Raw genomic sequence first — 144,179 nt, 5'->3', positions numbered from 1 at the left:
AACCCATTTGGTCATTTTCGACGACATGTTAGGAGAAGACGAAGAAGAAATTAAATTGTGGTTCACGCGCAAAGGGCATCACCGTAATGCCAGTGTCATTTACATCACCCAAAATTTGTTTCAACAAAGTAAAGCCCATCGCACCATCAGTCTCAATGCGCATTACGTGGTCTTGTTTAAAAGCCCTCGAGATAAATCGCAAGTGCAAGTCTTAGCCAAACAGTTAGGAACGCCTTGGCTGACTCAGGCGTACGACGATGCCACTCAAACGCCACACGCCTATTTACTCGTCGATTTGAAACCTACGACCCCCGAGGATTTGCGATTTCGTACCCACTTGTTTCACCACTGGTGCCAAGACGGAGGGCCTGTCCTGTACACGTCTCCGTCCTCGACTTCATTTCACTCCCCATCAAAAAATCTATAAAAACCTCAGACCCTTTTTCGTCTGTCTCACACAGTGTGAACATGACGTCCCTTCAGTCGCATCTTCCCGTCAAATTGATTCGTGCCTTGTATGGTATCAGTCGAGAAAAAAATCCACAAACACGAGCCCGTGTCTTAGAAGCTAGTCTCAAAGAAGTCTTACGATGGTTCACGGTGACGGCACGTCAATTACTCCAAGGAATCATTCAGATTCCTCATCAAACCAAACGCTTTTTCGATCGAAACAAAGTCGCTTTGGTCCAACTGGCCGATCCCCGCATCGACACTCAAACCAAAAAACAAATCATTTTGAAACCTGGAGGGAGCGGTACTCTAGGAGGGGTCATCATTCGCTCACTCTTAAGATGGGATCCTAATGCCCCCAAAGTTATCCCCAAGACAAAAGTCCAACGAAGCCCCAAGAAGAAAAAGAAAAAGACCAGGTCCCCAAGAAGAATAACTTCTCCAGTGGCAGGACCCTCCTCTTACCAGACACCACCACCCCGGAAAAAGAAAAGAAGCCCCCAGAAAAAGAAACAGAGAAAAAGTCCCCAGAAAAAGAAAAGTCCACAGAAGAAAACTAGTCGCAAGAGAGGCACTTCGGCCAGGACGCAACCTTACACTCGCAAACCACGACCTGCCACGGCAGTGACTGCGTCTCCGGCATCCTCACGTTCATCCACTTCTCCGTTGATGACACCCAGAACTGAAGAGTACTTGGAGACGTTGATCACACCAAGAACATCTCCGTTGATGACCCCCAAAAGAACTTCCCCAGTGGCAGGACCCTCCAATTTAGTGGCAGTGGCTGCTGCTCACAAAGTACCTTCTCCCAAAATCAAAGTCCAAGAAAGATCGGGCATGTTACAAAGTTTACTGGATTTGTCCAAGCAAGAACTGGCTCGATTTAGTCCGTTGCGTACCCCTGCACGACGTGTCATGCCTGTCCTCAAACTGATAAAACGTAAAGACAATCAGTGGCGACGCGTTCCAGTATAAAAAGAGCCTGTGACCAAGTCGGGGTATCAGTGAACTTGTAAAAAAGATGTCACCTCCAAGAAGCCACAAAAGAAAGAGACAAAGGCAGACGCGTCATCCGACAAAGCGCTTAGCCAAGCATCGACATTACCCTAAGAAAAGACACAGTCGTTCCAAGAAAAAGAGGCGTCAACAAAGGGGAGGATTCCTTGGTGATTTTGGGAAAAACATTGTCACCTTTATGACAAAGCGATAGTCCCAAAAAAAAGATAAAAGGGTGTGCGTTAAGTCATCGACGTTAGTGTCTGTTCGGTGAATGTCCCGGAACCACAAGCAAAAAATGTCACCCTCCAGAAAACCCCAAGGAAAGAAAAGGAAAGGACTGCCACCACGTTTAGCTAAACATGGGGACATGTTATCTGTCCTGTCCAAAGCTTCTTCACCCCTACGAAAAAAACTCATTCAAACGGCCTCCAAAGAGGTCATCGATACCGTGTGCGAATGTTGTTTGAACGTTTTGAAAGGCACGATCCCTTTGTCCAAACACCAGAAACAATGCTTAGGAAAACATCGTCACGTTCTTCGCCAAATGGTTCGAAAGAAAATTCCCATTCGTCAAAAAAAGAAGATGTTGGTCCAACGTGGAGGCATTTTACCTCTCTTGTTAGGCCCCATACTGAAAGGAGTCTTGGGAACCATGTTGGGAGGACTGGTGGGAGCAAGATAAAAAGGCCCTCGGAAGTCCCAAGATCTCAGAATCGACCCCTGACAACCCCATGGAAGGACGAAAACTAGCTTTAGTGCCTTACAAACGATGGATGGAATACCATCGGTGGCAAGAACAACGCACCCCTCATTTACCTCCCAATCCCCATTTGAGCGAGATGTCCCAGTTACAACACGAATTGCAATCCTTGATGGATCGCCAAGATTTGTCCGAAACAGAAAAATCGCAAAAGTACGGTCAACTCTTGCAACGACTACAACTCTTTCACCAGAAAGCTTTAGACGAAACAGCTCTACCCACTTTGAAAGATTTTAAGGCCTTGATGAAAAGTCCAGCACCATCACCAGTACCAGTACCAGTTCCACCACTACCCGTGACCAAGACAGAAAAAGGAAAAGAAGAAGAAGAAGAAGGGTTTCAAACTCCACCAGAAAAAGTACGCAAGTTAACAACACCACCTACCTCCAGAATTGGATGGATTAAAAAGATGATGGCCACCCCTTCTTCCTGACAAGAGAAAAAGAAAGTGAAGACAGAAGTGAAACAAGAACCGATATCCCCTGCTCAGACATCCTCCTCTTCAACACCTATTGCCGGTCGCACACGCAAAGCCTTGCAATCCAAGAAAATACCCCAAGAGAAAAAGAGTAGCCTCTTCCAAGAGTGGGTGCCTTATTAAGACACCAATCAACACAAAAAAATGGAAAAAGTCTTAGCTAGCATTTACTACGATCCCTCGCATCCTGCAGGTTACGCAGGAGTTCAAAAATTGTATCGTGCTGCCAAAACGCGACTGAAAAGTCTCCGTTTACCTCAAGTGCAACGATGGTTACAAGAACAAGCTACCTACACTTTGCACAAACCCATTCGACGCAAGTTTGCCAGAAGTCGCACCCGAGTGGAAGGCATCGATCATCAATGGCAAGCCGATTTAGCCGATGTCTCTCATTTGGCCAGCTACAATCGTGGCTACAAATATCTGTTTTGTGTCATCGACGTCTTTTCCAAATTTGCCTGGGTCGTGCCCTTGACTTCCAAATCCAGCAGCGAGTTAGTGCGAGCCCTGCAACGAGTGTTGAAACAAAGTGGCCGTCACCCTCTTCGATGGCAAACGGACAAAGGCACCGAATTTCTGAACCAAGCTTTCCAAAAAGAATTAAAGAAACGTGACATTCATTTTTTTACCACCGAGAATCCCGAAACCAAAGCCAGCATCGTGGAGCGTTTTCAACGCACTTTGAAAGAACGCATGTGGAAATATTTTACGCATCACCACACTCTGAAGTACATCGACATCTTACCGCACCTGGTGCAAGCGTACAACCAATCTTACCATCGAAGCATCGGACGTGCCCCGCAAGACGTGACTCCCGACAATGAAGTGCTGGTGTTTGAGCGTCTGTTCGGTACGTCCCCGACGAGGGCTGTCCCCAAGAAAAGTGGAGAGTTGGCCGTAGGAGATTGGGTGCGCATTGGCAAAACCAAACGCACTTTCGACAAAGGTTACTTACCTAACTGGACGACCGAATTGTTTCGCGTCACTGGACGAGTGCATGGCCGTCATCCTGCCGTCTATAAATTGGAAGACATGAACGGAGAAGTGCTCAAAGGAACGTTTTATTTGCCCGAGTTACAACGTGTCACCAAAAAAGAAGACGACGTGTACGACATCGAAAGCATTCTCGAACGCAGAACCCGTAAAGTGGGCAAACGACGTGTCAAAGAAGTCAAAGTACGTTGGAAAGGATATCCACCCAGTTTCGATTCTTGGATCGACGCTTCGCAAGTCATCGACTATAAAAAGAAGTGACCATCATGCCCTTTCACACATCAGACGCAGCTACGTCGACCAATCCTCCTTCACCTAGTTCTTCTGTGCAAGATTTACAAAAACAACCCTTGTGGGTGTGGTGTGGAGAACGTGTGCCTAAAACGCAAATCGTCTTTTTCTGCCAAATCTTCGTGGTGTATTGTGTCATCGGGGCAGCCATCGCCAATTTGAGTTTGCAACAAGGAGACAAACAATTGTGGACCATTTTATTGAGCAGTTGCATCGGTTACCTGCTTCCCAATCCCTCCCTGAAATTCTCCTCGAACGGGAACGTTGTGTCCAGTGCCAGTGCCAGTCACCACTCCAACAACAACCACAACCAGAACCCCATTTTGGGCGGAGACACACCTCTGACGTCCAGTAATATCCCCTCGGACAGCCACAGAACTCTGGAATTATGAGTCACCAAAACCAATTTTACTTGACCTTACCCAGTGACAGTTCCATGGAGGTGTTTCCCAATAACACATTGTGCTGTTACACGGCCAAATTACCTCAAGCCATCCCCTTAGATCACGAAGCCTGTTGGGAAGTGGCTTTAGTAGAAATGATTCACCCTACACAAATCCAAAACATCACCGAAAAACAAAACTTTTTTGAGGTCGAAATCCTGAACCAACAATTACAAGAAGCCATGACTGACATCGGGTTTTCAGGGATCACAAGACCAGCCAGCAAACCAGCCTTCAGTATCTACACCGTGAAAATTCCAGCAGGGTTTTATTTTAGTGGTCAACATTTGGTGGACACTATTGCGGACAGGTTCGAGTTCACCTTTGGCAAAGCCCTGAACAGAGCCAAAAAAAGTGTCACCCTGGAGTACCATAAAGTGGCTCGTCGCTTACTGATGAAATTTCCAGATACGGACACATTGTCCTTCAGGTTCAATGGTAGTTTGTTTGAAATTTTGGGTGGACATTTAACAATGGTCACAAACAATTGGAGCCCCAAGATCAACAGTAATATGGATTTTTACAGAGCTTTTGGAAAACCGGTAGAACTGAACCAAGGACTGAATTTAATGTTCGTGTACTCCGATGTGGTGGAGTACAACGTGGTGGGACACACCTCTGTGCCATTACTGCGTGTCATTCCTTTCAAAGTGGATTCTACCACGAACACTGACGAGGAAGGTGGAAACACTTACCACGTCCACCGCGAATTTGTACATCCTCATTATTTACCCGTCAGCAAGTCGTATTTGGACACGGTCAACATTACTATAAAAGGAGATTTGGGACAAAATATTCCATTCACCAAAGGAAAAGTCACGGTGAAACTCCATTTTCGAAAACGGTTCTCTCACGACTCGTAAGTAAGTCATGTATCCAGTGTACCGAGGGGTGGCTCGACAGCGAGGACACGGTTTAGGAGATATGTTAAAATCGGCCTTTCGTTCGGTGGTCCCGGTGTTGAAACCGATGGTGACACGCGGATTGCACGCCTTGAAAGATGCGGCACTGACGCAAGGCAAAGAATTTCTCCAAAATGTCATCATCGACAAACAAAACCCTAAAGAAGCCTTTATGAGGGCAGGCAAAAATGTCTTGCTGCAAACGGGCAAAGACATTTTAGGCCGACGAGACACACCTATAAATGCCCTGCACGCTACCGAGTCAGGCATTCAGCAAGGACAAGGCAGAAAGAGACGACGAAGAAAACACCCTTTCACCAGACTTCAAGCGAGAAAGGCCAAGAAAAGAAGAACCGTTCGAGACTTAGACGTTTTCGATTATTGAAACACAGAAAAAATGATGCACCGAGAGTCTTGCGCCTGTTCCAAGACGGAACTGGATCTGTTTGCCATGCCCCCCACCATGATGACGATGCAAGAATCCCAGTGGGTGGAATTTCATCCCGTCTCCTCACTGGCCGATTCCGCTCCCATCGAGTTTGAAATCAAAGGACAACCCGAAGATTACATCGATCTGAATAGCAGTTACTTGTACTTGAAAGTCAAAGTTCTAGATAAGGATGGAAATGCTATAGACACTGAGCCAGTAGCTCCCGTCAACAATTTCATGCATTCCTTGTTCAGCTCAGTGGACTTGTACTTGAATAACAAACTAGTCAGTAGCAGCATGGATACTTACCCTTACCGTGCCTACCTGGAAAATCTCTTGACGTACGGAATAGATGCCAAGGATAGTCATCTCAATGCTTGCGTGCTATGGGAACCTGACGAAGCGGGCGAATTTGATAAAACAGGTCTTGAAGCTGACCCCAAATCAAAAACAACCACCAATGAGGGATTTGTAGAACGAAGAAAGAGAATCATGGGAGTCAACCAAAGTTTAGAACTGATGGATCGTTTGCATTTGGACATGTGGTTGCAAGAAAAATATTTGCTGAACGGGGTGGATGTTCGCCTGAGACTGAATCGTAGCAGTACCGCTTTCCATTTAATAGCTGACAGTGCCGATTACAAAACCAAAATCGAAGAAGCCAGACTCTACGTACGCCGTGTGGAAGTGTTACCTAAAGTAGGTAACGACATCAGTCAGACGTTGAGCAGAACGACCGCCAAGTATCCCATACGACGCGTGGAAGTGAAAACTTTCACTATTCCTAGGGGACAGAAATCCATGATCGAAGATCATCTGTTCCAAGGACAGCTACCCAAACGTTTGATCGTTGGCATGGTCTCGAATGAAGCCTTCAACGGAGCCTTCACTAAAAATCCTTTCAACTTTGATCACTTCAACGTGAAGAAAATCGAAGTCAGTCGTGATGGGAAGTCCTTGTGTACCCGACCTTTCGAACCCGACTTTGAGAAGAAGAATTACTTGAGATCGTACTTGTCCCTGTACGAAGCCACGGGTCAGTTAGGAACCAACACCAGTCACGGTATTACGTACGACGATTATGACGGAGGCTATGCTTTGTGGGCTTTCGATTTCACTCCAGACCAAGGCAGCGACGAGGGACATTTCCACCCTATAAAATCCGGCCAGATTCGTGTGGAAATTCAGTTTGGAAACCGAACCCCTGAAGATGATGTAACGTTGAACGTCATCCTGTATGCAGAATTTGATAATACCATAGAAATCAACAGTTTGAGAGAAGTCATTCTAGATTATTAGAAACCATGGAAGACTGTTATCCCTCTTTACAAAGTGGAGAAACTTTGGAGACGGAATGTGAGGAGATCGTGGAAGAAGGATCCCAAGACAAAGACGAAGAAGTTGTCATGATGAAGTCAAGATGGCCAGAACAAGAAGCCCATTTAGTCTCCTGTTTTGCCAAACACTTGGTCGACAAAATGACGGAATTGATCAAGAAAAATTGCTATGGATGTCAAAACGATCATCCCAGTCAAATTCAACACGATAAATGCCTGATGTTGAGTCAAGAAGAAAAATTGGACGAGTATCTGGACGAAGCTTGGAGTCTCATCTCAAACAAAGACGTGTTGCACCAGTGGTATAAAGACTTGCGTGAGCATTCTTGTCCACCATTAACCACTCAAGAGATCCATCGTATCGAAGCTCTCCTGAATCAGAGTGAGGAAACAGAACGAATAACCGTTTATTCGTCAGACATTTTCAAGCAAAAAGTCAGAATCGAATTGACGACTTATTATTACCTGTGAAGAAAAAACACAAAAACAATGGATACCTGGGAACTTTATTACCTTTTGAACCACAGTTCGTATACGGCTTCTTGGAATCCTGTCGTCTGTGCTAAAGATGAACTCCCTCATCGCAAACCTAAAGACCATCAAGCTTACGTAATCAACACGGACGACAGTCATCTCCCAGGAACCCACTGGGTAGCCGTCTACTTTCCTCAAGAAGGCTGTGTGGAATATTTTGATTCGTACGGATTGCCCCCCTTTGGAAGACGATATCATCGACTTTATGAGAAGAAATGCTCAAACCACCCGATTCAATAATGTGAAATTACAAGGCACAGATTCCTTGGTGTGTGGACAGTACTGTGTGTATTTTCTGCATCATCGCAGCCTGGGCTATTCCTTAGAACATTTAGTGACTCATTTCGATCCTCGTTCTTCTGCTAGAAACGATGTGAAAGTAGATCGATGGTTTTGTGACCATTATGCTTATCTTTTGTCTCAAGCTAGGAAACGTAGTGTCCATCAATGGCCTAATGATTTCCAACAGTGGAAATCACAATTTCATTCACAACGTTGTCAGCCCTGTTTAAAGTAGATTGAGAAAAAAATGTTAGTGATTTGAAAAAATATGGTTTGATGTTATAGTGTTGGATTATTGTTAAAAATGTTAGAGTTGTTGTTTAGTGTTAAGTGATTTTTGAATAAAAAATGTTGTGTTTTGAAAAAATGCTTTTGTCTTTTGTTTAGCTATAAGAATGTTGAATTGATGCTCTTTCATTTCTTACTATCCCTCTCATGACAATCACTGAACGTTGCGAATCGAAAATCGTGTGGGGGATGTTTTCCTTCACGTCCGCGCTTTCACTATAATAACCGGGGTTGTTTCCAGTCTAGCCATCCATTGTCGACTCATCCTCCTAAGAAGATGTGCTCCAAACTAGCTAAGCTCAACGAAGCCTACGTGAATTTGCATAGGGTCAGACACAGTCTGATACCGAAGCCAGAAGAAATAGAGAATGTGAGAATGTTAAAAATCACTGAAGACCTGATAGAAGAGCTCTTCAGAGAAGAAGTGAACAGGGAAAAAGAAGAATGGACGGAGAAGTACAGACTTCAGAGACAGCAGCAACAGCAGCAACAACAGCAACAGCAGCAACAACCTGAAGCTGACAGAGGCTTTGTCGATTGTCGTATCGACACCAAAGAGTTCTTCTTCTCTTTCCGAAGAAGCAGACCTATCGCCAGAAAGTCTATCCTCAGAGGACATCGCATTCTTAGAAACTAAAAAAGAATGCCATAGCAAACAAAAAAACAGCCCTTTTCAGGGCTACCCCAATACTCTAGAAAAGAAGTAACGATCGATTTGCCAATGTGTGTAGGTAGAGTAGTGTGAAAATAAACACTAACTCTTTATTGATAGTGAAAGTGTATGTGTTGGTGTGTTTGTGTTTGTAAGAGCTCAAGTAAGTTGGTGTGGATAGTAGATTAAAATGATATCTTTTATTAGTGTTTGAGGTGTATATTTGGAGTTAGATTGAATTGCTTTGCGTATGTGGATAGTCTATTGAAGTGATTTATAAAAAATTTTAAAATAGTGATGGGTAGCATAAAAAGTGAGTGAGTGTTTCTTTTAGGTCCGCGCGTTGTTGTTTTTTTAGGTCATGATCTAGGTAAGATGAATTTTATGTTATTAGGGGGATGTTTTCCTTCACGTCCGCGCTTTCAGTATAAATTGAAACTCGTTCGGCAGTCCAACTACCCTTGTTGATTGATCAACACCAAAAAATGAACACGAGACTTGAGAAACTGTTGGAGCTTCATGTGCATCTGGAATATGCCAGGCGCATATTAAATGAACTGGCCGCGGAAGCCATTGTCGAGGAGGGAAGGATAAGAGAGGAGGAAAGGAGAAACAAAGAAGAGGAGGAGAGAAGATATAAAGAAGAAGAAGAAAGAAGATATAAAGAGGAAAGAAGAAACAAAGAAGAGGAGGAGGAAAAGGAGAGAAGAAATTTCAAAATCCCAGAGAGCGAAAATTGGGATTCTGAAGCGACATATCCTGTCTCTGCTCTCTCCCCCCAAAAGGTAAAAAGTAACTGGGGGATAAGATGTGTATGTGGCGCCAGGCCTGGAAGGTGCCACCATTAACCAGGTGTCCATGAAGTTCCAAACAAAACAGCCCTTTTCAGGGCTACCCAATACTCTAGAAAAGAAATAACGATCGATTTGCCAATGTGTGTAGGTAGAGTAGTGTGAAAATAAACACTAACTCTTTATTGATAGTGGGAGTGTATGTGATTGTGTGTTTGTGTTAGTAACTAATAAAGTAAGTTTGTGTGAATAGTAGATTATGGGTTTCTTTATTGTTTCTTAGCGTATGTGGAGAGTATAGTTTGGGTTATATTATATGAAATGAGAAAAGTGGGGATGTTTTCCTTCACGTTCGCGCGTTGTTGGGTCATGATCTAGGTAAGATAGATTTTATGTTTTTTAGGGGGATGTTTTCCATCACGTCCGCGCTTTCACTATAATAACCCACAGTGTTCGTTGTTCAAACCATTCTGCAAAGAATAAAAAGAAGATGGCGTCAAACCAAATCGACAAAATTCAAACCTTGCAAGACGTTTTAGACAACTTAGGAATAATGGAACAGATGCTATTAAGACTGGTTGAAGACCATTATTCCTATAGTCCCCATCGTGTGAAGATGGAAATTAATAACTTAAGGAAAGCAAAGGACAAGATTAGTGGTGTCATGAAAGAGATCAAGGAGGAGAAGGAGGATGAAGAGGAAAGAATAAGAATAAGCAAATGGAACGAAAAGATTGAAAAAGAAGAAGAAAATGAAAAGAGGAAGAAAGAAGAGGAGGAAGAGAAGAAGAAAGAAGAGGAGGAGAAGAAAAAAAAGAAAGAGAAGAAGAGTGTAGGAGATAAAATAAGAACTTGGTGGAGGAAAAGAAGAAATTAGAAGAAGAAGAAGAAGAAGAAGAAAACCCAAAGGCCCTTTTCAGGGCCAGCCATATTTCTCGAAAAGAGATAGTCTTTGAATTGCCTACCCCTTTTTTTATTTTATTTTTTTTTAAAAAAAATAGAGACCCTCCCTGTTTCAATTTTACATAGACCCTATACAGTCTCAAGGGTTTATGTCCATGTTAAATTTACATAGACCCTATATTGTCCCAGGGTTTTTGGCCATGTTAATTCCCATAGACCCTATATGTTCCCACGATTTTTCTCCATGTTAAATTTACATAGACCCTATATTGTCCCAGGGTTTTTGGCCATGTTAATTCCCATAGACCCTATATGTTCCCACGATTTTTCTCCATGTTAAATTTACATAGACCCTATATGTTCCCAAGGGGGTCTGTAATGATATTTCCCATAGACCCTATAAGATCCCCATTAACTACTGGCGGCCATTTGTTTTAGGTATGCTAGATGTTGCAGCTAGATTGATAGTATTAATCAGGTTATCATAGTATGTGCTTAAATTATCATTTTCTATATCCTTGTGGTCTATTGTGCTGAGTAAGGTTTTATACATTTTCCAATCTGCTTTTTCGTATTTCCACTTGGGTTGTGTTTGTTGTGAGTTGAACTGAGTAGTCATTTGCAGGGTGGTTATCAATGGGAAGTGGTCACTGCCTATGGTGTCAGTTTGATCCACTCTCCATTCCGCCACCTGCGCTATCGATGGGGAGCATATGGTTAGATCGATGGCGGTGAGGGTACCATTTTCGGGGTTTAATCGAGTTCTGGTACCGTTGTTTAGTATGGTCAGGTTGGATTCTGCTATCCAAGTTTCAACCAACCTGCCTCTTTTGTACGTTCGTTCACTTCCCCATATCTCGTTATGCGCGTTGAAATCTCCGCATATGACTACTCGGTCCACCTGTTTATTGTCATTAATTTGTCGGTATGAGTCTATGTTTGAATTTTTACTACTGCCTCCTGGATCGTATAAATTAAATATTTGGATGTTCTCTATTCCAGTGTTTATTATTAGTGAGTGAATTTCCACTGACTGATTTTCGTCTACTTTGAGAGGTATGGGCACTGGTGTTACGTTGGGCATGTTATTTATAATGAAGATAGCTAACCCCCCTCCTTGCCCTTTGAGTCTATTTTGAAAGTACCCTGGGGCGTAACCCTGAATTTTTGGTAAGGCCCTTATTTTGTTGGTGATTTTTGTCTCTTGAATGCAGATTATGTCAGGTTTTATAGATCAGTTTTGTAGTTTTAGTCTTAGCTCATCTATATTGCCTGACAGTCCCCTCGAATTCCATTGCCATATTGTTAAGTCCCTATTTGTTGTACTATACATGATGGTTATGTTCATTTATTGGTCTATGGTGTTGTGGAGTTTTATATCCTACTTGTTCCAATATGAGTTTTAGTATAGTTTCTAGGTGTAAGATCCTACTTTCTAGTGCGTCTAGTTTGTTATTTGTAATATTTGTTGGATCCTTGATTTGAGTGGTGTTAATGGTATGTGACCTTTGTGGGGAGGGTGGGTGTGAGATGATAGGTCTACTAGACGTTTTTGAAGTGACAGCTTTCAAATTTGTTGTGCTGTTAGATACAGTTTGCTTCGGCTTGTTTAATAATATTTCCTGTTTAGCTAGTTGGTAGCACATGTTTTTAGAGTTCATTAGTTGTATAATCTGTTCTTCTCTTATAGCATGGGGGCCGTTTGGTGTGTCGGGGAGGTGGTTTCCCTTACAGTTTGTACATAGTGGGGTTTCCCTTTTGCATTGCCCTCTGTGGTTGCCCCCGCACTGTTTACATGTGTGTTGGTATTTGCATTTAGTGCCATAGTGGCCCCAGCGTTGACAATTGTTACATAGTCTGGGTTTATTGATATATGCTTCAAGTTTATATCTGATTCCTGTGGGGTTTAGTTTAATTATTGTAGATAGGGGTAGGTTAGATTCTATTACTGCTGTGTTAGTTTCGAATCCGTGGTGGTTCCTTAGTTTGAAGGCTCTATTGATTTGGGTTCCACCTTCCTTGATTTGAGCAGTGATTTGTTCATTGTTTAATTTTTGCAGATTTCTGGTTAACTTCAGGATAGATTTGAAAATTGTTTTTGGTGGCTCTGCCTTTTCCTGTGTTGGATACCTAGGTTTGTTTGGAATTCTGATATTTGAATTGAGAGTGGCTCCTGTGGTTGTTTGGTGATGTTTTTTTACTTGGACTGGTATAGTGTTGATGTCCCTTATTTCTAAATATTTGGCCATTTGCCTTTGAGTGCCGCAGTGCACTATTATGTATCCTGTGTTAGGTCTAATTATTTTGAGCTGCCCTGAGTGATTTCTTTGTAGGGCTCCTATGATACTGTTTGTAGTCATGTTGGTAAATCTGGGGTTTCTACTTTTGATGTATAGTGTTATTTCTAAAGGGTGGTACTTATGTTTTGGTTTTTGATTTGCGTGTTTTGTACAGTTTGTTTGGGGGTAGGTGGTTTTTTCTAATTTGGTAATTTCTTCTATTTGTGGTATTTGGTTTGCTGGAGTCCGTTTGGTATTAGTCATGTTAGTTTGTCCCAATTTTTGTTTCAAGGGACCTTTTCCTTTTCCTAAATATCCCTTTTGTTTGATTGTTGTAAAAACGGGGGTGGGGGTGTATTCTAAATCGGTTAGACTATAGAGTAAGTCTTTTTCCGTTAATGGTTTGGATGGCCCCGGGGTTTGACTATTGTGGTATTTATTTGCACAGCTTTTGGTCGGATTTAAGGGTTTTGTTTGGGTTTTGCCCGTAGGCGTTATTGTTGAGTTTCCTTTGTTAGTCTGCTTAATCCCCTGCTGTGATATCTCGCTATAACTTCCTGCCCCTGCTGTTTTTGTCTCAATTTGTATAGTCATAGGTAGCTTTCTAGGGGATAATGCCAATGTTTGGAAATTGGGGGTTGGTGTTCTAAAGGAAAGGTGTTGTTTTCCATGTCCAAGGTACTTTCCAAAACCTCCCCCCCCCCCGGCAAGGTATCGTAAGTATTGAATATGATGGGAGAACTAGGGCTGTTTTTTAGCATTTATTTTGTCCATTTTCCTTTTTTGCCTAACTTCCCTGTAATTTCTGGTGTTCCTATCGTGGATTGCCTGCTTTGTTAAATTTAGAGATGCCATAGTATTAGTTGGAGGTAGTTTAGTTAGGTAGTACAGTAAAGAAAAAATGAGAGGGCTGTTTTTAATCCTTGTGACAGAAAGTCTCACAATATTACCGGTGCTTGTAGTAATGTAAGGATTCTGTCCAGGCGTATACTAGTATGGTTCCTAGTGCCTGTTTTTGGATTGGTGCTTAACAGCTAGAAGAGATTAGGTTTGTTATATAGAAGGAGAGAGATTAATTTGCCTTTATTATTTTCTTTTGATTGAAAATCGCACTTCGTTATTGGAGCTATATCGTGTGCGGATTCAATCCAGGTGTTTCTAGTATGATTCCTAGAACCTGTTTTGGAAAATAGGCGGCAAAATGGATGAGAAAAATTTAGTTATAGTAAAAAAAGTTTTGGATATTTAAAACAGCACAGAGTTTTTGTTTGCTCGAAAGCTTAGTAATTTTCCTACCTTTGTATAAAATTAAGTACTTTGAGGTGGTGTTTCCAAAAGGCTGGTAGGCGGGCTGCTAGGCGGTGTTTCTTTGTTCAGGTGTAGGAGAAATGGCTGCCGGTGACTGCTAGGCGGGCTGGAATCCAAATTTGTGAAGTTTTCTTCCCTCTAATCCCTGGATGCCCTGCACGATTTCGGCGGTTAAAGGATCTGCACAAGCTTTAATCCGAAAAACAACCATCCGTTAAGGCCAGAGCTTGCCGAAACAGGTATAACGTATTTGAAGTCTTGAAGTCAGGAAGTAGGTCTTCTCCGCTCAGTGGTCTTGATGTGGATCATGATGGATGGTTAGACTGGAGGCTACCCCGGCTTTAAAGTCAAAGCGCGGACGTGAAGGAAAACATCCCTCCACCCTTTTCGAGCCGGAACGTTCAATGAGTGCCATGAGAGGGATAGTAAGAAGTCAAAGAGCATGAATCAAGATTTCTATAGTCAAACAAACCACAAAGGCATTTTTTTCAAAACACAACATTTTTTAATCAAAATCACTTAACACTAACAAACAACTCTAACATTTTTAACAATAATCCAACAATATAACATCAAACATTTTGTTTCAAATGACAAACATTTTTTTTCCAACTCACACATTATTTTGGACAGGGCTGACAACGTTGTGAATGAAATTGTGGTTTCCACTGTTGGAAGTCATTAGGCCATTGATGGACACTACGTTTCCTAGCTTGAGACAAAAGATAAGCATAATGGTCACAAAACCATTGATCTACTTTCACATCTTTTCTAGAAGAAGAACGAGGATCAAAATGAGTCACTAAATGTTCTAAGGAATATCCCAGACTGCGATGATGCAGAAAATACACACAGTACTGTCCACACACCAAGGAATCCGTGCCTTGTAATTTCACATTATTGAATCGGGTGGTCTGAATATTTCGTCTCATAAAGTCAATGATATCGTCTTCCAAAGGGGGCAATCCATACGAATCAAAATATTCCACACATCCTTCTTGAGGAAAGTAGACGGCTACCCAGTGGGTTCCTGGGAGATGACTGTCGTCCGTGTTGATCACATAAGCTAGATGGTTTTGAGGTTCGCGATGAGGGAGTTCATCTTTAGCACATACGACAGGATTCCAAGAACCCGTGTACGAACTGTGGTTCAAAAGGTAATAAAGTTCCCAGGTATCCATGTTTTGTGTGGGTTTTTTTTCTTCTTCACAGGTAATAATAAGTCATCAATTTGATCCTGACTTTTTGCTTGAAAATGTCTGACAAATAACCGTTTCTTCGCTTCGTCTCCCCACTCTGATTCAGAAGAGCTTCGATACGATGGATCTCTTGAGTGGTTAATGGTGGACAAGAATGTTCACGCAAGTCTTTATACCACTGATGCAACACGACTTCGTTCGAGATGAGACTCCAAGCTTCGTCCAGATACTCGTTCAATTTTTCTTCTTGACTCAGCATCAGGCATTTATCGTGTTGAATTTGACTGGGATGATCGTTTTGACATCCATAGCAATCTTTCTTGATCAATTCCGTCATTTTTTCGACCAAGTGTTTGGCAAAACAGGAGACTAAATGGGCTTCTTGTTCTGGCCATCTTGACTTCATCATGATAACTTCTTCGTCTTTGTCTTGAGATTCTTCTTCCCCGGTCTCCTCATATTCTATCTTCAAAGTTTCTCCACTAGGTAAAGAGGGATAACAGTCTTCCATGGCTTCTAATAGTCTAAAATGACTTCTCTCAAACTGTTGATTTCTATGGTATTGTCAAATTCTGCATACAGGAGGACGTTCACTGTGTGATCAGGAGGTGGATTTGCAAACTGAAGTTCCACACGAATCTGACCCGATTTTATAGGGTGGAAATGTCCCTCGTCGCTGCCTTGGTCTGGAGTGAAATCAAAACGCCACAAAGCGAAACCTCCTGCATAATCGTCGTACGAAATACAGTGACTGGTGTTGGTTCCTAACTGTCCGGTGGCTTCGTACAGGGACAAGTACGATCTCAAATAATTCTTCGCGACACCAAAGTTGGGCTCAAAGGGTCGGGTACACAGTGTCTTGCCGTCGCGACTGACTTCGATCTTGGACACATTGTAATGTTGAAACTCAAAAGGATTTGATCGTGGGTTCCGTTGAAGGCTGAATTCCTGACGATACCAACAATCAAACGTCTGGGTAACTATCCTTGGAACAGATGATCTTCGATCATAGATCGCTGTCCAGCGGGAATGGTGAACGTTTTCACTTCTACGCGTCGTATCGGATACTTGGCGGTCGTTCTGCTCAGCGTCTGACTGACGTCGTTTCCCACTTTAGGTAACACTTCCACACGACGCACGTAAAGTCGGGCTTCTTGAATGATAGTTTTGTATTCATTGGCATGGGCCATAAAATGGAAAGCGGCACTGCTACGATTCAGTCTCAGACGGATATCCACCCCGTTCAGCAAATACTTTTCTTGTAGCCACATGTCCAAATGCAAACGATCCATCAGTTCTAAACTTCGCCCTTGCAGAATTTTCTTACGACGGTCGTTAAACCCCACATTGTGAGGATTGTCATCTTCTGTCAGGACTGTGTCGCTAAACGTGCCTACACCTGCCGTGTCAGGTTTCCATACCACGCAAGCATCCAGATGAGTATTCTTGGCTTCTTTTCCGTACGTCAAGAGATTTTCCAGGTAGGCACGATAAGGGTAAGTATCCATGCTGCTGCTGACCAGTTTGTTATTCAAGTACAAGTCCACTTCGCTGAACAAGGAATGCATGAAATTGTTGACAGGAGCTACTCTAGCATCGCCTCCTGGATTGGTGTTGTCCGTTTTGATCACTTTCACTTTCAAATACAGGTAAATGATATTCAGATCGATGTAATCTTCGGGTTGTCCTTTGATTTCAAACTCGATGGGAGTAGAATCCGTCAAAGAGGAGACGGGATGAAATTCCACCCACTGGGATTCTTGCATGGTCATTATGGTGGGGGGCATGGCAAACAGATCCAGTTCCGACTTGGAACAGGCACAAGACTCTCGGCGCATCATTTTTTTCTCTTTCTCAATAATCGAAAACGTCTAAGTCTCGAATGGTTCTTCTTTTCTTTGCCTTTCTAGCTTTAGACGTGTGAAGTCTGGTGAAAGGGTGTTTTCTTCGTCGTCTCTTTCTGCCTTGTCCTTGCTGAATGATTGACTCGGTAGCGTGCAGGGCATTTATAGGTGTGTCTCGTCGGCCCAAAATGTCTTTGCCCGTTTGCAGCAAGACATTTTTGCCTGCCCTCATGAAGGCTTCTTTAGGGTTTTGTTTGTCGATGATGACATTTTGGAGAAATTCTTTGCCTTGTGTCAGTGCCGCATCTTTCAAGGCGTGCAATTCGCGTGTCACCATCGCTTTCAACACCGGGGCCACCGAACGAAAGGCCGATTTTAACATATCTCCTAAACCGTGTCCTTGCTGTTGAGCAACCCCTCGGTACACTGGATACATGACTTACGAATCGTGAGAGAACCGTTTTCGAAAATGGAGTTTCACCGTGACTTTTCCTTTGGTGAATGGAATATTTTGTCCCAGATCTCCTTTTATAGCAATGTTGACCGTGTCCAAATACGACTTGCTGACAGGCAAATAGTGAGGATGTACAAATTCGCGGTGAACGTGGTAAGTGTTTCCACCTTCCTCGTCAGTGACCGTGGCAGAATCCACTTTGAAAGGAATGACACGCAGTAACGGCACAGAGGTGTGTCCCACCACGTTGTACTCCACCACATCGGAGTACACAAACATCAAATTCAGTCCTTGGTTCAGTTCTACCGGGGCACGAAATAACTTGCTAAAAGACTCGTTGTCGTAAATGATTGGTAATTCGTTTTTCTTGAGCATGGCCATTCTCATGTCCATGTCTCCTCCCAACATGTCAAACAATTCACGACAAAATAAAATGGACACGATTTTACTCCCGTCAAATTTCATCAAGAAGCGACGAGCTGCTTTGTGGTATTCCATGGTGACACTTTTTTTGACACTTTCCAAAGCTTTCAGAAATACAACATTAAATTTGGAGGTAATGGTGCTGACCAAATGTTGACCACTAAAATAATAGCCTTGGGGAACGAACAAGTGATAGGTGGTGTACTTTTGATTTTTTGTGCCAGGGGTTTTCTTGTCATATTTGCCATAGGTATCCAAGTACTGTTGCAATTGCTCGTCATGAACTTCCACATCAAAAAAGTTTTGATTGGGAAGGACATTGAGGACTTGGGTCGGGTGAATGATTTCTACTAAAGCCACTTCCCAATGATCTAATAGGATGGTCTGAGGTAATTTGGCCGTGTAACAGCACAACGTGTTCTTGGGAAACACCTCCATGGAACTGTCACTGGGTAAGGTTAAGTAAAATTGGTTTTGGTGACTCATAATTCCAGAGTTCTGTGGCTGTCCGAGGGGTTACTGGACGTCAGAGGCGTGTCTCCGCTCAAAATGGGGTTATTGTTGTTGTTGGAGTGGTGACTGGCACTGGCACTGGACACAAGGTTCCCGTGGTTCCCGTTCGAGGAGAATTTCAGGGAGGGATTGGGAAGCAGGTAACCGTTGCAACTGCTCAATAAAATGGTCCACAATTGTTTGTCTCCTTGTTGCAAACTCAAATTGGCAATGGCTGCCCCGATGACACAATACACCACGAAGATTTGGCAGAAAAAGACGATTTGCGTTTTAGGCACACGTTCTCCACACCACACACACAAGGGTTGTTTTTGTAAATCTTGCAGAGAAGAACTAGATGAAGGAGTGGTCGACGTAGCTGCGTCTGTGTGAAAGGGCATGATGGTCACTTCTTTTTATAGTCGATGACTTGCGAAGCGTCGATCCTAGAATCAAAACTGGGTGGATATCCTTTCCAACGTGCTTTAACTTCTTTGACACGTCGTTTGCCCACTTTACGGGTTCTGCGTTCGAGAATGCTTTCGATGTCGTACACGTCGTCTTCTTTTTTGGTGACACGTTGTAACTCGGGCAAATAAAACGTTCCTTTGAGCACTTCTCCGTTCATGTCTTCCAATTTATAGACGGCAGGATGACGGCCATGCACTCGTCCAGTGACACGAAACAACTCGGTCGTCCAGTTAGGTAAGTAACCTTTGTCGAAAGTGCGTTTGGTTTTGCCAATCGTACCCAATCTCCTACGGTCAACACTCCACTTTTCTTGGGGGCAGCCCTCGTCGGGGACGAACCAAACTGGCGCTCAAACACCAGCACTTCGTTTTCGGGGAGTCACCTCTTGCGGGGCACGTCCGATGCTTCGATGGTAAGATTGGTTGTACGCTTGCACCAGGTGCGAAAAGATGTCTATGTACTTCAGAGTGTGGTGATGCGTAAAATATCTCCACATACGTTCTTTCAAAGTGCGTTGAAAACGTTCCACGATGCTGGCTTTGGTTTCGGGATTCTCGGTGGTAAAAAAATGAATGTCACGTTTCTTTAATTCTTTTTGGAAAGCTTGGTTTAGAAATTCGGCGCCTTTGTCCGTTTGCCATCGAAGAGGGTGACGACCGCTTTGTTTCAACACCCGTTGCAGGGCTCGCACTAACTCGCTGCTCGATTTGGAAGTCAAGGGTACGACCCAGGCAAATTTGGAAAAGACGTCGATGACACAAAACAAATATTTGTAGCCACGATTGTAGCTGGTCAAATGAGAGACATCGGCTAAATCGGCTTGCCATTGATGATCGATGCCTTCCACTCGGGTGCGACTTCTGGAAAACTTGCGTCGAATGGGTTTGTGTAAAGTGTAGGTAGCTTGTTCTTGTAACCATCGTTGGACTTGAGGTAAACGGAGACTTTTCAGTCGCATTTTGACAGCACGATACAATTTTTGAACTCCTGCGTAACCTGCAGGATGCGAGGGATCGTAGTAAATGCTGGCTAACACTTTTTCCATTTTGTGTTTGTGTGTTAATAAGGCACCCACTCTTGGAAGATCCTACTCTTTTTCTCTTGGGGTACTTTCTTGGATTGCAATGCTTTGCGTGTGCGACCAGCAATAGGTGTCGCAGAGGAGGATGTCGGAACAGGGGATATCGGTTCTTGTTTCACTTCTGTCTTCACTTCTGTCTTCACTTTCTTTTTCTCTTGTGATGAAGAAGGGGTGGTCATCATCGTTTTAATCCATCCAATTTTGGAGGTAGGTGGTGTTGTTAACTTGCGTACTTTTTCTGGTGGAGTTTGAAACCCTTCCTCTTCTTCTTCTTTTTCTGTCTTGATCACTGGTAGTGGTGGTGGTGGTACTGGTGATGGTGCTGGACTTTTCATCAAGGTCTTAAAATCTTTCAGAGTTGGAAGAGCTGTTTCGTCTGAGGCTTTCTGGTGAAAGAGTTGCAGTCGTTGCAAGAGTTGACCGTACTTTTGCGATTTTTCTGTTTCGGACAGATCTTGGCGATCCATCAAGGACTGCAATTCGTGTTGTAACTGGGACATTTCGCTCAAATGGGGATTAGGAGGTAAATGCGGCGTGGGTTGTTCTTGCCAACGATGGTATTCCATCCATCGTTTGTAAGGCACTAAAGCTAGTTTTCGTCCTTCCATGGGGTTGTCAAGGGTTGATTCTGAGATCTTGGGACTTCAGAGGGTCTTTTTATCTTGCTCCCACCAGTCCTCCCAACATTGTTCCCAAGACTCCTTTCAGCAATGGGCCTATCAAGAGGGGTAAAATGCCTCCACGTTGGACCAACATCTTCTTCTTTTGACGAAGGAGATTTTTTTTTGAAGCATTTGGCGAAGAACGTGACGATGTTTGCCTAAGCATTGTTTCTGGTGTTTGGACAAAGGGATCGTGCCTTTCAACACGTTCAAACAACATTCGCACACGGTATCGATGACCTCTTTGGAAGCTGATTGAATGAGTTTTTTTCGTAGGGGTGGAGAAGCTTTGGACAGGACAGATAACATGTCCCCATGGGGTTGTTTAGAAGAGGGATGTTTTCTGGAGGGTGACATCTTCAGGAGCACCAAAACACTGATACCCTTACTCGGTCACACACCTTTTTTATACTGGAACGCGTCGTCACTGATTGTCTTTACGTCGTATCAACTTCTGGACAGTCATGACACGTCGTGCAGGGGTACGCAACGGACTAAATCGAGCCAGTTCTTGCTTGGACAAATCCAGTAAACTTTGTAACATGCCCGATCTTTCTTGGACTTTGATTTTCGGAGAAGGTACTTTGTGAGCAGCGGCCACTGCCACTAAATCGGAGGGTCCTGCCACTGGAGAAGTTCTTGGGGTCATCAACGGAGAAGTTCTTGGTGTGATCAACGTCTCCAAGTACTCTTCAGTTCTTGGTGACGTCAACGGAGAAGTGAGTGAACCTGAGGCTACCGGAGACGCGGTCACACCCGTGGCAGGTCGTGGTTTGCGAGTGTAAGGTTGCGTCCTGGCCGAAGTGCCTCTCTTGCGACTAGTTTTCTTCTGTGGACTTTTCTTTTTCTGGGGACTTTTTCTCTGTTTCTTTTTCTGGGGGCTTCTTTTCTTTTTCCGGGGTGGTGTCTGGTAAGAGGAGGGTCCCGCCACTGGAGAAGTTCTTGGAGACACGGGTCTCCTTGGGGACCTGGTCTTTTTCTTCTTCTTGGAGCTTCGTTTGACTTTTTTCTTGGGGAGAACTTTGGGGGCATTAGGATCCCATCTTAAGAGAGAGCGAATGATGACCCCTCCTAGAGTACCGCTCCCTCCAGCTTTCAAAATGATTTGTTGTTTGGTTTGAGTGTCGATGCGAGGATCGGCCAGTTGGGTCAAAGCGACTTTGTTTCGATCAAATAAGCGTTTGGTTTGATGAGGAATCTGAATGATTCCTTGGAGTAATTGACGTGCCGTCACCGTGAACCATCGTAAGACTTCTTTGAGACTAGCTTCTAAGACACGAGCTCGTGGTTGTGGATTTTTTCCTCGACTGATGCCATACAAGGCACGAATCAATTTGACGGGAAGATGCGACTGAAGGGACGTCATGTTCAAACTGTGTGAGACAGACGAAAAGTGTCTGAGGTTTTTATAGATTTTTTTGTGGAATGAAATTAAGTCGAGGACGGAGACGTGTACAGGACAGGCCCTCCGTCTTGGCCCCAGTGGTGAAACAAGTGGGTACGAAATCGCAAATCATCGGGGGTCGTAGGTTTCAAATCGACGAGTAAATAGGCGTGTGGAGTTTGAGTGGCATCGTCGTACGCCTGAGTCAGCCAAGGCGTCCCTAACTGTTTGGCTAAGACTTGCACTTGCGATTTATCTCGAGGGCTTTTAAACAAGACCACGTAATGTGCATTGAGACTGATGGTGCGATGGGCTTTACTTTGTTGAAACAAATTTTGGGTGATGTAAACGACACTGGCATTACGATGATGCCCTTTGCGCGTGAACCACAGTTTAATTTCTTCTTCGTCTTCTCCTAACATGTCGTCAAAAATGACCAAATGGGTTTGACGGGAGTCAGAGACGATGCCGAAGTCTTCTTTAGGAATGCCTTTCACAAACACGATGGGATCGCCTTGACTTTCTCGCAAGAGGCTGTACGCCGATTGCCACTCTTTGTAACACCACACGATGCGTTGAGGTGGTCGATCGATCAAATGATGTTTATGTTCGATCAAACGTTTGACAAATTCGGTTTTGGCTCAACCGTTAGGTTCAGCAATGAGCATGTTAAAGGGATGGCGAAGATACAAAACCTCCCAACTGGCACGATCTAAGTGTTCGTCGATGACTCTGACAGTAGAGGAAGAGGGAGCACAGACAGCAGAGGTAGCCATAGTGTCAGGAATGTCACTTGTGACACGAAAACAAACAAGACGAGAGTTTATATACTTTTTTCAGGATACGTTTATTGAATGTTTTAAATATGAACACGAAAGACAAAAATGCATAAAAGCCAAAGGCTTAAGTACAAGGATAAAAGGCACATGATAACCATTAACGTGGAATAAACACAAGTGTCTGTACAACATATTTTGGGTAATGTTCTGACCAGTTATATAGGGGTAAGGTCACACATGTGCCCTCCCGAAAGGGTCTTTCAGGCATGTCCACGACAGTCCTGTCCTTGGTGACGGGTTCTTCTGGCACTGTCACTAACACAGGTTGAAAAGTAACTTTTTTCCTTGAACAACTCTCGTGCATGCTGGGCCACTTGTTGGGTCCAAGCCTCAAAACCCCCTTTTTTCCAGTCACGGACATCTGTCCAATGGGGGTGTAAGTCACAAGCTACACACACATCGTCATACACGTCTTGGGTAGCTAAAAGTTGACGAATCTTTTTTTCCTGTTGAGGTCGAGAAGTATCCAGATGAAAACGCAAGGCTTTGAGCAAAAGGAGTCTTTCGTGACCATTTAAGGCCATTGGGGGTGGTAAGTACTGATCGTAAAGAGTCCACAAGGAATCGGCTGGTAAACGAAATCCCAGAAAACAAGTCACTAAGACACACACTATGCGTCGTCCGAAATTGAATGGATACAGTTCTTGTAATAATTGATGGTAATGATCCACGGTTTGAATAAGGTCATTGCGTTCCTTCCACGGAATCTGTTCAATCACTTGTGACATAAGCCGTGGCATGGATTCCTGATTTTATAGTCTCTTTATTTCGGAAGCAATAGTACCAGTGGTTAAAGATCTGGTGACGTAACGGATGCATTTGTTCTTTACGTTTGACTTGTATTTTGACCAGCTCTCGGTAAATGCGTTCTCTCAACTCCACAGGCAAAGCACGAATTTTCTCTTGCAAAGTATCCATGAATAGGTCAGTCTGTACAATTCACAATCTTCTCCTAGAGCAAAAGTAATCCACATAGTGAGTAATGTCTGGCGACTGCCGTTCAGGGTAACATCCAAGAATCTCATTGAACTCTTTTGACGTAAACGGTCTAGAGTAATATAATAGGACGAATGCACACTTGACCCACAGAAATCTAACACACTGGTTGACTTTTTTTTCACTTTCCTCTTGTGAATTTTTCGGCACAAAAGTTCTACAGTGACCCATTGAGATTTCACTCTGGCAAACCCCTGCCAAACTTCCTTGTAAATCTTCTCTTGCAGTTCTTTAGGTAATGATTCAATATCGTTTTTGAAGTGAAGTTTAAATACTGGTCTTGGTGATGTCCAACTTTTGACTCCTAACCAATCTGGTTTCTTCTTCTTCGTCAACGACATGGTAAGTTACTTCAATGTCTCGGTCCCACTAAGGGTAAGTAATGACAATTCGGTGACAATCGAGCATGTTGTAGGTACGCCGAATTTTGCGGTTCCCAGTGGTGAAGTGACACACCGCAACTGAAGCACTTGACTTTATCCCCTTCGTCCAAGTAGAACAATCTGGCTCTGGCTAATTCTTCGGGGGTCGGTCCTCCCAGATACTTAGGCCATTTTCCTTTGAACGATTGAAGACGATTTTCAAAGTTGCAGTATTCCGACAAACGTACAGGGAACGAATATTCGTCTTTCACAGGTTCGTTTCGATGAGGGTTGGGTGACATGGACAGGAGTTTTCTAAGGGCTGGATGACATCCGTAGGGGGGTAAACGTGAAGGTGAACATCCATCTTTAAAACGAAACCCAGTAAAGTGTCCAAGAGGACGAGCGGCATCGCTTTCGCATCCCTCAGGTTTGACACGCACAGCATCACTTTCCATGATAGGGGTAGTGAGAACAATGTTCCCATGATGCTTTACGGCATCACAAAGGTCACAGCGCACAGCATCGTTCCCATCGCAAGGCTCACAATCGCATTCCACTTCAGAAGCCCCACACTTAAATTGTGCCTGTCTGAACTTGTTTTGTGTTTCTCTGAAAGTATTCATCTTGTTCGCTTGGTCTTGGTAGTCACAATGAACTATCGATCTTGCCTAGGGTTCCTTTTTTATATACAGACCAATACCGACGTGTCCATAAGGTAAGGTGAAATGATTGGGAAGTCGCACTCGCTTCTGGTACACGATTTGATAGACTTTTTCCAAGGGTCGACTGACGATGTTGTGAGTGGGTAAACGTACAATCTTGTTGGGTTGATAGGTGGTCACTTTAAAGTATTCATCCTCTCCAGATTGCAAGGCTTCTTTCAATACCCCAAAGTTGACCACTCGACTGGTACGATAATTCAGAATCAATCCTTTCACTTTACACTTCGTGTGCACTTCTCCCTGTTTGTCCCGGTATTCGTAGCCGTAATTTTTTGGACCGCCGCTGACGAAACCTAGAATCTTGTCGTCGGGATGCTCGTCTGTCCAGGCTCCTAAACGGTCTCCTTCAATGTCAGGGTGCTGTTGACTCGGGTGATGGATGTAAATGCAACTGTCCGTGTCAAAGTACAGGACGCGTTCCCCAAACAGTTCTAAAGCTTCGTACATTTTTAAGCGAGCATGAGCTGTCACGTAAGCCGCAATGATGACATTTCCAAAAGGGTCGTCTTGTACAAAGTCCAGATCTTCTTCGTAATTGACCAAGATCAAATCCTCGCAAACGACGTCCACGTGTTTCATGAATTTGGTTTTGTCGTGAATCATCTGAAAGTAGCGGGAAGGTTCTGTCAAATACTCCGTCTTGGGTAAACACTGACGTTGTGCCATTTTACCCCACAAGCAATTTAACATCACTTTGGCAAACGATCGCCTGCCTTCGTTTTTCTCGATGTGATCTAAAGTAATGCCTTCTTGTGCCCAGTATTTCTCTTTGAATTTTTTTTTTGATCTTCGGGAGTGTGACACCAGGAAGGATAGCCACTGGCTTCTTGTTTCAGTTTCAAAAAGGCATCCACGTAGTCGGCGAAAATGCCTTTCTGCGTGGGGTCACCCTTGTGGTATTGTTGTGTCTTGGGAAAGTGAAATATTTCGTACACTTCTAACAGTTGATATCCCATGTCCAGAGCTTTGAACAATTCTACGCTGACCCACGTCCGCGTCAAGGCGCGTTCTTCCTGGGTGTGCTGGCAAGGTCGATCTTGGTTGCACGTTTCGGCACAAGTACGGCACAAAGGAAACATCAGTTTGCCTTGACAATGATGAGGTAAGACGGGATGGTACAAGTCCGTGGGAGGCAAAACTTTGCACTTGATCAAGCCTTCGTATTGTCGAATGTTTTTCAGGTCGATGTGTTCCGTCAACAATTGTGGGTGTCCTGCAGGAAAGCGACAATATTTGCACACGTAGGGATACAGCGAACACACGTCCAAGTATTTGATTTCTTCTCCTTTCTCTTCGTCGGCTTTGTACAGCAAACAGGTGGCATTGGTCCTTCCTCCGTACAAACTATCCCTCGGGTTCAGGGGGTTCATGAACTGGTAACTTTCAACGAGGCGTTTAAACTCGGGATCGGTTTTCAAACGGTGATCGTATTCGTGTTCCCACATTTCCACCACTTGGTATCCTTCCTGTTCTAACTTTAGGCGTCGCTGACAAGTGGCCTGGTACAAGTCTTCCATGGTTCGTTGTAAAAACTGATTTTTAGTGCCACGGTCAGGATAACAGACGGTACATCCGTGAAATAAGCAACCGTTAAACTCGTACATAATCTTGGGGTTTTCTAAGTCCCAGCCATCGACCGAATGTGTTCCGATGGTCTTTTCGCCCCCTCCGTTGCGGGCATGCTGAATCCACTTGTCTTCCTTGTCGCACAAGTAATTTAACCAGCGTAGGGCTTTGACCGAGTATTGACGCTTGACATAGTTGGTCGTTTGAGGACTGATGACAGCTACGGTGTTTTCAGGCATGAATCGTTGCCGGTACACTAAGGAACACGCTTTGGCAATGGTGCAAGCTTCTTTCAAAGGATCGACCCCTCCGTGTTCCATGAACAGTTCTCGAAATTTTCCACAGCAACGCCGTAAAATGTCCACGTCGGAACGACAATACTTTAACATTTCTTCCTGAAAGTTGAAAGGGTCGGAGGCGTGAGCCTGGTACCAAGCGTAGAAAGCTTCTCGTTGTTCGGTACGCATGTTGTCAGGGTCGTAATAGTGAGCCTCAGGCAAATGGGGTAGAACGGCGTGTTGATTGGCTTCCGTATTGAAAAAGTGTGGAAAGTACCCTTTAGCCATTTCTGTCATTCCAAACGTTTTAGGCATTCGGCTCAAAGGCATGGCCAAGTAACTCATCGAATCTTTAAACTGTACTTGTCCCACTTGCATGAAAATGATTTTGACTCCGTTCAAAGTGACTTTAGGACGCTCGGTGCCTTGTTCCGTATAGTATCTCAAAAGAAACTGTCCATCGTATACGGAGAAATTGTGAGCCATCACCGTGGCATGACGATGACAATCTCCGTAACGTTCGATGTCCTCTTGGCTCCACGTCTTGTCGATGGGGTCTAAGACCCATTGGGCAAAATCGGCTAGCGTGTTCGGTCCCCGAAAGATTTTTTCACGTCCTCCAGGAATCTTGCTGCAATGAGGGCAATGACTGAAGATAGGTTCCTGAATGCACTTCTCGCACGCTCGATGAGCCACGCAGAAATTAGGAACGTGAATGCCAGTCTCTTGCATGCATTCGAAATCGAAAAAGATGAAATTGCCTTTCTTCTTATGACCGTCCTCTTTCTCTGGTGGGGGTTGGTATTTTTGCACGTAGCATTGGTGTTCCAAGTCCACGATGTGGTGACAAATGTGACATTTTTTCTTTCCTGAACATACGTGTGCCTTGGCATTATTGGTACGTATGCCTTGTCCACACGTAGGGCACAATCTCAGGAGTTGACAAGCACATTTCTGCTGTGAACCTTGCGTCTTCAAATGTTGTTGGTAACAGGTAGGGCTGACAAACGTGCGTAGACAAGTTGAACAATGCACTGGTCCTTCGGTCAGACAGGGTGGAGGGGCCAAACATCCTGAGCATTTCAATCCACAATGCTTGTGTTGCTCTCGATTGTTATAACCATGGTCACATTTCTCACAGTAATAAACATATCCCAGGAATCCGGTGATACTGGTAATGGTATCGAAATGGTCATCGTGATAATAGACATGAATGTATTTTCCGTCCTTAAAATCTTTCCCTCGAAACAACACAGGTCCGCGCACTTCTTGAGGGTGCACTTTCAAGGTGTATCGTGGAGCTAGGGCATCTTACAATTTTTGCATCTCAGGAATGCCACAGGGTTTGTCTTTGGAGAGTCCGGCTTGTTGTAACAGGAGTTCTGCTTCACTTCGTTGTTTGGCTCGGTCGGATTGTTGAATAGTTTTCCAGGCTCTTTTCCATTCTACCGTGTCATTCTTGTTAGCATAGGTTCGTCCCACCACGATGGCCCTGGCTAAACACATCTGGTCTTGAGGGTTGTGAATTCGGACGATACTCTTTTTGGTGCTGCGAAGGTCGTTCACCAATAAGACTTTTTTGCGGCCAGTCCCTTGAGGAGGAGAGACGTGGGTCATGTCCAGTGTAGCTTTTCCATCGGTGATGTCAAACTGGTCATTGGATTGTTGTACGTGTTGAATCTTGTCCATGACTTTGGAAGCAGTCAATTCTGCAGGGGTGCTAAACTCGATCCAAACAGGGGATTTCAAACCGTCGTGTTGTATGGAAAGTCTCAAGCGATCGTCTTCTTTGGGTTGACATTGTCGCTTGAGTGTGTGAGCAAAGAATCCCACACCCCGGTGATGAACCCTTCTGCTTTCTCTAACGGTACTTCAGCCTTGAAATCTTTAAACTTCACCGTGTATTTGTAAGCCGTGGTTCTAAATTTTCTAGAGGAGCGCTTTTCCGTCTCTCGAATGGAATAGTACTTTTCAGGGTTGACTGAGGGTGGTGAACTTTGTTTAGAGGGTTCGGATTCTGGTTCACTCATGTCCTCTTCAAAATCACTGGCATGAATTTGTGCCAAGACTTCAGCCCTGGTACGAGGCGATAGATCACGTTTTTGCCTCTTACTTTCTTCTTTCTTCTCAGATGAATTGGATCATTTCATCTTGAGTGCAAAACGTCAAATGACTAAAGTTTAAACACCATAGACTAATTTATAGTCATGGCAGACCAGCGTATTTAAAAGGGTGTGTGTCTTGTCCTTTCACTATTCATTTCACTCTCAAACCGAGCACAACGATGGAAGAGACTACACAAATCGAAAGTTTCATCAGAGCTTTGCGAGGGGTCATTAGAAAATTTTCTTCAGACCAGCCTTCGGACTACTCTCTTTCTTTTCGAGATAAAAGTGAAGATACTTGCTATATCTGTCAAAAGAAAGGGCATTGGTCTTCAGAGTGTCCAGACCGTCAAAAAAGAAAAACAGGGGTTAAAAGAGACAAAAGTCAAGATACCTGTTATTATTGTCAAGAAAAAGGACATTGGTCTCCAGATTGCCCAAAAAAGAAACAAGAGGAGACAGAAGAAGAGAGGGATTCTTCAGAGGAAGAAGAGGAGGAAGATAGCAGACAGGTGAAGAAAAAGAAACAGGAGAAGAAAAGAAGAAGGGAAGAAAGTGAGGATGAAGAGGAGGAAAAGACTGTGACGGTGAAGAAATTTAAAAAACAGAAACTAAACAGTGAGACAGAAGAAGTGAATATACTTTTTAAAGTGCTCTGTTGTGAATTGTGAATTGGATTGTAACTATTTATAAAAGAATAAATTAGGTATAAAAAGGTAAGTGTCTTTGAGTTTTGAGTTTAAATAAGAAGCTACACTCACGCACTCATATACACGTACTATAGGGGTAAAATGGTTTTTTTTTTTTATTTTTTTTTTTTTTAGTTATTGGCAATTGAAAGTCTATCTCTTTTCGAGAGAAGTGGGTGGCCCTGAAAAGGGCCTTTGGTTTTTGGTGTAGGGGTGAGTTTAAGCAATCAACTTTAACTGCCTTAAGCCTTTTCCACGGCCGAGGCCTACTTCTGATGATGATGATTGGGTTGAAATCACTAAGGGTGGTACGGTAGGCTTAGTGACAGTGTTGGCGTGTTTAGCTCGGGAAGGTCGTATTCTCTTCGGTCGTGATAAAGAAGTCTGATATATTTGTTTCAGACTTCTTAACTCCGCTAAAATGTCTAACAGTACCGTGACCGTTTGATTTTCACCCTCTTGTTTCTTTGCTGCTGCTTGTTGTTGTTGTTGTTGTTGTTGTTTTCTTACCTATTCTTGCTGTTGTTGCTGTAAAAGAAAAGCTTGTTCCGCTTCCTTTTGTCGTTGTATAAATTTCTCCAATTCTTCTTTCTGTCTCTGTCTAAAATTCTCCACGTGTGGTAATGAAGGTGACGAAGGTTCCGGAACAAATTCTTGCGAGGTAAGAAAATCCACAAAATCCCAATTCACCTGAAATTCTGAAAGTAAGTCCGGGTTCCCCTGGGTGTTCTCCACTGCTGGTGCACCCCAATTGATCGTTTTCTGAGTTTCCGTCATGCTGAATCACTGTCGCATGGATTGACAGCGCACAGGCACTAGCGAATCTATATAGACCACGTGACGTCACAGACTGCTCTCTTCGGATTGGATGCGAGCTGACTGAATTTTGTAACGCGTGTTTGGATTGGTCAATGAACTCAATCCGTTTCAATTCTTCCTCTACCTATAAATAAGCGCAGTTCACTGCATTGATTTACCTGTTCTCGTCGCCTCAGCATGTGGGCTGGCGTTGAATCTTCCACCCTTGTGTCAACAATGATGTTCAGGACGGACATACCGATGTATGTCCGATCCGAATGGACATTTGTCCATAGGACCGCCAGCAACCTATGGATACGTAGGATTTACGTGGAGAGGCAAGGATGCCTCAAAAGAGTCCTGATTTACGGTCCTACAGTGAGACGAAGCCTAAGGACAAGAAGAAGTCACAGATGCCCTTCATGTTAAGGGCATATATAAACCCAAAGGCCCTTTTCAGGGCCACTCCAATTTCTCGAAAAGAGATCGACTTTTAATTGCCTACCCCTTTTTTTATTTTTTTTATTTTTAAAAAAAAATAATCCCATGTTCAATTCCCCTTGTCCCTAGAATTGCTTTTTTTCTCCCATTTTAAATTTCCCTTGTCGCTCAACAGACCCACGATTTATTCCCCATGTTAATTTCCCTTGTCGCTCAACAGACCCAAAATATATTCCCATGTTAAATTTCCCTTGACGCCAAAGTGACCCAGGGTGTTTTTTAATGCTAATTCCCCTTGACGCTAAAGTGACCCCCTTCACTACTATCGTACGCTTTCTCCAAAATAGAAAATATATTTTCAATGAAAAGGACAATTATATTTGTAAACAGTATTAGGTTTATGCGTGATTCATTGGATGAACTTGCAAATAATTTAAGTTATTATAAGTATTTTCAGACAATAACACATTTTAACATAACGGAAAGAATGTTGTAACAATTACGCATACCCATTTGTGTGTATTGCCGAATTTAATAGATTAAAGGAAATCATGTTGTAAGAGATTTTTGAAGAATTTAGAGATGTTTTCATGCAAAATTATAAGATACAAACAAGCTCATTAATATTGTGATTAGAACTGATTCTTTAAAGTTAACAGAAGTGGTAGGTGGTAAGTTACTGTGATATGTTTGTAATGATTAAGTGTGGTATAAATCTTGGACATATATCAGTGCAAAAAATATTATTGTAAACGATGTTTTGTAAGATCGGTCAAGGTTAAGGAAATTAATTATATACCTAGTAGATAATAACGTTTCTGCCAAAGTCCATGTGCCCATTTATGCATCTGCAAAGCTGTCGATCGGCAAACAATATATAAATCAAAGAAACCAATGTCAATTTAATAATGTGGAATGATGATGAGAAACAAGTGATATTTAGGAATTAGGCTTAGAACTATACACGTATGACATGGGTCCACAAATATCTTAGTCTTTGTTCCTTGGTACAAAATAATCCGTTCACAATCTTAATCATAGGGGTATTTTTAACACTAAATTCTCACAAATCCTCATACCAGCCGAATCCAAAATAGCAAGATAATGGATTTTTTCATAGACCCAATAGTGCCGTCGTTACAAAAGGGTAGTCAAGCAAAGAATGACGTCGACCGTATGATGGAGAATCGACTTCTTACTGTCTTCATACGCGAATTCGTGTATAGTTTTCTCTGAGAGGCGTTGCGGAGAGTATCCCTTTCTTAATCAGACTAAATAAAATAATAATTTGCTAAAATTTGCACTAAATAGAATAATTTCTTTACAATATTTCGAATTTTAAAACAATTCCATACAAACTCTATCGTATCCATTTCCTTTCCACGTGAAAGGCTTCGATAATGTTAATCCTGCGATATTTTAGTCAAGATCACTTCGAATGTTGTTGATTGGAGTGAACCCTTGTGGTTCTAGATTTATGCAAATGACCTAGTTGGTATTTCAGCCATTTCATCAAGTCAAGAAATAGTCTCAGATATAATTGTCAGAATATAAATAAATTTGATGAACTTTGGGCGATTCGCCTCTGGCGGAGTAAATTACTTCTGTCGCGACAGAAAAGATCTGCTATGCTCTGATTGTGACTTTATCTCCTTTCGACACCATATTGTGCCATGTGAGCAAAAGTAGTTTCAAATATAGTTTTCAATGGTTTTCTGGACTAAACGTAAAATGCAGAGGATCAGATTATTGGTGATTGAATCATTCAGAACATCCTCGTATCTTGCCGATGCGAGTTGAATAACGTCAACCCTCAAAGAATCCTGGAAGTAATTGTAGTGGTACTTCCCAAACTGGTAAGCTTTTGGCTGACAACATCCGGCTATATAAGAAGACTAGATCTTCAGTGTTCTAATCAGACATTGAAAATAACATTTCGCGATGTTTCAACCGTCAATGAAATATCGGCACTTTAAATTTTGTATGCAGGTCCTGAAACTTTTGAATAAAATAAGTATAAATTATTAGTTTCCTTTGCCGTAAACTACTGCTGTTAGTGACGAGGCGCCACTGAATAGTCGTAACGTCAATGAGGTTATTATGATGTAACAACAACGGGCTTAAGGACAGATTCAAAATGGCCACTATTTACTGCCGACTTTTTTCTATTATTCGACGGAAAAGGCCGATGACTTTCCGCGTGGTGATTGTATATTTGAGCTTATTCACACTTTCTTCAGCGACCATTTCATAAAATGGGTGTTTTCTACAATATGCACTCCTTCTCAATTATAGACTTTCATCATCCTATAATGCATTTGGATAACAATAGGCAAGATCACCAAGAGGTATTTCCTGTTTCAGTTTCATGGTAGGGGATAACTTGTGTTTCATCAACGTTGAAATCGAAAGAGGAAGAACTAGCCAAGTTCGAAATACGTATGTGAGAAGAACCGTGTTTTCCCTCCTACATTGTTGCTACCTAAGGTATTCATTTTCGTTTGTCTTTTCTACCAGCTAATTGTACTATTATTTATTTGGGAGTTCCATACCACTCAACAGTGACTTCAGTCACTAATGTTCTGAGGTGGATTCCGCACTACATGAACATTTCATTTGTTTGCTGTACATTCATATATCAATCACCTTAGCTAAGCGACCCCTGACTTTTCCGCTTGCTATGTTATATGGCTGTATGGCTTCTTGTTGGGATCCGAGCATGGGTGGCAGAGTTACATAGAGCAATTGTTGATACAAATTTATCATTGCATAAATTTATCAAAACCATTGGAATTTTCCGGTGCACACTTAAAATTATATATATATATATATATATATATATATATATATATATATATATATATATATATATATATATATATATATATATATATATATATATATATATATATATATATATGTAACGTATTACTGTATAACGTATTACATGTACTAAGTCTAGGTCTGGCATATTTTAGACACATGTCACCATTTCAGTTTTCTACATTAAATAAGATCACTTTGGTACCAACAAAAATATTGAATATGGTAAAACATAACTCCTGACTTGCATATTGCTTGCAGAATGGAATCCAGACTGAATGAGTCGCTAAAAAGAGCTCGAAGCACTTTAACAACACAACGATCAGACCTCGGTATGCAACCAGGGCCATCCAAAAGAGATGTACAGGTAGGTGGACTTTTAAGCATACTTGTTGTTCTATATATAAAAAAGTGTAACAGTATATTTATCCAATCTATCCATATAAATTTGGTTATATACATACATATATATATATATAAATTTGGTTATATACATACATATATATATATATATATATATATATATATATATATATATATATATATATATATATATATATATATATATATATATATATATATATATATTTGTGATTAACATTTAATGTGCATGCCTCACATTTCTAATTAGCAATCAAGTGGGTTTGTGCATTCCATCTATGAAAACTTCTGCATATCAGGATACGTTTTGATTATCATAAGATATTTGCAATACCAAAATGATGGGGGTAATACGGATTTTTCTGTACAAATCATAGCAATATATGTTTTCAACCTTTTTAAGGGTAAGACTTCGATATCGTCCCCGCGAGCACCCCCACCTCTTTTCCGAAAATGAATTGGCCAACCGATATTAACCACGGGCCCTTAGTTTTCTGAAACTGAATTATTGGGGACGTTCATTTCTCCATTAATGTTGTACAGAAAAAATATTATTAAAAAATATTATTAGGCAAGTGTATAAGAGAAAGAGATAAAGTTCCAACTTTTAATGAGATAAAGGGGTAGTTCATATACATAAGATTTACTATAATATAGTATAATTCATTGTCATTTACTGTAATGATTTTACGCCCATTGATAAATTCGCTTTGTTATCACATGGATTACCTGTTCCCTATTTTCCTATCAAGGGCCAGCGTTTCTGGTGACTTTGTGACAAAGGCTTGCAGAGAGTTTTGCATATATGAATATGAAAATCTTACTGGTACTATCCATCCGAACGGATAGTCATACCATCATGGGTTTTTATTTAAACTTCGTACGATGTCTAGTTGGTTCCAAATACAAATAATGCCAATATGATATCAACTATGGTTATCACGGAGGTTATCTTGAGTCTATCCAGCGAGGTAAACATATCTCTTTATTGGTAGTAATAGCTATGTAGGATTTGTCAATAGTCCCTTGCAATTCCGCACACATGAAACTATACGGACTGACTAATCTACACAGGAAAGAGTACATGGCGTAGATTACGAAATGAATTATTAGCTCTTTTCTTGACTTAACGCCCATACATTTTATTTTAGACCTGATGTTTGCACGATCCGGACATACCCCCCACCCCCCTTTGCTTGTTCATAATTTGCATGCGCAGTTAGTAGAAAGGAGACATGATCCTGATAAATAGTGTTATCGATTACACTGTTCTCGTCGAGTGTTAAGCAGCATGTACACCATTTGCTCTTGTCGGAAATGGAGAAAGACAGTCTAATATTGTCGGGCACACTATTAGCCCTGCATGTACCGAGTGGTGTATTGAGAGTGTATTTGTAGTAAACCTTCTTTAGGTTGAGAGAGAGAGTATAGCAAAGAAAGTGTCATTTTACTAAAAGAAATATTTAATGCCCTCCATCACCTTTATCTAATAAAAAAGTAGATATAAATGGTGTACGCAAGATCCCGTCCCCTTTAATTTTTTTCATTCAGAAAGCATTTATTTAGGGGGTATCATTACTGCTGTTTACATTATTTGAAAAACTCACCACCAAGATCTGACCATCCATCATTTTTCATTTCATGAAAAACCTGGACCGCATTGTCACCCTCACCATTTTTCACAAATTTCCCCATCTCCAAAATATCATGATACCATTTTGTATATTCTTAAAAACCCAACTCATAGCCACGTTTTTCATATTTAATAAATACAGATCACCATTTTCAAATTTAAAAAGAAAAATTCATACAAACTCTATGACCATGAATAAAAAAAATCAAAAAACAAACAAAATGCAAAGAAAATCCCTCGATCATGATGTTCAAATATCAGGATAAAAGTTAAAGAGCAAATCGACCAAGTTCTTTCAAACATTGAGATATAGTGATTATTCGGTTATATTGAGAATGACGAGCCCAGGAATCTCTTAAAAGTCATACATTATTCGATTAATCTAAATATAAAAACAGCATAGATCCAGGGTATTTATAGACACAAAAGTTCTTTAAAATTTCGAAGATATTATAATTAAATCATAGACTCTCAGAACATTCACTCATTAATTTTGCGATTTAAATAATTATTTAAATTGTCTTAGTGCTAAAATTTTATATAAAGGTTAAAACACATGAAGTAATTATTATCTGTCGATAAAGGTGATATAAGTAATTCAGATTTCTTAGAAGTTGTTTATACTCGAACGTCAAGTATTTTATCTTGGTTTTTTTAAAAATATAAATTCCCTTAAAGCAGAGAAATGTTGTTTAAAAAAATAGAAAAAAGACTTTATCATTACTTGCTAATCCTTTTTCTGACTTCTAAAACTATATAATCTATTTAAATTTGTGTAAATCCTTTTTTTAAAGAAGAATCACTACAAAGATATTTAGTAAACGTTAAAATGTCTTTCAGACCTAAGGATAAATCATATGAATGGATGACTTAAAATATTTGTGTCAAATTCAAAATCATTTTCATACTTTATACTTGTTTCTCTATTCTGACATTTTTACTTTTTGTCCAGATTGTTCATTTCCGTGCGACTTTTATTAAAACTGGATCGTAAATCTTCCCGATTTTTCAAATATGCTGTAACAGGATAGACCTGAATGGATGCTTGGGTCAAATGACAACACAACACAATGTGATGAAAGATGGAAATTTATGAAATGAATTGATACAAATATATACTCTACAAAAAACGTGATTCTTTCACGCTCTAAACGCACGTCTCATTCAGTTACTCTGTCCAGACATTCACAAATAGGAAAACAAGAAATGATTCATGTATTCAAATGTATGACGGTAAGATTCATATAATTTCACGTAATGAAAGATTCAAATAATCTCAAGTAACCTCATGGAATGAAAATAAGATTCAAATAATCTCATATAATGTAAAAAAAAGATTTAAAAAATTTCATGTAATGAAACTGAGATTCACATAATCTCACGTGATGAAAGTACGATTCAAATTATCTCATGTAATGAAAATAACTCAACTGTACTCAGCTGAAACAACAATCAGTTGCAACAAACATATGATTCGGTCATTTGTACAGCCGTATGATTCATAAATATTTGTAAAATCTTGCAAATGTGTCCACTGATATACAACACAGTTCTCCTGAAAGTCTGGGTTGGCCCACACTTGTATCGACCGCACACACCATTCATAGATCCGTCATGCGCACAAGTTTGCAGATCAGCGGTTTTCGTCTTTGTATGGCCTTGATGGTTATGTCATCTTCCCTGCCCATAGAGACACACAGACAGCCAGACAGACAGCCTAATATACCTGCACACACATACGTACAGATAACACACAGTTCTCCTGAATTGGGTTTGCCCACACTTGTATTGGCCACACCCACCCTTCATTAATCCAGTACCATGCGCACATACATACGTATAGACAGCTACAATAAAATCAAACTGGTCATAACTCTTACCCCTATGGCTGTAGAACAAAAGTGGAAAACGTTCACTCCTTGTCAAGATCCAAAAGACCAGTGTGTCAGTTAGAAAACAAATTTGCCTTAAATCTACAAGAGAGTGAGTATCAGTAAGGGTAAAATACCTGTGCATACCTTGCTTTTAGTGTCTCTCACCGCAAGCGATCTATGATGAGATTCATGCTAGTTCAGTCGCTTACCTAGAAAAACAATTATCCACCCTAGGTAACCTTGTACCCATGTACGACGGAAATGATCAAATCGTTCTAATGCGAAACCAAGTTATTTCTTGCCTTATTCTGTGACACACGCAATTGTCACTTTAAAGTATTTCCCTTACTGAAATATTTATACCATTTTCAACAGCTTGTTCACTACTCACGTCCTGAAATGGGTTATTAAGCTAGACCATCCGTTCAGTCCAACAAAGACTTTGTATTTATGGATTATTGCATTTGCATGTAAAAATATGAACGAGTTTTTCGGGTGGATACTTCACGCGATAGCCATCACTTTCGAAAAGAATTTTCGCGTTTGGTATACGTAAAATTGAAATTTAGAGTCTTATTGTGAATGAACGCGCATTGCAACAGCTTTTCCAGTTGGTCTGGAATGAATGGATTTTATGGTCGTTGCTACTCAATTCCGCTGGACCTGGATTTATTAGCTGCGTCATTTCCGCACAAAATACATGTGTCTGTGATTTGAACATTGAGGAACGTTCTTCATCCAGCTGCATGTGTTTTTCTTTTCTGTCACTGAATGCCTGGAGTCATAATGTGGAAAATATATGAACTCTTTGAATTCTAATTATCAAAAAGACGCTATGGAATATTACGTTCATTTCATTTTGAGTGCAGTAAGGAAAATGTCATTGCACTTGGAACGTAATCGAACTTACAGTAAAATTTCGAAATGTGTAATCAAGCTTAATAATCCATGACATAGCTCATGTAATTCGGATTTGCAGAACTATGAAAGTACATTCTGATGAAATTTAAGATGCAAAAATGTAAGTATAATTTTGCCATTTTTATTACCAGCTAAAGTAGATATGTTTATGCCTGGTCACGAGCATGTTCACCCAGCTATGTTATGACCTGCATGGCGTCTATCTCTAACCGAAATGAGAAACATTATATCAAAAGAGTTAACCCGGAAAAGTGCAGAGCAGCTTGTGTGTTACAATCCATTCAGCCAGAGGAAATAAGAATTATTTTCGTCGTCTTGGTCTATTGGCTCCGAGGCCCTTAATTTTCTACCAAAACCTTCAGTTGCATTTTTCCCCCACCAATTTAGTACTTTCACGTATAAAATGGTACATATCTGATAGATATGCGATAGCCCTTACCCTTAGTATGCTTTTCTATGCTATTTGTATATACCCCAGAGCACGTGTCATAGTCTGAATCATTACACTTACGAAAAATTACCAACATTTCTCCTAAATAACTGTTTAAATGATCAAAATGATATTTTTAATTCTGGGTCTCTCACGTTTGTTTTGGACATTGCGAATATCATGTTCAGTCATTTGTCTATTTGAAAGTTTCAATTTGTGACTTAGTAAACTCGTCCACATTGTTCACTTTATTATCTCTATTTTCAAACAGACGAAACAGCTGTTTTAGTTCATCCACAAACAAATCTAATAAATTGAAGCCTAAAGTCTACTACATGAGGGAACCTGGTTTGTTTACAATTCCTAATACACAATACTATTATAGGCACACGTGTCGTGAACGTGCGTGAAATATAAGGTTGTTCAGTATCATAGAATAATGCACGATTCTGACAATGCAAAGTTAACGGAGATAAAAGGAGTATATAGTAGAAGAAAATATTTGTCTCTAATATTACGATAGTTGCCATATCAGAGAAGTCAAAAGAATATACGTATAGGTTCATAAGATATTTTAGATTTCAATGCAATACTCTTTTATTTGTATAACATTTAAAGATAACTAAAATGAAAGTTCACGTGTTTGAGAGTTATTAAAGATTTCTGTATTATATTCCAAAATGTCCAGTCACATGCACCAAAACCAAAACAATTATGGAGTCAGATAAACAATTATAAAATATGATGAAATGTTCTGAATCAAATAAATGGCTAACTGATAAGGAGACATAACTTAAATAGGTCAATCTATTTTTCCATTCAGAAAAGTTCATTCTACACACTAATGATCAACGGCAAGCAGATGTTGATGAAATGAAAACATATAAAAAAAGAAGAAAGTAATGACAATAAATTTAATTTATTAGTTATATATCTATTATAAATACACGAGTTGACTGAACATATTAAAAAGAACGAGAGGATAGGAAGTACGAGAGACATTAATAAATTGTTAGAGAAAGATAAATTACAATTTGATGAAGCAAGAGAAAGATGTATAACAAAATTATTTAAAGAGAAAGATGCTGAGTATTTTTTTATTTTAAGAGAAAAATGCACCAGTAGATTTAATTAAACAATAAAAGCTAAACTATGGGAATATCTTGTAAGGAACGAAACTTGAAATATATAGATATTTTAAAAGAATTACAAAGTAAAACAACACTTATCATAAGTTTCTGGCACAAGCTGAAGCAACAGAAGATGGAACAGGTCAATAGTATGCAGACAGACCAACAAAAGGTAACCTAGAATAGTTCTGACATTTAGGTTTAATTAATGGCGAATTAAGATGAGAGATGATAATTTTGAGCATGAATTTATTACCTTAGTTGATGCTGTATGAAACAGTTGATGGGAGCAAGAACAAATGAAAAAACATTGATTAGATCTGTTGGAGTTCATGAGAACAAGAGTATAATTTTATTTGTGCATGGCTGTCTTTTTCTAGTCTTCTTGGTTACGCCGCCTTAGAACATTGAACCATCGATTTTAATCGATGGCCAAAATCATCATAACTGTGGGATACAGATTTGTCTAGATTAATACCTTCACAAATAAATAACCATACTGAGAAAATTACTCATAAAAGTTTCCACCAAAAAGTTGCCAATATAATATATATGTTACTTGAAAAGGAATGTAGTAACAACTACACATTATGAGAAAAAAAAATAAACGATTAGATATGTATTATGTTGTGATTATGAGAGAATAATTGGTTCATTAAATAATTGCAAAGAAAATACTAAACAATTAAAGAACGTTCCATCAGGATATTATATTCGCATAAAGTCAGCTATAAAATAATGCGAGCCAATAGTTTTTAGAGGATAAAATTGTATTTGATCAATTGCAATTAATAACATAAACAATCCATGATTAATTAAGAAGTCAGACAAACTGACCTGTGTAAAGATAAATGACACGTTTCTAAAAGAGAACTTGAAGAGTCAACATAATAAGCAGTAAAGATATGGATTATGTTATTGAAAGGTTGTTTCAAATATTACACGCAATGTTTGGTCAAAAAATATCCAAATTTTGTTTGGTTGCATAGTTGAATGCTGGAGTGCTGGAAGGAATTAATGACTATACATCCAAAATAATTTAAATTAGCAAAACAATCACCTATATGGTTTATTATTTACATTTTTTAATGGTGTTAAGTCACATTTGTGGAGATGGTAGTTTTACAATTTAAAAACTTTATTCAGTCTTTGAATAATGGTCTCATAAATATTTGCTTTTATTTTTTATGTAAGTGGTCATATTCACCAAACCACCAACATCCACACACGTTTCACGTTTTTTTAAATAAGCAAACAAATTTAAAATAAAAAAGTATTTAAAAAATGCCATTGAAAACGCCAATTGTGTTGGATTTCATTATTGAAGGTCAATAAATGATTCATGTATGACATCTATTACAATAAGCTAAAGGCATTTACGGTAATAAAATGAAACCTGTAATAACTTACACTGGTCCTATATTGATTTATGTATAAACATTTTAGAGCGTTTGTAATGCTATGAAGAAAAATATTCCTTCATTTTATACAAGTGACTTCAATAAAGATAACCTATTTGGCATCCCACAGGTAAAATTAGAAAATAATACAAGACCTTTTCAAAGATGATTTAAATTAAAAGCCAATACTGGGATTCTGTAAATTAAGGAGTAAACTATATTCTTTCAGAACAGATGTAGAGGAAAATAAAGTTCGTAGAGGTATTAAAATATGTGATTAAAACGAACTTAAGTCTGCAATACATAAATATATCCTTTTTAAATGAAAATAGAAATAGAAAAGGTATATATATATATATATATATATATATATATATATATATATATATATATATATATATATATATATATATATATATAATAACTTCCTATGATAAGATCTATGTAAAATCACGAAACACAAGGTGACCCTATCACTATGTGATGAAAAATGTTATCTAGTGGATCAAATAAACACGTTTGTTGCTATTTGGAGAGAGAGAGAGAGAGAGAGAGAGAGAGAGAGAGAGAGAGAGAAATGAAACATGTTATGTAGTAGATCAAATAAACACGTTTGTTCCCATTTGGTTATTGAATTTATTTGCTTAGCTATCGAGAGCTATCGAGAGAGAGAGAGAGAGAAAGTGAGAGCAAGAGCGAGACAGAGAGAGAGAAAGAACGAGAGAGAGAGAGAGAGAGAGAGAGCGATAGAGAGCGAGAGAGAAAGAGAGAGCGAGAGTAGCTACGTATATGCTGACCTCATGGACGGTTTCTTTCCCCGGGAAGAACCACCGACCCACGAGAGGCTACTGGCAAGCTTTCTCACATACCCACATTGGCCGAAACCTAGACTCGAACCCACGCAGACAGAGGTGAGATGGCAGTGATCCGTAACGGACAGCGCTTTAGACCACTCGGCCACTCGGGGCCTCCCAATTTGTTATGAGATTCTTATAAGAAGACATATGTCGCTTTTTGTGTAAATTATTTAGAGTTTCTCATATAAAGTATTAACTTTCATGAACATTAGTTTCTGCTATGTGAATTATAAATAACGTCATGTTGTTTTAAAGAGTCGATTAATGTCACTTGATTAGTATGCTTTGGCGTAATAGTTTGCCTTTCGAGTTATCTCTAAGAACGAAATATGCCATTTTAAAATTGATTATTGAGATTATCTGAACAGTTTTAAATAGTAACGGTATGTTATAGATGTTAGGATGAAGAGTCAGTTTAGCATGGTCTGCTGTCTACGATAAATTTAGCGCTGTTTTGTGTGGCATTTCGAGGTCGTGAGCGAATTTTTGTTTCGATAGAGATGCCTTGTTCTGTAGAAAGTGTGATCTCTCTACTTGTGTTTACAGTGTGGTTAATAAAGGCGAACGGTTTTACTGGTATAACTGTTTATCACGATATTTTTTTTTCTTCTAGTGGTACGTAACACAGTGCTTTTTCGCTGTATCGAAACTTTTATTGTCATTTTTCAAGACAACATCATTCAAAACTTTTTTCTTCTTCACAAAACAATTGTATTTGCCACACATAGTTTGTAAAATATTACAAATATAATTTCTATATTTATGATCTTTCGATCACATTTTCTACACGTATCACGTACGCCAATGTGATGGCCAAACGAAATGTTGTGACGAATATTTGTGGCAAACCGCAACTTCTGGAAAAATATAATTTGTTTAGTTACTAAAGCATGTTAATGTGTGACCTGCATGTATTTCTTTGCAAGACTGCAAAAATCCAGATATTTTCAGAAAAGCATTTGGCTTCTGTTTGAATGTACGTAATTTCTCAGTTCCACTAAATATTTTCTCGTTTGTTGAGTAAGTTTGTTTTACGTTTACTGGTCGTCTCTGATAAATATCTTCAGCAATTCTTGGCACACAACTTAAAGTGTCCATGCCTATTCTATCAATAGTGCAGGCAGGAAACTGTAGGCTTCAGTGTCAAAACTTACTATTGTATTAGCAAGCTCACTAATGTCAGCACAAAGTCTTTCTCAAAGTGTTTATATTGTTGTTGTTGTTGTAGGGTTTAACGCCATTTTTCAGCACATGATAGGCTATACATGGCGGCCAGTATTGATGGCGGAGGAAGAACCCGGGAAAACCACGGAAAGAACCACCGACCCACGAGAAGCTTCTGGCAAGCTTTCTCACTTACCCACATTCACAAAGTGTCAGCTATAGTGTAAGCTGAATCATCCCTCTTTTGTTACAGTTTTTAGATTACAACTTGTACAGCAATTATACTTAGGAATGTCATCTACTATAAGGTACTGACCATTTAACTTTCGGGGCTGAGATTTTCTGTTGAGTTGAGATATTTTATTTTATCTCAAGATAATTCAATTTTCCTATAATATAATGAATATAGTATGACATCATTTTTTTAATATATAAATCAGAGTAATATTTGTAGTGGAATTGAAAGACGGAAATTAAAATAAACAAGTCGCAGAGCCCTGGCCCAAAACATCAAATTCTTGGTTCCTAATTCCTATAATAACTGTGGTATTTGTAACAGGGAATTTCGGTCCATTCCTTACTGACGAAACTACAGAAGTACCGGTACAGTGAAGGCGTACCGTGGTACCTACCACCATAAACTATACCGCAGTAAGCTGGTATAATGTAATACAGAGCACCTCCAACACACACACACACACATGAAATATTATACAACGAGTTGTATATCATTGATATAGCGTAATACTACGCAAATATTTTATTTATATCACATACAAATACATATATTTGCCCTTTGAACGGAGTTTAGATTTACTACAGGCAGCTGTGTATTTGCTTAGTGAGTCACATCCTCACATCTCAGATTGTGTCAGCTACAAAATGTAGTTCTGTGCCTTTTGTGGTTATTTACAATCACCTTTGCATATAGATAAGTTGATTGTTTTGTTTTGTTTTTAGTTTCTATTTTTTTTCTCACATTGATTAAGTCAATACAATACACACATTTATTATTTAAACATGAAAGACAGTTTTAATGGAAGTAGAGCACTACAAACACTTGGGTAGCTACGGCATTCACATGAACGCTTAGCCATTCACGTACCGGCGTATGGAAATTAATGTGGAATAGAAACTAAGCGAAATAACAAACCAACAAGAGGTAATTAAAATATTTTAATATATTTACAATTGATCCAAGTCATTATTCTGCTTCATTAACATTACCACCGACCATACAACTCAATCTCTCTCTCTTTATATATATATAAGGAAAGTCCGCGATCATTACCACTTAAAAGTACAGTATAGGGGTCATACTCATAATAATTACAATTTAAATTTCAAATACTCAAAATTCATCTTTTTATCACAATTTGCCGTGTTATAATAGTCATGTGCACATCAAAAAACGCTCGTAAAGAATGATACAGATGAAGAGGTAAAAATTATGGCTACTAGAGATATATTCCGTTCAGCAAGAATTTCATAGTCAATATGATCATAAAGGCATTTCCAGTGAAAAAGGCAATTAAATTTCGTATATATATTTTGATTGATGGAACTGTTTATAACAACTGGCTACAAAGTTAAATGATGACACATTGGTTGAAACAATGAAACATTTAAGTGGAACGCAACCAAATTCCATGTAAAATGATTCTTGCCTTAGCATAGAACGATTTAGCACGTGAAGACAATTTTTTTATTAGTGTATGAGTGATTTCAATATATCTGGTGAAGATTGCCAATACTTACATGATGTTGCATATCAGTCTAAACACATTTTATGACTTGATGACTACTACGTCAAAAGAATGATACAATAATGCTGCGAGACATATTTTAGGAATGTAGAAATGTATATATGAAAAATTACTTAACAAAAGAGACAATTGTTCCAGTTCATCAGGACTAGGGCATGATGCCATTTTAAAGATATCACTTTTGACAGACTAAAACAATTACTGATGATGAACAGTCTAATAAGATGTCGGTTTATCATCATACTGCAGGGGTATGCCTAATTAAATCAGGGGTACTGTTCTGACAAAAGTAGTAAGTTAACAGGTGACAGATACCAAAAGTTCAAGGTAATCGTAATGTTACTTGACTCCATTAAGGCATTTGGTTGGGCCTTAAGAACATACCTGTCTGTAAAAGAACTTCAAATAGGGACAAAACAAGAAATTAAGGTAGTAAAAGAAAATGTATAACATAGGCAAATGGTTTACCATCTTTGCAATAGAGATAATACTAACGATTGTAAAGGTACAAAACCAGCAGTACCGAAATTGCCATGGAAATTAAAAAGCAAAAGGGAGTACGTAATGCATTACAGATGATTTAGTATTTACATCAGATACATTTTAAAATCGCCAGTTTTTCTATGTTTTGATTGAACAAAAATCTTGGTTTAAATCCTGCATTGAATTGAATGATAGTTTAAAATCTGAAGCAAACAGATGTTTACACAAGGGCTGTTTCAAACTGAGGAATAATTTGATGGTTTGCAAACAATGGAAAAGTTAGGAAAAGGAAAACAAATAAAATAATTGTTGAAGAAAAGGATTTTGTCAAATGCCAGAAAGATGTATCAACCAAACTGATAAATGTGGATTCCCATCATAAAGAATATCCCAATGATTGATTTACACATTTTACTACAGCAAGCGAAAAACGATGATATAATAAGGTGATTCAAGACTGACAGAGATTCACTATATATCGTTTTTGAGAACGAAAACTTTATTGTTGACAATAAGGACGACATAATATTTATGACACTAGAGACTATCCCACAGATAACATGTTTGGTTTTCTACAGAGGAATAAAATGTTCCTGGAACTTCAAAGATGAGTTACACGGTGTTCCAATCAGTTATTTATTTGGTTAAGGTGTACCATTTATTTAGTCAGGGCTAATCGCGAAGAAAAAACAATATACAAAGTCACACAAAATGTATTATTAAAAAGAATGTAGACATCCAAATGTACATGTGTTGTCTTTTTGAACTTAAGTAAATGTACCAAGAAATGAATTTTCTCAGATCGTAAAATAATTTTAAAAAAACGAAATAGTATAGAGTTCTTACGATGGCAAATGTTTCCTAGAGTACAACACGAACACTTACCATACGGACTCTTCACGATCTTTAATTGAAAAGGAAAGTCTAACTTTATTAAAAGTTGGGTTTTTTTTTGTCCTGTTTCAAGATATCTGCAACTTCTTTCATCTGGTATTAAATCTCCAGACACTATTTCCATTGCATTTTATCCTTGCTGCAGAAGTGGATGAAGGACTTGTAATTTTTCTTAAGTATGCTATTACAGAGTTGTAATTCTGCAATATTCAGATTGCTACAAAATGTTCCCACTAAAAGCTATCCTAATTAGGTTAGTTACCCTTTGTTTCCCGTTACAAAGAGAGTATTCGTTTTGTGTTACGTATCAACTAACAGCTCTAGCCAGATGTCTAATTTGTCCATTGATCTATCTCGGGCACATTTTCAGCTTTGAATTATCCACTTTCCATTATAAGTCTTGCAGCACAGATATGTCGGACAGATGACTTCAATTTTTTTGTTGAGAAAGTCTTGTATTCAGTCTGAACCAGACTGAGTGCGACCAATGTTTTGCCACAGTTCGTCGCTTTTCTAATAACCATTCTATGAGTCTCTTTCTCTGAAGAAAGTAAACCTGAAACTCTTGAGAACGCTTCCATAGAAAATTTAAATTTACAAATTGTGAGCATATTACGTTTTCAGATTCTGTTTTCTTGTTTTAATGTTTATCAAAACAAACTTTAATGGTTTCTGTAATCTGTTGCATCAAATGAAAGTCCTGGAAAATAACAATTTTTGGAAGACCTTCTATAGTCTTCAATATTTTTATATTGAAGCCTTCAAAAGAGTTTCAGGCTTGCTTTATGCGCTCTTTGTGCACAGTATCAAAATATTATTCAAGCTCATTCTATAAGAATCAAGAGGGGCTCCGAGTGGCTGAGTGGTCTAAAGCGCTCTCCGTTACGGATCACTGCCATCTCACCTCTGTCTGCGTGGGTTCGAGTCCAAGGCTCGACTAACGTTGATACGTGGGAAAGCCTGTCGGTAGCTTCTCGTGGGTCGGTGGTTCTTCCCTGGGTTTTCCAGGGTTCTTCCTCCACCAGTTATACTGGCCGCCATTTATAGCCTATCTTGTGCTGAAAAATGGCGTTAAATCCTAGAACAATAACAATAAGAATCAAGAGTGCTATTGGTTAAATATGCTCTGGTTCCTATGTCGTCGTTTCAGTCTCAAGTGATGTAATCGTAGAAGGAAACAAGTCAATTTCTATATTTTTCATTTGCTGATTGACCAATTGATTAAAAAGTAATGTTTTGGTACAAAATGATTTGTGGAACATACTCTTGTTTACCCTTTCAGTCACTTCAGATGCTTGAGCGATTGTCATGTTGACAATGAAATAGTGTCCTTACTTCCATTCCCCATACACAGTAAACTGATCAGCTTCAGTACATGTATTTTTTGCATTACCAAATCTTGACCGTAACATTATCAATATTTCCCTCGTAATCCTTTATTCAATACTTACAGTTCTAACTGATACATGTAATTATTAACCGTGGTATGACATTAAAATGTTGTGTACATTTAGCTTGAATAGATGATCACTTTTATATGATATAGTAAACTCTTTCACGGGCATCTTACCTAATATGTTTACTACTACCTTGTTTTCACCACCTTTCACCTTCATACCAAAGAAAATGAAAACAGTACCAGACAATCATAATGTAGGCTGAGCTTGGAATACAAAGTTGAAAAATAATGTTCAGGTTTAAATGCTGCAAGGTGTTTGTGCGATACATTATGTGTTGGATCGAGGCATTTAACTTTGTGCATTATTTTCTTTCCTGCTGGTCATGAGTTTTCTATTTACTATATGTCAACATATTTTGTTATTTATGACGGTAAAAAGCCTGCAAAATCATATAAGTAGCATGTACGCTATCACCCATTACTAGCGTAATTAATATGTTCTTATATTTTACCCGGTCACTGGAAGATTGATAGAACTTATTCATTTTTGGCTGTTTGGTTTTCTAGTTTAATATCATCACAGAAATACACAATATTCGTGTTGTTTAAGTACTGAGTCTCTAAACCATGCTATCTCATCGTTTCATTCAGAAGTCAAGTGTCTTGAATCTGCTTTCATTGAATTCTGTAGCTTTCTATGATATTCGATGAGTAATCAGCCGTGTCTGATTCGTTCGTCGTCAGCTCCAATGCAGACAAATAACTTGATAACTTGCCTAAGCAGTTAGTTATTGTTCCTCCTATCATAATAACTGTTGTAGTTGCTGTATTATTTCATAACACATTTTGATACAGCTGACAAGTGTATTTTGCCACGATCAACGTTAATTTCATATAGTGTACTTAAGGGTTATGCATTTATTATTTTCTTTCAGTTAGAATGTTTATTTCTTGTACACTGTTTATTTCGTTCTTTGTATTTTTGTGTTCAGTTCTGTTTTGAAGATATCCATGTTTTTTTATATTTCAGTATTAGCTACTTAAAGCGAATCACTTTTTATGAAATGCAGTTGTATATATTGTTCAACTTCTATTCCAACTCACTGACATCTAGTATAATTCGTTTCATCCTTTTATCTAGTTCATCTATTCCAACTCACTGACATCTAGTATAATTCGTTTCATCCTTTTATCTAGTTCATCAATGCTGCTCTTCACCACACATATATATTTATAACTACTCGATCAAAAAAGTATTTCGTTTCTGGTTTTTGTTCTTAAACATCAGGATGCAAATTGTTGTAAAATTAGGTCAATGCAACATATTTTGTCTTTGCAAATATTATCTTCTAAATCTGTAAGGTATATATTGTGTTTTATTCTCACAGATCTAATCGTGGGTTTCTTCGCGTTCATTCTGTTTTTAACTCCTTATATCTCATTTTAGGTTAGAGTCGAAAATTATTCTTTGCACGTAACTTTGACAATATAGTAGTATTAGCTGTGATTTTGTTCTTTAGACCAATAATTGGTGTGCAAAAGGTTTTAATTACCTTTTCAATCTCTTGATCGTTCGGTTTGATTTATTTATTCAGATCTGTCTCTAACTGTTCTATTTCAGACTGAATAGTATTATAAATTTTAAGAGATCTTTAATTTATTCCGTGTCACTAAATAAATAATCTATTTCTCCATTCGTCCTTTGCTCAGAAGGTTGCATATGCTTCTAACGTTTCATATGCTGTTTAACGTTTCATATGCTGTGTAACGTTTCATATGCTGTTTAACGCTAGGTAAAAATCATCTCCTCTTTCCCTCACTGTTTGCAGTTTTTGAATAGATGTGGATACGGTTCTGAATCTCTGTGTGAACAAGTCTTGAGTATCCAAAATAACAAAGAACTTAATTATCAAGTTATAAATGCAAACTTTGAGAGGAACTTACAGTATTATGAGGTGAATCCAAAATTATCCTAATATGACCGTCATCGATGAATGAAAAGTTCTGAATACATTTCATAACCGGAAATTTTTCTGGTCCGCCAAGAATCGTGACGTTGTCAAAATGGCGTTATCCAGATTTCCTTCGAATATTTTATAACAGTTCCAGAATAATATTATAGTCCAAAGAATGAACACTTTCTATTTCCGCTGAACAGTCTAAACAAATGATTTTGCTCTCGAATAATATTTAAGTACAACATAATATATGTCTGCAGACTTACAACATGAACACAAGAAATGAGATTGATTCGAAAATCGGAATGAAAATAATTGTCAGTTCTCTCTTTATATGCACCTTTTATTGCAACTATATTTGTCATTATACCCCACGAGACAGATCACACTATTCATTTTGCCTCAAACATGCATATTCCTGTGACCTAGACCAAGCAAGGGGAAGTTACTGAATTCTTCCAGAAACGTTGAAACCTCATCAGCCAATGAGAAATTAAGCCAAAGAGGCAATAACATCGTATTAATAAGATTATTATTATCAATAATAATTTTCGTAAGCATCTATATTTATAAATCCTATGCAATACAGTGCTCTTAACAAACTCAGTTCACGAAGGCAAAATCTAAAAAAAGATATTCTGTACAATTTACAGCATTGAATAAAAGTTCTAAAAATTAGATAAAAGCATGTACCAGGAAATAAAATATATAGATATACATAACAACTCTCACCAACTTATTTCTGCAGTTCTGAACTTTTTATATCTCTTTCGGTACCACTCTGTTCCGTGGTTGAAAATGTAATGTTAACTTGTTCCCATCATGTCTTGGCATATTTTAAATTTTTTCAGTTATTATGTCTTGTATATGGCTGTTAGCTCTCCTTAGTACATATCTTTTATTTACTTTATCATTTAATTTCTAAGGTTCAGGTCAATGTGTTATGCGGTTATTGTTCATGCTTGGGTCAACATTAATTGTTTTATATAGTCCTGCATATTTTGCAACTTTTTCAGCGGTTCAAGGTTCCGTGAGACAGCTAAGAGATATAGTTGCTCGTGAAGACACTGCTTTTGCAATAATGAGATAGTGGCAGTTAGAATCTTTGTATACAAATTTGATTATTCTTACCACTGGTACTATTTTATTGCAGCACTATAATTCTCATTCTTTAATATACACTGGCAGCAAAAACCACACGCTACAATGGACATTATTTAAAAAGTTACAAGTGTCCTCACACTGTCAACTATTATTTATTCTGAGCTTTTTATATCGAATTAATCAGTTTTCATTCTTGGTAAACTGTTCTCATTTACAGTATCAGTAACCTATACTATATTTGAGGTTAGCATCCAATATAGTTTACCAAGTTAGGGGACGTCCATCAATTATGTCAAAAAGTTTTAGGCAATTTTTTACCCCCCTCCCCCTCCCTTGTCAACAACTGTCAAACTTTCAGTGACCCCCCTAATAAAATTGTACCCCCCCCCCCCCAAACTAACAATATTTTATACGGCTGGCTTTTATGCTAAAAATAGAATTATGAAAATTAAAAGGTCTACAAATAAATTTTAATAAAATTTTTTTATATACTTGTTTAACAGATTTCAAATTAACTATAACAAGTTTTCACTTCCACGCGTCATATCGGATACTTGGCGTTCGTTCTGCTAAAAGTGTGACTGATGTCGTTTCCCGCTTTAGGTAACGCTTCCATAATACGCACGTAGAGCCTGGCTTCTTGGATGATGGTTTTGTATTCGTTAGCATGGACCATCAAATGGAATGCGGTACTGCTACGATTCAGTCTCATGCGGATATCCACACCGTTCAGCAAATACTTCTCTTGCAACCACATGTACAAATCTAAACGATCCATCAGTTCTAAACTTCGTCCTTGCATGATTTTCTTTCTACGGTCGTTAAAGCCTACATTGTGAGGATCGTCATCTGCTGTCAAGGCTGTGTCTTTAAACGTGTTCTCACCTGCTGTATCAGCTTTCCATACCACGAATCATCCATATGGGTGTTTTTGCTCTCTTTCCCGTACGTCAAGAGATTATCCAGGTACGCTGGTTAAGGATAAGTATCCATGCTGCTGACCAGTTTGTTATTCAAGTACACTTCACTGAACAAGGAATGCATGAAATTGTTGACGGGAGCTACTCTATCATCGGCTCCTGGAGCAGTGTCGTCCGTTTTGATCACTTTGACTTTCAGATACAAGTAACTGCTATTCAGATCGGTGTAATCTTCGGGTTGTCCTTTGATTTCAAACTCAATGGGAGCTGAATCCATCAAAGAGGAAACGGGATGAAGTTCGACCCATTGGGATTCTTGCATTGTCATCATAGTAGGTGACATGGCAAACGGATCCAGTTCCGACTTGGAACAGGCGCAAAACTCCCACTGCATCATTTCTGTTTCTATGATTTAATAATCAGAAACGTCAATGTCTCGAGCAGTTCTTCTTTTCTTTGTTTTTCTAGCTTTAGGAGTGTGAAGGTTTCCGAAGGTTGTTTTCTTCGTCGTCTCTTTCTGCCTTGTCCTTTCTGTGGCCTTAGAGAAGCAGGAATGCCTGATTTGGCAGCATCCAGGGGATTTATAGGTGTTTCTTGTCCGCCCAAAATGTCTTTGCCCTTTTAGAGCAAAACATTTGTACCTGCTCTGAAAAATATTTCTTTTGGTTTTTGTTAAGTCATTGATGACATTTTGGAGAAATTATTTGCCTTGCATCATTGCGACGTCTTTGAAGGCATGCAATTCTCGTGTCACCATCGATTTCAAAACCGGAACCACCGAACGAAAGGCCGACTTTAACGTATCTCCTAAACCGTATCCTCGCTGTCGAGCGACGCCTCATACACTGGAAACATGACTTACAATTCGTTGGAGAAACGTTTTCGAAAATGGAGTTTCACCGTGACTTTTCCTTTGGAGAATGGAATATTTTGTCCCATATTTCCTTTTATAGTAATATTCACAGTGTCGAAATACGACTTACTGATGGGAAAACAGTGAGGATGTACACATTCGCGGTGAACGTGATAAGTGTTTCCGCCTTCCTCGTCAGTGCCCGTGGCAGAATCCACTTTGACAGGAATGACACGCAGTAACGGTACGGAGGTGTGTCCCTCCACATTATACTCCACCACATCGGTGTACACAAAGATCAAATTGAGTCCTTCGTTCAGTTCTACTGGGTTTCCCAAAGCCCTGTAAAAATCCATAGTGCTGTTGATCTTGGGACCACAATTCTGTGCTACCATCTGTGGATGTCCATCCAAATTTCAAACAAACTACAATTAAACATGAGGTATAATGTATCGGTATCCTGAAATTTGATCATGAGGCGACGAGCCACTTTATTATACTTAATCTTAGACTTCTTTTGGCTCTGTTTAGGGCTTTGTCAAAGTCTAAGTCGGACCAAATGTTCACCACTAAAATAATAACCTAAAGGAATTTTTAACGTGTAGATACTGAAGGATGGATTGCTTGCTGGTCTTGTTCACCTGAAAACCCGATTTTGTTTATTTCTTCTTGCAATTGGGCATTCAGGATTTCGACCTGAAAAGTGTTTTGCTTTTAAGTGATGTTTTTGATTTATGTAGGGTGAATGATTTCCACCAAAGCCACTTCCCAATGGCCTTCGTGATCTAAATGGATAGCTTGAGGTAATTTGGCCGTGTGACAACATAAAGTATTGTTGGGAAACACCACCATGGAACTGTCAATGGGTAAGGTTAAGTAACATTGGCTGCTATTCTTCATAATTCCAGAGTTGTTGGAGTGGTGACTGACAGGGGACGCAAGATTCCCGTTGTTGCCGTTCGAGGCGATCCATCAATGACTGCAATTCCTGTTGTAACTGGGACATCTTGGTCAAATTTGGATTGGAAAGTAAACGCGGTGTCCTTGGTTCTTGTCAACGATGGTATTCCATCCATCGTTTGTAAGGCACTAAAGCCAGTTTTCGTCCTTCCATTCGATTTCAAGGGTCACGTTTGAGATGTTTGGACTTCAGAGGTCCCTTTTATCATGCTCCCACGAGTCCTCCCAGCATGGTTCCCAATACTCCTTTTAGCAAGAGTCCTAATTAAATGCCTCTAATATTTCTTTATTAGTAATACAATTTTCACAAAACTTATTGTCATCTAGTCATATTTGCTTATACACTGGTTTCCCTATATAATTGCTTATTATCTTTCATCTATATCTTGAGATTTATATATTTCAGCAAAGTACTGTCTTATAAGCTCTAATATGTCAGTTTGAGTTTTATAAATTTTATCAATACTTAGTATATAATCAATTTTTTTGCTGTCTCTCCTTTTAATTTCTATTCTTCTATATATTCCCTCCCTTTTTTGTATAGGTTTTCATATTTCCCCGCCCTTAGTTTAATCCCTTGTGTGCTTTCTTTATCCATCTCCTCCGATTTTTTTATTATTGTTTACGCTGACTGTTAGAGGTCTTTTTAGGGTCAAAATTTCTGAATGCTTTTCTTTTATCCACTGTTTTTTGGATCTTTTTTGTCTTGCTATAATATTTGTTTATCCGTTTTATTTCTTTTTTAATTTGTTCCCAGTCTGTCATTATATCCTTAGTATGTTCTTTCATCCTGTTGAGGTGTGTGCGAACAGTGCTCACGTACTCATCATCATCGAGCACGAGAGCGCTGTTCATCTTCCACACGCCTTGTCCTCATTTCAATGTTTTTGTCATTTTTGTCTCTAAAAGTACCGAGTTACGGTCTGAGATCTTTTCTTTTAAAATTTCACAATTTATTAATGCACTGGTCTCACTTTCAGAGATATAGAATATATCAATCCTACTTTCCTTATTGTTATCATATTTATACGTATAGTCTCTCTTACTTTTATTAAGAAATCTATAAATGTCTGCAATGTTATTTGTTTTTATGAAGGTTCTAATCCATTTTAAAATTGTCCTGTTGTTTTTATTTAGTCCTTCACTTTTGTATAATTCGGTAATTACCCAATTAAAATCCCCGCCTAAAATGCAGGGATGCATGGCAAATTTTGGAGTATATCGGTTCAGGTTTTGTATAAATGTCGTCTTCTTGTAATTCCAGGTGGTATGTATATATTAAATATGTTCCAGTTGTTTAGTTTTAAGTGGACTAAGCGTCCTTGTAAGTCATTCAGTATTTCCATATTTTCAAGGTTTATTCCCTTGGCGGTCTGCCTGATAATTGTCGCCACCCCAGCCTTTCTCTCTGTTGGGTGGTTGCTAGTAAACACTAAGGTGTCTAACTCCCCCTTTAGTTTTTTCATGACGTGTATCGGCATTCCGTGCGTTTCTTGTATTAAAATTGCATCATATTTCTTAGCTTGTGCTGTGATACTTTCAATTTTATTATTTATATCATTAACTTTCATAGTCAGGATTTTCAATTTTAGATCCATCTCGACTATGAAATTGGTAATTCAGTTTATTATTTAGTTCTTATGTTCTTATTTAAAACAATTTTATTTATACATTACATGGATTATTTAGAATGTTATTTTAAATTTTAGATTTAGTGGGTAGTCTTTTTGCCTTGTACTCTTCTATGGTTATGATCCTTCTGTTGTCGTGTCTATTGAGACTTACTGTTCTTCTTATTTGTTCTTTTTCTTTTGTCTTTCCTGGATTCTCTTTCCCGTGGTGATTTGCATTCTTTTATGAAGTGAGTGATTTCAGCTTCGGAACGTGTTTTTGGCGTAGACGCCGTTCTTTCCTTTTTTGTGTAGCCATTGGTGTTTCGGCCTGTCCTGTTTTGGGTGCTGTTGTCGTTTCCACTTCTACTTGCTGTTCTTCCGTAGCTAACGTCTCTTCTATTCTTGAAATTTCTAGACTGGTTTGGGTATTGTCTGGTGTCTGTTCTAAGCTATTTGAACTTTCTGGGAAGTCTGGCTCTTCTATAGAAGGGAGCAGTTTTTCCCCACCAATTTCGCCTCTCCTGTTTTCTTCTGTATTTTTCTGGCTCTTTCTCAGCTGAACTAGTCTGGTCAGCTGACTCCCATTTCTCGGCTTCGTCATTTGGGGTCTGCATTTCCTGTTCTGGTTCTGGAACAGTTTCTAGCATACTCTCCGTCTCTATAGTTATTATCTTGGGCGTTGTGTTTGTTAGAACTGCTACATATTATTTTGGAGCTGTTTTTGAAGGCGCCTCCTGTGCGGCCTGCTGCTCTGCTTGTTGCTGCCAGTCTTTGGTCAGATGGCCGGTGATCCCGAATTTGTAGCATTGCCTATGGTTTTGGCACCCCTTGTAGAAGGTTTTAATTAGAAAACCCATGATGTAAAAGAATGGTGGCATTTTATTAGGGGCGGCGGGGCGTAGACTTTCACGGCTTTCCCTCTGAATTCTATCGATTGATCGTTTTTGTACAGAGGTACATCGCCTTTGGCAAATAAGAAGAATAGGTCTCTACCCCCATTTTGCAGTCCCTTGATATCACTTGTTTTTGTTTCTTTCGCTACCAAGTATTGTAGTAGTTCGGCTGGCCTTGGTCTTTCTGCTTCGCTGAAGATAGTGCAGTCCAGGACCTGTCATCCTGGTGATCTGTATGCCAGTAGTAATCTTCCATTGTTGGTATTTCTCAAGTCAGTGGGGAAATAGTTCCTTATCTTGGCCTGTTTGGGATGAGCTAACACGGACATTTTGGGCTTGGAGAAAAATAAAATGCCAACTGTATTCCTATGTTCAATTTCCCATGTTAAATTCCCCTTGTCCGTATACAGGCCCGGGGTGGGTGGGTGGGTCCGTAATGTATTTTCCCATTGTCCGTATATCGCCCCACTATACTACTGACAATACCTGCTCTCCCACTACAACCCCATTACCCTGGGAAATACAGAATTTCGAAGATAAAGATAATCGTTTGTATTAGAAGTAATGCAAGAGGCGTACAGAAGTCAATATTTAGGGTGCAAAAATGTAATTACTCAAAGTAAAAATCTAAAGTAACAATGCAAAAGATGGAAAATCAATTATCTAAATGGGTCAGCACTGTTAGATTTATAAAGAATAACGTCTCAACAGATATTATATTGTATTATGTTTGATGTCCCTAGGGTGCTGTGGCTGGGGAACCCGCAAATGAAAAGAAAAGCAAGAGTAAGGCATTTTCCACCTTTGTATTCATGGACATGGAAACAACAGGGCTCATAATAAGGGGAAATAATCCAAAAATAACAGAGTTGTGCCTAGTTGCCGTACAGCGGGAAGACTTGCTTGATAAGAATGTTGCACCAAGAGTACTGAACAAGCTCGTTCTATGCTTTAATCCAAGGAAACCTCTCACCCCAACGGCATCTGAATTGACAGGTACTATAAATTTATAGCTTATTATACCACAGTTGTTACACGCTCGTCACAAGTCAGAACATAATGATATTATAATGTCCATTCGTTTTTATCATTTTTCGTTCCCACACAATATTTCAAATACTCAGTCATCTTGCATTTTCAAACTTTGTAAAGTAGCTTGCATATGGGGCAAAGTAGAATCCTATCAATTTTGAACTCATTATGTCAAAGGTCGACGTCACATATGCAGAAAGAAGGAAAACTGTTTCCAAGCAATAAATTACATAGTATGCCAAACACCATGATCAAACTTTGCAAGTTGTTTGCATCTGAGCTAAAGAAGACACGTCCTAATCTTGAGAACAAAACATCACAAGTCAAGGTCACAGTGACTCTAAGAATACAAATGATTTCCATATGATATCTCGAGTTTTTTTTCAGTAACATTAATCAAAGTTGATGAATGGTTTGCATTCGAGTCAACAAAGACATTTACTTATGTTCTTGACAAAAGGTCTAAGGTCTAGGTCACAGAGACTGAAAAAACGAACATCGATTTCTACAAAAGTAAAGTTTTGAACCAATGCCTTCAGACAAGGAAGACACCGGCTGATTACATTTTAAAGTAAAAGGTCAAGATCTGAGGGACTTGGGACTGAAGGAACAAAGAATGTTATCGAGACAATCTACTTATGTTTTGTATCACATGACTTGACTAAATTTTGTAGATGGCTTGCATTTGAGACAATAAAGAAGCAATTGATTGTGATTTATAACGTCAAATATCAAGTTCACAAGACTTCAACAAGGAACGCGGTTTGCAAAATAACTGAAATTCCATACCGCCAAACATGATCAAAGTTTGTGGATGGCTTGCATTTTGAAACAAGAATGCAGCTATCGATTTGCGGTGTGTGTGAACAGATTGAATGCTAAGATCAGTGTTGCTCTAAAAAGGGTTCTCGACCATGTACGTTCACCAAAGTTTGAGGATGGCGTACTTGTAAGAAAAATTTTCTTAATTTTGGGGTCAAAGGTCAAGGTCACTGTAAGCAAAATAAGAGATAGAGTGTTTTTGCATAATACCTTTAGTTCTAGACCAACGTACTTTGCCAGAAGTTTGCAGAGAGCTTGCACTTACGATTATGAAGATGCCTTTTGACTTTTGTGTTAAAAGGTCAATGGTTAGGGTCATTGTGATTCACAAAGAAAGTCTTTTGCACAATAGTTTTTGTTCGAGGGTATGTTAGCTGACCAAACCTTTTGCACTTACGGTAAGAAACAACTTCGAGATACTGGAGTCAAAAGGTCCAAGATCAAAGTCATAGTTAGTCTCATAAAATAATAGTTTTTGTAAAATTGGTTTAGTTCACGACCGTATACTTTGATCAAAGGGCAAGGTCATCGAGACTCTTTGGTCTATAATCTCTACAGTCAACCGTGTCGTACTGATGCCTACGTAGATGCCTATTTATCATGGACAGGGTGAGGACGTATAGTACACCGTTCACTGTACTTTTATCTTGCATGGTATATAACCAGTCTTTGCTTCAGCCAATGCTAACACATATAATTAACTTAATTCTGGTTTCTATATACTCTTGTTAGAGCCAGTTAAATAATTCATCTATTAATTAAGCCACTTTCCTCCAACTACAGCCAAACCTGTGTTGAACAAACACTCTAGGGAGTATCTAGGAATGGTCCTTCGCACAGGTAAATATTTATGTATTAATTTATGTATCAATAGGAAATACAAAGCTTGGCCTTTATACACAAATGACAATTATATACAAGTGATCATTATAGCCGGTCTAGCTGTATCCATCGAGCTAAATATATTTTCTGGTTTTAATGGTGTTTGCATGAGACAAGCGTTACTGCATAGCTATTCTGTATATTAACGTATGTTTATCCTTTTAGGCCTGAACAACGGTAGCCTTGACTTGCAACATGTCTTCAGCGCGCAGACAGCACAGATCATAAACAGATTTTTGCAACATCTTCCTCAACCTGTCTGCCTTCTAGCACACAATGGTAACGAGTTCGACTTTTCCATACTAATGGCTGAGTTAAACGAAATCAACAAATCACTTGACTCCAATGTGTTTTGTGCTGACACCTTAGCAGCTTTTAAAGCAGTTGATACATATGATTCACCCATCCCTAAACGTTTCTCGCTTAAGGACATTTATTTTAGGACGTTTGGAGAACTTCCTCAAGAATCCCATACAGCTGAGAATGACTGTCTCAGCTTGATGAATATTACACAGAAAACAGGAAGTAATGTTTTGCCATGGGTAGATAGTAATGCGGTGCTGTTTTCCACCATATCACCTGCATACTGAGGTAAAATATGCATATTATGAGAGGGATTTTACATTAACTCAAATGAAGAAAGCTGTATGTAATTTTTAATATATTTAAACTTCAAAATGCTTTCATATTTTTTCATGAAATTTGGTCATTTTTTTATTATTGTTTATAATTTATTTATTTTTTATTTTTATGTTGCGCAAAAATGCTGTGTTTGAAAACAAATAGGATTCATGAATGTTCAATGAATAAAGCCTGTCAGATATGGGTTCCCAATTTTGGTAGTGTCTGGTGACAATACATCAAAATAAATAAATGATTTTGCTTGATTTTATCATTGTTATATGTGTGATTCTGATTTTTTTGTTTTGAACAATAACAAATGCGGAAGCCTTGTTAATTTGAAAATCTCGATTTCAAGGAGGTTTATGTTACTGAGCAATAGTTTAGCTAAAATATCGCTGTTGGAAATCGTAAAATGTCCAACGTAAATGTAATTTTTTCAATAAACATCATATTGGAGAATTAATAATATATGACCTCTCTACAATGTCTGCAGAGACTTTACTTTCATGGGAATTCCCATAGCGTTAGTGCACTATGTGATCTAACATCTCCTTATTTTTCAGGAATAGGTTGGTGACTACTTGGGAAATCGTAGTGCCAGTCTATACTTCACAATATTCAGCTTGGATTCTACAGCAGCGATTGATTAAGTTTGGTTGAATCCCCCACCCCCACCCCAAACAACCTTTTAGCATGTTAACCAGAATTATAATCCTGAATGTACAACGCTTGCATGTCAGTCAGTTTTCAATTTGCTTGTCATTTGGTCTGTATTTCATTTTTAATCAATAGTTTGTAGTCAGCTGTCTAGTATGTAGATATAATCTTCTGTTAAAATTATCTTCTCAGCTGTTTCAATGTTAAAAATATTTAAAGTGAATTTAACATTATAATCATTGTACACACTTTACATTAAGGGAATGAATTCATTATTTCCGGAATGATTTATTTGATAAAATATAATGTAAAAAAAGCTATCAGACATTCTGTTAAATTTTTCTATTTTATGCCTAGATGCTTATTATTTTGCCCCACGTTTATATTTCCTTCACAATACACTGTCAAATGGTTATCTTAAAACATTATGAAGTTGATAAGAAAAATATTGCATTTTTAGTTTCGCGCTCGCATTGCCAGAAACTATACATGTTAATCACTTTTGTCTGTGTGCGTTTCTGTATGCCGTCTTCATTATATAGTAATATCAATGTCTAGATTTTGTAATGTCCTTATAATACCATTTTATCACAAACCTCATCGGATTGGGAAATATCTTGCGCTGCGGTATGATTGTTTACATTCTTCGCTTCCATTGTTTATCTCAGGTGTTCAAGTCATGCACGTTCTTTCTGGTGACTGAACTTCAAAGTCTTATGGTCGGGTACTGCTCTAGAGAAATCGTTGATATGTGGTATTTTAATACGTACTGTGCGCATGACTTTGATCTGTATCTTTTCTCTTAATATGTTATTTGCAATTTCTGAATAAGTCAATTATATAGTCATTTTTAAGGTTAATATTCATTGATGCTTTATTGATGTTACAGTTTTTAAAACCTACACATTTTTGGAAAGTGTCACGATCGGAGCTCACGTCATCTGTTCACCTTTTTGCATGTTACCGCCTTTTGTTTGTTAAGCTGATCCATTCATTTGTTTAAGTTGTAGGATTTGGCATTGGATGTAAATAAATTTACGGAATAAATGTTACCATAGCTAACTTTGAATTTATAGGCAAGTTTTGACTTAGTTAACTTTGCAATGCATAGGTGTCATGCCTTAATTAACTTTAAAATGTATAGTTTTGCCTTGCCTTAATTAACTTTGCAATGCATAGGTGTCTTGCCTTAATTAACTTTAAAATGTATAGTTTAGTCTTGCCTTAATTAACTTTGCAATGCATAGGTGTCTTGCCTTAATTAACTTTGAAATGTATAGTTTAGTCTTGCCTTAATTAACTTTGCAATGCATATGTGTCATGCCTTAATTAACTTTAAAATGTATAGTTTAGTCTTACCTTAATTAACTTTGCAATGCATAGGTGTCTTGCCTTAATTAACTTTAAAATGTATAGTTTAGTCTTGCCTTAATTTACAGTGCTATTCATAGTCAAGTCGAGAAGAAGCATGAACGTGACAAAAGTGTATCCCTCTCTCTCTCTCTCCACAATTGTTTATATTGTTTCATTGTCTTAGAAATAAAATATATGATTTCTAGATACATACTTGTCGATTTATATTCTTTAGCAATGATTGAAAGGCCCCAACCCCCAACCTGGTGTGTCTAGGACACAACACAAATTTATTTTCTATATGCTTTTTATGATGAATACACGTGATACAAGAACAAGAATTAAAAATAAAGAATAAAATATATTTACAATTAGTATATTTAATTATTCTTACTTACACTCAGTTGAAGTTCTACCTTGAAAATTGGCATTTCAGCACAGACTGTTAGGATAGACCACACTTTAAAACAAAAACGCTTCTTTTTGCAGAATGGCCGGTCTCTCAAAACAGGTTTTTATTTAATAATTTTCTTTCATATTGTGAGTTTTCATAATATGTGGTCTCTCCTCCAGTTCTTAGGCGAGACATTAAATTATAAACATCACTTTCCCTATAACGTAATCGTCTTTGCTAACGTAGGCGTGAACACTGAGTTTACATTTAGCTCAGTTTCGCTAATAACGATGTAAATGACGTCAAAACATTTGATGGGCGTATTCACCGTTGTCTTTACTGATCAAAACAGGCAAAAATAAGGTCTCTTTAGCTATTTTTCATGCTCCAGTGATTGCATGATGTTTTCGCATTAAGTGCAGTTTCTCTGACAGACTCATTTATACTGCACTAATTTTTATGGATGTATTAATAATGTATAAAACAGACCAGTTGAGGCATCGCATTCTGTGAATTTTTGTTTTATTGTATAGTTTATTCATACGTGCTTGTTATTTCCTGATTGGAAATAAAACTAAAGTTCAAAGAATCCAGTTATGTGTTAAAACTGAAACTGGCAAATGCTTACGTTTTAATGAATTTGTTTGCACTTCACAAATTTCATGAATAGTTATTTGGCAACAAAATAGTTAATTAGCATCAAAATACGTTTGCATCGAGTTGTTGCTGATAACCAATGATACGATCCAGGCGGCCTCCATTTAAATCTCGATTTTGTTTGACAATCGACTGTTAAAAAGTTTCCATTCTGTTTTATGATGCCACAGTAGTGAATAGGGACACTCTAGGGACTAGGGGACTTCCATGTTAAAAAGGGTATATCCACTCTGGAGACTATGTAAAACTTAACATAGGAGAAAAAAATATCCACTCTGGGGACTATGTAATTTAACATGGGAGAAAAAATATCCATTCTAGGGACAAGGGGAATTGAACATGGGAATAGAGTTTGGGCCTGTCTAGGGACAAGGGGAATGGAACATGGGAATACTGTGTGGGCCTATCTAGGGACAAGGGGAAATGGAACAGGGTCGGGACCCTATTTTAATACGGTCCCGACCTGATGGGTCTATGGAAAGGGAACAGGCAAAAAATTGACACAGGGAGTGGGGTCTCTATTTTTCTTTTTTAAATAAAATAAAATAAAAAATTGGGCTAGGCAATTGAAAGTCAAGATCTTTTCGGGACCTATGAGTGGCCCTGAAAAGGGCCTTTGGTTTCATCATCATCTTCTTCTTTTATTTCCTCCACTGCTTCCACCAAGTTCTCACTTTTGCCAGTATTCCTTTCTTCTTCTTCTTCTCCTTCTCTGGCATCCAGTCTGGATGACCTATTGCTCGGAATTTCTCCTGTATTATGATCCAATTGTTGTTGAGTTTGTCAAAGGCCTCTTTTTTCTTTAAGTTTTCCTTATCCTTTCGTTCTTTATTCCACTTGTCTTTGATCTTCTTTACTTCTTCCTCCATTACTTTTCTCATAAGTTCTTCCGATTTCTTAAGCTGGTCCAGGCCGTTTTTGACAAAGGACCACTCTGTCCATTCCATTACGTCTTCCAAAAAGCACCTTACTTCTATCACATTATCCATGGCTTCCTTTAAGTGACCAATCTTTACGTACTCTGGATCTATAAAGCCTCTTAGTCTTTTTACTTCTTCTTCTATCATCTCTTTCACCAGATCCATAGCTAATTTCAGGTTGGTCACTTGCCTTCTGACAAAATCCCGGGTAACTTCATGCTTCCATTCTCGTTCAATCCTTTCCACTACATAAGCTCCACCATCCAATACCAAATGTCCTTCAACTGGTTAAACAATTCTGTTACAGCTACCATCTTCCTTGTCTTTATTCCGTAGAATGGTTCGAACATCAAACCTTGTGGGTTCTTATACTTAAAGCGCGTACGTGAAGGAAAACATCCCCCTAAGACATAAAATTTATATTACCTAGATCATTACTTAAAACGCGCGGACGTGAAGAAAAACATCCCCTACTTTTCTCATTTTCATATTATCTACTATCCACATACGTGAAGCAGCAATAAACAAACCCCAAATCTACTATCCACACACGCAAAGCATTAAAATGAAACCCTAATCTACTATCCACACAAACCAACTTAAGCTCTTACATAACCCAATAATCTACTATCCATACAAACGTACGTGAGCGCTTACAAACACACACACACACATACACACACACACACACAATTTTAAAAAAGAGTCAGTGTTTATATTCACACTACTGTACATACACACATTGGTAAATCGATTACTATTTCTTTTCTAGAGTATTGGGTAGCCCTGAAAAGGGCTGTTTGTTTTTGATGGCACCTTCCAAGCCTGGCACCACACACACATCTTCTTCCCCAGTCTCCTTTTACTTTTTTCTTGGGAGTGCAGAGGCGGGATGATTGGCTTCAGCACCCCAATCCTCTTTCTCTGGAATTTTATACAACATCCTCTCTCCTATTTTCTTTTCCTCCTCTTCCCTCTGTCTTCTCTCCTCCTCTTCTTTCTTTATCCTTGCCTCTTCTACGATGGCCTCTGCAGCCAGTTAGTTAGTTAGTTACTTAGTTGGATTATAGTGGTTTTCGTTCTTTTGAACATTTACCAACCACTTGTTTATTCACGCACTGCGTGATTTTTAATTACTCCTGGAGGAAGGAAAAGGAGCCTCATCCCCCAGGCTTTTATGTACTCATAGAGTACTTTTTAATTTAGCCACTCAGGTGTAGGATTAACTAGTCCTTAATAACTTGACTGAAAGGCTAATAAACATGAGTGGGAATAGTCACACCACACACTCGTGTTTCTTAGTTGGATTGAAATGCCCCAGGTGTCAAACCAAGCAGTATGTGACTCCCGCTACGATTGGTCGGCAGCGATGACGTCACATTAGGACACCTGGTCTTGTGGCATTGACGAAGTGGACCCTTTTTTGATATCATCCATTGCCTTTCCTAGTCCCATATTCCGGTAGACAGAGCCTTCCTTTTTTCCACTCTCTTTAGGTGGTGCAGGTTCATCAGCTTCATCGCCGCTGGATGATGATACTTCCAGGGCCGCTGCCAGCGTGGAAGTTTCAAATTCTTCAGGGTCGTCTGCCAACATTGCCTGGATTTGGCTGAGTATGTTAGTAGAAATAGCTGTGGAAGCTTGATTTAAACGTTCAGCCAGATGTTGTTTAAGAGACAAGGTTACGTTTAGGAGTATTTTTTTTCTTTTTCTTTTTTTTCTTCATGAATTCCTTATTTATTTTGATTCCTTATCTTATTGGTTTGGAATGAAAACTTGTTTTATGGCTGTTTGTATGTTATTATGGAGTCCTGTTTTAATTAATTCCTATTTTCCTATTTTAATTTTTTGTGGCCTTAATTAGTTTTTATTATTCGGGCTATGAATGGCTGTGTCAGTTTGTGAACCTACGAGACCTAGCAGGCCGTCATAATTCCCTCTGCAGCCAGCTCATTCACTATACACCTGGCATATTCCAGGTGTACATGAAGTTCAAGCAGTTTTACTAGTCTGGTGTTCATTCTCTTGATCAATCGACAAGGGTAGCTAGACTGCCGAGCGATTTTCAATTTATACTAAAAGCGCGGACGTGAAGGAAAACATCCCATAAAACAAAATTTATATTACCTAGATCATGACCAAACAACGCGCGGACCTAAAAGAAACACTCACTAAATTTTTTTACTACCCATTACTATTTTAAAAATTTTCATTAAAAATAATATACTATCCACATACGCGGAGCAGCAATAAACAAACCCCAAATCTACTATTCCCACACGTCAAACATCAAAAAAATTATCTACTATCCACACAAACGTACGTGAATGCTTACAAACACAAACACATACAATCACACCAGAAAAGAGTCAGTGTTTATATTCACACTACTCTACACACATTGGCAAATCGATTGTTATTTCTTTTCCAGAGATTTGGTTAGCCCTGAAAAGGGCTGTTTCTTTTGTTTTTTTTGCTTGCGTGAAGCTGAAGCTAGGGCGATCTTTTAGTTTCTAAGAATGCGACGTCCTCTAACGATAGACTTTCTGACGATAGGTCTGCTTCTTCGGAAAGAGAAGAAGAACTCTTTGGTATCGATACGACAATCGACAAAGCCTCTGTCAGGTTCAGGTTGCTGCTGCTGTTGCTGTTACTGTTGCTGCTCTCTCTGCTGTTTCTGAAGTCTGTACTTTTCTGTCCATTCTTCTTTCTCCCTGTTCATTTCTTCTCTGAAGAGCTCTTCTATCATGTCTTCAGTGACTTTTAACATTCTCACATTCTCTATCTCTTCTGGCTTCGGTATCAGACTGTGTCTGACCCTATGCAAATTCACGTAGGCTTCGTTTAGCTTAGCTAGTTTGGAGTACATCTTCGTAGGAGGATGAGTCGACAATGGATGGTTAGACTGGAAACTGCCCATGTTTTAAATTCAAAGCGCGGACGTGAAGGAAAACATCCCTGCACGGTTTTCGAGCCGGAACGTTCAATGAGTGTCATCAGAGAGATAGACAGAAGTCAAAGAGCATGAATCAAAATTCTATTAGCCAAACAAACCACAAAGGCATTTTTTTCAAAACACAACATTTTTTATTCAAAATCACTTAACACTAACAAACAACTCTAACATTTTTAACAATAATCCAACAATATAACATCAAACATTTTTTTCATATACCAAACATTTTTTTTCAACTCACACATTATTTTGGACAGGGCTGACAACGTTGTGAATGAAATTGTGATTTCCACTGTTGGAAGTCATTAGGCCATTGATGGACACTACGTTTCCTAGCTTGAGACAAAAGATAAGCATACTGGTCACAAAACCCTCGATCTACTTTCACATCGTTTCTAGAAGAAGAACGAGGATCAAAATGAGTTACTAAATGTTCTAAGGAATAGCCCAGGCTGCGATAATGCAGAAAATACACGCAATATTGTCCACACACCAAGGAATCTGTGCCTTGTAATTTCACATTATTGAATCGGGTGATCTGAGAATTTCTTCTCATAAAGTCAATGATATCGTCTTCCAAAGGAGGCAATCCATACAAATCAAAATATTCCACACATCCTTCTTGAGGAAAGTAGACGGCTACCCAGTGGGTTCCTGGGAGATGACTGTCGTCCGTGTTGATCACATCAGCTTGATGGTCTTGAGGTTTGCGATGAGGGAGTTCATCTTTAGCACAGACGACAGGATTCCAAGAAGCAGTGTACGAACTGTGGTTCAAAAGGTAATAAAGTTTCCAGGTATCCATGTTTTTGTGTTGTTTTTTTTTCTTCACAGGTAATAATAAATCATCAATTCGATCCTGACTTTTTGCTTGAAAATGTCTGACAAATAACCGTTTCTTCGCTTCGTCTCCCCACTCTGATTCAGGAGAGCTTCGATACGATAGATCTCTTGAGTGGTTAATGGTGGACAAGAATGTTCACGCAAGTCTTTATACCACTGGTGCAGCACGACTTCGTCCAAGATGAGACTCCAAGCTTCCTCCAGATACTCGTCCAAATTTTCTTCTTGACTCAGCATTATTCATTTATCGTGTTGAATTTGACTGGGATGGTGGTTTTGACATCCATTGCAATCTTTCTTGATCAGTTCCGTAATTTTTTCGCCCAAGTGTTTGGCAAAACAGGAGACTAAATGGGCTTCTTGTTCTGGTCATCTTGACTTCATCATGATAACTTCTTCGTCTTTGTCTTGGGATTCTTCTTCCACGGTCTCCTCACATTTCATTCCAAAGTTTTCCACTAGGTAAAGAGGGATAACAGTCTTCCATGGCTTCTGATAATCTAGAATGACTTCTCTTAAACTGTTGATTTCTATAGTATTGTCATATTCTGCATACAGGAGGACGTTCACTATGTCAGGTAGAGGATTAGTAAACTGAAGTTCCACACGAATCTGGCCAGATTTTATAGGGTGGAAATGTCCCTCATCGCTGCCTTGGTCTGGAGTGAAATCAAACGCCCTCAAACCGTAGCCTCCTGTATAATCCTCGTACGATATGACATGACTGGTGTTGGTTCCTAACTGTCCGGTGGCTTCGTACAGGGACAAGTACGACCTCAAGTAATTCATGTCACCAAACTTAGGCTCAAACGGTCGTTACACAGTGTCTTGCCATCGCGACTGACTTCGATCTTGGCTACGTTGTAATGATGAAACAGGAAAGGATTTTCGTTGTGGACTCCGTTGAAGGTTAAATTCTTGACGATACCAAGGATCAAACGCTTGGGTAACTGACCTTGGAACAGATGATCTTCGATCATGGATCGCTGTCCAGCAGGAATGGTGAACGTTTTTACTTCCACGCGTCGTATGGGATACTTGGCGGTCGTTCTGCTCAACGTTTGACTGATGTCGTTTCCCACTTTGGGTAACACTTCCACGCGTCGCACGTAGAGCCTGGCTTCTTGAATAATGGTTTTGTACTCGTTAGCATGGGCCAACAAATGGAAAGCGGTACTGCTACGATTCAGTCTCAGGCGAATATCCACTCTGTTCAGTAAATACTTTTCTTGTAACCACATGTCCAAATGCAAACGATCCATCAATTCTAAACTACGTCCTTGCAGAATTTTATTTCTACGTGTGTTAAACCCCACATTGTGAGAATCGTCATCTGCTGTGAGGGCTAGGGGAATTAACAAGTGGTAGGACCACTTTTGAGTTTTGTCATCATAGGTTTTGTGATCATATTTGACATGGGTATTCAAGTACTTTTGCATTGGCTCGTCATGAACTTCCACCGTAAAAAAATTTTGATTAGGAAGGACATTGAGGACTTGGGTCGGGTGAATGATTTCCACTAAAGCCACTTCCCAATGGGCTTCGTGATCTAATGGGATGGCCTGAGGTAATTTGGCCGTGTAACAGCACAACGTGTTCTTGGGAAACACCTCCATGGAACTGTCACTGGGTAAGGTTAAGTAAAATTGGTTGTTATTGCTCATAATTCCAGAGTTCTGTGGCTGTCCGAGGGGTTATTGGACGTCAGAGGTGTGTCTCCGCCCAAAATGGGGTTATTGTTGCTATTGGAGTGGTGACTGGCACTGGCACTGGACACAAGGTTCCCGTGGTTCCCGTTCGAGGTGAATTTCAGGAAGGGATTAGGAAGCAGGTAACCGATGCAACTGCTCAATAAAATGGTCCACAATTGTTTGTCTCCTTGTTGCAAACTCAGATTGGCAATGGCTGCCCCGATGACACAATACACCACGAAGATTTGGCAGAAAAAGACGATTTGAGTTTTAGGCACACGTTCTCTACACCACACTCACAAGGGTTGTTTCTGTAAATCTTGCAGAGAAGAACTGGGTGAAGGAGTGGTCAACGTAGCTGCGTCTGTGTAAAAGGGCATGATGGTCACTTCTTTTTATAGTCGATGACTTGCGAAGCGTCGATCCAAGAATCAAAACTGGGCGGATATCCTTTCCAACGTACTTTGATTTCTTTGACACGTCGTTTGCCCACTTTAAGGGTTCTGCGTTCGAGAATGCTTTCGATGTCGTACACGTCGTCTTCTTTTTTGGTGACACGTTGTAACTCGGGCAAATAAAACGTTCCTTTGAGCACTTCTCCGTTCATGTCTTCCAATTTATAGACGGCAGGATGACGACCATGCACTCGTCCAGTGACACGAAACAATTCGGTGGTCAAGTTAGGTAAGTAACCATTGTCGAAAGTGCGTTTGGTTTTGCCAATGCGTACCCAATCTCCTACGTCCAACACTCCACTTTTCATAGGGACAGCCCTAGTCGGGGACGCACCAAACAGGCGCTCAAACACCAGCACTTCGTTTTCGGGAGTCACTCCTTGCGGGGCACGTCCAATGCTTCGATGGTAAGATTGGTTGTACGCTTGCACCAGGTGTGGTAAGATGTCGATGTACTTCAGAGTGTGGTGATGCGTAAAATATTTCCACATGCGTTCTTTCAAAGTGCGTTGAAAACGTTCCACGATGCTGGCTTTGGTTTCAGGATTCTCGGTGGTAAAAAAATGAATGTCACGTTTCTTTAATTCTTTTTGGAAAGCTTGGTTCAGAAATTCGGTGCCTTTGTCCGTTTGCCATCGAAGAGGGTGACGACCGCTTTGTTTCAACACCCGTTGCAGGGCTCGCACTAACTCGCTGCTCGATTTGGAAGTCAAGGGCACGACCCAGGCAAATTTGGAAAAGACGTCGATGACACAAAACAAATATTTCTACCCGCGATTGTAGCTGGCCAAATGAGAGACATCGGCTAAATCGGCTTGCCATTGATGATCGATGCCTTCCACTCGGATGCGACTACTGGAAAACTTGCGTCGAATGGGTTTGTGTAAAGTGTAGGTAGCTTGTTCTTGTAACCATCGTTGCACTTTAGGTAAACGGAGACTTTTCAGTCGAGTTTTGGCAGCACGATACAATTTTTGAACTCCTGCGTAACCTGCAGGATGCGAGGGATCCTAGTAAATGCTGGCTAAGACTTTTTCCATTTGTTGGTTTGTGTGTTAATAAGGCACCCACTCTTGGAAGACGCTACTCTTTTTCTCTTTGGGTACTTTCTTGGATTGTAATGCTTTGCGTGTGCGGCCGGCAATAGGTGTCGAGGAGGAGGAGGAGGATGTCTGAACAGGGGATATTTTTTCTTGTTTCACTTCTGTCTTCACCTTCTTTTTCTCTTTTGATGAAGAAGGGGTGGTCATCATCTTTTTAATCCATCCAATTCTGGAGGTAGATGGTGTTCTTAACTTGCGTACTTTTTCTGGTGCAGTTTGAAACCCTTCCTCTTCTTCTCCTTTTTCTGTCTTGGTCACTGGTAGTCGTGGTAGTGGTACTGGTGATGGTGCTGGTCTTTTCATCAAGGTCTTAAAATCTTTCAGAGTGGGTAGAGCTGTTTCGTCTAAAGCTTTCTGGTGAAAGAGTTGCAGTCGTTGCAAGAGTTGACCGTACTTTTGCGATTTTTCTGTTTCGGACAAATCTTGGCGATCGATCAAGGACTGCAATTCGTGTTGTAACTGGGACATTTCGCTCAAATTGGGATTGGGAGGTAAATGTTGGGTGCATTGTTCTTGCCAATGATGGTATTCCATCCATCGTTTGTAAGGCACTAAAACTAGTTTTCGTCCTTCCATGGGATGTCAAGGGTCGATTCTGAGATCTTGGGACTTCAGAGGGCCTTTTTATCTTGCTCCCACCAGTCCTCCCAACATGGTTCCCAAGACTCCTTTCAGCAATGGGCCTAGCAAGAGGGGTAAAATTCCTCCACGTTGGACCAACATCTTCTTTTTTTGACGAAGGAGAATTTTCTTTTGAACCATTTGGCGAAGAACGTGACGATGTTTGCCTAAACATTGTTTCTGGTGATTGGACAAAGGGATCGTGCCTTTCAACACGTTTAAACAACATTCGCACACGGTATCGATGACCTCTTTGGAAGCTGATTGAATGAGTTTTTTTCGTAGGGGTGGAGAAGCTTTGGACAGGACAGATAACATGTCCCCATGTTTGACTAAACGAGGAGGCAGTCCTTTCCTTTTCTTTCCTTGGGTTTTAGAAGAGGGATGTTTTCTGGAGGGTGACATCTTTGAGTCTTCAGCACCAAAAACACTGATACCCCTACTTAGTCACATACCTTTTTTATACTGGAACGCGTCGCCACTGATTGTCTTTACGTCGGATCAACTTGAGGACAGGCATGACACGTCGTGCAGGGGTACGCAACGGACTAAATCGAGCCAGTTCTTGCTTGGACAAATCCAGTAAACTTTGTAACATGCCCAATCTCCCTTGGACTTTGATTTTGGGAGAAGGTACTTTGTGAGCAGCTGACACTGCCGCTAAATTGGAGTGTCTGCCACTGGGGAAGTTCTTGGGGTCATCAACGGAGACGTTCTTGATCAACGTCTGCAAGTACTTTTCAGTTCTTGGTGTCATCAACGGAGAAGTGACTGAACCTGAAGCTACCGGAGACGCGGTCACCGTCGTGACAGGTCGTGGTTTGCGAGTGTAAGGTTGTGTCCTGGTTTGAAGTGCCTCTCTTGCGACTAGTTTTCTTCTGTGGGCTTTTACTTTGTCTCGGATTAATTGTGGGGTAATCCAGAGTGATTTCCCCGCCAGTTACCTATCTGAAGGATTTCGGTTTTTTTCATGGTTAATTTGAGATCCTGATGCTTTCCCAAACTTTCCAAATTCTTTTATCAGGTGTTTATAGGAGCTCGGGTTCTTTATGAAATTGGTGCAGTCATCTGCGTGTTGTAACATTTGTACCTCTTCTTTTATATTTGGAACTTTAATACCTTCAATGTTTTTATTCAGTTTTATACTTATGCTTAGGGTTTCAATTGCTATTACATATAATAGCATAGATAGTGGGCAGCCTTGCATCACTGATCTTTCAATATTAAATTTATCTGTCATGGCTCCGTTTACCTGTATCCTTGAGGTTATTTTATTATACAGGATTTTAGTCCATTTCTGGAAGTTGTTTCCAAAACCAAACTTATCTAGCACTTTTTATATAAAGTTGTGTTCTAATCTGTCGAAGGCTTTTTCTTGATCAAAAAGTACCATGGCACCTTTTTGCCCTGTTTCGTTTATGTAGTCTATAATTGTTTTAATAATCAGAATATTATTCTGTATGTCTCTACCTTTTGCACCACAGGTTTGGTTGACATTTATAATGGTTCCCATTACCCTTTTCATCTTTTCTGCTAAGACTTTACTTAAGATTTTGTAGTCCATATTTAGGAGGGAGATGGGCCTCCAGTTTTTTAAATCTTCCCTGTCTCCCTTCCCCTTATATATTAATATCATAATTCACTCCCTCATACTTTCGGTCATAGTATCATTTCTAAGCAGAATATTGTTATATAACCATTCTAATATTGGCGACAACTCACCGCAGAATTTCGTGTAGAAGTCTGGGGTGAGTCCATCTCCAACTGGAGATTTCCCTTTGGTGAATGCTTGAATGCTTTTCTTTACTTCCTCTTGCGAGATGAAATTATCACATAAGATTTTATGTTCTGTTGAAATCATCTCACAGTTGATATCTTGAAGATATTCCGCAATTGTACCATCTTCAAAGTTTTGCGATGTGTATAATTGGCTGTAGAAAAGTTTTATGTTTTATAAAATTTCGTTTTTGTCTACTATTTTTTCATTCCCTTTTACCTTTAGGCTCTCTAGATTTTTCTCTCCTCCCCTCTTAGTTCTTCGCGTTTGTATAGTCCTATCGCTTTTTTATATAAGTCCGTGTACTTCCCTGCTCTTACTACTCTGCCTCCCCTTTCCTCTTCTATAATTTTATTTAGTCTGTCTTTTAACTGTTTTTCCCGCTCTGTTGTATTTTTTCCCTTTAGTTGAAAATTTATTTCAGTCGAAATAGGTGAGTTTTAAGAGCACTCTTGAACGAGATCGCAGTTAGTGCGCAAAAGAATGCTGTCCATAGGACTTCGTTTTGATAGTAGGAATAATGACGATAGAAGTATCAGAAGAGAAGCGTAAGTATCTAGTAGTGGGTTGTACATAACGGGTGAGGTCAGTTAGTAAATTTGGACTGGAGGCAGTGTGTGTTTGTGTGTGTGTGTGCTTGTATGTGTGATTTGGATTTTTAACGTAGCTTTAACAATCTTTTAGTCATGTAGCTACGATGTCTGGAGTGTTGCAGTTAATAGTGATGTCTAGCACTGTGGCATCATGCCGCAGACATATATCATGTCCCACCCAGTCACATTATCCAGACACCAGACCGACCAATCCTAACACTAACCTCTTAATGCTGAGTGCCAAGCGAGGCAGATGTTGGTATCATATTTGCCTTTGGTATGACTCGGCCGTGGTTCAAACCCGCGACCTCAACGAAGGGGGACGCTATGGCCGCTTAGCCAACCCGAGCGGTGTTTGGTATCTGAATAAGCTGAGGTAACAAAAATGCATTAAGTCAAACCAGCCAACCACTACCTCCACATGAGGATAGTTAACAGGAACTCGTAAATCTCTAGCAAACATACCATACCACAAAACTAGGTACGTATGATACTATATATTGTTTCGGCAAAACGATAAAACATAGTAACAGAAGCAACACACCCATTTAATACCCTTAGGAATTTTAAACATTAGAATACATCTTCTGTGAACTTATCTATCAAACCATTCGTGACTAAAATAGAGATGATAAGCATGCGCATTCAAGAGCCACGTTTTTTGTGTGTTTTTTTTTGTACCCATAGGGCTGGAATGGTACCGTTGGGTCAGATAATACACCGTGACAAGAATTTTCGATTCCGTGTGCACCTTTGGCACTGACCCTGCGTGGCCTAGGGTCAGTACGAATGTAAGATAAGAAACGACGTATTTAATGTCTTCGTGATTTAAATAACTATTCAACATAAGCTCCAATAAGGTTTTCACCGACATGTGACCCGGTCTTGTCCAGTGACCGTGCAGAAGAGAAATTTTAATGGCTTAATGACTAATCTGATCAATTACTTATCATTACTGGAGACATTTATGACATTGAACAGAGGTCATTAGTGTGTTATTCACTTGTGGTTGACCAAGCGGTCTAGAGACGTAATATGTCACCTGTAGGGGTAGCACTCAATAACATATAATTTCAAATATTTACATCTTCATCGTCTCTGATCCAGTTATATGATATTCCTCAAAGTCCTCTATCAATTGTAATTATTTTTTCAAGGAGATGATTTTAAAGAAAAAAATTAGACTAATTAGTAGGCAGACCATTTTCGTAAAAACTGACAGGTCAGTTTTAACTTACGACTAATTGTCTTCCGTCCGTGGTCCATCAACATTTGCTAATTACCAATACGTCTGAGGTCGTATCTACACCGTGTTCTTGTCACCGCTACATCCAGGGTTATATATAGACCCGTATTATCATTACCACTCCATCTAAAGTCATATCTGACCCCGAATTACCGTTACCACTTCATCTCGGGTAATACCTGGCGCTGTATTATTGTTAACCACTCCATCTAGGGTCATATATGACCCCGCATTAAGGTGATACTATGACCCTATATTATCGTTACCACTCTACCTAAGGTGATACAGTAACCCATATTATCATTACCACTTCATCAAGAGTAGGGTCATACATAACCCCATATTATCATCATCACTCCATCTAGGGTCATATCTGACTCCGCAAACCTCGGGTCATATATATATATATATATATATATATATATATATATATATATATATATATATATATATATATATATATGGTCCCATACTATCGTTACCAATTCATCTAAGGTTATATTGTGCCCCGTATTATCATTACCACTCCATCTTAAGGGCATACTATAATCCCGTAGCATTCTATCTAGGGTGTTATCGGGCTCCGTGTTATCGTTGCAGCTCCATGTAGGGTCATATCTGGCCCAGTGAATCTTGGATCATGTATATCCCCGCATTATCGTTACAACTCTATATTTGGTTATATATGGTCACGTGTTATCGTTATCACTCCATCTAAGGTAATAACATGGACCCGTATTATTGCTATCGCTCCATCTAGGGCCACGTATATCTAACCATGGATTCTCGAATGTTTGGGCAAGAAAGTCAAACCGAATACCCATCGTCTATTAAAGACAATTGGAATCGATCTTCATTAATTAAATTTAGTAATCTGATAGTGGATCTGAAATTAAGACAATCCTGAAAGTACTGTGTTATTATACTCAAAGTTACAGAAGGTGACAGTTTTCGCACTTACAACTTGCGCTTACGTTTCGTAATTAGAACGTTTCAAGATGGCGGGAATTGATTTGAGGTGATGTACATAGTGCCTTATAAGTTTAACTTTATCGTTTTTCTCCAGGCTGCAATCAAATATGACATATGGGCTTTAATCAGATATGTTTTGGAGGAGTTTGCATGTAAACGACCAATGCATATCGAGCTTGTAAAACATTTTCATGCTCAAAACTAGACTCATCTCCGAAATCTCGAAGTCTGATTGGTCAGTGTGTAAGAATCAGATATCAAAATAATCAGTTGGATCTAAGTTTGAAGATAAAAATGTTTTCACAACAAGATAGATGGCAACTGAGTCTTGATGCTTGTGACTATTTAAAGGCAGGCGTTTCGTATGGTGAGATTAGGTCTGATACCATCATTATCTCGGATGATAAATGCCTGTATTACTTATAATACGTCTTATACTTATACTATAAATATTTCGAATAGTAAATACCTGCATGACTTATGATGAGACTGAGTCTAATACCATTAACATTTAAATTGGTAAATACCTGTATTAATTACCCTGAGACCAAGTCTTATGTCATCAGCATCTCGGAGTATAAGTACCTGTGTGATACATACCGGTATTGCCTATGATGGAACTAAGTCTTATGCTGACAGTATCTCAGATGATAAATACCTGTTTTATCCACGATGAGACTAAGTCTTATACCATCAATACCTCGGATGATACATGCATGTGTTACTTACGATGAGACTAAGTCTTATACCATCAATATATCGGATGATAAATACCTGTGTTACTTTCGATGAGACTAAATTTTATACCATCAGTATCTCGGATGATAAATATCTGTGTTACTTACGATGAGACTAAGTCTTATACCATCAGTACCTCGGATGATAAATATCTGTGTTACTTTCGATGAGACTAAGTTTTATACCATCAGTATCTCGGATGATAAATATCTGTGTTACTTACGATGAGACTAAGTCTTATACCATCAATATCTCGGATAATAAATACCTGTGTTACTTTCGATGAGACTAAGTCTTATACCATCAATATATCGGATGATAAATACCTGTGTTACTTTCGATGAGACTAAGTCTTATACCATCAATATATCGGATGATAAATACCTGTGTTACTTTCGATGAGACTAAATTTTATACCATCAGTATCTCGGATGATAAATATCTGTGTTACTTTCGATGAGACTAAGTTTTATACCATCAGTATCTCGGATGATAAATATCTGTGTTACTTACGATGAGACTAAGTCTTATACCATCAATATCTCGGATAATAAATACCTGTGTTACTTACGATGAGACTAAGTCTTATACCATCAATACCTCGGATGATAAATACCTGTGTTACTTACGATGAGACTAAGTCTTATACCATCAATATCTCGGATAATAAATACCTGTGTTACTTACGATGAGACTAAGTCTTATACCATCAATACCTCGGATGATAAATACCTGTGTTACTTACGATGACGCCCTTACAGATTAATAGATATTACCGCATTTTGAAATACAGGACTAAAATTATCTCCTTAGATAACAGAAATTATATATCTGTAATATATAACATAATGCTTACTGATATAGAAAGCCCTACTGGAAGGAACAATTGGGCATCAGTCCAGAGTGTATTTAATAGTCAGGGCATGCGGGAAGTGTGGATTAATCAAGCTGTTGCGACATGCCGGAAGTGTGGATTAATAAAGCTGTTGCGACATGCCGGAAGTGTGGATTAATCAAGCTGTTGCGAACAGAAAAGTCCTCTTATCTTTAGTTACACGATGGCTATCAGACCAGCTTATCCAAAACTGGCAATCTAATATTAGTGAATCTTGAAGAGCCAGGCTGTACAGACATTTGTCACAGATTTTGGTTATAAGAAGTATTTAGATATAATAACAATGACAGCATTTAGAAAATCCCTTTCAAAGCTAAGACGTCTGCGCCTACTTGACATGTTGAATCAGGGAGATGGAATAGACCACGTCGCACTCCACTAGATCAAATTAATTAATTAAACTAATTAAACTTAGTAATTTGATGAACACTATCCTAATTGCATCTTCGTTTTCATTGTTAATACGTGCATTACTAGGTCATAATTCATATATAATATGTTTATTATACTATTAAGTACATCGTGTTGAATACCGTTCATATATTAATGACACTGCTTGTCTCTTCTCCCGAAGGAGCTTGTATTGAAGCTCATGCACGTGATTCAACGAGCACACACTGGAGTGTGTCACAGGTCGCAAATTAACAATCTGTAGATGAATGCAGGAATGGAAATTTATGTGCGTGTGTGTGCCTATCACACTGTCTCAGTATGTATGTGCATCTACACACGTGAGACTAGGTAAGCATGTGTATGGGTTTATGTATGTATGTGTGTGCATGGAACTGTGGGTATGTATACGTAAGCATGTGTATGGGCTTATTCATGTATGTGTGTGCTTGGAACTGTGGGTATGTATACGTAAGCATGTGTATGGGCTTATTCATGTATGTGTGTGCTTGGAACTGTGGGTATGTATACGTAAACATGTGTATGGGTTTATTCATGTATGTGTGTGCTTTGAAATGTGGGTATGTATATGTAAGCATGTGTATGGGTTTATGCATGTATGTATGTGCTTGGAAATGTGGGTATGTATACGTAAGCGTACATCTCTAGTGTTTATTAAATGTTTGTGTTTCGATAGGTTTGTTTTTTCACTGTGTATTAAACATATCATCATCAATGTGTGCAAAATAAATGTATTTTTGTATACTTTCTGATGGCCAATCGGCTAAATGCAAATAAAGCTTTTTCTATAAAGATTCATTGTCACTATTCATAATGACACATGCTTTAAAATCTACAAAGCCATGACAAATTATATAGTCAATTGTTGCAAGTTAAGCTAGGTGAGTGAGATCAGGCGCTCCCAAGCCTCTTGGTGTTTTTTATTTCTTTTTCTGTCATGCAAATCACTAAACTGAAGAAAAATATATGTTTTCACTATATGTAAGTGCAAGCTGCCATCCTAATGATGATATTGCAAGGAAACTATGATATGTCATATATTTTGACGTCTCTCTTAATTGGTTTGTTAGATTGTAGTGATTATTTGTAGATTATGGGGCGTCGGTGTTGGCAAGATATTTCTCAATCCGAATTATTATCCCGGATATAGGAGCATGCGTCACAATGTACATTATTCACGAACCTTTATGATAGTATGGATTAGTTACGTAAATTGGACCCTCCCTAATTTTTTAACATATGTATTTATCTGCATAATGTTTGTATACGTGTTTAGTAATCTGATTTACGACTATTTCTTTGTATCATGTGTTTGAGTCTTGTTTTGTATTGTATATCGCGAAGTACTAATATTCGGCTTACAAAGCCTTACTGGTAAATAAGTCATTAAAATGTGAAAAAAGTAAAAAAAATTGAAGTGTGAAATTATAATTTCATTTGGTGACTAGAGAAAACTTTTATTTGTAGTATTCGCGTGGTTAAGAACATTTCTGTTGATAACGATTGCTGTCTTGAGGTCCTTGGAAATACGTAAAAACAATGAACTTTAGGCAACGGTTTGATTCACTCGGAAGATAGACCCCTTGTACGTAACAATATAGTTCTATCACGTAAATGGATGAATACAGATGTTTTTTTAGGTCAACAAGAAATGTTTATAATTTGAGCACATTACATGATAATGATTGTCAAATTAGAAGGATTGTTTTAAAATAACACGGATTTTTACCTTGACTAGTGATGCTATGCATGATTATGTCATTACACTTGTTACAGCTTGACGTCTGTCACGAGTTGACGTCAACTGACGTCACAGTAGGTCATTTCAGTTCCCGAGTGGCCGAGTGGTCTAAAGTGATGACCGTTACGGATCACTACCATCTCACCTCTGTCTGCGTGAGTTCGAGTCTCAGGCTCGGCTAACGTTGGTACGTGAGAAAGCCTGCCAGTAGCTTCTTCTGGGTCGGTGGTTCTTCCCGTGGTTTTCCAGGGTTCTTCCTCCACCAGTTATACTGTTCGCCATGTATAGCCTATCTTGTGCTGAAAAATGGCGTTAAACCCTACAACAACAACAACGTTACAGTTTTAAATCTCTCATCACCATATCGGTTGGAAACTGTTCTCGGTTCTCTCGTGGGAAGACTATAATAAATTAGCAACGTGTTGATATAATTTTGTGGACAATATAACCATGCGCATTTGGTTCATTTGCGTACGACATATATTTGAGCTTGTTTTACTCGACTGGTACGATAATTTCACGACCGATTACCTTTACTTGTTTCATTAGGTAGTCTCGATCACCCAGGTTTTCGCGTGATTGTTCGAGACCAACGCATTGCGAGAGTCTGGTAACGGTATGCACCATTGATTTTTGCCAATATGTGTCATGCATTTTAATTTTTCTTTCTGTCCGAAACAATATAAATCATATGTGCCTGAAGTCGATCGGTACTATTGAAGTTTAAGCTAGAAATGAACACTTAATTATAATGTACTTTAGAGCAGTAGAATTCATTGCTGAAAGATGGTAATGTGTGCAAAATGCTGTCTCACTCCGAAGATTTGCAAGAAGCGAAAACTGGTATTACTTAGACATATAAAATACAAATTGTGCATCGTATGGCGATGATCTCACGGAGCAAGTCGAGAGGCCTGCTGGAACGAGACTGCAATACTGACTGTACCACGGTTCGTCACTGTCATTCACCTACTTTCCGTCCGCAAAAAAAAATGATGGTAAGGTATATATCAGGTGAAGTTAATGAATATACTACATGTATCTGTCGTAAGCTGCAACAGCTGGTTCGACATTGAGGAAGCACATATCATACAAATAACAGCGAAGGTCTTCAGGTGCAAGAGGTCTGTTTAAAAGAAACTACGACATTTGTTATACCATTGCTCATCAAGATCGATCGTCTACTTTATGCATATGAAAATGATGGCAAGTCATTATCAGACGTGAGGTCAATGAACCTGCCACGTGTACATGCAGCTGTTTTTTTGTTTTTTTTTTTTGTAAACAGAGTTTAGTCGGCATTGAGGTAGTTCTTCACATCCAATGTTAGCAAAATAAATACGTGGTTTAGCCATTAATTTTGACACATTAAAATAATTCCGTATGTGAATATATATATATATATATATATATATATATATATATATATATATATATATATATATATATATATATGCATATGTAAAGCAGTTCTGTGGAACAATACGTTTAACAGAAAGACTATCTTTCTGTCGGCAACAAGCCTGTAATACGTAATATTTGAATATATATGATGTGTGTTGTAAGCTTGTGCTTGTTAAAACGAATCTCTCTCTCTCTCTCTCTCTCTCTTTGTTAAATCTAAGTGTGATGCGCAACAGTTATAGCCGAGTTAACATTATCCTGAGCGGATAAAATTGCATCGTCATCCTTCATCACACTGTGTAACGTAAATAAGGGTCATTGTAATCTTAAGCAGTCAAATGTTGTTGTTGTTGTTGTTGTTGTGGGGTTTAACGCCATTTTTCAGCACATGATAGGCTATACATGGCGGCCAGTATTAATGGTGGAGGAAGAACCCGGGAAAACCTCGGAAAGAACCACCGACCCACGAGAAGCTACTGGCAAGCTTTCTCACATAGCCACATTGGCTGAATCCGAGACTCGAACCGCCGCAGACAGAGGTGAGATGGCAGTGATCCGTAACGAAGAGCGCTTTAGACCACTCGGCCACTCGGGGCCCCTGCAGTCAAATGTAATGAGGTGTCACATACTTGTATCGCCGCGTTTTGTTGATTAAATTATATTGATCCTCTCCGAATGGGGCACGGATATGTAGTATTTTTTTTAAATTTATTTAGTATGTTTATTTTATTATTGCTGTTTTAACGGTGGCCTATAGTGATAACCTATTTCATCCATTCAGTTAAGTTTCCAGTTTCGGTCAAATTTCAGGCACTGTGGAAGGGCATTCATATTGACTGAACACGTTTCTTTTTTCATATTTATAACTGATCTATTATGACTCATTTAGTAGTTTACTTGTATACTGATGTATGTCATGTTCTTTCGTAATTTACTTGCATACCGATGTATGTCATCTTTCGTAATTTACTTGCATACCGATGTATGTCATCTTCTTTCGTAATTTACTTGTACTCCAATGCATGTTAAATTCATTTGAAATTTACTTTTGCATGTGTTGCCTTAATTGTTATACTTGTGTATTCTGCATGTACTGCTGTATGGTAGTCGTATATTTATATAATCGTATGTTTTATGGTCTGCTAATTTTACATGTACTTTTTCATACTGTGTAGTCTACCTGTGCTGCAATATCAGTCTTACATGTATGTCCCCGGATAAGTATTAGGCATATGCATTTCTACATATGTTCTTGGTTCCTATTATGTTTTATCTGTTTAATTTGTGTGCATGAATATAAATGTAGTAGATCACATCGATGGAAATTTCTGCAACCTAACTAAATACAAATAATACAAAACATTAACAAGTCACTTCAATTTCAAGTATGGAAATAAAAGTTTATTCAGTTCAGACTGTCGTTCAAAATAAACTTAAACATATACATGATCCCCCCCCCCTTCCGAAAAAAACAACAACAAAAAACAGCAGCAATAAAACAAGACTGTACAAAGGAGAATCCAGCATGTTTAGTCACTTGTGGCATTTCGTGTGTATTCGCTTACTGGATTGATCCGGTCAAATCCAGTGTTGAAAAGATTATTTTTGTCTGCATTCACTGTCTAGTCCAAAAATTGGGTGAATATACGACAATGTACATGCGCATTGAAACTCCTTCATAGTGGACCCAGTAACTGATTCTCAAACAAATGAGCATGGATACCGTGTCTAGCAATTTTAACGGTAAGTGATGTGAACATTATTTTGTTGTTGTAAATTCACCCTTCAGTCGCGAATTACGTTTGTCATTATTCATCAACGTGTAACCGTAATCTAAAGGAAACTCGAACCTTTTCGTTTCTGACTAGTTCAGCTGAGAATCTTTACGTCATCGGGCTGCAGGTAGAGCTTGTCCAACTGAATATGGCACCTGGAGAGATTTTACTATTTTATATGTACAACTACTCTCATTTAATTTCGACTAGTTTATCCAAGTTTAGAAAAGATGTTGACAACATATTTTGATATCCCTTTCAATTACTGGAGAATTTTCAAATAGGAAACCCCGGGTTGCCCCCAAAAATCGATATCCTAATGAGTAAGTAGAACATTTTCTGGTTTTACAAGGAAAAAGTTCGTTTTTGAAATGTAACGTCTTCGCTGTGTGGAGTTTTCTGCCGCTGGTTAGAAAAGAAGAGAACAGAAAGGTATCTGTATTGACCTGAACGTTACAATTTCTTGCAAAATAAATAAAACTAATAAATTCAAATATGTAGAATAGCAAGACAAACAAACGTAATCCGCTAGAGACTTTGACGAGCTGAAACTCACAATACAAAGAACGAGGTGTTCAAAGTTTATCTCCCTTGCAAAAAGCTATTAAAACATGTTAAATTAATACAACATAGCGTACAGGGGTATTGTAATACAAGTAAAAAATAAGTATTGATAAACACACACATCTAATTCATATGAATCATCACATTAAGACAATATTGATTACCAAACTGTACTAATTATCGGAGACATTAGCCATGCTAATTAGTGTGCGTTTATAAAACTTCAATAGAATATCTACCAAAGGGAAAAAAATTTCTGAACCCCGAAAGTTGAATTATTTCTATCATGCGGTATGTAGCGTAATGTAATTTAAACATAAAGGGAAATTCCTCTTCAGCAACCAATGCATTGTAATTGGAACAAAACGCGCAATATCGAGTTGATGTGGAGTGCAAATAAATGTTTAATCAATATACGCAAACGGTCAGCAGATGATCTGTATATGGAAAGCCAGTTCTAATTTTACTTTTGCTAAAATTATTGAAGTGTTTTCGACTCATAAATAATTAGTTCTCTATTCGCTATAAATAAATAACTTTTCGTTTTAAATTCTTTATTCGAATTCCATATCTGGGTGTAGTTATAAGTAATTATTCGTTTGAATATAGATATACAACTAGCTGATTCTAGGGGTAATGATTATTTCAAACATTAACAAAACATTATATAATGACTATATTTTTCACACATTTTTATTTAGCAGTTAACCACCTTTTCTGGAAACATAACATATCTTTCTCGTGAAATACATTTGGCATTTTATCATATGTTTTTATTGTATTTTCGTCATAAATATTAAATCACACATACTGTGCGAGCACATTTTGTCAAGACGGCTCCACTGTCACTGTGATCCAATACTTGGAGTGAACAGCCAATAGGATGGTTACCTTTTAGAAAATCCTAAATATTTTTCATAACGGACGTATTCTTGGCCGTTCCTAAGTATTTTTTTATGTAGCAAACATTAAGTGAGTTTGTGCAAACCATACATCATCTTTTTGTTGTGATTATAGTTACGTGAAATTTAACGTCAGTGAATTCAATAAACGTTATATGTTCTTTTTCCCCTGGAGATGGCTGATCTTCAGAAATGGAAAGCAGTTTATGCATTTTACGACACCGTACGATAGGATACGCATCGATCTATAAATTCACGCAATACGGTAAAATGGACTCTTATCTTATCTATATTTATTGTAGTATAATTTTATTGTGAAAGGAAAGATTTAGCATTACTGTGTATTGGATGATGCGCGTATTAGATATATCTGATTATATGTTATCTGAAATTGTACTGTTGTTTCAATAAGCCATATTAAAATTTACACCTGATATTCACTGACATGTCAACGAATTTCTGAAAACTTTGCAAATTTAGAATGACAATCGGTCGTTACAGTCCAGCCATTTTATACCACATCAACGTTTGCTACCGATCCTATTTCGTGTGCAACCGACTGTAGTCAAGAAAGAAGGCCATCTTTCCTTACTAAATACGGGATTTAAAAAGACACGTATTTTCAGACTGCATAACTCGGCTTTAAATATATGAAGTAGAGTGTAACATATAAATTAATTTCACACTAAGTAATATTGACAAAGAAATGTTGGCCTCAGTGACAGGGCATATAGTCATAAAACAATAAAAAAGAACTATGTTTTCTGTATCAAAGTCTAAGATGATATAAAGGTGATTTATATTGACGCTAATCTGCTTATACTATTATTATTATTATTATTATTATTATTATTATCCATCTTGAAAGTCAAATTGTTATAGGTAAATGCCCCATAGTCCCATGCTATAAGTTTGGAATCAGTGGCGGCCTTTGCCAACACGGGGCCCGAATAGGACCACTTTGGCTGGACCCCCCCTCCCATATCATACGCTTTTAAACATTCCTAACTCCTGGGGATCAGAGTGAGGACGGCTTTGGCAATCAATTTTAATACAAGTTTTATATGATATTGAACTTAAAATTGTCTTCATCGCTTTAAAATTACTTTCTCTCTATAGATATAACTTTAAAGGTTACTAATGCGCGCGACCCTTGTGAGCGTGGGGTCCGGTTGGGCCAAATCTGTCTAAACATGTTCGGTCCTTCTTCCTTCTAATTCCAATGGCCACAAGGTGCTAAATATACCATGGAAAATGTGTGGTCAAAATCAGTAAAATAAAAAACCCTGGCCAGAATGCGCTTCTTTAGTTGTTACTATGGGTTACTAACACAGGTGTATATTATCATCAATTTCACGATTCTATAAGCTGTGGCTGAGACGTTTCATATATGTACAGTTAGCCTCTATATCCCCCATTTTCGTCATATACGTTCTTTGGAACACTCCAAATTATTGCTTTGGAACTGAGAGGAAAAGAAATGGTTCAGATGCACTTAAACTGTATGGAGAGAGAGAGAGAGAGAGAGAGAGAGAGAGAGAGAGAGCTAAACGTAAATTTTTGACATGTTTGGATATATAACTTAAGCACTTATAACGTAAATGCATCATATACATTACGGGTTATAATTCACATTCATATTCATAACGGGTGATTGTGTACATTCATGTACATTGCGGGTTATAACGATCATGCTTCCATGTGCATTACGGGTTATAGCGTACATGCGTACATTTTATGTTACCAAATTGTATAATACCAAATGCGGCAAAAGCAAGTTGCAACCACATCACCGCGTGTAGAAGGACTTTGTCTGCAACCGCTAGTTAAATAACTGGGTGACTAGTACCCGAATAGATATATGAATTCGAAATGGTGGCATCTGATTTGGTATAGTGTTTGTGATCATGGGGTGGGGGTGGGGGTGGGGGCACGTTCCAATCCAGATTAATATGATGTGTTCCCTCCCTCCTTCATGCAATATTTAATTTCATCAAACCCTAATCCAGAGGGTCATTGGGGCTGATCCAACTCGATTTATCAATCACAGTACCTCCTCTTTATATCGCTGTTCACGTGAGCCACTTAAATGTTTTGCAAAATGTTCCAATAAGACTGTTGTAATAATACATATAAATCCTGATATAAAGTGGCTTACATTGTTCAAGCAAGACAGCGTAATAATAATACATGAACATCCTGTAATAAAGGTGGTCTGCAAAGTGATCCCACAAAACAGTGTTATAATAGTGTAATACATTTGGAGTATGCACCATTTGTATATTTTGAGAAGTCGGTGTTGTGTAAATATTCCTCAGCCCGAATAATTAGCCAGTTTCTAGGAGCAAACGTCACAGAGTGCAGTGCTGGTGAGATTTCATGATGGTATGGTTATATTCCGTATTGAGTTCATGCCAGAGCCACATAAGTGTCTCTGGAGTGAAATAGTCCCTATTAAAATCTAACTGTGGATTGATTGTGTGACTCCACGTGTAGTATTTGTAATAGGGACCGGTAAATTGCACAATGGAATAATTAAGAAGGGACTATTCCGTCATCATGAGACGCCATTTATTTTTGCTGTGATGGTAAATGTGGTGTAAAGCTACAGGCGAAATGAGGCTTAAACTCATGATTTGACTGACAAAGGGTAGGGTAAGAAAAGTAATTGTCTGTTTGGTGTTTGAGTTGTATATTTTCATGTCGTGAAATACTGGCGCTACGTTACGGAATTGTAATAAGGAGAAACCATGCAATTGTGAGGTTAACATGCAATTGTGAAGTTGTGATGTAAATTTGCAGTTGTAATATTTTTGGTCGTGCTTTGATTAGAGAAAATTTATTTTAGTCTGCGCGCGTTGGAGTTTCCAGTTTACACTAGTAGTTGTAGAGAAGTCATTGCACATCAAGGGAAAACAAATCATTTCTCGCGGGATTCACGCTTGGGTTGAATTCGCTCAATAAACGACCACTTTTGTTTATTACAATATTATATAAAAAAAAATCCTGTCATAAAGTGATCCACCGAGTTTTTCAACAAGACTGTGTTATAGTACTGAACAAAAACCACGAGTATTTAATGATGTTGGTTCAAAATACAATAGATTCTCAGTTGCCAAGAAATAAAACATGAAAAAAGGCCGCAAGATTGATGAAAATTTAAACAAGTCTTAGGTATTTATGAAAACAACCGCATTTTAAGAGGGCAGCGGTATACAAAGAGGAGTTATATTAGGGACCAATGTGTATTGTGTTTAGTGTGTAAATGGGAGTGTTGCAAGATATGGAGCGTTTCTTATCAGATTATAACCCTACAAGTTACCTTCAAAGAATGACACGCGTGAGCGCCTCATCTGGACGATAACCTAGCACAAGTGCTGTATGCCGATAGGCAATTCAATATAAGGTGTCAAATTCGACACATTAACAATACATGATCATGTGAAGTAGATGTAGGAAACACTAAAAGAAAAATGCTGATATTTGAACATAATATACACATTGTACTGACAGACAACTTAAATAGCTATAACAAAAATGGAAAAGTGTCTATAATTGTTGAAAGACCCGGAAGTCATTTTGATCCGGAAACTTTGATATAGCGATATCACAATGCAATTGAAAATTCAGTCATACGAATTATATTTAGAACTTGAGACTGTGTGTCTTGTATTAGACGCCTGATGAGGTTTTCTTTTCTCATCTAATCACAATGTAAATTTGTAATGATCCTTGTACACATTTAGATTCAGGGTTATGGACTGTTATGGTAGACATTGCCATGGTGATATGGTCATCGTTAGGGTAGATCTTGTCATGGTGATATGGTTATCGTTAGGGTAGATCTTGTCATGGTGATATGGATATCGTTAGGGTAGATCTTGTCATGGTGATATGGATATCGTTAGGGTAGATCTTGTCATGGTGATATGGTTATCGTTAGGGTAAATCTTGTCATGGTGATATGGATATAGTTACGGTAGATCTTGTCATTGTGATATGGTTATCGTTAGGGTAGATCTTGTCATGGTGATATGGATATCGTTAGGGTAGATCTTGTCATGGTGATATGGATATCGTTAGGGTAGATCTTGTCATGGTGATATGGATATAGTTACGGTAGATCTTGTCATGGTGATATGGTTAACGTTTGGGTAGATCTTGTCATGGTGATATGGTTATCGTTAGGGTAGATCTTGTCATGGTGATATTGTCATCGTTAGGGTAGATCTTGTCATGGTGATATGGTTATCGTTAGGTTAGATCTTGTTATGGTGATATGGTTATCGTTAGGGTAGATCTTGTTATGGTGATATGGATATCGTTAGGGTAGATCTTGTCATTGTGATATGGATATAGTTACGGTAGATCTTGTCATGGTGATATGGTTATCGTTAGGGTAGATCTTGTCATGGTGATATGGTTATCGTTAGGGTAGATCTTGTCATGGTGATATGGTTATCGTTAGGGTAGATCTTGTCATGGTGATATGGATATCGTTAGGGTAGATCTTGTCATGGTGATATGGATATCGTTAGGGTAGATCTTGTCATGGTGATATGGATATCGTTAGGGTAGATCTTGTCATGGTGATATGGATATCGTTAGGGTAGATCTTGTCATGGTGATATGGATATAGTTACGGTAGATCTTGTCATGGTGATATGGTTATCGTTAGGGTAGATCTTGTCATGGTGATATGGTTATCGTTAGGGTAGATCTTGTCATGGTGATATGGATATCGTTAGGGTAGATCTTGTCATGGTGATATGGATATCGTTAGGGTAGATCTTGTCATGGTGATATGGATATCGTTAGGGCAGATCTTGTTATGGTGATATGGTTATTGTTAGGGTAGATCTTGTCATGGTGATATGGATATCGTTAGGGTAGATCTTGTCATGGTGATATGGATATCGTTAGGGCAGATCTTGTCATGGTGATATGGATATCGTTAGGGTAGATCTTGTCATGGTCATATGGATATCGTTAGGGAAGATCTTGTCATGGTGCTATGGTTATCGTTAGGGCAGATCTTGTCATGGTGATATGGATATAGTTACGGTAGATCTTGTCATGGTGATATGGTTATCTTTAGGGTAGATCTTGTCATGGTGATATGGTTATCGTTAGGGTAGATCTTGTCATGGTGATATGGTTATCGTTACGGTAGATCTTGTCATGGTGACATGGTTATCGTTAGGGTAGATCTTGTCATGGTGATATGGTTATCGTTAGGGTACATCTTGTCAATGTGATATGGTTATCGTTAGGGTAGATCTTGTCATGGTGACATGGTTATCGTTAGGGTAGATCTTGTCATGGTGATATGGTTATCGTTAGGTTAGATCTTGTTATGGTGATATGGATATCGTTAGGGTAGATCTTGTCATGGTGATATGGTTATCGTTAGGGTACATCTTGTCAATGTGATATGGTCATCGTTAGGGTAGATCATGTTATGGTGATATGGATATCGTTAGGGTAGATCTTGTCATGGTGATATGGTTATCGTTAGGGTAGATCTTGTCATGGTGACATGGTTATCGTTAGGGTAGATCTTGTCATGGTGATATGGTTATCGTTAGGGTAGATCTTGTCATGGTGATATGGTCATCGTTAGGGTAGATCATGTCATGGTGATATGGTTATCGTTAGGGTAGATCTTGTCATGGTGATATGGTTATCGTTAGGGTAGATCTTGTCATGGTGATATGGTTATCGTTAGGGTAGATCTTGTCATGGTGATATGGTTATGGATACAGTTACGGTAGATCTTGTCATGGTGATATGGATATCGTTAGGGTAGATCTTGTCATGGTGATATGGATATCGTTAGGGTAGATCTTGTTATGGTGATATGGTTATCGTTCGGGTAGATCTTGTCATGGTGATATGGTTATCGTTAGGGTAGATCTTGTCATGGTGATATGGATATCGTTAGGGTAGATCTTGTCATGGTGATATGGATATCGTTAGGGTAGATCTTGTCATGGTGATATGGTTATCGTTAGGGTAGATCTTGTCATGGTGATATGGATATCATTAGGGTAGATCTTGTCATGGTGATATGGATATCGTTAGGGTAGATCTTGTCATGGTGATATTGTCATCGTTAGGGTAGATCATGTCATGGTGATATGGATATCATTAGGGTAGATCTTGTCATGGTGATATGGTTATCGTTAGGGTAGATCTTGTCATGGTGATATGGTTATCGTTAGGGTAGATCTTGTCATGGTGATATGGTTATCGTTAGGGTAGATCTTGTCATGGTGATTTGGATATCATTAGGGTAGATCTTGTCATGGTGATATGGTTATGGATACAGTTACGGTAGATCTTGTCATGGTGATATGGATATCGTTAGGGTAGATCTTGTCATGGTGATATGGATATCGTTAGGGTAGATCTTGTCATGGTGATATGGTTATCGTTAGGGTAGATCTTGTCATGGTGATATGGTTATCGTTAGGGTAGATCTTGTCATGGTGATATGGTCATCGTTAGGGTAGATCTTGTCATGGTGATATGGATATCGTTAAGGTAGATCTTGTCATGGTGATATGGTTATCGTTAGGGTAGATCTTGTCATGGTGATATGGTTATCGTTAGGGTAGATCTTGTCATGGTGATATGGTTATCGTTAGGGTAGATCTTGTCATGGTGATATGGTTATCGTTAGGGTAGATCTTGTCATAGTGATATGGTTATCGTAAGGGTAGATAATCTCATGGTGATATTGTTATCGTTAGGGTAAGTTCTTTTCTCACCCATGCGACAGAGAAATCTACTTGATTTGCTAACCTTACTTTTCTTGTCTCAGTCTAGTCATCTCAGACCAGTCGTCTCAGTCAAGATGTCCACGCGCTCACAGCTACTTTAAAAAAAGAAACCCTTGTTGTCTTCTGCTGCGCCTAACGTAGTTGTACTAAAATCAAACAACAACAACAACAACATCAACAGATATATAACAAAAACATAGTACCTCAAGTTAAATCCATCTTTGAGAACACACCATACAAAAGCAATTCGAGAGACAAAGACAAACGCATATGATGTCGAGCTTTTTGGTATTATGCTTGTTCGTTCGACACAGCATGGTCAGTTTTATCCTATTTGCAGGCCTAGCTGAATACATTTGTAAATCAGCGTCATTAAATATAACTAAAGCTACCTAACTAGTTTTAAATACTTCGTGTGAAACAAATTATATACTGTTAGCTACATTTAATGACGCTGACCTGAAAATAACTGTGCTACAGATAGGATAAAATTCTCATTGCTGTGTGAAATGAACAATATAACAGAAAACACTTATTCATGCATATATACTATAGACCTATACACTTCATAGCCTCCCTACTCTCTTAACAACTACGGAAAACTTAGTAACAGCCAGAAAACTGTTATATAAAACATGCTTTTTGTTCTAATTTTGTTAAGCATCTCCACTGTGCCCAGGTTAAATAATAAATATACCTACAATATTTCATGACAAATAATACACTTACCAGCCAGAAGGAATAATTTATCCACAGCACATTACTCCATAAGCAAATGTCACTGTAGCACGTGCCATATTTCCAGGACAGAAAAATAAATGTTCAAAGAATCCGTGAACTTGAAAGTTTAGCACTTGGTTATCCGCTAGAGTCCGTTTTTGGAGGGTCTACTATACACGGGGGTAATTTTACAATCAATATTAAGGACAACACAAGTATGTCACACACAGTTTCACCTCCTCCAAAGAAAAGAATAGTTATATAAGATAGTGACACAGAACTCTAATTACCCATGAATAATCTAAAGAAAGATGTTACTCTTCGTTACAGCTTGTACTAAGTATAACTACAGTAGAGCTGAGTAGCCAATATCGTTTTATTATTTACAATATAACTTTTCAAAATTGGAACTGATGAAAATAAATCAGTTTCGTGTAATAAATATTAATTATTTATTTTCAATTTTATATAACATCCATATATTAAATGTGATAATACCTCATTATTATGCAACGTTTTATGTTGTTATTTTTCTTTGCTCACGCGTATAAACTGTGTACTTCGGACGCAACGGTCACACCACAGCCTTCATTCTACCAATGAACTAATAACTTTAAAATTAAAAGGTAAATTGCATAATAACTCTAGCATCAACACATTTCCATGAATTGAATAAACGATACATACTATGGAAACCTCGTCATAGCAAACACATTTGCATAAAACAAACAAACAAATAATAGAATAGTACGTGAAAATAAAATTGCGTACCTTATTGATGTTCTCTAGCAGAACGTCTGCGCCCTAGCACTAAAAAAATGTCTTTCTTTTTACAAGACGACCATCTGGTCCCTTTCTTGTTTCACGAGGAAAGCACTGATCTCTTTATTCTTTCCACGGAGTCGACTAAGTTTCCTCTTACAGCAAATTTTCAGACTAAAGAATTTCGACTAAAGTCGTCACTTTAAAGTCTGATTGGTCTAAAGTGTACTTCTTAATTTATTCTGCCCAATCGTAGGCATCGGTCCCTAATTTTTCCTAATTTCATCAGGTTTAGACAGCTCGGAATGTGTGGAAGACAGTGCTTGACAATTTCCCTTTGAAAAAATGATAAGCGGACATAGGTTCTCACCAAGCAGTTATGGTTGGTAGCTGAAATGTTTACTTTCTAAGGACGGCGGTAAGATGCCCCGGTCATTTTCACTGAGTTGGAATGCTGCCCCTTTGAAGTTTACACTGACATGGGGGAGATGAACAAAGAAAGGTCGAAGTGATCCTTCACAAAGACTTTTCTTGCTTAAATGTGATAAAATTTTAATGCTCAATGCATCCAGCCTTAAAGTTCCTGCAATTCAAAATTCGACACTTCACAACATATAATTTAAGATTATGTACGTTCATTCTTACGATTCGTATCCCAGTAATACATGCAATTCCTTCAATGCATACTTTCTGTCAGATAGAAACTACTAAATCCAATCAAATTCATATCAATTAATTATTTTACAATATTCTTACAATACATGTGTCATATAATATTCGAGACAAGTAAATGCACGATTAACTTCAGATCTCAAAGAAAATTGAAGTATGCATTTAAAACGAATAAATTAAAAGAGTAATTAGAAATTTGCATCAATGAACATATTGTATGCGATTGAGACAGTATTTTTGTGCCTTTTAGTAACTCTCTTTTTCTTGGCAGCCGAAGCTTTTTCTGGTCCTGGTCTCTCAACATCTTCCAGGCCTCCGTCACTTGGATAATTCATTTAATGAAAGACATTACTTGTTAATTTCTTCGGAGTCCCTAAGACTTCTCTTTCGGCAGATAAACATGGGCTGCCAAAGTTCTCAAACCGCTAAAATTTTAATACTCTCATTGAAGTCAGCATAGTTCTCTCTAGTCCACCTTTATTAATAACTTTTCCTGGAAATTTTAATTTTATGAAACCGATTCCAAATGACCCAAGATTGTTTCTGGCTCGTCTCAACTTTGACATTTTCCCGTGTAACATAAATTCTCTATTTAACCTTTCCTCAACATCGACTTCTTCTGTCTCTCTAACCATTATCCGAACGCACTCGAATTAAAATTCAGTCTTACCACCACCAACAAAAGAGGTTAACCATCGCGGGCTACCAGTATATTGCGAACTTAGACCATACCTCAATCTTAAAGGTTGTGTGTCACGCTGACCACGACAAAATGTGCTGCAAGAAGAAAACGTCGAAAAAATGTAGCACTGTTGCATAGACCTTGCATTACTGTGTGTCCTAAGGGCATGCATAGAATATCAGTTCTATTATATATATATATATATATATATATATATATATATATATATATATATATATATATATATATATATATATATATATATATATATATATAGTGTGTGTTTGTGTGTGTGTGTGTGTGTGTGTGTCCTAAGGGCATGAGTCGATTCTGTTCTGTATCTAGCGTGTTTACTTGACTCTCTATCTAGCGTGCGTCCTGGGCCAGGAATAGAGAGAGTCAGTTATATTCCAGATACATTCCATTTTATGTCTAGTGTGTCCTAAGGTCATGGGTAGATTGTCATTTCTGCTCTATATTTAGTGTGTGCCCTACGAGCATGAATGTAGTCAGTTCTATTCTATATCTCGTGTTTGTCCAAAGGGCATGAAGAGATAATCATTTCTGTTCTGTGTCTAATGTGTATTGTAGATATGAACAGAATGTGATTTCTTTTCTATATCTAGTGCGTCTTATAGTCATGAATCGAGAGTCATTTCCATGACTTCTGTAATTCATCATAATATTCTAAATATATAATATGGAGAAAATTACTTATATATATATATATATATATATATATATATATATATATATATATATATATATATATTATATATATGTATGTATGTATGTATGTATGTATGTATGTATATATATATATATATATATATATATATATATATATATATATATATATATATATATATATATATATTAAGCGCTCTCCGTTACGGATCACTGTCATCTCACCTCTGTCTGTGTGGGTTCGAGTCTTGGATTCGGCTAATGTGGGTATGTGAGAAAGCTTGCCAGGAGCTTCTCGTGGGTCGGTGGTACTTTCCGGGGTTTGCAGATGAACGATGACTAATAATAATAATAATAATAATAATGATAATAATAATAATAATAATAATAATAATAATAATGAGGACTTTGTATAGCGCCAAATCTTTAGAAGCTCTAAGCGTTTTACAACATTAAACAACACCTATAAGATAAAAAAAATATAATAATATTATTACAAAAACAAACACCATGAAATTAGAAAAATATTAAAAAATAAAAAAACATGCTGAGAATATTTCAGGTAGGAAACATTATTAGGTCTATAAGTTTGTTCTTGCAGTTGAAATAAGTGAGTTTTGAGAGCCCTCTTGAATGTGATCACTGTGTCATTGTGTCTAAGTTCAGTGGGTAATTCATTCCACGTTGCTGGGCCCTGGTATGCAAAAGAACGCTGTCCATATGACTTTGTTTTCACAGTGGGAATAATGAGTATACGATTGTCAGAAGAGGAGCGTAAGTATCTTGCTGGTGTGTTCACATGGGTGAGGACGGATAGGTATGTTGGACTAAAGTCCGACAGTGAAACGTAGCACAGAGAACAAATTTTGTGTTTGATTCTGGATCGAATGGATAGCCAGTGTAGGGTACAGAGCAGCGGGAAGGTGTGCTCTGATCGTGGTACTCTAAGTATGATCCGAGCAGCTGTGTTTTGAACTATTTGAAGTTTATGGAGTAGATATTGAGATGAACCAGACAGAAATGAGTTACAATAGTCCAGTCTTGAAAGTACTAATGAACACACAAGTGTTTTAGTGGCATCAACTGAAAGATATTGCGAATTGAGCTGATGCGTCTCAGCTCAAGATATGCAGCCTTGCATATGATCATGACATGTTGGTGCAATGTGAGAGTACTGTCCAGAGTAACACCTAGGTTTCGTACTGACTGTGTGAATTTAATGTTGGTGTTGCTGATATTCATTGTTTGAGGTAAAGGATGTGAATAAGAATGTCTTTGTGTTGTGATCAGAATGTCCTCAGTTTTACGATCATTCATCTGCAGCTTGTTACATATCATCCATGATTTCACATCAGAAATGCACCTCTCTACACCTTGGATGGTAGCATCAACTTCAGTTAGGTGGCTAGATTTGTATATTTGGGTGTCATCAGCGTACAATTAGTGAGACAATGGATGATGATCTATGACACTTGAGAGCGACTGAGTGTACAGAATGAAGAGAACAGGTCGAAAAACAGACCCCTGTGGAACACCACAACATAATCATAATGTTCTACATAAATAATAAATAATATGGAGATAATTGCTATTATATATGTTTCATCATAACGTTCTACATGTATAATATGGAGATAATTACATAAATGAGGAGATAATTACTTTCAGAGAAACGGTAAATGCAATACCTATTATTTACTATTAGTATTACCGCCTCATTAAATTAAATTAAATTAGATTAAATTAGAAAGGACGAACGAATGAAGAATTCAAATGGTTTATCGTCATATAACATATCATTATTTCGTTGTTCCATTCCATGTATGGAAAAAGACACAATTTCATTTTACGAAAAAACATATAATTATTGTACCGCCTTTTTTATTTTTGCTTTGTTTCATTTTAAGCCTATGCACCATAGCATATATGTTTTCAGCGTAAATTATAACTAAACCCAACTTTTATGCACATATCGCACGATTGCATCTTCTACCATATTTTGGCAAACTGATTCGAACTGTTCCTTCTATCTATCTTGTGGCACAAGCATTTCGAGCTCTTCCTTCTATCCATCATATGGAAAGATCGTTCGAACTATTACTTTTTCTATATATGACAATTTAAAGCAAAACTACTATTTTAATCAACAACTTTAATGCATTTCAGACATGCTGTGAACAAAATGAAGACTCTTGTATTAATTTTCATTTCTACCCACTTTGCTAGTGGGGACATGGTGCCAAAACTATCAGGTATGTTGATTTCGACTTTATTGAGGCATATTGCTAATAATATTACTTCTACTACTACTGCAACTGTTACTATTCCTTCTAGTATTATTTTTACTACGACTAATACTGTTGCTACTACAACTACTATTGATACTACTACCACGGTTATTAACACTTCCACTACTATTGTTTTTATTACTACTACAACTACTATTGCTACTACAACTACTATTACTATTACTACAGCTATTATTACTACTTCTACTGCTACTGTTACTATTACTACTACTACTATTTCTACTACAACTACTATTGCTACTGCTACTACTATTACAACTACTACTGTTGCTACTACTGCTGTTTCTGCTACTATTACTAATACTTTTACTATTGCTATTACTACTACTATTGCTGCTACTATCGCTACTACTACTATTACCATTACTACTACTATTACTACTACTCTACTACTGCTAATATTATTACTATTGCTACTACTTCTGCCTCCTCCTTTGTGCTCGACACGCTTATTGGTTTTTTCTTACCTCCTTTTTTGTACTCGTTGGATGAGATGTTTAAATTAAATGGCGAACGTGTATATCGCCCTGGCGTCATAAGTTCACATGCAATGTGCTACTGATATATATCAAGCACACCTGGCCCACAACTGGTCAATACTATTTGATTCCAAGCATTTGCGTCGCGTGCATTAGACATATCTATCACTTTTTCGGGCGATGACAGAGGAGTCAGCATCTTCCTTAAGATATCCTGTAATATGTTAACGTCACAGCACAGTCAAACATATATCGTTTTGTTTCTTTCTTGAAACCATTTTACAATAACGATTGTTTCTCAGGTTACAGAAACCATCCATGTTACAGGACATGTACACCGACCACTACAGCCCTGACATGCGAGTACGATTTCCGACTGGAAAATTATCAAACGCTGTCTCTTGCTTGTTTTGACTGTCCAAGAAACATATCCGATTGTTTCCGACCTTACTGCATAGCCACGGATGGCGTCTCAAGGAGCATCCAAGTTGTCAATCGCATGCTTCCTGGCCCTGGTATACATGTATGTACATCTAAAAATAGATTGGTAACATCCGCTGAGTAGTAAGACTAGAATCAACGTGTCGAAGAACATCAGCATCAATTTATTTTTCAGACTTTAGATAGTTTCAAAGGTCAGATGTCATTTGGGCTACACGTTTCTATTTAGAAAGGATTTCGAATATTGCAGGCTGGATAGTGAAATAAAGGACTTTTTGCACAATCGGATTAAATTATCAGATTTCCATGGTCCAACGTGTAGATCTGATGGACACCAATAACATGTCATGCTCTGCTGACATTGTGATTCACCAATCAAATCACATCTTTCTTTCTTTTTTGTAAGTCACACACACGTTGTTCGGAACACTTCTTTGTTAAAGATAACTAGCACAAATTCACAATTTTTTCTGATAGGATACTCAACATAAGTGGACTGGAAATTCCAAAATTTGCGAAAATGTGAACTTTTATCGGCGTCTATCAGATCTACACATAGAACTGTGGAGATCTGCTTTAATCAGATTGAATTTCTTATGTTATACACAAGCTACGTTTTCCGTCAAGCGATGCAAACGTTTGTTAATTTTTAATATATTTTATTTATTTATTCATTGATTCATTACGAGCGCGATGTATCTCTATCCTGATGTCTTTCTGATCTAGTATATAGGAATGTAACTAACAAAATGTGTCAACTGGTCTATTTGAGACAGTGTATCGAAACCAGCGGCTGTTTTAGGGCGAAATGAGGACAATCAGCTTACAAAATCTAATTTCTATATCATGAAGAATTCTACGCGAAATTTATGAAAAAAAGCAGGCTTGGTTTCAAAATCAAATTTATTTTAAAATTATCTGCTTTATTTATAAGCTGTTTTAAACAAACTTCAAAATGTTCTGGTCCCTCGAGCACCCTTCGCACGTCGTTAAGGCTGCTACTGATTGGAACTAACGCGTACCTGTTTGAGACGTTATATTGGAACTAATGTGTAGGCTGGTCTGTTTTAGAAAGTGTGTCGTAACTAATGTGTAGTCTGGTTTGTTCGAGACAGCATATTGTAACTAATGTGTAGACTGGTCTGTTTCAGAAAGTGTATTGTAACTAACGTGTAGACTGTTCTGTTTCAGAAAGTGTATTGGAACTAACGTGTAGACTGATCTGTTTCAGAAAGTGTCGGAACTAATGTGTAGACTGATCTGTTGAGAAAACATATTATACCTAATGTGTAGACTAGTCTGTTTCAGAAATTGTATTGGAACTAACCTGTAGACTGGTCTGTTTCAGAAAGTGTATTGTAACTAGCGTGTAGACTGGTCTGTTCCAGAAAGTGTGTCTAAACTAATGTGTATACTGATCGGTTTGAGACAACATATTGTAACTAATGTGTAGACTGGTCTGTTTGAGACATTATAATTTAACTAATGTGCAGACTGTTCTGTTTCAGAAAGTGTATTGGAAATAACCTGTAGACTGGTCTGTTTCAGAAAGTGTATTGGAACAAATTTATTATGTGGCCATTCATGTTCAAACATTCTGTGTAGATTGAAAGATTAACTGAGCAATAAGCATGGGGCCGCAGTTTTTACATGTATTCATTTAAGCACAGAAAGAGCTCTCGAAATAAATTATAGACCACTGCAATTGTATTCGAGTCCTCCGTATATCAGTTAGAGAAACCTCTTATTCATTACTGCTCACAATATTTTTTATCTGATCACTGCAATAGAATACGAGATGTCTGTAATAGAATCAGAGACTTTTCTGAATCAGTCGTAGAGCTCTCTTTTGAGATATGGATTCGACAATCGTCAATGCTTTATTGAGTAACAATTCCTCCCTCTCCATCATCGGAACACCTTAGATATTTGCACGTCATATTTGGTGTGCTATTGAAATGATAGCAGATATAACCGGCCTTCAGAATAGTTTCCACTGCTATTCCAAAGAATAGGATAAGATATTAATTTCATTTCTAGTTGAAATATTGAATTAAAGATGTTAATAATTTTAATTACAAAAATGAAAAGAAAGAAATGCACAGAATGAAATGCGGTACATTGACAGACTAAAACTAAAATCCTGAACTCTTCCTGACGTTGATAACATCTGACCCTCTGGACTGTAATGCTGTACAAAACCTGATGTGTCAATAAATCTCAATTAACATTTACTAACAAAGACTATTTGGTCTTTTTTCTCCTCTCAGTATTAAAATTCCGTGGATGATTAGTCAAATGCCAGAAATGAAATTATTTTTTCTTCTTCGGGGTGGGTGTGGGGAAGTGGAGGTGTGATGCTCATAATCCGGTTCAGGAATCGTTGGGATGAGTGGCATACCTGAATATATATCACAACAGTAACAGAGACGTTCCATACAATATTGGAAATCTAAATTTATAGAGCCCTGAATGATAACATTTTTAAATTTCAATAATGAATACGTACACGCTTATGAATGAAATACTCTGGAATAAATAAAACACTGAAGTTGAAATAAATCTCTAATTAAACGTAAAGAATAACTGAATCTAAAATACCTATGTGTCATCATCTAGTATGAAATACAGGCTAGGTTGGCAGTCCATTCAAGACAGGTGCTATGTGTTATCATCTAGTATGAAAAACAGGTTAGGTTGGCAGTCCATTCAAGACAAATGCCATGTGTTATCATCTAGTATGAAAAACAGGTTAGATTGGCACTCCATTCAAGACAGGTGCTATGTGTCATCATCTAGTATGAAAAACAGGTCAGGTTGGCAGTCCATTCAAAACAGGTGCTATGTGTCAACATCTAGTATGAAAAACAGGTTAGGTTGGCAGTCCATTCAAGACAGGTGCTATGTGTCAACATCTAGTATGAAAAACAGGTTAGGTTGGCAGTCCATTCAAGACAGGTGCTATGTGTTATCATCTAGTATGAAAAACAGGTTAGGTTGGCAGTCCATTCAACACAGGTGCTATGTGTTATCATCTAGTATGAAAAACAGGTTAGGTTGGCAGTCCATTCAAGACAGGTGTTATGTGTCATCATCTATTATGACAAACAGGTTATGTTGGCAGTCCATTCAAGACAGGTGGTATGTGTTATCATCTAGTATGAAAAACAGGTTAGGTTGGCAGTCCATTCAACACAGGTGCTATGTGTTATCATCTAGTATGAAAAACAGGTTAGGCTGGCAGTCCATTCAAGATAGATGCTATGTGTTATCATCTAGTATAAAAAACAGGTTAGGTTGGCAGTCCATTCAAGTCAGGTGCTATGTATTATCATCTAGTATGAAAAACAGGTTAGGTTGGCAGTCCATTCAAGACAGGTGCTATGTGTTATCATCTAGTATGAAAAACAGGTTAGGTTGGCAGTCCATTCAAGACAGGTGCTATGTGTTATCATCTAGTATGAAAAACAGGTTAGGTTGGCAGTCCATTCAAGACAGGTGCTATGTGTTATCATCTAGTATGACAAACAGGTTAGATTGGCAGTCCATTCAAGACAGGTGCTATGTGTTATCATCTAGTATGAAAAACAGGTTAGGTTGGCAGTCCATTCAAGACAGGTGCTATGTGTTATCATCTAGTATGAAAAACAGGTTAGGTTGGCAGTCCATTCAACACAGGTGCTATGTGTTATCATCTAGTATGAAAAACAGGTTAGGTTTGCAGTCCATTCAAGACAGGTGCTATGTGTTATCATCTAGCATGAAAAACAGGTTAGGTTGGCAGTCCATTCAAGACAGGTGCTACGTGTCATCATCTAGTATGAAAAACAGGTTATGTTGGCAGTCCATTCAAGACAGGTGCTATGTGTCATCATCTAGGATGACAAACAGGTTAGGTTGGCAGTCCATTCGAGACAGGTGCTATGTGTCATCATCTAGTATGACAAACAGGTTAGGTTGGCAGTCCATTCAAGACAGGTGCTATGTGTTATCATCTAGCATGAAAAACAGGTTAGGTTTGCAGTCCATTCAAGACAGGTACTATGTGTTATCATCTAGTATGAAAAACAGGTTAGGCTGGCAGTCCATTCAAGACAGGTGCTATGTTTTTTCATCTAGTATGAAAAACAGGTTAGGTTGGCAGTCCATTCAGGACAGGTGCTATGTGTTATCATCTAGTATGAAAAACAGGTTAGGTTGGCAGTCCATTCAAGACAAGTAATATGATGCTTGATTAATCATATTCAATAAAATTGTTAAAAAAAATCTTGGATATTCATCAACAACAGTCTCAATGACAACTCCAACAATATACTGCGGTCTTGCCTACACTAGATTCCTTCAATTACATATATTTCTGGTTTGTGTCGTACTGAAAAATACATTTTATTTCGTCTGTTTTTGTTTTTCTCACCCCCTAACAGTAACGTTTAACACTACCATAATTCTTAATTTACCTTGAATATATCTTTCCTACCTAATATGCACAGACGCACAACTACACATAATTCTTAGGACAGGCTGTAGAAGTAAAAAGCTAAATATACTGATATTATTTTTCACAAACTTTAAATTATTTCGAGGATGATAAATATGGTTGGAAACTATGCTGTATAACGCGGACAAAATAATGATTAGTTTTTGTTAGATTTTTGATGGGTATTTTCTTTAGCACTGGAAAGGGTCTTTTACGCATCTGAGGGATTTGGGTTGTTGAGAAATGTAGCACAACCCATTGAGTTTCGAGGACAAAACACCATCAATAAATTTTCCCCAGCGGGGGATGTTTTAAATTTTCATTTCCTCGGTTCAAGTATGTGTGTTTAGTTATATAATGATTAAGACAACAAAAATAGTTCGAAAGTCTCATGAATGCTACAAATGCATGCTTTATGAGTTTAGAATTATTTTGACCATGTAGTAACAAAACGGAGTGAGCATAAACGTAATAGTTAATGGCTTTCTAATGCGAAACTAAACATAAACCACACGGAAATTAGTGTACGTACACTTGTATAACTTGTTTCGAAATGTTGACTGTGTAGAGACAGATAAACTATTGCATTATGTTCAAAATTACCAGCAGAGTGGACAGTGTAGACCCTTATGGCATTACATTATAATAGGGTCAACGTTGATCGTATTTGTGTCGACTTATAAACAGGGATATATATGGTACTTATAGTCAGGTCTCCCAACATAATTTCAGAATAAGTCATGTACGCTTCATTCAAGGAAATCAGAATCCCCCTGACATTTTCTGAGAAACCCAATCCCATGCTTGACTTCACATACAACTATTTAGGATTTTTTTATTATTATGTTATTTCTGCTGCTTTTATAGATTAACTTTCTTAAAAATTTGTTTTGTTTCATAAGTTATTAATTACGTGATTCAAGAAAAGAAAAATAACCCCAAACAAAACCAAACCAAACTTATTTTTTAAATAATAAATAGTTAAATCGAATCACGACTCATATGTATGGGTACAGATTCGTTAAGATTAATTCAGACACTAAACAGGTTCATATGGCTATGAAGGTATACATTTGATTTCCTGGTTATTAGGACGGATGAAAATAACCACAAATAGCAAACTGGTCTCACGGTTTATTGTTCATAAAAAACTTACAAGTAATGTACAGTTTAGATTTTATTGAAGTCATCTGAACACTTGCAATTTTATCAATTTAATGGTTTATTGGTGAAACCATCCAAATATGATAATATCAGCTTATTTTCGGATGAAACACATTGCATCGTTCCCAATAACCCGGGAGCAAAGGTCATAACTTATGACAATGAGTTTTGACACATACGTTCTGGTAGTAACATTTCTGTTGATTACAGTTACAGTTACCACGTCATTTGTCAATTGACAATGGAGAATACAAATTAATTACTCCTTTGTTTTATGGCTAATTATCGTATTATTTTTTACCGATATATTTATTATATTTGAGCATTAACGTTTTGTATTAGGAGCTTCCCACTTAATATTCATTAAATATTCTGTCTGTATAAAGTGACTGGAATTCAGAACTTTCGTAGCCCAAATATAGGTCATATTAAGTTTCATCGCAGGTTTCATGGTTAATACTAATTAAATTAATCTATTAAATTGATAACCTTGTTATGTTATGGATAAGAGTATTTTCTGAAGAGTTGTCACCTATTTTCGATAGTTACTTTTTACGAGGCTACCACCTCTATAAGAAACAAATCTGTATTGGCGCTTTGCAAGTCAAGTTTAATATAATTTTACTACTGTTCTTAAAGTTTTATTAGTATAAATTTTGTATTAATGTTAATTAGTGGGATGACGTGTGTAACACAACATGTCTATACATATTTAAGACACCAACCTTTCATCGAACTTCTCCTTATTTTCAACAAAAGTGCAAAACCGATAGATCTTTCTCTTACGCACGCGTACATACATACAAATACACACATACATATTCGCACGTATATAAATGCATGTACGGAAGAAATGGGAGCTAAGTGCCTTTTCCAAGGTCACCAAGGCAGCCATCTCAAGCTGGCCAGTTTTTTCTTCTTTTTTTTTTCTCAGCACAAAATAGGCTATACATGGCGGCCAGTATAAATGGTGAAGGAAGAACCCGGGAAAACCCCGGGAAGAACCACCGATCCCCGAGAAGCTACTGGCAAACTTTCTCACATACCTACACTGGCCGAATTTGAGAATAGAACCCACGCAGACAGAGGTGAGATGGCACTGAACCGTAACGGTGAGCGCTTTAAATCACTCGGTCACTCGGGGTCCAGGCTGGCCAGGTAAACAAGTAATTGGATCTCGCTTATAATTGACTTACCGTTTATTATCAGCGTTTAATTTGTGCCTATTGAAGTATTATTATTCTTTTTGGGGGGAGGGACATGTCCGTTCTAATAATTTATTTTGTAACACCAAAATCAGAAGTTCGGTGGTTTTAAATCAGAAATACGCGTGGATTAGAGCGTCCAAGTCGGGTATTTCCAATACAATGTGTGCTTTGTGGGATTAACTTACGCGCATATGAAAAGTGTAAAAGAACGCACTTTAGCTAGCACTTTGAAATGCTGTGAGCGTGGATGAGGCCCCTATTCCTTCCCTCACGAAAAAAATGAAAATTACCCACGGTGAGGATATTAACCGGTCGTTTATGCCCGAACGGACGATAACTCTCTTGATAGAAGATCAGTCAGTCAATCAATGCTTACTGAGTTGCAGAACATAAAGTGAAAGTATAGTCAATGACAATGAACATTCGAGCTTGACGAGTCAGGTAGAAAATCAATTGTTATAAAACAACACAATAAAAACAACTATCCAAGCTTCTCTCATGAGCTGTAAATAATTTCTTTATCAGAACATATTGTTTTCAGAATAAAAGAATAATAGTATATATTTATTATCTGCTGAGTTTTATAGCTTTTTAAAATAAATGATTTCTTTTAATTATAGACTAAACATTTACTTTTGAACTTTGTGTCAAGTCGTTGATTTTTTCCCCATCATGATACATTTTCTTTCATCTTAAGACATTTTCTACTTTCTTCAACTAATACGAGGGATAAAATATCATCTTTTCTTCTTGAAATCAGAGCAAAAGGCAAGAGTACTAAAAACAACTATTTGGAATCCGGAATTTTATTTACTCCGCCTCTCCCGTTCCCTGTATATATATATATATATATATATATATATATATATATATATATATATATATATATATATATATATATATATAAGTATTGTAAGTTACTACATGCAATTTTCTGATTTCGCATTTTTATCGATATCAAAGAATATTTGGTCAGTAACCTTTTCTGTAAATTGGCGCAGATATGTGAAGGTGACACGGTAGTGGTGAATGTATATAACTCCTTGCTGAACAATGAAGGAACTGCTATTCACTGGCATGGCATTCTCCATCCCGACACGCCTTTCATGGACGGTGTCAGCATGATGACGCAGTGTGACATTCCTTCAAAGACTTCTTTCCAATATCGGTATGTTTGGTAAATTCCTTGAATATAACATACTGTTGCAAATGCAATAACCGTAAATGTAACAGAGTTCATTATTAAATGTAATAAATTACCGTACAGTTAAAACATCACCCTTAAATGTGCTGAAAGTTATCGACCATAAGTACCTTTACAATTGTAATAGTTATAAAGCTATTAGTTTTCTGTAAGTTAATTACATTGATAAGTTGAAATTCGTCCTTGTAACGGTTTGAAGATTAATGAATTTTACAAGATTGACCTGTCCGAAATCCATGTTAAATTAGCAAAAATGGAGTGTTTCTGAGTGACTCTCCGTACATATCTACCCATCATGTGCTATTATAATTTGCAACCTCAGACGTATGATAGAATGAACGGTAATTACGTCCAATATTTATAAGTTACTGTATTTGCATGGGTAAAGGTAAACGAAGTTTTTCGGATTAATACTACACGATCTCTGGGAGTGAAGTATTCATCCGAGAAAACGCGTTCATCTTTTCCCATACAAATGCAGTAACGTTTTTATTATATATTCATTTTCTTATTCTACCCAAGACTAAATTATGTTGTTGTTGTTGTTGTGGGGTTTAACGCCATTTTGCAGCACATGATAGGCTATACATGGCGGCCAGTATTAATGGTGACTAAATTATGAAAACATACACTACAAGAAACAAAGCAATTGAATTTATGCTGTAAAAAAAATACATAACCGTAGATTCATCAATACACAATGACGATATTAATGCGCACATAGCACCGCCCAGCGACCTTTGACTTCGTCGCGTGCTCAACAGTACTTTCAAATTTAATGGTCGTTTTGGTTATATAAAGTGAAATTTAGAGTCTTACTGTGAATGACTGTGCATTGCAATAGCATTTCCATTTGGTCTTGAATTGATGGTTTTTATTTTTATGCTGATCCAACTCACTTCTGCTTTTCTGATTATGATGGGCTGGATTACTGGATCAGTTCAGAGCAGTAAAGAGAATGAATATCAGCAGGAAATGTACTAAAATTTCCAGTACAGTTTAGCTATGTATTATGTTTTGCAGAATATATTCGGATTTACAGAACCAACTAAGAAAGTACAATGTGAGGAAATTCAAATATAAATAAAATTATTATAATGCTTTTTTACCAGCTGTAGAAGACATGTTGATGCCCTGTCATTTGCATGTCGCTGTTATAGCTATGACCTGTATCATACAGTCTGTATCTTCTGTCGCTAGTTTAACGTTGTATCAAAATCGTTACACAGGGAAAATTGCAGCTTATGTGTGAGAGCGAATTTAGCCAGCCGCAATAATAATTTTCCGTTTTTTGTTTTCGCTTATTGTCTTTGAGGCTTTAAGTTTCTTACCAAAACCTTCAGTTGGATTTTTTCTTGAATCTAGTATTTTGACAGACTTGTAAAATGGTACGTCTCTGATAGATATGCGATAGCCCTTGGCCGCAAAATGCTTTTCTATGATATATATATATATATATATATATATATATATATATATATATATATATATATATATATATATATATATATATATATATATATATATATATATATATATATATCCTGGAGAGCACTAGACATAGTCTTTACTATTCCAATTGCGAAAGAATATTTCTCCTAAATAACTGTTTCAATTTCAATGAACAGAACGGTATTTTCAATTACTGTGTCTCTTACGTTTGTTGTTGACATTGCAAATATCACGTTCATTGTGTGATTGGTTGAAAGTTTCGTTTCTGACTCCGTGAACTCGTCGACGTCGATAAATTTATTATCTATATTTTCAAATGGACTAAACTGCTCGTTTAGTCCATTCAAAAACAAATCTGATCAACCAAAACCTAACCAAAACCTAAAACATCTACTACATGAGTGTACATGATTGTTTACAAAGTATTTCCTAATACATGATACTATTTTTATGCACACGTGCGATGCACATGCTTGCAATATCAGTTTGTTCAGTATTCTAAAATACTAGACGATTCGGATAATGTAAAGTTAACGGAGACAAAAATGAACATATAATATTATCGTTTCTCCAGTTGACTGGCAATGTGCCCAGTGACAATGGTTTCTGGAATATCAGTGCGAGTACTGATGATATTTATTTTGCACAGTTTTTGATAATCCTTTTTATCATTCCACCAGGGCGCTAGCTTTGGGCTCTTTTATTTTATATAATAACTTTGCCGTTCAGCTGTACTAATTACCTGGTACATTTGATGGAAAGTGATGTCTCGCGATATATGGGAACTCGGTCTTGGTATCATTGTTAAAAACCGATTGAAAGCTTAATCAGTAGTTCATTCATAGAATCGTTGTCTCTCTGCTGTATTCACTGATCTTTTGATAGACATGCTCAGGTGTTATGCGTTATCTCTCAAGACAAGAGTTTTTAAATTTATTTTAAATTTGTCTGTTAAATATTGTTTTATTGACGTAGACAGGAGGAACTGACCGTTTTATTACTTTCCCGCTAGATTTAAGCCACCTAATCATGGGACGTATTACTGGCATGCGCACTCTGGTCTCCAACAAGCTGATGGCGTCTTTGGTTCCTTCGTTGTGCGACCAAAGACATCCGCTGTACAGCAGCTGTATGATTACGACCTTGCAGAACACACGGTGATCATTAATGAATGGTTTCATGAAACATCTATAAGCAAGTTTACCGCACATCATCATGCCATGCAGGATAACAGCCCGAAGTCCATTCTTATCAATGGTAATAAATAAATACGCAGTTATACAAGAACAAGATATGTTTGACAGGAAGGTCTAAGATTGTAATTTGTTTCATTTCGGGTGAGTCTATCGGTCTGTATGTCTGTCTCCTGTCTGCCTGCCTGTTTGTTTGTCTGTTTGCATACCTGATTGTATGTATGTATGTATGTATGTATGTATGATGTATGTATGTATGTATGTATGAAGGTAGGTAGGTAGGTAGGTAGGTAGGCAGGTAGGCAGGCATGTATGCATGTATGTATGTACGCATGTATGCATGCATGCATGTATGTGTGTGTGTGTGTGAATGAATGTATGTATGTATGTATGTATGTATGTATGAAGGTAGGTAGGTAGGTAGGCATGCATGCATGTATGTATGTATGTATGTATGTATGTATGGACATTTTTAGAATGTGAAAACGCATTTATGTACCATTTCAGTTCAAATGAGTCATACAGTTATCTGGGTTTGTAACTGCACGACTATCTTATCATTAAATGCATACATTGAAGGCAATGGGACGCATATAAACTGCGAAAATTAAAAACCAGGAACACTTTGTAGTTGAGAAATGGGAAAAATCGATGACAAAAGTTAAAGAATCTTTCACAAAGCTGTCTCTCTCTGTCTGAACCATCTCTTCATGCAATATGTTTCTATGAAGACCAAATTATACATAGTGCCGCACCATCTCTTCATGCAATATGTTTCTATGAAGACCAAATTCTACTCAGGGCCGCCATAAACATTCATTCACTAAGAAAACAAAATCTTGTAATATGGAAACAATGCTAAAATCAAATAAGTCTTGATGTTTTCCACTAATGAATTGATGTGTTTTAAACCAGGTAGAGGGGCCTGGGAAAATGAGCAGATTAATAACCAAGGCGTGATGGACCATGGGACTGGACAGGTGATGACTACCACTCTTGGCAGCAGGAGTCAATCAGTAACTTCAGCATCTGTTATCAGCACAACCAAACGAATGTCAACAACTCCCATGCTGATGGACCATAACCATCATGACACGACGGGAGGTAATATGGATATGACCAACATGTCGACGTCAGCTATCAACTTCACATCTCGTGCAGTTTTCAGGTAATATTTACTTAAATTTATAAGTATCGTGCTTTGCTACATGGTGGCTAAACTCACAAAGTAACGTACGTGGCAGATATTAAACACTAATTAATCTAATTATGCTAATATTATCTTAGTTTAAACTGCTAAACATCACATTGGAGTCATTTAAAGCATGCGATATTATTTCAGTGGTTCTTAAAGATAGGCGTTTTTGTTCTGGGCGTACCATTGTAAAAAGGAATGAGTGAACGTTAATCTCGTTTGCAGAGTATGCGGTTTAGTAGGGACAGCATGACCATCTAGTCGACTCAATTTATGGAAATAAATAAGATCGGAACGACACTAGATCAGCTATGGGATAACCAGGGTGTTCTTGTCTCCAAGATAAGATTTTGCATTGTTTTTTTAAAAAATAATACATTATAACATATCTAAAAATAATCATTCTACAACCATCTGATATGAAAATCAGCATAATTCACTATTTTGTTCCGATTTCATTTCTCTACAGTGCGAAACCCTCCAAATTGTTGACATCACATGGATAACCTCAAACATCTTCCAAATCGCGAGAAGTTAATATTAGTTATTTAATGCGTTATTCAAATAACTATGCATAATTTAAAAGTTTGTAAAGCAAATAATGTCCAACAGTCATTTCGGCAACGTTGAAAAGCAGACTTAATACTCACCAGTTGTCACATGTAGATAGTAAACAATCTTTGAGTCTCTAATCGTTTTGTATTCAGCTTGAATGGCAAACTCGGTGAAATGTTTTTAATGCAATCATCTAATAAATTGCAATATCACCGTCAGCTACGTGTATCAACGAGTCTCCCCCCCCCCCCAAAAAAAAAAAAAAAGAAACGAAGAAGAATTCAAATTGTTAACAGTAACCGAGTAAACTCAACTAGAACAACTTCATGAAAATCTACATTATATATAAAGTTTTCCTAAATAATCAGTTTAAAGAATCTTTTAATGTATATATATATATATATATATATATATATATATATATATATATATATATATATATATATATATATATATATATATATATAGTACGACATTACTCGGTATAGTTCGATCACACCTAGACTTTGTGAATTCAGCGGATCATACTCATCGCCTCGTGTCTCATAAAATCCGCTAATATCACATACACAATCGACATGATACAGCTTTCCAGAACATCATACCATAGTATATATACTTTATTTTGTTTCATTGCTTTTAAGACTATTGGATAAAAGCTCTTCAGCATTTCCCGAATGTTTGTGTCATAATTTACAGTGTAAAAAGAGGGATGAGTTATAGATTCAGGCTCATAGGCAACGGCGTGGTAAACTGTCCGCTGCAAGTTTCCATCGACAACCACACACTGAAGGTGATTGCCAGCGATGGCGTTGACACTGAACCGTACATGGCCAAAGCTATCAACATATACGCTGGGGAACGTTATGATATCGTTGTGCAAGCTTCTCAGCCTATCGGTAACTACTGGATTCGAGTCTTTGGCATGAGTGATTGTAAAACTGCAAACCAAACAGCGATTCTGCACTATGACACGGCCCCCATGGAGTTGCCAAAAGAAGATCCGAATGATTTTGACATACGTCAAGATATTGTAAGTTCTGTGATGCCAATAATTAGGTATATTTTATAAGACTTCATTTCTGGTTAAGGTGGGTGCTGAATGCTAGTGTTAATCGAGAATTTCTAAAACAAATACATTATCATCTTGCAACCCGACAAGTCAGTTTTTGATCAGGGAGTGATTATAAAATTTATGCAAATTTAGAAAGTAATTTTTACAACAACACAAAAAAAAGCTGACACCGATGCCATTTACAGACCTTAGTCACATACTAAATAGATTCATTAAATAGATAGAACGTTTTGGGGATGCAAGAATGCTCATATTGACAGGGTAGTAGTATATGGGGTCACCCTAGCGACAATGGGAATTAGCATTACAGAGACCCCTGGGTCACTCTAGCGACAATGGAAATTTAACATGGAGAAAAATCGTGGGTCACTCTGGCGACAAGGGAAATTTAACATAGAGAAAAATCGTGGGTCACTCTGGCGACAAGGGGAATTGAACATGGAGAAAAATCGTGGGTCACTCTGGCGACAAGGGGAATTGAACATGGAGAAAAATCGTGGGTCACTCTAGGGACAAGGGGAATTGAACATGGGGAATAGAGTCTGGGTCTGTCTAGGGACAAGGGGAATTGAATATGGGATTTTTTTTTTTAATTTTTTTAAATTTAAATTTAAATTTAAATTTACAAAAAGGGGTAGGCAATGGAAAGGCTATCTCTTTTCGAGAAATATGGCTGGCCCTGAAAAGGGCCTTTGGGTTTATGTTAATATTAACATAGACGGCATCTGTCACATCTTCTTCTTCTTCTTCTTAAACTCCTTCTAACTGCCGGTCCATACACAAGTACCCTCTTGAGACATCCTTGTCTTTCTATGTAAACTCTCCTCATCCATTGACTAGTATCTGTCCTATCAACAACAGTCCACTTGGACCTGACATACATGAGCATGTCCGTCCTAAACATCATGGAAGACACAAGGGTGGATGACTCAACTGTGGTCCACATCTTGAAGCGACGAGAATAGGTGAATCAATGCAGTGAACTGCGCTTATTTATAGGTACAGGAAGGATTGAAACGGATTGAATTCATTCACCAATCCGAACACGCGTTACAAAATTCAGTCAGCTCGCATCCAATCCGAAGAGAGCAGTCTGTGACGTCACGTGGTCTATATAGATTCGTTAGCGCTTGTGTGCAGTCAGTCTGTGCAACAGTGATTCAACATGACGGAAACTCAGAAAACGATCCATTGGGGTGCACCAGCAGGGTAGACTGCCCAAGGGAACCCGGACTTACTTTCAGAAGAGGTACATTGGGATTTTGTGGATTTTCTTACCTCGCAAGAATTTGTTCCGGAACCTTCGTTACCTTCTTCATTACCGCAAGTGGAGAATTTTAGACAGAGACAGAAAGAAGAATTGGAGAAATTTATGCAACGACAAAAGGAAGCGGAACAAGCTTTTCTCCTACAGCAACAGCAACAGCAACAAGAAGAGGTAAGAAAAAAACAACAGCAACAACAGCAAGAAGAAGTAGCAGCAAAGAAACAAGAGGGTGAAAATCAAACGGCTACGGTACTGTTGGACATTTTAGCGGAGTTAAGGAGTCTGAAACAAATGTATCAGACTTCTTTATCACGACCGAAGAGAATACGACCTTCCCGAGCTAAACACGCCAACCCTGTGACTAAGCCTATCGTACCACCCTTAGTGATTTCAACCCAATCATCAGAAGTAGGCCTTGGCCGTGGCAAAGGCTTAAGGCAGTTAAAGTTGATTGGTTAAACTCACCCCTACACCAAAAAAGGCCCTTTTCAGGGCCACCCACATTTCTCGAAAAGAAATACAATTTCAATTTGCCAATAACTCAAAAATAAACCCCACCCATTTTACCCTTATAGTACGTGTCTGTGTATGAGTGCGTGAGTGTAGCTTCTTATTTTAAAATCAAAACTCAAAGACACTTACCTTATATCATTCATGTATTCTTCTCTCCATTTTTTACAATCCAATCCACAATTCACAACACAACACTTTAATAAAAAGTTCATTGACTTCTTCTTTCTCCTTATTTAGTCTCTCTGTTTTTTCAATTTCTTCACCGTCTTTTCCTCTTCTTTCTCCTCATTTTCTTCCCTTCTTCTTTTCTTCTCCTGTTTCTTTGCCTCTTGTAAATAGAATTGTCTTCTTTCTTCCTCTTCTTCCTCTGAAGAATCCCTCTCTTCTTTCGAAGAATCCCTCTCTTCTTCTGAAGAATCCTTCTTTTCTTCTGACTCCTCTTGTTTCTTTTTTGGGCAATCTGGAGACCAATGTCCTTTTTCTTTACAATAATAACAGGTATCTTGACTTTTGTCCTTTTTAGCCCCTGTTTTTTTTCTTTTTTGACGGTCTGGACACTCTGAAGACCAATGCTCTTTCTTCTGACAGATATAGCAAGTATCTTGACTTTTATCTCGAAAGGAAGGAGAATAGTCCGTCGGCTGGTCTGAAGAGAATTTTCTAATGACCCCTCGCAAAGCTCTGACGAAACGTTCCATCTGGGTAGTCTCTTCCATCGTTCTCCTCGGTTTGAGAGTGAAATGAATAGTGAAAGGACAAGACACACCCTTTTTATATACGCTGGTTTGCCATGACTATAAATTAGTCTATGGTGTTTGAACTTGAGTCATTTGACGTTTTGCACTCAAGATGAAACGATCCTATTCATTCGAGAAGAAAGAAGAAGAAGAAAGTAAGAGGCAGAAACGTGATTTATCGCCTCGTACCAGGGCTGAAATCTTGGCACAAATTCATGCCAGTGATTTTGAAGAGGACATGAGTGAACCAGAATCCGAACCCTCTAAACCAAGTTCACCACCCTTAGTCAACCCTGAAAAGTACTATTCCATTCGAGAGACGGAAAAGCGCTCCTCTAGAAAATTTAGAACCACGGCTTACACCTACACGGTGAAGTTTAAAGATTTCAAGGCCGACGTACCCTTGGAGAAAGCAGAAGGGTTTATCACCGAGATGTGGGATTCTTTGCTCACCGCACTCAAGCGACAATGTCAACCCAAAGAAGACGATCGCTTGACACTATCCATAGATCACGACGGTTTGAAATCCCCTGTTTGGATCGAGTTTAGCAGACCCGCAGAACTAACCCCTTCCAAAATCATGGACAAGATTCAACACGTACAACAATCTAATGACCAGTTTGACATCACCGATGGTAAAGCCACACTGAAAATGGCCCACGTCTCTCTTCCTCAAGGGACAGGACGCAAAAAGATGTTATTGGTGGACGACCTTCGCAACACCAAAACAAGTCTCGTCCGAATTCACAACCCTCAAGACCAGATGTGTTTAGCCCGTGCCATCGTGGTGGGACGAACCTATGCCAACAAGAACGACACGGTAGAATGGAAAAGAACCTGGAAAACTATTCAACGATCGGACCGAGCCAAACAACGAAACGAAGCAGAACTCCTGTTACAACAAGCCGGACTGTCCAAAGACACACCCTGTGGCATTCCTGAGATGCAAAAATTGCAAGATGCCCTAGCTCCACGCTACACCTTGAAAGTGCACCCTCAAGAAATGCGTGGGTCTCTGTTGTTTCGAGGCCAAGATTTTAAGGACGGAAAATACATTCATGTCTATCATCACGATGAACATTTCGATACCATTACCAGTATCACCGGATTCCTGGGATATGTTTATTATTGTGAGAAATGTGACTATGGTTATAACAATCGAGAGCAACACAAACATTGTGGATGGAAATGCCCAGGATGTTTAGCCTCTCCACCCTGTCTGAGCGAAGAACCAGTGCCTTGTTCAACTTGTCTGCGCACGTTTGTCAGTCCTACCTGTTACCAACAACATTTGAAAACACAAGGTTCACAGAAGAAATGTGCTTGTCAACTGCTGAGAATGTGCCCTACCTGTGGACAAGGCATACGTACCAATAGTACCAAGGCACACGTATGTCGAGGAAAGAAAAAATGTCACATTTGTCACCACATCGTGGACTTGGAACACGAATGCTACGTGCAAAAATACCAACCCCCACCAGAGAAAGAGGACGGTCACAAGAAGAAAGGCAATTTCATCTTTTTCGATTTCGAATGCATGCAAGAGACTGGCATTCACATTCCTAATTTCTGCGTGGCTCATCGAGCGTGCGAGAAGTGCATTCAAGAACCTATCTTCAGTCATTGCCCTCACTGCAGCAAGATTCCTGGAGGACGTGAAAAAATCTTTCGGGGACCAAACACGTTAGCCGATTTTGCCCAATGGGTCTTAGACCCCATCGACAAGACGTGGAGCCAAGAGGACATCGAACGTTACGGAGATTGTCATCGTCATGCCACGGTGATGGCTCATAATTTCTCCGGATACGATGGACAGTTTCTTCTCAGATACTATACGGAACAAGGCACCGAACGTCCTAAAGTCACATTGAACGGAGCCAAAATCATTTTCATGCAAGTGGGACAAGTACAGTTTAAAGATTCGATGAGTTACTTGGCCATGCCTTTGAGTCGAATGCCTAAAACGTTTGGAATGACAGAAATGGCTAAAGGGTACTTTCCACACTTTTTCAATACGGAAGCCAATCAACATGCCGTTCTACCCCATTTACCTGAGGCTCACTATTACGACCCCGACAACATGCGTACCGAACAACGAGAAGCTTTCTACGCTTGGTACCAGGCTCATGCCTCTGACCCCTTCGACTTTCAGGAAGAAATGTTAAAGTATTGTCGTTCCGACGTGGACATTTTACGACGTTGCTGTGGAAAATTTCGAGAACTGTTCATGGAACACGGAGGGGTCGATCCTTTGAAAGAAGCTTGCACCATTGCCAAAGCGTGTTCCTTAGTGTACCGCCAACGATTCATGCCTGAAAAGACCGTGGCTGTCATCAGTCCTCAAACGACCCACTATGTCAAGCGTCAATACTCGGTCAAAGCCCTACGTTGGTTACATTACTTGTGCGACAAGGAAGACAAATGGATTCAGCATGCCCGCAACGGAGGAGGCGAAAAGACCATCGGAACGTATTCGGTAGATGGCTGGGACTTAGAAAACCCCAAGATCGTGTACGAGTTTAACGGTTGCTTATTTCACGGATGTCCCGTCTGTTACCCTGACCGTGACACTAAAAATCAGTTTTTGCAACGAACCATGGAAGACTTGTACCAGGACACTTGTCAGCGACGCCTAAAGTTAGAACAGCAAGGATACCAAGTGGTGGAAATGTGGGAACACGAGTACGATCACCGTTTGAAAACCGATCCCGAGTTTAAACGCCTCGTGGAAAGTTACCAGTTCATGGACCCGCTGAACCCGAGGGATAGTTTGTACGGAGGAAGGACCAATGCCACCTGTTTGCTGTACCAAGCCGACGAAGAGAAAGGAGAAGAAATCAAATACTTGGACGTGTGTTCGCTGTATCCCTACGTGTGCAAATATTGTCGCTTTCCTGTAGGGCACCCGCAATTGTTGACGGAACACATCGACCTGAAAAACATTCGACAATACGAAGGCTTGATCAAGTGTAAAGTTTTGCCTCCCACGAACCTATACCATCCCGTCTTACCTCACCATTGTCAAGGCAAACTGATGTTTCCCTTGTGCCGTACTTGTGCCGAAACGTGCAACCAGGACCAACCTTGCCATCACAGCCAGGAAGAACGTGCCTTGACGGGAACCTGGGTCAGCGTGGAATTGTTCAAAGCTCTGGACATGGGATACCAACTGTTAGAAGTGTACGAAATTTGCCACTTTCCCAAGACACAACAGTACCACAAGGGTGACCCTACTCAGAAAGGCATTTTCGCCGACTACGTGGATGCCTTTTTGAAACTGAAACAAGAAGCCAGCGGCTATCCTTCCTGGTGTCACACTCCCGAAGACCAAATACAATTCAAAGAGAAATACTACGCACAAGAAGGCATCTCTTTAGACCACATCGAAAAAAACGAAGGCAGGCGATCGTTTGCCAAAGTGATGTTAAATTGCTTGTGGGGTAAAATGGCACAACGACCGTGTTTACCCAAGACGGAATATTTGACAGAACCTTCCCGCTACTTCCAGATGATTCACGACAAAACCAAATACATGAAACACGTGGACGTCGTTCGAGAGGATTTGATCTTGGTCAATTACGAAGAAGATCTGGACTTTGTACAAGACGACCCTTTTGGAAATGTCATCATTGCGGCTTACGTGACAGCTCATGCTCGCTTAAAATTGTACGAAGCTTTAGAACTGTTAGAAGAACGCGTCCTGTACATTGACACTGACAGTTGCATTTACATCCATCACCCGATTCAACAGCACCCTGACATCGAAGGAGACCGTTTAGGAGCCTGGACAGACGAGCATCCCGACGACAAGATTCTAAGTTTCGTCAGTGGTGGTCCCAAAAATTACGGCTACGAATACCGGGACAAACAAGGAGAAGTGCACACGATGTGCAAAGTGAAAGGACTGACTCTGAATCATCGTACCAGTCGAGTGGTCAACTTTGGGGTATTGAAAGAAGCCTTGCAATCGGGAGAGGATGGAAACTTTAAAGTGACCACCTATCAACCGAACAAGATTGTACGTTTACCCACTCACCACATCGTCAGTCGACCCTTGGAAAAAGTCTATCAAATTGTATACCAGAAGCGAGTGCGACTTCCCAATCACTTCACCTTACCGTACGGTCACGTCGGTATTGGTCTGTATATAAAAAGATCGATAGTTCATTGTTCATTGAAGTAACTTACCATGTCGTTAACGAAGAAGAAACCAGATTGGTTAGGAGTCAAATGTTGGACATCACCGAGACCAGGGTTTTGAGACTTGGACACAAGAGGCGACCCAGTATGCACGAGAGTTATTCAAGGAAAAAAGTTACTTTTCAACCTGTATTAGTGACGGTGCCAGAAGAACCCGTCACCCAGGACAGGACTGTCGTGGACAGGCCTGAAAGACCCTTTCGGGAGGACACTTGTGTGACCTTACCCCTACTATAGAACTGGTTATAACTTTACCCAAAACATGTTGTACAGACACTTGTGTTTATTCCACGTTCATGGTTATCATGTGCCTTTTATTCTTGTACTTAAGCCTTTGGCTTTTATGTATTTTTGTCTTTCGTATTCATGTTTGAAACATTCAATAAACGTGTTCTGAAAAAGTATATAAACTCTTGTCTTGTTTGTTTTTCGTGTCACAAGTGACATTTCTCACACCATGGCTACCTCTGCTGTCTCTGCTCCCTCTTCCTCTACTGTCAAAGTCATCGACGAACATTTAGATCGTGCCAGTTGGGAGGCTTTGTATCTTCGCCATCCCTTTAACATGCTCATTGCTGGACCTAGCGGTTCAGGCAAAACCGAATTCGTCAAACGTTTGATCGAACATAAACATCATTTGATCGATCGACCCCCTCAACGAATCGTGTGGTGTTACAAAGAGTGGCAATCGGCGTACAGCCTCTTGCGAGAAAGTCAAGGCGATTCCATCGTGTTTGTGGAAGGCATTCCTAAAGAAGACGACGGCATCGTCTCTGACTCCCGTCTAACCTATTTGGTCATTTTCGACGACATGTTAGGAGAAGACGAAGAAGAAATTAAACTGTGGTTCACGCGCAAAGGGCATCACCGTAATGCCAGTGTCGTTTACATCACCCAAAATTTGTTTCAACAAAGTAAAGCCCATCGCACCATCAGTCTCAATGCGCATTACGTGGTCTTGTTTAAAAGCCCTCGAGATAAATTGCAAGTGCAAGTCTTAGCCAAACAGTTAGGAACGCCTTGGCTGACTCAGGCGTACGACGATGCCACTCAAACGCCACACGCCTATTTACTCGTCGATTTGAAACCTACGACTCCCGAGGATTTGCGATTTCGTACCCACTTGTTTCACCACTGGTGCCAAGACGGAGGGCCTGTCCTGTACACGTCTCCGTCCTCGACTTCATTTCACTCCCCATAAAAAATCTATAAAAACCTCAGACCCTTTTTCGTCTGTCTCACTCTCAGTGCGAACATGACGTCCCTTCAGTCGCATCTTCCCGTCAAATTGATTCGTGCCTTGTATGGCATCAGTCGAGAAAAAGATCCACAAACACGAGCTCGTGTCTTAGAAGCTAGTCTCAAAGAAGTCTTACGATGGTTCACGGTGACGGCACGTCAATTACTCCAAGGAATCATTCAGATTCCTCATCAAACCAAACGCTTTTTCGATCGAAACAAAGTCGCTTTGGTCCAACTGGCCGATCCCCGCATCGACACTCAAACCAAAAAACAAATCATTTTGAAACCTGGAGGGAGCGGTACTCTAGGAGGGGTCATCATTCGCTCACTCTTAAGATGGGATCCTAATACCCCCAAAGTTATACCCAAGAAAAAAGTCCAACGAAGCCCCAAGAAGAAAAAGACCAGGTCCCCAAGGAGAACTTCTCCAGTGGCAGGACCCTCCTCTGACCAGACACCACCACCACCCCGGAAAAAGAAAAGAAGCCCCCAGAAAAAGAAAAGTCCACAGAAAACTAGTCGCAAGAGAGGCACTTCGGCCAGGACGCAACCTTACACTCGCAAACCACGACCTGCCACGGCGGTGACTGCGTCTCCGGCAGCTTCACGTTTGTCCACTTCTCCGTTAATGACACCCAGAACTGAAGAGTACTTGGAGACGTTGATCACACCAAGAACTTCTCCGTTGATGACCCCCAAAAGAACTTCCCCAGTGGCAGGACCTTCCAATTTAGTGGCAGTGGCTGCTGCTCACAAAGTACCTTCTCCCAAAATCAAAGTCCAAGAAAGATCGGGCATGTTACAAAGTTTACTGGATTTGTCCAAGCAAGAACTGGCTCGATTTAGTCCGTTACGTACCCCTGCACGACGTGTCATGCCTGTCCTCAAACTAATACGACGTAAAGACAATCAGTGGCGACGCGTTCCAGTATAAAAAAGGCCTGTGACCAAGTCGGGTATCAGTGTTTTTTGGTGCTCCTGAAGACTCAAAGATGTCACCCTCCAGAAAACCCCAAGGAAAGAAAAGGAAAGGACTGCCACCACGTTTAGCCAAACATGGGGACATGTTATCTGTCCTGTCCAAAGCTTCTCCACCCCTACGAAAAAAACTCATTCAAACAGCCTCCAAAGAGGTCATCGATACCGTGTGCGAATGTTGTTTGAACGTTTTGAAAGGCACGATCCCTTTGTCCAAACACCAGAAACAATGCTTAGGCAAACATCGTCACGTTCTTCGCCAAATGGTTCAAAAGAAAATTCCCATTCGTCAAAAAAAGAAGATGTTAGTGCAACGTGGAGGTATTTTACCTCTCTTGTTAGGCCCCATACTGAAAGGAGTCTTGGGAACCATGTTGGGAGGACTGATGGGAGCAAGATAAAAAGGCCTCGGAAGTTCCAAGATCTCAGAATCGACCCCTGACAACCCCATGGAAGGACGAAAACTAGCTTTAGTGCCTTACAAACGATGGATGGAATACCATCGGTGGCAAGAACAACACACCCCGCATTTACCTTCCAATCCCCATTTGAGCGAGATGTCCCAGTTACAACACGAATTGCAGTCCTTGATGGATCGCCAAGATTTGTCCGAAACAGAAAAATCGCAAAAGTACGGTCAGCTCTTGCAACGACTGCAACTCTTTCACCAGAAAGCTTTAGACGAAACAGCTCTACCCACTCTGAAAGATTTTAAGACCTTGATGAAACGTCCAGCACCAGTACCAGTACCAGTACCAGTACCACCAGTACCCGTGACCAAGACAGAGAAAGGAGAAGAAGAGGAAGGGTTTCAAACTCCACCAGAAAAAGTACGCAAGTTAACAACACCACCTACCTCCAGAATTGGATGGATTAAAAAGATGATGGCCACCCCTTCTTCCTCACAAGAGAAAAAGAAAGTGAAGACAGAAGTGAAGACAGAAGTGAAACAAGAACCGATATCCCCCGCTCAGACATCCTTCTCCTCTTCGACACCTATTGCTGGCCGCACACGCAAAGCATTGCAATCCAAGAAAATACCCCAAGAGAAAAAGAGTAGCCTCCTCCAAGAGTGGGTGTCTTATTAACACACCAACCAACACACCAAAAATGGAAAAAGTCTTAGCCAGCATTTACTACGATCCCTCGCATCCTGCAGGTTACGCAGGAGTTCAAAAATTATATCGTGCTGCCAAAACGCGACTGAAAAGTCTCCGTTTACCTCAAGTGCAACGATGGTTACAAGAACAAGCTACCTACACTTTACACAAACCCATTCGACGCAAGTTTGCCAGAAGTCGCACCTGAGTGGAAGGCATCGATCATCAATGGCAAGCCGATTTAGCCGATGTCTCTCATTTGGCCAGCTACAATCGTGGCTACAAATATTTGTTTTGTGTCATCGACGTCTTTTCCAAATTTGCTTGGGTCGTGCCCTTGACTTCCAAATCGAGCAGCGAGTTAGTGCGAGCCCTGCAACGGGTGTTGAAACAAAGCGGTCGTCACCCTCTTCGATGGCAAACGGACAAAGGCACCGAATTTCTGAACCAAGCTTTCCAAAAAGAATTAAAGAAACGTGACATTCATTTTTTTACCACCGAGAATCCCGAAACCAAAGCCAGCATCGTGGAACGTTTTCAACGCACTTTGAAAGAACGCATGTGGAAATATTTTACGCATCACCACACTCTGAAGTACATCGACATCTTACCGCACCTGGTGCAAGCGTACAACCAATCTTACCATCGAAGCATCGGACGTGCTCCGCAAGACGTGACTCCCGACAACGAAGTGTTGGTGTTTGAGCGTCTGTTTGGTACGTCCCCGACGAGGGCTGTCCCCGAGAAAAGTGGAATGTTGGCCGTAGGAGATTGGGTGCGCATTGGCAAAACCAAACGCACTTTCGACAAAGGTTACTTACCTAACTGGACGACCGAATTGTTTCGCGTCACTGGACGAGTGCATGGCCGTCATCCTGCCGTCTATAAATTGGAAGACATGAACGGAGAAGTGCTCAAAGGAACGTTTTATTTGCCCGAGTTACAACGTGTCACCAAAAACGAAGACGACGTGTACGACATCGAAAGCATTCTCGAACGCAGAACCCGTAAAGTGGGCAAACGACGTGTCAAAGAAGTCAAAGTACGTTGGAAAGGATATCCACCCAGTTTCGATTCTTGGATCGACGCTTCGCAAGTCATCGACTATAAAAAGAAGTGACCATCATGCCCTTTCACACAGCAGACTCAGCTACGTCGACCACTCCTCCTTCACCTAGTTCTTCTGTGCAAGATTTACAAAAACAACCCTTGTGGGTGTGGTGTGGAGAACGTGTGCCTAAAACGCAAATCGTCTTTTTCTGCCAAATCTTCGTGGTGTATTGTGTCATCGGGGCAGCCATCGCCAATTTGAGTTTGCAACAAGGAGACAAACAATTGTGGACCATTTTATTGAGCAGTTGCATCGGTTACCTGCTTCCCAATCCCTCCCTGAAATTCACCTCGAACGGGAACCCCGGGAACCTTGTGTCCAGTGCCAGTGCCAGTCACCACTTCAACCACAACCAGAACCCCATTTTAGACGGAGACACGCCTCTGACGTCCAGTAATATCCCCTCGGACAGCCACAGAACTCTGGAATTATGAGTCACCAAAACCAATTTTACTTAACCTTACCCAGTGACAGTTCCATGGAGGTGTTTCCCAAGAACACGTTGTGCTGTTACACGGCCAAATTACCTCAGGCCATCCAGTTAGATCACGAAGCCCATTGGGAAGTGGCTTTAGTAGAAATGATTCACCCGACCCAAGTCCTCAATGTCCTTCCCAATCAAAATTTTTTTGATGTGGAAGTTCATGACGAGCAAATGCAACAGTGGATGGATAGCAATGTCAAATATGACAAGAAAACCCGTACACAAAAGTACACCACCTATCACTTGTTCATTCCCCCAGGCTATTATTTTAGTGGTCAACATTTGGTCAGCACCATAACATCCAGGTTTAATGTCGTGTTTCTGAAAGCTTTGGAGCATGTCAACAAAAATGTCACCATGGAGTACCACAAAACAGCTCGTCGCTTCTTGATGAAATTTGAACGGAGTAAAATCCTATCCATTTTATTTTGTCCTGAATTGTATGACATGTTGGGCGGAGACATGGACATGAGAAAGACCATGATGAAGAAAAACGAATTACCCATCGTTTACGACAACGAGTCTTTTAGCAAGTTATTTCGTGCCCCGGTAGAACTGAACCAAGGACTGAATTTGATGTTCGTGTATTCCGATGTGGTGGAGTACAACGTGGTGGGACACACCTCCGTACCGTTACTGCGTGTCATTCCTTTCAAAGTGGATTCTGCCACGAACGCTGACGAGGAAGGTGGAAACACTTACCACGTCCACCGCGAATTTGTCCATCCTCACTATTTGCCTGTCAGTAAGTCGTATTTGGACACGGTCAACATTGCTATAAAAGGAGATCTGGGACAAAATATTCCATTCACCAAAGGAAAAGTCACGGTGAAACTCCATTTTCGAAAACGGTTCTCTCACGACTCTTAAGTCATGTATCCAGTGTACCGAGGGGTTGCTCGACAGCGAGGACACGGCTTAGGAGATATGTTAAAATCGGCCTTTCGTTCGGTGGCCCCGGTGTTGAAACCGATGGTGACACGCGGATTGCACGCCTTGAAAGATGCGGCACTGACGCAAGGCAAAGAATTTCTCCAAAATGTCATCATCGACAAACAAAACCCTAAAGAAGCCTTCATGAGGGCAGGCAAAAATGTCTTGCTGCAAACGGGCAAAGACATTTTAGGCCAACGAGAAACACCTATAAATGCCCTGCACGCTAACGAGTCAGGCATTCAGCAAGGACAAGGCAGAAAGAGACGACGAAGAAAACACCCTTTCACCAGACTTCAAGCGAGAAAGGCCAAGAAAAGAAGAACCGTTCGAGACTTAGACGTTTTCGATTATTGAGAAAAGAGACAAAAAAAATGATGCACCGAGAATCTTGCGCTTGTTCCAAGACGGAACTGGATCTGTTTGCCATGCCCCCCACGATGATGACGATGCAAGAATCCCAGTGGGTGGAATTTCACCCCGTCTCCTCACTGACCGATTCCGCTCCCATCGAGTTTGAAATCAAAGGACAGCCCGAAGATTACATCGATCTGAATAGCAGTTACTTGTACCTGAAAGTCAAAATTCTAGATAAGACTGGAGGTGCTATAGACGATGAAGCAGTAGCTCCCGTCAACAATTTCATGCATTCCTTGTTCAGTGGAGTGGACTTGTACTTGAATAACAAACTGGTCAGTAGCAGCATGGATACTTACCCTTATCGTGCCTACCTGGAAAATCTCTTGACGTACGGAATAGATGCCAAGAACACTCATCTCAATGCCTGTGTGGTATGGGAAGCTGACGAACCTACCAAGTTTGAAATATTGGAAACTGATGAAAAGAAAGACAACAATGATGGATTTCTAGAACGAAGGAAGAGAATCACGGGAGCCGACACAAGTTTAGAACTGATGGATCGTTTGCATTTGGACATGTGGTTGCAAGAAAAGTATTTGCTGAACGGGGTGGATGTCCGCCTGAGACTGAATCGTAGCAGTGCCGCTTTCCATTTGATGGCTGATAGTGACGGTTACAAAACCAAAATCCTAGAAGCCAGACTCTACGTACGCCGTGTGGAAGTGTTACCTAAAGTGGGAAACGACATCAGTCAGACGTTGAGTAGAACGACCACCAAGTATCCCATACGACGCGTGGAAGTGAAAACCTTCACCATTCCCAAGGGACAGCGATCCATGATCGAAGATCATCTGTTCCAAGGACAGTTACCCAAACGTTTGATCGTTGGTATCGTCGAGAATACAGCCTTCAACGGAGCTGCCGAAAAAAATCCTTTCTACTTTCAACACTTTGGCGTGTCCAAAATCGAAGTCAGTCGCGATGGCAAGACCTTGTGTACCCGACCTTTCGAACCTGACTTTTCCAAGAAGAATTACTTGAGATCGTACTTGTCCCTGTACGAAGCCACCGGACAGTTAGGAACCAATACCAGTCACGGTATTACGTACGAGGATTATGCAGGAGGCTACGCTTTGTGGGCTTTCGATTTCACTCCAGACCAAGGCAGCGACGAGGGACATTTCCACCCTATAAAATCCGGCCAGATTCGTGTGGAAATTCAGTTTAAAGACCGAGACCCTGATGAAACGGTGAACGTCATCCTGTATGCAGAATTCGATAATACCATAGAAATCAACAGTTTGAGAGAAGTCATCCTAGATTACTAGAAACCATGGAAGACTGTTATACCTCTTTACCTAGTGGAGAAACTTTTAGTGTTGGATTATTGTTAAAAAATGTTAGAGTTCTTGTTGTTTAGTGTTAAGTGATTTTTGAATTAAAAAATGTTGTGTTTTGAAAAAAATTGTTTGATGTTATATTGTTGGATTATTGTTAAAAATGTTAGAGTTGTTGTTTAGTGTTAAGTGATTTTTGAATAAAAAATGTTGTGTTTTGAAAAAAATGCCTTTGTCTTTTGTTTAGCTATAAGAATGTTGGATTGATGCTCTTTCATTTCTTACTATCCCTCTCATGACACTCACTAAACGTTGCGACTCAAAAACCGTGTGGGGGATGTTTTCCTTCACGTCCGCGCTTTAACTTTAAGAACCGGGTTGTTTCCAGTCTAACCATCCATTGTCGACTCATCCTCCTAAGAAGATGTGCTCCAAACTAGCTAAACTCAACGAAGCCTACGTGAATTTGCATAGGGTCAGACACAGTCTGATACCGAAGCCAGAAGAAATAGAGAATGTGAGAATGTTAAAAATCACTGAAGACCTGATAGAAGAGCTCTTCAGAGAAGAAATGAACAGGGAAAAAGAAGAATGGACAGAGAAGTACAGACTTCAGAGACAGCAGCAACAACAACAACAAGAGCAGCAGCAGCAACCTGAAGCTGACAGAGGCTTTGTCGATTGTCGTATCGACACCAAAGAGTTCTTCTTCTCTTTCCGAAGAAGCAGACCTATCGCCAGAAAGTCCATCCTCAGAGGACATCGCATTCTTAGAAACTAAAAAAAATGCCATAGCAAACAAAAAAAAAACAGCCCTTTTCAGGGCTACCCAATACTCTAGAAAAGAAATAACAATCGATTTGCCAATGTGTGTAGGTAGAGTAGTGTGAAAATAAACACTAACTCTTTATTGATAGTGTGAGTGTATGTGTTTGTGTGTTTGTGTTTGTAAGTGGTTAAGTAAGTTGGTATGGATAGTAGATTAAAATGATGTCTTTTTTTTGGTGTTTGAGGTGTAAATTTGGGGTTAGATTGGATTGCTTTGCGTATGTGGATAGTCTATTGAAGTGATTTATAAAAATTTTTAAAATAGTGATGGGTAGCATAAAAAGTGAGTGAGTGTTTCTTTTAGGTCCGCGCGTTGTTGTTTTTTGGTCATGATGTAGGTAAGATCAATTTTATGTTTTTAGGGGATGTTTTCCTTCACGTCCGCGCTTTCACTATAAATTGAAACTCGTTCGGCAGTCCAGCTACCCTTGTTGATTGATCAACACCAAAAATGAACACGAGACTGGAGAAACTGTTGGAACTTCATGTGCATCTGGAATATGCCAGGCGCATATTAAATGAACTGGCCGCGGAAGCCATTGTGGAGGAGGGAAGGATAAGAGAGGAGAAGGAAAGAAGAAACAAAGAAGAGGAGGAGAGAAGATATAAAGAAGAAGAGGAAAGAAGATACAAAGAGGAGGAGAGAAGATACAAAGAAGAGGAGGAGGAGGAAAAGGAGAGAAGAAGAAGAAATTTCAGAATCCCAGAGAGCGAAAATTGGGATTCTGAAGCGACATATCCTGCCTCTGCTCTCTCCCCCAAAAAGGTAAAAAGTAACTGGGGGACAAGATGTGTATGTGGCGCCAGGCCTGGAAGGTGCCACCATTAACCAGGTGTCCATGAAGTTCCAAAAAAACAGCCCTTTTCAGGGCTACCCAATACCCTAGAAAAGAAATAACGATCGATTTGCCAATGTGTGTAGGTAGAGTAGTGTGATTATAAACACTAACTCTTTTTTAAGATAGTGTGAGGGTATGTGTTTGTGTGTTGGTGCTTGTAAGAGCTAAGGTATGTTTGTGGGAATAGTAGATTATGGGTTTCTTTATTGTTTCTTAGCGTAGGTGAAGAGTATAGTTAGGGTTCTGTAAGCGCTCACGTACGATTGTGTGGATAGTAGATTATGGATTAGTTTATTGTTCTTAGCGTATGTGGAGAGTATAGTTTGGGTTTTGTAACCGCTCACGTACGATTGTGTGGATAGTAGATTATGGATTTGTTTATTGTTTCTTAGCGTATGTGTTTGTGTGTTTGTGTTTGTGTGTTTGTGTTAGTGTGTTTGTGTTTGTGTTTGTACCCGCTCACGTACGATTGTGTGAATAGTAGATTATGGATTTGTTTATTGTTCTTAGCGTATGTGAAGAGTATAGTTTGGGTTTTGTAAGCGCTCACGTAAGATTGTGTGGATAGTAGATTATGGATTTTGTTTATTGTTTCTTAGCGTATGTGGAGAGTATAGTTTGGGTTTTTATTATATGAAATGAGAAAGTATAGTTTGGGTTTTGTTATATGAAATGAAAAAAAGTAGGGGATGTTTTCCTTCACGTTCGCGCGTTGTTTGGTCATGATCTAGGTAAGATCAATTTTACGTTTTAGGGGGATGTTTTCCTTCACGTACGCGCTTTAAGTATAAGAACCCACAGTATTCGTCGTTCAAACCATTCTGCAAAGAATAAAAAAGAAGATGGCATCTAACCAAATGGACAAAATACAAACATTACAAGACGTTTTAGACAACTTAGGAATGATGGAGCAGATGTTAATAAGACTGGTTGAAGACCATTATTCCTATAGTCCCCATCGTGTAAAGATGGAAATTAATAACTTAAAAAAGGTAAAGGACAAGATTAGTGGTGTCATGAAAGAGATAAAGGAGGAGAAGGAGGATGAAGAGGAAAGAATAAGAATAAGCAAATGGAACGAAAAGATTGAAAAAGAAGAAGAAAATGAGAAGAGGAAGAAAGAAGAGGAGGAAGAGAAGAAGAAGAAAGAAGAGCAGGAGAAAAAGAAAGAGAAGAAGAGAAAGAGTGTTGGAGATAAAATAAGAACTTGGTGGAGAAAAAGAAGAAATTAGAAGCAGAAGAAGAAGAAAACCCAAAGGCCCTTTTCAGGGCCAGCCATATTTCTCGAAAAGAGATAGCCTTTCCATTGCCTACCCCTTTTTGTAAATTTAAATTTAAATTTAAATTTAAAAAAATTAAATAAAAAAAATCCCATATTCAATTCCCCTTGTCCCTAGACAGACCCAGACTCTATTCCCCATGTTCAATTCCCCTTGTCCCTAGAGTGACCCACGATTTTTCTCCATGTTCAATTCCCCTTGTCGCCAGAGTGACCCACGATTTTTCTCTATGTTAAATTTCCCTTGTCGCCAGAGTGACCCACGATTTTTCTCCATGTTAAATTTCCATTGTCGCTAGAGTGACCCAGGGGTCTCTGTAATGCTAATTCCCATTGTCGCTAGGGTGACCCCATATACTACTCAGGGTGCATTGCTGATGGAACGCCCCATCCGCATCTGAGTAACATGGTTTCCCTCACTTCTTTATTTAGCACTACACCACTGCTTATAGAAGAAAAATAAGAAAATGGGCAAGGGCAATTTTTGCAAAAGAATTAGTCGATGCAAATAATTTTAATATTTCTTACGGATGTGAAGAGGATATGTTGACCAAGGAATTAGGAATGGAATGGTCGGTGCCTTTCGGTTGCCTCTATTTCTTGATAAAGAATAAAATAAAGTGTCCAGATCTAATAATGGTAAATCTCTGCATGGAGTGAGTCTACAGATACAACGAAGAAGGCTATCATTTCGCAATAAATACCAAAACATGCGATGAAACTTGGATACATTACTTTGAATCCGAGAATAAGTAAAATAGCAGTGCATGGAACCCATGTCCTATAAAATTATGTCTTTCCGATTCTTCTGGAAAGGTTATTTACATTATGTTCTTCAGTTGACTTGGAATAAGGTTTAGGCACTTGATACTAGAAAACCATAGTGATTGGACAGTAGTATGCAACAGAATCAGATATTATTTACTCAAGATTACTTGGGTGAAGTGTCCAGATCTACTGTGAGTGGCTTCATTTTGCACTAAGATATCTCCCCTGGACAGACATGCAAGTTTGTGTATACAAACCTTTAAAAAGTTTCCGTTGAAACCTTATATCACCCACCATAAGGCCCAGATTTAGTCTATTGTAGCCAAATAAGTCTAAGGAGCTCGCCCTCATGCATCTTACCTTTGTCCTAGTGAGTTCGAATCTCGGATCGATGTGGGTATGTGAGAAAGCTTGCCAGTAGCGTCTGGTCAGTGGATCTTTCCTGGTCTTTCCTCACATATTTACTATGCGCAACGTATAGCCTATCATGTGCTGAATAGTGGCGTTAAAATCCACAAAACCAAATATTCCAAATCGGATAGAAATAACTATTTAAATATGGGGTGATTATGTTATAAAGAAAGTAAACTTCAGTTTGAGGTAGAAGACAGCAAGATTGTCATGAACGTTAGACAGCAAAAACCCAAAATCCTTTTCTCTTTTTCTTAGTTATCATCCGATCTGATATAAATAAAATGTTTGAATGAATAACATATGTTAATATGTACAAGTCGAACACTTTTTATTGGATGCACTAGGTCATTTGTAATGGCGGAAATTATAAATGTAGATAAATGCAAAATAGTGTGTGTTGATTGTAATATTTTGCAGTAGTTTGCATCGATGTGTATCGAGGCTTGGATGACTGAAACACTGAAGGTAAATATTATGGTAAAGAAAAACAAGGTTATTTTTATTACAAAATCTTAGCTGCTTGTTAGATTAGTTAGAATGTCATGTTAAGTTCTTAGACTAATGGATTACTTGATATCGAACTTCACGCGAACTACTGGCTCCAATTATATGTCATTGAAAGTAAAATACTTATTTTATCTGGAAAGAACATTTGTTTTCTGCCCTGAATATTTTAGGTGCTAAACTCGATAAACATCATGGGAGGGAATAACAGTGTAACTGTGGCAGACATGAAACCATTCGAACATCACACGAAAGACATATTGGATCAGATCAAACGAGCACCTGACCGCAAGTTTTATATCGCCATTGATTTCAACAAAGTCAACAACTACCATTACCTGGATGAGGAGTACTATCCGCTGTCCCTCATGTTGAATGGTGGCCATGGTAACAGCCATCTGATGGCCATGCAGATGAACCACATAACCTTCACATTCCCCAACGCACCACCACTGACTCAGTACAAAGATGTAGCAGAGGTATTTCTTTTTCATTATTCAAATGTTTTCAAAGTTAACTTTACTTCTCTGCTCTCTTCTTCTCCGTTTCCTTCTTGATAAATAAATAAATAAATAAATAAGTAAATAAATAAATAAATAATTAGATAATAGAATAATATATTATTACATTAGTCCTTGTTTATTTCTTCTAATTTACACGAAATCGTCACATATATATAATTTTTAGATTCAGAAATTTGAATCAAATTTTTGAAAACGTCTCAAATATGTAAAGAAAAAATCTAATACTATAACATGTATTTTTCATCGCGGAATCAATCAGATATAACAGCCAATATCTTTGAAACTCTTATAGTTTGAGTTCCTGTTAATAGTGATTCGTTTATGCTTCAAAGTTTACTTCTAACATGAACCCGCTTTGACCATTGCATACAATACAACCTGTTTGGAGGAAAAAGGTATTTATCTTACGTTGGTTAGACAATCCATTTTAGTGCTTAATATTAGGCCAGCAAAATGCAATCAATGTAAATGAGCGGAGACAGTGCTGATGTTTCGTGCTGGAGTCGAATTAAAGACTTATTGTTGTTGTTGTTGTTGCTTTTGTGGGGTTTAACGCCATTTGTCAGCACACGATTGGCTATACATGGCGGCCAGTATTAATGGTGGAGGAAGAACCACCGACCCTCGAGAAGCTACTGTCAAGCTTTCTCACATACCCACATTGGCTGAATCCTAGACTCGAACCGCCGCAGACAGAGGTGAGATGGCAGTGATCCGTAACGAAGAGCGCTTTAGACCACTCGGCCACTCGGGGCCCCCATTAAAGACTTGAAAAGAGGAATCACTTTCAGTTGATAAATAGCTACTCTGAGAATATTTATACTTCATTCATGCTAAAATAATTAGGTGGATGCTTTTAATGAATTAGTGTTCTGCCATCGATAAGAAATTGTTTAAGTGGCACAAATTTATGAGAGATAAATAAGTCTGTATGCTTACCCTTCATCAAAACATCTGGTGATAAAGTTTATATATATATATATATATATATATATATATATATATATATATATATATATATACACAATCTTGAGAGTAATCTGTATTCAGTGCATTATATTTAGTTTTATTTTAGAACATAAAATATACCCCTTGTGCAATTTTGACATCATTAGCAATCAGATAAAATGTAAAAGAATTGAAATGCACAGGCTTTCATTATCCATATTTCCAAGCATTGTAACATTGAAGATTACAATACCACTGTTTAGAAAAATCGAACCAAGAGGAAAGGAGACATTTAGATCATACGGCAGAATATGAAACCTTCTTAACCTGATGTGCGTAAAGTAAACAGTGCACTGCAGTGGCAATTCCTGCAAGCAGTTGAAGCAAAGGCTGTAGGGTACCCGCTGCTACCTCCAGCAAATATCCATGGATTAATTGTATATTGTGTTATATAGGGTCAACTGTATTTTTTACTACCAGTTTTATTGGGAAAATTGTGTTATGTACCACGTGTTGTACAGGGTCAGTTGTATTATGTACTACGTGTTGTATAGGGTCAGTTGTATAAGGTAACACGTATTGTATAGGGTCCGTTGTATTGTGTAATACGTGCTGTATAAGGTCAATTGTATTATGTACCATTTATGGTATAGAGTCAGTTGTATTATGTATTGCGTGTTATATAGGGTCAGTTGTATTATGTACTACGCGTTGTATAGAGTCAGTTTTATTATGTTCCACGTATGGTATCGGGTAAGTTTTGTTATGTACCACGTGTTGTACAGGGTCAGTTTTATTATGTACCACGTGTTGTATAGGGTCAGCTATATTATGTACCACGTATTTGTATAGGTTCAGCTATATTTTAAAACACGTGTTGTATAGGGTCAGTTTTATTGTGTACCACGTGTTGTATAGGTTCAGCTTTATTATGTACCACGTGTTGCATAGGGTCAGCTTCATGGGGGCGCTCACCAGTTAATATGTACTTTTGAGAGAGTGACGTATGTAAGGTGAAGTAGTTTGCATTTGAAACATACATAATGGAGAGAATGTTGGAATACCTCTATGCTACATTAATGTAATGTGGATGAGATTTCTTTGGATATTGTACTTTTGGAAATTTTACATGATTTAAGCACACTGCTAACTAAAATGACTGCTCCCTTGTGTTAAAAAATCAACCTGAATTAATCTAAAGTACACTATACATAGCAGCTATTAAAATAGGGAAAATGAATTTTGCCAGACTAGACAATACCAGCTTCTAAAAGTGCAATGAATGAATTACCAAATATATAAAAATGTAAAAAAAGTTATCGGCTCTTTTTTATACAATTTACCTCTGAAGTTCAGGAAGTGAAAATGACCAAGTAGAGCTAGCACTTTTTTGAAAGGTGCACATCTGAAGTAAGGCCAAGCTGTATACTCTATAACCCATAGTATACACATCAATCATACACCAAAATAAAGGGAATTAAAGGTTCTGTGAATTATACCTAAGATATACAAGGAACAAGTAATGTTTATTGAGAGGACAAGGGCCAACAACAAAACTCAAACTGCGCATGTCCATAAGACAAAATTCGGTTATGCGGGAAAAGAAGATCAATGTGAAAACATTCTATAGAAAGAACCACATAAATTAATTTACATACCAAAAATGCTGAAATCACCTATACTGATCATGGAGGGGAGAGAGGCTCAAAACAGTTCACAGCGTTATATTTACAAACGGAATAATTTTGTACTTAGCAGCCACTGTTGGCATCCAACGTTTACTTTGATCAATGATAACCTCAGGTACATTTCAACCGTCTCGAAAAATAATCACCGTTAATATGTCATTTCAATCAATGAATGCAATCAATAATTCATTACCACGTACTACAAGTTTTGAAGTCTTTGATTATAAGATTTACTTGGAACGGTTTAATGAACGTACCTTCTTTACGGATGAAAAAGTAAAGCCTGGAGTTAGAATCTCAATTGATGGGGATAAACTGAATTCGTGTACTTATTAATCCAGGAGAAAGTTGTGTGGCATATCATTAGTTTCTGCTAAACAGATTGACGATAATTTTGAAAATCTAATAACTCATATTTTCATAAAGATGTCTTGCCAAAACTGACCAATTCCATCCGATAGTCTGAAGTCCAAAATAACGGGAAAGGTGAAGAATTGAGTATTCACCAAAATATTTCATCTTTGAAGTGTAATGATATAATTGGTCCTGTTACAGAGGTAAACGATGCTCAGTGAAATCGATTATTTTGAAAAGTAATAGTATCAGACGATGGTAATCGTAAAGCCTGTAGTACAAACCTGTGATTAAACTTACAGCTCCCATCATAAAAAAAAAAAACGAAGATAATCTCTACAAGTAAGTACATCAGCGAAACAAATTCCAGTGTACATTTATTTGCACAGCATGAAGACGTAAATGGAACAAACTGAAACGAACCTATAAGACGACTTCCGCCTTTATACATTATGGAGGACATAGTTCACACGTGGGCTAGAATGGTTCTTCGTTACGAATGGAACATAACAAGTAAAGACATGACAAGAAGAGCAGCGGTACTTGGACGAAGCAGAGTTTTGCAGCAGAAAATTCTAACATACAGTGATATTAATCAGTAAACATTTGATCGTCAAAATAAATGTAAACTTTCCCATAAAAGTGGACGAAAGAGATTAAAAGAAGATATCGTAATCTTAGTATTATTATAGATAATATTATTCATTTTATGTGCTACATGATTTGTGGAATTAAAAACAAAAGGAAAGAAATCATTAATGTATGTTAAAGTGTATTTTTCATAATTCAGTATGAAAGAAGGACTGTGTGGTTGTCGGTAACCCATGGGAGATAACCTTAAATAGCAACGTCTCTTAGTTATTTCGCTTTTGTATGGACTGATCCACTTGCCTTTTCATGATTACAATTATGCAATACGGCCAATGAAACATGACCAAAGCAGAATCATACCGAACGTTGTAACGACTGATTAGAGCTAATCAGACTCCTTGTCATTGTGCTCGTTCGAAAGGCTACTAAACAAAACCACGATAGAAACACTGTAATAATTGTACTAATCATAGTTAAATCGTATTTTCAATGATGAGCGTTGCTAAAGAAAGAACGGAAAAAATAATTACACAACACAAAAAAGGGTTAAAGAAAGATGACGTTTTGACGTCTTTTAATATGATATTTAATTTCAGACAGTATTCTGCAACGAGAGTTTGGTGGCGGCTGATTGCAAAACGGAATTCTGTGAATGTACACACAGACTGAAAGTAAAAGTGGGTGATTTAGTTGAAATGATTGTGATTGGAGAAGCGATAAATGGAGAGGGAAACCACCCCATGCATCTGCACGGCCACCAGTTCTGGATCCTCGGAATGAAAAAGGTGAACCTTGAGCTTGTTTTCCTACCAGTTATTCTCGATGATTTCCATATAGTGTCAACCTGTTTTATCAGAGCATGATTCAGTCAAATATATCGTATATTTAACGTATCCAGTTTTTATTGCCTGGCTGCTCAAAACGATGCCCTCGTATCCTGAAAATTTCATTGTCATTGACAGATTATTTATCACTGAAAATAAAAGTTCAAAGCAGAATGTCAAATCAACTGATTAAAAATGGCTATTTTTAATTATATTGCAGGGCATGCAAAAAGTGTCTTAAGAGGGAAAAGAAAAATTGCTGCAAAATAGTTGTCATCTTGACACCTTGTAGTCCAACATAAACTTACATTTGCTTTTTCTTACGTATCAGTGTATCTTATACCTCGTTTATATCGTCTGTTGAGTACGTAAAGCCTTCACAAGGGGTTATTCCTGTCATTTAAATCTGGTTTGAATGTTTGATTTTCGTATTCTTTGAAATATTATATATAATCATCGTTAGAAGACGTTTTAAAAATATATATTAAATGGATAGGAATTCACCGTCACGTTTCCCTGCTACTGCAAACGAACTATATGTCAAAAGCTTCACGCTCAATACATATGAGAAAGCTGAAGAAAATAAACTAAAACCATTATCCATACCATAACATGTTCACCTACTTCACATTGTTTGTCTATTGTGCATTTCGTATGGTAGATAAACATAAACTGTTAGGTGTAATTGTTGTGAAAGACAGAAGAAAAACAAGCGATGAAAAACATGGAACTTGGTACAAAAGATTCCGGCGTTGTGGATATATACACAACAAATTAACGCGGAAATCCGTTTGACTGATTCTCAAATATTGGATTGCCTGAACTACGAAATATGAGAAAAATAATTATGAGGACATTAAACGGAAATTGAGGATCATAAAATATGAACATACAAAGAGATGGTAAAGAGGCCAGGCAGTACATAGGCAAAGAACCATATAAACAAGAGAGTAATTGTCTTGTTGTTTCAAATAATTTATTTGAATTATGAAACTTAATGAGATTTATTATACTATTTTTACTGACTATTTGAATATATTGAACATTACTCTCAGCAAAGTTAGTCTTAAACAATAACATTACTCTCAGCAAAATTAGTCTTAAACAATGCTACTTTGTTATTAGTAACTATTATTTCTATTTATACTGATGAATTCTAGGTTGTTTCTTAGTTGGTGAAAAGTTTTATCATTTCGGAAAGCAAGGAGAAAATAATTGATCTCAGATTGAAGGAACTAACACGTACAGGACATTATTCTTGTCTTTGCAACGTTGTTTGACGCTTAAGTGAGTCCTAATTATTTATAAATGTTTAAAGGGGTGAAACTCTATTACATTAAAGACAATGGTTTTACGTAGAAGCCATGATATATATTTAACAATTACACTTTAAACACTAACACTGATGAATTACTGAGCAGATAGAGCACAGTGTGATTTGATTGAATATATCCACAGAGAAAAAGTAAACTAGCGATAAATAGATATCATGATTGAATATATCCACAGAGAAAAAGTAAACTAGCGATAAATGGATGTCATGATTGAATATATCCACAGAGAAAAAGTAAACTACTGATAAATGGATATCTTGATTGAATATATCCACAGAGAAAAAGTAAACTAGCGATGAATGACCATTTTTATTGAAAATGGAAAATGATGGATCTGATGTGAGTGGTCATTTCAAGTGAAATTTATAAAACGAGTCTGGAAGATTGAGATTATTTGAAATTTTTTCATAAAGTTCATTTGAGAAAATTATATTTATCACAGGCGAACATTAATGATGCATATGTATTCCTTAGCATGGTGTTCTGAAATCATTTGTGACATCACGAGTAGTCATTACACATGTTGCATACAAGAAAATTGCGATACGGATCTTTCATCGTAAATTACATAGTGGCCATGTAACAAATGGATGTAACAGACGAAAAGAATTATGAAGTAGATAAAACAATTAAATTGTTTGGTGGAGTAAGAACCCGAGAAAATGCCGGGAAGAACCACCGACGTACGGGAAGCTAATTGGGAGTTTTATCACAGACCCAAGAAGGTAGAGACAAGACCCGGCTGACAGAAGTCAGATGTATCAGTAATCTGTAAAGCCGTGTTATTTTGACAACTCGGTCACCCGGGTTTCCGCAGATGATAGAAAAAACGTAAACTATTCTTACGTACGTCGACATCAGAAAGATTGCTATCGTACACGACACACCGTAATGACAAATCATCGTGCAATGTGACTAAATGAAAAATGAGAATTGAGTAGACTGGTAAGTGGCGTGACAACGCGCGGAAGACATGAGATAAGTAGGTTTCCAACGCAATCATTTGCACGTGCCACAGTAAGCCCGCCATCCTGGTGAGTAAAGGTAAATCCGTCATAATCATCTGAAAATACGCAAAACAAGCAACATAATTAATGCTGCACCCTACAAGGCGACCCGTACTTTTATTGATATTAGAATACAATTCAATCGCAATTGTGTACACACACTTTAGTGACGGCAAAATTGTATTGTACAGTTATGAATTTATTTAGCATACTAAATGTACAGTTATGAATTTATTTAGCATACTAAATGTACAGTAAACGAAGTAGCTGCACTAGCCGAAAAAGTAGTAAGACCGATAAGTGCTGCACGTTAGTTTCTTCGCGGGCCATAATTTATATTTTGAGCGGTCAAAACCGTCGACGTAAATTTGTTTGCAGTAGCTGAAAAAAATGACGAGGAACTCTTATTCATCTCAGTATTAATAAAGTAATTCGCACAAATACTTTTGCTGCTTTCAATTTTTTCATACTGAAACTAGATTGCAGTTTCTTCGCCTACAGGTGTAGCATTTAAAATGTGTTAACATCTGTTAAAAGAATGTTCCTTACATATAGTATTAAATCAGTTATAAAGGTCACCCTGAGGGCAGATGTTTTGTTGTTATGCTGTTGCCTTCTTTCCATCTCGCAGCTGAAAGCTTCCATAACGCGAGAAGAAGTAGAAGCAATGGACGCACAAGGTGGGCTGCAAAGAAATTACGACACTGCCATTAAAAAAGACACTGTCCTCGTACCAGACGGTGGCTACACAATAATTAAATTTGTTGCAAAATATCCAGGTATGCATCATACAACATGGGTCATTTTTGTTTTATTTACTGTGATCATTTATTTTATCAAAAGGATTAAAATATATGCTTTTATATCTTATTCATAGTGAGTCTAAAAACATGCCAGTAATGCAAACGATCACATATTTTAAAATTTGTTTCTGTTTTTACATAAAATAATATTTACGTTTTGCCCAAAGGATGCTAAAAATGGCGAGGTGTTGATTATCTTTTATTGTGTTCTTCAGAGGTGGGCAGGTTGGCCATGAAACTAAGCACAATACTCAGTGACTTATTGTATGCATGTATGTATGTATGTATATATATATATGTGTGTGTGTGTGTGTGTGTGTGTGTGTATGCATGTACATACGTACGTATGTATGTATAAGCAGTAATCGTTTTATCCGTGGTTGAATATAATGAACATTTGGCATGAAACGCACATACATTCATACACTCACACACGAGCAAACATTATCTAATGCATTGGATTACTTGACATAATCTATTATGCAAGCATAATTTTCCACCGCAAATTATATTTTTTATTTATACCTTCGATATATTCTGTATTGTTTGTTATGTCCGTTCGTCTATAGTTTCTATGTCCGTCCGAAACGTTACAAATTTGTTTTCGCCTTTTTATATTTTGAAGGTCTTTATTAATTGATATAAATGTTTAGTTGGGGGTGGGGGGGCTTTATATTGAAAGTGACTTAACTACGGTTCGATTGGCACCATATCTGCCAAATGTTGATTGAATTATGACGCCTGTTTATCAAACTTTTCTGTCGCATAACAAAAATCGTATCTTCATAACATTCAAAAACTAAAATCTTTCATTGATCCGTTATTTGCGCACTGGCCTTAAGAGCAGGAATAACACATGTGCTAGGTACGATCTGACGAGTTTTCTTTCAATAAGTGACTGAAATATAAATGTTAGAACCGAGGTTTCTACATATGTATTGAATAGAAATGACATTGATTAAAAGATGCCATGTTTTCAGAAAGGTAAACTATTATTTTTGGTGCTTGATTTCACTATAAATAGGAAACTACAAAGTGTAATGACCAAATAAAAACGCAATATTAATAAAACGAAAGTTAGATAAGGTCTTATAAACGCAATTTACGAAAACAATATCCATTGAAAAACAAGCACGCACTTTTCCACCAAACATTTCCTGGGATTCAGAAAACATTTCACGAGATACTCATGAAAAGCAATTTCTGTCGGTTTTAGCTTTTGTGTATATCTTTGTTTTCCAGGATTTTGGCTGTTTCACTGCCACGTGGGGTTTCACCTGGCCATGGGCCTAGGGATGGTAATCCAGGTGGGAGAGATACACGAAATGACGCAACCGCCGCCAAGTTTCCCCAGGTGTGGCAATTGGAGGACTGATACTTCAAATGACCTGTCGAAGTGTTATATACAGACACAGGCATCAAGTGCTTCTACATTCTTCGCAGTAGCTATTTTGTACAAATATATTTTTCTTTGTGCAGTGTTCATGTCGTTCACTACTTTGTTGTGAATGCTTGCGTCTTCGATAAGTTTAAGGTGCAAGCGTGTATTGGTTTGCTTATACATATATACATGTATTTCAAGGGGAAGGCAACGAGTAGTTGTTGTAATAATCTTCTCTTAGAAAATACATTGTTCCAGATTGAATATTCTTTAAATGATTATATGTGCCTGCATAATTATTAAAAATGAAGAAATTCCAATGGGGCCTTCTTCCATAATGAAACTGGAGTATCAAAATGCAAAACAGCGATAGAATATTATATTTGTATAACTTTGTACGTCATGGGCCTGAGGGAGGAGGATAGATTTACCTCTGTGACTGTCTATCCACATAAACATTTTCGTTTTTTGCGCATAACGCTAAAAAATTTCATCGTACCTCTCTCAAGCTTGGTACACATATTGAACTTGTTTGTTAGGAACATTAGTATCCGGATGAGCAATATCATAAGCTTTACGTAAGTCTATGAATAAAACTCCAGTTGATTTCCCGTCATCAATAGTCTTTAACCAGTCATCAATCTAACCAGTGAGTGCTCTCTCGAATGGATAATCTCTACGTAAGCCTGATAAATGCGGATTTATGAAATATTTTTGAAAAAAATAATAAACATGTTTTTTTCCTCCATTCGTCTACATAAGGATTTGTGCCTTTAAATATATGAAATATGCTAGTCAGTAGTTCATCAGTGTAGACTGTTGACAGTTTAATAGTTTCAACGACAAGCTTAAGAAGCCAGTGGTCTTTGAAATGGACATATTTATATCAAAACCAGTAGTTTTGGAAATGGACATAGTTATATCAAAGCCAGTAGTTTTTGAAATGGACATATTTATATCAAAGCCAGTAGTTTTTGAAACGGACATATTTATATCAAAGCCAGTAGTTTTTGAAATTGACACACTTATATCAAAGCCAGTAGTTTTTGAAATTGACACAGTAGTTTTTGAAATTGACACACTTATATCAAAGCCAGTAGTTTTTTTAAATTGACACACTTATATCTAAGCCAGTAGTTTTTGAAAAGGACATTTATATCAAAGCCAGTAGTTTTTGAAATGGACATATTTATATCAAAGCCAGTTGTTTTTGAAATGGAAACACTTATATCAAAGCCAGTAGTCTTTTAAATCGACATATTTATATCAAAGCCAGTAGTTTTTTAAATTGACACACTTATATCAAAGCCAGTAGTTTTTAAAATTGACATATTTATATCAAAGCCAGTTGTTTTTTAAATTGATACACTTATATCTAAGGCAGTAGTTTTTGAAACGGACATATTTATATCAAAGCCAGTAGTTTTTGAAATTGACACACTTATATCAAAGCCAGTAGTTTTTTTGAATTGACACACTTATATCAAAGCCAGTTGTTTTTGAAATGGACACTTATATCAAAGCCAGTAGTTTTTGAAATGGACACATTTATATCAAAGCCAGTAGTTTTTTAAATGGACATATTTATGTCAAAGCCAGTTGTTTTTGAAATGGATATATTTATATCAAAGCCAATAAGTTTTGAAATGGACAGTTATATCAAAGCCAGATGTTTTTGAAATGAACATATTTATATCAAAGCCAGTTGTTTTTGAAATTGACACACTTATATCAAAGCCAGTAGTTTTTGAAATTGACACACTTATATCAAAGCCAGTAGTTCTTGAAATGGACATATTTATATCAAAGCCAGTAGATTTTTAAATGGACATATTTATATCAAAGCCAGTTGTTTTTGAAATGGATATATATATATATATATATATATATATATATATATATATATATATATATATATATATATATATATATATATATATCAAAGCCAATAAATTTTGAAATGGACAGTTATATCAAAGCCAGTTGTTTTTTTAAATTGACACACTTATATCAAAGCCAGTAGCTTTTGAAATTGACACGCTTATATCAAAGCCAGTAGTTTTTGAAATTGACACACTTATATCAAAGCCAGTAGTTTTTGAAATGGACATATTTATATCAAGGCCAGTAGTTTTTGAAATATACATATTTATAATTACAAGGTGCTTTATTAGTCTTTGCATAACGACGGACCTGGGATGTATCATCTTATTTAAATGACCCATCTTAGTGATTTAGCGATACAATATTTTACAATAATATAATAGGAATGAGATTTTCATATTGCATCTGACATTTGTAATCGACCGCGTTTGCTTCTTAATTAAACAAGTTTATCCATTAAAAAAGTGACGTATTCTAGATGTGATATGTACGAGATATTGAATTTATGTATTCTTACATGAACATGCCAGTTTTTAACTGACATGATGCAATTCTAAATGCTATATTATCCCTATGGATATAATTCATTGTGTCTATATTAAAATGGCATTTTGCATTGAGGACAGCTGAATCGACTGAATTTGACCTTATTTTATCGGTGAAACATGAAACTTGCATGCTTACTTTAATGTAATTAAGCATAACTTCTAATTAGTCACGCAAGCCATAGTACTGCAATTAGCGTTTGCAATGGTTCTTGTAATAAAATGATGTAGATTTTGATTTAAATCTTTTTGAAACATTGCTCCTACTAGATCAATGCCAGTCTGTCGAGACTTTCTCTTAACGACAATGATTTACTATACTCTGCGGGCGAGGAAAGTTTATCATCAGTTATATTTTCATAACTTTAAGGGGCAAAGACCTATTCCCTGCAAGCCTTTATTTGTACCTTAGCCATAGTTATACGTGAAAATGTTGTATTTATGTATGTCCGAATATTTAAGATAAGGTAATATAAAAAATCCTTATTTAGACTGCGTAATCAAATATGGTAAAATACATTTGTTACTTTACATATTCCAGTATGATATATATATATATATATATATATATATATATATATATATATATATATATATGGTGTAAGAAAACAAAGGTTTTGTAAAATATAATCATTAAATAAAGTTTTATCCACAACAGTGATATGATTACTGCTGTATGGTTTTAAACTGACAAAAAGAAGCGAAATCAACAAGCATAATAAAATTCAACAAACAATTTATTTGCATAGAATACAAAGTCAAAGATCAAATGACATTTGCATTATTGTAAATTAAATCCCAGATTATCCCAAATGCTCTATCACAAAGCCGAAGGGTCAAGAATGTACTGAATGAATTCTCATAATCTTGAATATGCTGATGTACCAATAGTCTTGATGTATTACAGGGATATAATTCAACATGTCTATAAATAAGTCCTCAGTAATCCCAATGTAGTGTTTAGTCCAGAAAGATAATGAACACTTTCTAATTCCAGTGATTAATTTAGATAAACAATTTCTCTAAAATTAAAACTAGGCAGAACTAAAAGTGATTAAACAGAATGATATTTAAAAAAACGAATATTAATTGTTTACTTAACCATATATATATATATATATATATATATATATATATATATATATATATATATATATATATATATATATAGAGAGAGAGAGAGAGATGGTCACATGGTCTATACTAAAATAAATGTACTGGATGCGGGTAATTTCTAATGGAAAATTCCATCAAATTCGCAAACAAATTCGCTTTGGTACCACTCTAAGGTCATAATCAAGGATAGGTCCTGAACCTAACTTTTTTAGCTCGCTATACTCTGTTCATTTATATGTGTACTATTATTGGAAACGGCATTTATATTATAATTTTGATGAAATTATCAATGAAAGGTAAATATTCCCTCCGGTATGTAGCAACGTTCGTTAAGGTCCCACTTGTTTAAGCACGATATTGAAGAAGTATCAATCGCCAGGAAAATTCCCCGATTTCGCAATAATCCTTCCCAAAACACGTCAAAGCAAGCCATGGGAGATAATCCGCTAAGTTATTTTATCACCCGTCGGCCACATGTGTGGCTATTTCATGGCGTCACGTGAATATACATGAATCTGCTTAACAAATCACTGCAAGACTGTGTAAAATGTTAATCATGTTTAGGAAAGAAGCTAAAAACAAAGTGCGAGAATACCACAAAGAATGAGGGAACAAACTACGAAAGAGAAAGACCAAGGAAAGTGGCTAACCGAGTCAGTGCGCACAATTTCAATATCGAAAAAAAAAATCATTATTCTTTACTTAAATAAGAAACAATGAACCACATCACAGAGTATCAACGTGACATTGACGTTGGAAATAGGCTGAATGTTCCATGCTGTTACAGCGATTTCTTCTGGATGACCCTGAAAC

The 144,179-nt window shown here is 38.4% G+C and overlaps 2 protein-coding genes across 2 annotated transcripts; both read left to right on the top strand.

The window, feature by feature from the left end:
• Nucleotides 1–33,451: 33,451 nt before the first annotated feature.
• LOC149779165 (three-prime repair exonuclease 1-like) lies at nucleotides 33,452–62,129 on the top strand. The gene is made up of 5 exons (XM_089939724.1): nucleotides 33,452–33,516; nucleotides 34,014–34,119; nucleotides 57,129–57,381; nucleotides 59,287–59,712; nucleotides 60,309–62,129. The coding sequence occupies exons 2-4, from the start codon at nucleotides 34,015–34,017 to the stop codon at nucleotides 59,709–59,711; spliced, it is 783 nt and encodes a 260-aa protein (XP_089795850.1). The 5' UTR covers nucleotides 33,452–33,516; nucleotide 34,014; the 3' UTR covers nucleotide 59,712; nucleotides 60,309–62,129.
• A 20,663-nt stretch (nucleotides 62,130–82,792) lies between these two features.
• LOC149779164 (multicopper oxidase 3-like) lies at nucleotides 82,793–140,567 on the top strand. Its single transcript, XM_089939721.1, has 11 exons — nucleotides 82,793–82,915; nucleotides 96,888–96,973; nucleotides 97,812–98,032; nucleotides 105,801–105,967; nucleotides 108,468–108,712; nucleotides 109,564–109,816; nucleotides 111,098–111,431; nucleotides 130,541–130,846; nucleotides 135,069–135,257; nucleotides 138,269–138,416; nucleotides 139,683–140,567. The coding sequence occupies exons 2-11, from the start codon at nucleotides 96,904–96,906 to the stop codon at nucleotides 139,946–139,948; spliced, it is 2,199 nt and encodes a 732-aa protein (XP_089795847.1). The 5' UTR covers nucleotides 82,793–82,915; nucleotides 96,888–96,903; the 3' UTR covers nucleotides 139,949–140,567.
• Nucleotides 140,568–144,179: the final 3,612 nt, after the last annotated feature.

This window comes from Sinohyriopsis cumingii, chromosome 17 (assembly GCF_028554795.1).
Source record: "Sinohyriopsis cumingii isolate HCF-2022 chromosome 17, ASM2855479v2, whole genome shotgun sequence".
NCBI lineage: Eukaryota > Metazoa > Mollusca > Bivalvia > Unionida > Unionidae > Sinohyriopsis > Sinohyriopsis cumingii.
Note: the sequence above shows the minus strand (reverse complement) of the source record. Positions and strands in the feature narration are given on the sequence as shown.

Coding starts and splice junctions, on each gene's coding strand:
- LOC149779165 (XM_089939724.1), top strand. CDS start 34,015: ATGGAATCCAGACTGAATGAGTCGCTAAAAAGAGCTCGAAGCACTTTA. Junction 34,120..57,128: donor CATCCAAAAGAGATGTACAG/GTAGGTGGACTT, acceptor TGATGTCCCTAG/GGTGCTGTGGCTGGGGAACC. Junction 57,382..59,286: donor AACGGCATCTGAATTGACAG/GTACTATAAATT, acceptor TTATCCTTTTAG/GCCTGAACAACGGTAGCCTT.
- LOC149779164 (XM_089939721.1), top strand. CDS start 96,904: ATGAAGACTCTTGTATTAATTTTCATTTCTACCCACTTTGCTAGTGGG. Junction 109,817..111,097: donor ACATCTCGTGCAGTTTTCAG/GTAATATTTACT, acceptor CATAATTTACAG/TGTAAAAAGAGGGATGAGTT. Junction 135,258..138,268: donor GGATCCTCGGAATGAAAAAG/GTGAACCTTGAG, acceptor TCCATCTCGCAG/CTGAAAGCTTCCATAACGCG.